The 126,626-nt window shown below is 34.6% G+C and overlaps 13 protein-coding genes and 1 non-coding gene across 20 annotated transcripts; 7 read left to right on the forward strand and 7 right to left on the reverse strand.

The window, feature by feature from the left end:
- The first annotated feature begins 7,225 nt into the window (after nt 1-7,225).
- On the forward strand, nt 7,226-9,033 carry LOC147394949 (small multi-drug export protein). Its single transcript, XM_086454822.1, has 2 exons — nt 7,226-7,954; nt 8,496-9,033. The coding sequence occupies exons 1-2, from the start codon at nt 7,416-7,418 to the stop codon at nt 8,908-8,910; spliced, it is 954 nt and encodes a 317-aa protein (XP_086310948.1). The 5' UTR covers nt 7,226-7,415; the 3' UTR covers nt 8,911-9,033.
- Nucleotides 9,034-22,330: 13,297 nt separating this feature from the next.
- On the forward strand, nt 22,331-27,261 carry LOC147394950 (protein NRT1/ PTR FAMILY 4.6-like). The gene is made up of 5 exons (XM_086453492.1): nt 22,331-22,449; nt 22,548-22,653; nt 22,782-22,999; nt 24,923-25,363; nt 25,924-27,261. Exons 1-5 carry the CDS (start codon nt 22,447-22,449, stop codon nt 26,896-26,898), a joined length of 1,743 nt encoding a protein of 580 aa, XP_086309618.1. The 5' UTR covers nt 22,331-22,446; the 3' UTR covers nt 26,899-27,261.
- Nucleotides 27,262-27,445: 184 nt separating this feature from the next.
- LOC147394951 (protein TWIN LOV 1-like) lies at nt 27,446-32,497 on the reverse strand. Its single transcript, XM_086453493.1, is given in 8 exon segments — nt 27,446-27,828; nt 29,706-29,769; nt 29,879-29,934; nt 30,059-30,138; nt 30,487-30,551; nt 30,686-30,791; nt 30,794-30,892; nt 31,449-32,497. Coding segments are annotated over 8 exon segments (1,206 nt in total). The 5' UTR covers nt 32,029-32,497; the 3' UTR covers nt 27,446-27,672.
- A 6,045-nt stretch (nt 32,498-38,542) lies between these two features.
- LOC147394952 (serine/threonine-protein kinase PBL34-like) lies at nt 38,543-47,966 on the forward strand. 3 transcript variants are annotated; one of them, XM_086453756.1, is made up of 7 exons: nt 38,543-38,714; nt 39,296-39,480; nt 40,448-40,791; nt 40,893-41,028; nt 41,597-41,736; nt 41,820-41,943; nt 46,571-47,966. In XM_086453756.1, exons 2-7 carry the CDS (start codon nt 39,414-39,416, stop codon nt 47,185-47,187), a joined length of 1,428 nt encoding a protein of 475 aa, XP_086309882.1. In that variant the 5' UTR covers nt 38,543-38,714; nt 39,296-39,413; the 3' UTR covers nt 47,188-47,966. The 3 variants fall into 3 exon arrangements, with proteins under 3 accessions (XP_086309882.1, XP_086309884.1, XP_086309883.1); XM_086453758.1 differs by having other exon boundaries at nt 41,600-41,736; XM_086453757.1 differs by lacking the exon at nt 38,543-38,714 and having other exon boundaries at nt 38,976-39,480.
- A 7,884-nt stretch (nt 47,967-55,850) lies between these two features.
- On the forward strand, nt 55,851-60,711 carry LOC147394953 (hypersensitive-induced reaction 1 protein). 3 transcript variants are annotated; one of them, XM_086453080.1, is made up of 6 exons: nt 55,851-56,005; nt 58,237-58,437; nt 58,781-58,901; nt 59,005-59,096; nt 59,193-59,289; nt 60,151-60,711. In XM_086453080.1, exons 2-6 carry the CDS (start codon nt 58,249-58,251, stop codon nt 60,510-60,512), a joined length of 861 nt encoding a protein of 286 aa, XP_086309206.1. In that variant the 5' UTR covers nt 55,851-56,005; nt 58,237-58,248; the 3' UTR covers nt 60,513-60,711. The 3 variants fall into 3 exon arrangements, with proteins under 3 accessions (XP_086309206.1, XP_086309208.1, XP_086309207.1); XM_086453082.1 differs by lacking the exon at nt 55,851-56,005 and adding an exon at nt 56,717-57,459; XM_086453081.1 differs by lacking the exon at nt 55,851-56,005 and adding an exon at nt 56,720-57,506.
- Nucleotides 60,712-61,831: 1,120 nt separating this feature from the next.
- On the reverse strand, nt 61,832-67,048 carry LOC147394954 (mitochondrial outer membrane protein porin of 36 kDa). The gene is made up of 6 exons (XM_086453083.1): nt 66,875-67,048; nt 66,712-66,779; nt 64,249-64,359; nt 63,488-63,574; nt 62,695-62,903; nt 61,832-62,461 (listed from the first exon to the last, which is right to left on the reverse strand). Exons 1-6 carry the CDS (start codon nt 66,921-66,923, stop codon nt 62,155-62,157), a joined length of 831 nt encoding a protein of 276 aa, XP_086309209.1. The 5' UTR covers nt 66,924-67,048; the 3' UTR covers nt 61,832-62,154.
- Nucleotides 65,066-65,162, reverse strand: LOC147394955 (small nucleolar RNA R64/Z200 family). The gene has a single exon (XR_015181899.1). It is a non-coding gene; the product is annotated as a small nucleolar RNA R64/Z200 family (small nucleolar RNA).
- Nucleotides 67,049-72,612: 5,564 nt separating the features above from the next.
- PIN8 (Auxin efflux carrier family protein) lies at nt 72,613-75,078 on the reverse strand. The gene is made up of 6 exons (XM_086453941.1): nt 74,364-75,078; nt 73,748-73,925; nt 73,555-73,640; nt 73,306-73,463; nt 72,908-72,984; nt 72,613-72,821 (listed from the first exon to the last, which is right to left on the reverse strand). The coding sequence occupies exons 1-6, from the start codon at nt 74,869-74,871 to the stop codon at nt 72,755-72,757; spliced, it is 1,074 nt and encodes a 357-aa protein (XP_086310067.1). The 5' UTR covers nt 74,872-75,078; the 3' UTR covers nt 72,613-72,754.
- Nucleotides 75,079-77,836: 2,758 nt separating this feature from the next.
- On the reverse strand, nt 77,837-81,994 carry QKY (C2 calcium/lipid-binding plant phosphoribosyltransferase family protein). The gene has a single exon (XM_086453940.1). The coding sequence runs from the start codon at nt 81,841-81,843 to the stop codon at nt 78,748-78,750; it is 3,096 nt and encodes a 1,031-aa protein (XP_086310066.1). The 5' UTR covers nt 81,844-81,994; the 3' UTR covers nt 77,837-78,747.
- A 9,001-nt stretch (nt 81,995-90,995) lies between these two features.
- LOC147394958 (pectate lyase-like) lies at nt 90,996-93,456 on the forward strand. Its single transcript, XM_086454323.1, has 5 exons — nt 90,996-91,341; nt 91,448-91,540; nt 91,712-92,273; nt 92,403-92,645; nt 93,040-93,456. Exons 1-5 carry the CDS (start codon nt 91,154-91,156, stop codon nt 93,262-93,264), a joined length of 1,311 nt encoding a protein of 436 aa, XP_086310449.1. The 5' UTR covers nt 90,996-91,153; the 3' UTR covers nt 93,265-93,456.
- A 2,969-nt stretch (nt 93,457-96,425) lies between these two features.
- Nucleotides 96,426-99,485, forward strand: LOC147394959 (AP2-like ethylene-responsive transcription factor At1g16060). Its single transcript, XM_086453444.1, has 7 exons — nt 96,426-96,658; nt 96,776-96,858; nt 97,012-97,020; nt 97,117-97,279; nt 97,715-97,765; nt 97,860-97,936; nt 98,696-99,485. The coding sequence occupies exons 1-7, from the start codon at nt 96,426-96,428 to the stop codon at nt 99,310-99,312; spliced, it is 1,233 nt and encodes a 410-aa protein (XP_086309570.1). The 3' UTR covers nt 99,313-99,485.
- Nucleotides 99,486-100,393: 908 nt separating this feature from the next.
- LOC147394960 (uncharacterized) lies at nt 100,394-111,454 on the reverse strand. The gene is made up of 14 exons (XM_086453442.1): nt 111,361-111,454; nt 111,180-111,242; nt 111,008-111,069; nt 110,662-110,739; nt 109,858-109,942; nt 109,217-109,287; nt 107,403-107,504; nt 106,432-106,521; nt 105,652-105,726; nt 104,690-104,722; nt 103,522-103,599; nt 102,858-102,914; nt 101,708-101,823; nt 100,394-100,638 (listed from the first exon to the last, which is right to left on the reverse strand). Exons 2-14 carry the CDS (start codon nt 111,232-111,234, stop codon nt 100,617-100,619), a joined length of 924 nt encoding a protein of 307 aa, XP_086309568.1. The 5' UTR covers nt 111,235-111,242; nt 111,361-111,454; the 3' UTR covers nt 100,394-100,616.
- A 2,078-nt stretch (nt 111,455-113,532) lies between these two features.
- On the forward strand, nt 113,533-120,094 carry TRZ1 (tRNAse Z1). Of its 3 annotated transcripts, XM_086453438.1 has the most exons (9): nt 113,533-113,795; nt 113,918-114,080; nt 116,184-116,254; nt 117,637-117,732; nt 117,933-118,046; nt 118,163-118,231; nt 118,729-118,803; nt 119,387-119,473; nt 119,567-120,094. In XM_086453438.1, exons 1-8 carry the CDS (start codon nt 113,577-113,579, stop codon nt 119,444-119,446), a joined length of 867 nt encoding a protein of 288 aa, XP_086309564.1. In that variant the 5' UTR covers nt 113,533-113,576; the 3' UTR covers nt 119,447-119,473; nt 119,567-120,094. The 3 variants fall into 3 exon arrangements, with proteins under 3 accessions (XP_086309564.1, XP_086309563.1, XP_086309565.1); XM_086453437.1 differs by lacking the exon at nt 119,387-119,473 and having other exon boundaries at nt 113,535-113,795; XM_086453439.1 differs by lacking the exons at nt 113,533-113,795; nt 119,387-119,473 and adding an exon at nt 114,477-114,766 and having other exon boundaries at nt 113,944-114,085.
- Nucleotides 120,095-123,367: 3,273 nt separating this feature from the next.
- On the reverse strand, nt 123,368-125,801 carry LOC147394962 (uncharacterized). Its single transcript, XM_086453436.1, has one exon. The coding sequence runs from the start codon at nt 125,721-125,723 to the stop codon at nt 123,708-123,710; it is 2,016 nt and encodes a 671-aa protein (XP_086309562.1). The 5' UTR covers nt 125,724-125,801; the 3' UTR covers nt 123,368-123,707.
- Between the last annotated feature and the right edge of the window lie 825 nt (nt 125,802-126,626).

Consider the following 126,626-nt stretch of genomic DNA (forward strand, 5'->3'; position numbering starts at 1 on the left):
TCATTAATCACTATACGTGCCAATCTTAGTTACAACTCTTCAGTTATAACTAAAACTTATAATATAATACTAAGATGAGAAAAAAATAGAGGAGAAAGCATTGAAGAGGGTATTCCCCTTTATAATTTATAATTTTAATTTTAATACAATAATAATTTTTTTTGGGACTCGTTTAATAGTTTTTGTTCTTATGAGTATAAGAGTATTATTATAAGCATTTATTTAGTGGTATCCTACTATATGGATCTCATACAATTCCTCTATCTCTATACTTCTCAATCTTGCTCTCGAGGGCCCCAACAACCTTATCGACTACTTTGCCCTCTTTGATCAATATAAACGTTGGCATGTCTTGCACCCCAAATTGTTGAGTTACTTCCTGTGATGATCATCAAAATCATAAAACCCATTCACAAATATTTTTCATACCCGAGGAAAAACAAAAATAAAAGAGAAGACTTGGGGGGATTGAAAATATACCTTTAATTCATCGACATCGATTTTGACGAAGTTAACATCTTTATATTTTGCAGCCAACTTGATAATGTCTGGCTCTATCAATTGACATGGTCCACTCCATGATGCTACGAATTCAATCACCATCTTCACTCCACCCACACACAAAATTAAAAGAATGAATGAAAGAAAACAATATCAAATCTATAAATTTGTTAACATAGGAGTGAAGCGTGGTGATGTGTTGCAACCCAAAGAAATAGAAGCTTAAATTTATTTATATTACGATCAATATGCTTGTTTTTTAATGAGATCAGTAACTTGGTGATGATGGGAATTTAACTCTCTCTCTCTCTCTCTCTCTCTCTCTCTCTCTCTATATATATATATATATATATATATATATATATAATATATATATAAATGAGATCAATAAACTATTGAGATCTTATGTGTATCTCAAAAATACATATCTTTATGATACATTAGAGTTTGCCCATGCTCAAGGCACATGCATCACTTTGGAATTAATGGGGCAAAAGTGGAAAACATAAAGTTAGGGAATGTTATTAAAAATATTTGAGGTTAAGGGGTGAAGGATGAAAAATATTAATGAAACGAGTTAAAGGAGTAAAAAAAAGGAAATATAGTAAAGTTAAAGGGGGTGAAGAGAAAGACAATAAAGTGGATCTCATGAAAATTGTGGTTGGATGAGATGTTTACTCTAACTAGATGAAAGTTTATCCTCCACAAAGTGGGCCGTACAATTTTGTTTTATTGGATCGAGTAGAGTTCATCGTGCCATACATCCTCTCTCGGATTAAGGGGTAAAAGCAGAAAAAAAAAAAAATTTAAATAATAAAATGGATTAAAAGAGTAAAAGAAAAAATGTAGTAAAATTAGAGAGAGTGAAAAAGAAAGATAATAAAGTTACCCTATAAAAACTGTAGTTTGATAGAAGTTTATCTCCTAAAAAAGTTGGTCCTACAATTGTGTTTTATTATATAAATAGATATCTCGAGGACAATTTCCACCTATTGGATGTTGTGTTTGCACTGTCAAGATTATGTGTTGTACCTTGAGTTATTTGATCCAATCCATCTATGGGTTGAGTTCCGTTGACTCAGGAAATGATACAAGATCTTGTTCGTAGACACTTGGATTGGGACTCATATAGTAACTCACAATCCCAACAGTTCAACCACGAAATCTCATAGTTGGGATAAATCTTAGTGATACGTAATGTATTCTTGGGATAAGTGAGTGAGAGAGAGACTCACCAGAGTGGAGTCTTCCAAGGAATTGAGGTGAGCCTGCCATTCAACCAAATTGTGGAATTCGTTAACAAGACCTAGTAGATCCAATCCAAAATTAAAATTAAAATTAAATGGATTGGATCCACGACCACGACCACAACCCATACGAGGCACACCACGATGACCCATAGAAGACACACCAACACAACCCACACTAGCAGCTGCTCCCATTAAAAAAATATTATTGAAATTCAAATAGAACCTAATTCAGAAGTTGGATTATAATTTATGAAGGAAATGCTTCTCAAGTTGGATTATTAACGAAAATCTGGTGTTTTGGAATGAAATTAAAGCGTTTTTATAGCAGAAAAAGAGAGATAACATGAATTAATAACAAGTTGTATTAGTGGAAGGGTATGATATTCGATGTCATGTTGATAAGGCACCGAACAAGTTCCCTTCCAAAATAGTAGATAGTATGTAATTTCGATCGCCACACCAACCTTTTCTTATTAACACATCAATTTTCTACCACTAATTCAAATTTTATTTATGGCTATGTTATATTATTATTATTTACGATGGGTTGTAATAAAGAGTATTGTGTGCTTTAAGATTGAACTAACCAATTAGATGAGATAGAAATCATTGGGGGACATTTCTGATGTGGAAGTGTGTAGGAATCATTGATGTTTTTCATCGAGATCAGATTTCTACGTCAAAAATGTCACCAACAATGTTACTCCAACACGACTCATTCATACATATATATACATGGTTAGGATCTATTCACTCCTAAGAATGATTCGTGAAAAAAACATATGATCCCAAACCTTTAAATACCAAATCCAATGGTTGAAATTTATGAGTATCTTGATAACACAAATCTCGGAGATACTTATCCCAAGGATAAATCTCATCCATTGGATTTTGCAGTTAAAGGGTTGGAATTATGTGTTTTTTTCATGAGTCATTCTTAAGAGTCAAGGGATATATATAGGGTTAGGATGCATAAACAACATTCTAGACAACGTGTTTTGTCTTATGTGGAAAAAAAGTTTCGGAATGGGTTGACTTTTGATGAGGATGATCTCTTTGGTGAGGGGATCATCCTCGCAAAAAATCAGCCTATTTTGAAATTGCTAGCCCTAGTTTACAAGTTAAAGAATCGTGGACCATTCATTTTAACCGTTAGTTTGTAACCACTTTTCCTCGGATAAGAAGTTTTAGAATCAACTGATTTTTTTTGTGAGGATGATTTACTCAACATAGAGATCATCCTCGTAAACAATCAGACCACCAAAATTATTTTGCCATATAGGACAAAACGTTGTTTACAGAACACTACCCATATAATTATAAGATTAACGCTGGAGTGACCTTAGTGGGGGACACATGAGGGACATCTTGACATGGTGACGCACGCATGCCCATAGATGTCTTGTCTCCGAAATACGAGTGAAATGCATCTACAGACATGCGCGCACCACCACGTCATGGTGTCCCCCATTGAAGTCACTCTAACACGACTCTTATTATAATTATTCATCCCTATTTATCAAAGTTTATGACACCACGACATGTTCCCTCCCCTCTCTCTCTCTCTCTCCCTCCCTCTCTTTGTATTCCATACTCTCATCTCCATAGGATATAAAATGTGTTGGTTTCTGAAAACGCCCTTGATCCGCAAGTGTAGATCTGTTGTTTTTTTAGTCGCTACTTATTTTTATGGTCTAAGAATTGAAACATAACTCTAAAGGAATACTAAACTACGAACTGATTGTAGGTACGACAATCAAGTTACGAGATTGGAAGGTGTTAAGCACTAATCTCGCTCGGCGAACGCTAGTTTCTACTTTTCTCAAAAAATTTACATTGCAAAAAAATGGCTTAAAAAATAAAATAAAAATTACATTCCTTTACTTGAGTGATTACAACGATCGATTCCCTAAAAAATTAATGGAGAGCGTTCCTCGTGTAAATCTTCTCGTTTTTATCTCTATTGTTAGATTTGTTTCAGATCTCTGAGATGAGATTTTTTTCTCCTAGATTTGAATATTTTATTGACTTTTCGAAGTGTTTTTAAGAATTTCTAGGTGTTTTTTAGGTTGAAAATTGAGGTTTGATGGTTAAAAATGGACTTGGGACTTCAGATTTTGGATTTTGGGAAATATTAGGAGAATTTTTAACCTCTCTTTTCTAGGATTTTTCTTGACCTACGAAATTAGGTTGTGGAAACTCCTCTTTAAAGAGCTTTGTGATAATATTATGATTTAGATTAAATCTCTTAAAGATAAGGTCTACCTCTAACTAATCTGTTAAATTATTTTTATTAGGATAATATTTTAGTTAAGTTTTATTTGAATTTTGAATTTTGAAGTTTTTAACTTACTAGAATGAGAATTTTTTAATTTTTGGAGAATCCCCAAATGGAGAGTTCTTTATTAAATTATTCTAAATTCTTTGGAACCCCCAGTGGAGGGTTCTTTACTAAATATCAAGTAGCCCCACTTAAGTAATGGACCACCACTTAAAATTTGGCCCGTAAACTTAGTTAATTGAATTTATTTGTTCAAAAATTATAATTTGATTTTATTAAGATTTTATTTTACATTAATTAATATTTTAATTATTAGTTTCAAATTTTGAATTTTAAGGTTGAAAATTTATCGTTTTGCCTTAAAAAGAATTTTTGCGTTGGGATGTTTTTTTTTTTATGTTTGGAAATATTTTGAAATCAATTTTTTGTAAGGAATTCAATGAAATGATCGTGAACCCTATAAGAGGTATTTTGGTAATTTTATTTAAATTTTGTTAAAATTAGTGAAACAGTTTATTTGATTTTAATTTATTATTTTATCTGTTCTGTAGACTCTAGAGATGTTCTGATATCAAGGGTATTTTGATAATTTGATCATTTTTATGATTTTTCTCGTAAAATTTTATTATTATTATTTGAAAATGATAATTTCTATGTTTTTTGTCATATTTTCTTAAAGTAACATGGTTTCTAGAAACTTGCTTACTTAAAATATATCTCATTCGAGCTTTGAAAATACATCTAATAACAAAAAAAAATTTTAAAATATTGATCAATCATTGAGAATCATCGCAATCGGATTGACGAGTTGATTAATCAGGCAAGTGCAAAAATGAGGTGTCTACAGTTTCATCCAAAATTCGAATTTAGTAGGAATCCTTAGAGTAGATCAAAATAAAAAAGATTGGGTTGAATATGATTTTGTTGTTCCATGATCTTAGTCGAATTTGAGTCAAATACGGATGCATTCATATACCTGCCTTGATCTGAATCATATATGACTTTGAAAATAATTTTTTAGGATTTTTAAAATGTCCTTTTCTACTACATTAATATAACATAAATTCTTAGAAAATAAAATAAGTATAATGGTAAAATAAAATAGTATAGCAATTAGCCAAAAAGTACAAAAGAAAAAATGTTGAATGGTCTAAAATTATCCGACCTGATCCGACTGAATCAAGTAATTTAGGTAAGGTCGGATCCATTACTAGATAAAGTGAAATCAAAAGAATTCGGATGTGATTTATCTAGTAAGATCCGAGTTGGGTTTGGATTCAAATAATGTTGAAATTTGGATCTGAATATGGATATATTCAGATCCCATCCAAATCCGACCCATTTTAAGCCCTACCTCTCCCTAGTCGTTTCCCCCTCTCCTTCTTTGTTTCCCCCATCTTTCTCTCTTCATCTTCCTTTTTTTATAATTGGTTCTAATTGCAAAGAAAGGGGTTGGATGATTAAAAATTCTAAATTTGGTGTGTTATAAAATGAAGTTGGTGTGTTGATAGATATTCTTTAAAATGTAAACATTAAAAGCATTTAATCATGAACAATTATAAAAATAATAATAAAAAAAAGGTGATTTAAACACAATGGGTTTGTCACACAAAACTTAATTTGGCTCCATCAAGAATAAATGTTTGAAGTTCTGATGCCCATTTAATTCATTCTCATCTTTTGTCGATGGAAAGATCAAAAACCAACTTAAAAATACTAATCAACAATGGAAAGAGTTAGGAAACTTACTGTAGTTCTCATCATTATTAAGAATACTAATTCAGAATCATGTAATATGATACGGACGGTGTGGAGACCATTTTTTTCCTATTCCAAGATTGGGACATCTGTCTCAAAGTAACGAACAAATCCATTGTGTCGCATTGAATTTAACCCATGCAAGCTCTAAGAAATCATTGTAGGCACTAAAACTCATTATTTATCATCTTTTCCAAAACTTTTTTTTTTTTTTTTTTTTTTTAATAGTTTGAGTTTTCATCGTTTATTGACTAAAGCTTTAGTGGACTTTTGGCAGACACTACACTGGTGCCCCATATTTTTTACCTTCTTTCCTTCTACCATCCTAAAAGCTACATATGAGTAGAGTGCAAGATAAGGACTCCATAGACTGCAAGATAAGGACTACATATTTTTAACCTCAAGTCCAAACTTATCATCAAGAAAAAGATCACACTCGAGGAGTGGAAGTCAAAAAAAATCTCTCCATAAACTGCGAGATAAGGACTTATAGGAATATCATGACCAAAATGAGCCTTTCAAAGGAAATTTGATCAATGCTAAACAATTCGAAATATTGAATATTTCATTCTATTAGAGGTTGAAATCAAATATCTTTGTTGGAACATTTTGAGACGAACAAAACTTCAAAATATACTAAAAACTATTCATTTGAAGATACATAAGATAACATTTCCACGTCCTCTCAAAAATTTATAACAAACACTCTGAAAGGACCTCAACATGGGGCTTGATTGCCATGAGTTCTCGATTCATTATTCGGAGACGACCAAGTTTTTTCATCGTCTTCTAATTTATGTAACCCTAAATAGGCACAATTAATGGAAGACAAGTTCTTAAACCAAGTGAGCTAAAAATGAAATAAATTTACATCTTAGACTTAAAGGGTGTATTATTTTTTGTTTTAAAAAAAACCGATGGAAATTTTGACTCCACCCTTCTCGTTTAGGGGGCGTTTGGTTTCTTAATTAGGTTATGGAAACCGATTTCCTAAATCCTCTTGAAACTAATTTCATAATCTAGAAGCTTTTCGGTTAAAAAAAAGGGAAAGAGAATTGCTATTGGCACCCCAACTTTTACTTATTACAACCCATTTTAAGATTAGAACACGCCTTTCAAACTTTACAATGATTTAACTCAAATTATTATGTCAGCATCACAAAATATTATCACTAAAGTTTCAGTACATGTTTACAATTATGATTAGGCTCATATAAAATCTTAAATCCAAATAAATAAATAAAAAGAAATCCAACAAAGAAAATGAGAGAGAGCTTTTATTGGCACTCTCAACTTTTACTCATTCTCAATTATTTATTAATTTTTTTATTTTTAATTGGTGTGTAATAAGTAAAAGTTAGGGTGCTAATAATAGCTCTAAAAATAAAGGGTTGAGAGAGGTTGTTTAGAGATTGAAGATGAGGGCATTTAGATCATATTCTATTAGTATCTCATAGAAGACATTGGTGAAAGGTATTTATTGAATATTCACCAAACCTACCTTGATTTCTCCTCCCTTAACAAAGACCCCATTATCCTTATCTTTCAACAAACATATCTGCCATTGAAGATGAGCTGGACGCATTGACCTGAACCTCCCAACCAGTATTCTTTCATCTACGTCAATGGCTGCCATTGCAGCAGCAGCAGCATCAAAAGCTACAGTTGTAACATTCTTTCCTAAAAAAACCATCCAAAGAATTTCCCCCATTTTCATTCCTTCTTTCATCTCTCCTCAACAACTTCACTTAAAGGTCAAACCTTTTTTACTTATTCGACCATCCAACTCACTCTCTCGCAGCTCACCCACATTTGATTTCTCTCCAATTACAACTTCAAATGAGGTTCATAGTGAAATTAAGATCAAACAACGCGAACCCATACGATTTCTTCTCTGGGTTTTGGTCTGGACTTCTCTCTCCCTTGTTCTATCAGCATCTTTTGGTGATTCTGCCCGTGCTGCTTCTGCTTCTGCTTCTGATTCTATTAGAGCTTCAAGCTTTGGTTTGAAGTTCGCGAGTACTCTGAGGGGATCAGGTTGGACTGATGAGGCCATTGTCTTTGCCCTTGCTACCCTTCCTGTGGTGGAGCTACGTGGAGCGATTCCAGTTGGTTATTGGTTACAGCTCAAGCCTTGGCTTCTAACCCTCTTTTCTGTTCTTGGGTAAGTCCTTTTCTTGCTTTTTTATTTTACCCATTTGAGAGAAATTGATTTTTTTTTCATGCTCCCTTTAATGTGTTTTTGTCAAATTCAATCACTTCTGAGTTATATTTATGAATTTGAACAAAATTTGATCTTCAGTTCTTGAGAATTTTTGTTTGATTTGGTGTAAATTATGTCTTTTATTTTACCCATTTGAAAGAAATTAATTTTGTTTTTCTCTTAATGATAACTTTTGTTTGATCAGGTTTAAATTATGCCCATTTCTTTAACTTATTACTAGAGTGATTTTATCTGCTCTTAATGATCAATGGGTTAAATTCTGTTTTGGGAAATTGTTTGTTCAGCTTGAAAATGTTCCACATTTGTGATTGTAATTGTTTGTTTGATTAGGTGTAAATTATGCCCATTTCTTTAACTTAATAGTTACTACTAGAGAGATTCTATCTGCTCATAACAATTAAAGGGTTAAATTCTGTTTTGAGAAATTGTTTGTTTATTTATTCAGTTTGAAAATTTTCTACATTTGTGATTATAATTGCAGGAACATGGTTCCTGTGCCCTTCATTGTACTCTACCTGAAGAAATTTGCATCTTTTCTGGCTCAAAAGAGTCCTTCAGCCTCACGGTTCCTCGACCTTTTATTCGAGAGGGCCAGAGAGAAGGCAAGCCCCGTGGAAGAATTCCAATGGCTTGGTCTGATGTTGTTTGTGGCCGTGCCGTTCCCTGGAACGGGTGCGTGGACAGGAGCGATCATAGCTTCCATACTCGACATGCCGTTTTGGTCTGCTATCTCTGCTAATTTCTGTGGGGTTGTGTTGGCTGGGCTTCTGGTAAATTTGCTTGTGAACCTTGGCCTTAAGTATGCTATTGCAACTGGTGTCGTTCTCTTCTTTATTTCTACATTCATGTGGAGTATCCTTAGAAATCTTAAGAAGTCTTTGAGCTCCTCAAGCTGATTTTGTACACTTGAATTTATGAATTAATGCAATTTTTCCAAGCACTATTATTATTCAATGTTTTGTTATAGAAAAATGTGGTTAGTGAGCTCATTTTTCGTGCAAGATTTGTGTTATTTACTACATTAGTTTCTTTCTCAGTTCTGTATAAGAATTAAGAACTACATTGCCCCATTTACAGTTGTTCTGGATCTCAATCTTCGTTGCTTTCTTACTGAGAGGTAGTGATCATTAATTTCTTGTAGAGATTTTTTTTTTAATCTTTTTAAAAATACTAGGTAAGAAATTTAAATTCCGTCTCTTTGTCATGTTAGTTATTGCTCTAATATAACATTTTATCACTAATGAGATTGAGAGGGACTGCCCGTAAATTTTTTTTCTCACTAGACGATAAAAATAATATTGAAACACTACTTTAGATAACTAGCAAAAGAAGTTCAAAGAAAGGAGAGAAAACCTCCCCGAAAACAACAAAAGAACCAGTCTCCTCTCGATAAATCACTAACCTTATCCCATCTAAATATAAAATACTCAACGAAAACCCATTTTAGCTCAATAGAAATTTTACACCAAAAGAAAAGCAAATACCAGACAGAGCAGCTTAGTTACACTTGAAAGGCCGTATACTTAGGCTTGAATTGTGTTCATTATTGACAGTTTGTGTTTAATATAAAACAGCTAAGGTACTGTAGAAGCTGATTTGGGCTTACCTCGATCTACTCTACAGCTGTTCCAAAGATGTTCCTCGATCCTACTAGCACTAGGGTAGTACCTGCCAATAATTCTCCGACAATCAAGTTAGAATTCTCGAAAAGATATTGCTCCTCTTTCTCTTCCCTAGATTGAAAAAGATTCTTTTTCCTTGGATCCTTCCTCTATTAAATATCCCACCTTCAAAATCAGGGTTTCCCCCTTATTCAGGATTTGATCTTGTGAGATCCCACGATCATAGGGATCTTACTCAGAAAATGGAACATTCCCTATCACATTCAAAGAATCATGGGATTCTTCTTAGAATTTAGAATCTTGACGAGCGAGATAAAGAACCGCACTGATGTTAGCAGGGCAGACTTCGATCCACACCCTACTCGTCTAATGGGCAGAGCTGAAGTATTGACTCAGTCTGTATACCACTTGCCTTTCTTAATCTTCTTTTTCTACCCTCCAATTCCTATTCTCAAAAGGACACGTGTAAGGTCTCGATGAGAAACTGATTTTACCCTCTACAGGTACTATATTTTACTGTTTAAAACCTGATTAGTAAACCTTAGATTCTGATCTCGATCATATCAATAATCTGGAAAGCTTTGGGTTCAAACCTTTCGAAGGTGCCACTTAGGTGGAGAGGTGGTAAAGTCTGTGTGTGGGATAAATGCTGCACAACTCATTGTGTTTTATTAAGGAATTTTTTTTTCTAGATGAGCTAATTGTAAGCATTATTAGATTTTATCATTCACGTGCCTACATTAACTTTAGACAATTTAACTAGAATCAATATGCGGAAATTTAAATCTCTAACTATTATTGAATAATTAGGATCAAGCATGGATTAATAATCGTTAACCCTAGAGTTATTCAACGCTTTAGATACCTACTTGGAATCGTTGCGGTAGCCATTGATTTGCCTTGTTGCGATGAACAAAAAAACCCCTTTATTGAGATTGGCAGACAGTCAAGAGTTCGTGTGCATGAGTCACACCAATGAGTTCTATTTATTGTTAAAATCTCAGAGTGGAGGTTCTACTGTTCTTGTTTGCGACATATTTTTGAAAATAATTGATCAACATAGGATAGCTTTGTTACAAGCCCCATTTAATAATCAAAATAATACTAATAATGATTAGATTTGAGATTTATGTTATCTAATAGGCTTGAATTGTGTTTGATTAGGATTCTTAGAGACTACATTGAAGATGTGATTGGTTAGCTTAGCTTGACCTTCCTATCTTAATTGGTTATAAATAAGGGCTAAGGAATTTAGGTTTGAGGAGAAAACCTTCACTTGGATCATCTATCCTACAGGACTAAAACAAGGCAAAGTGCTGGATTATATACTGGTCTACTATATTTCCAAAATATGGAAACTTGAATTCTGAAGATTATGTTTTCTTTTAGTGTATTTTTTTTTTCTTGATTGCTCGACATTCAACTTCATTAAGACTTATAGATGGGATGTCTTACAAACTATTTTCTCTATTTTGATTAGCACTGTTTGTGGAAAGAACCATTGATTTTCCTTGAGTAAACAATGCTCGTATCTCGGGGAAATTATCTATGATTCTGTGCACACTATCACGTTAGTGCAGTGACGAGGGCAGCGTTGTAGGAAGTCAGTTTAGCTTTTTTTTTTTCGAAAATAAAATAAAATGTACTCTATGGAGTTTGGTTATGACATTGGAAACTAATTAATGATATGTTATCATCAATAAATTAAGATGTACACTACACAACGTGAAAAAAACCCATATTTGATGGACCAAGGCGTTAAAATTTTTCATTGTTGATTTTTTATTTTTTTAACTGGTCAAAACCGTCAAATTAATGGAGGATGGGAGAAATTCAAGAGCTCTAAGCCATCGAATCTGGGGAACATCAAAATTTTCAACGGCTCTGGGCCATCAAAATTTGGTTTCTAAAATTCGTAGGCCTTGACCCGTCAAATTTTCATATAGTGCTAGAGCTAATGCATTGATCAAGGAGAATTCGATTAATATAAGGTGTAATTTGATATAATGCATTCCCTCATCACTTCCATTATTTTGGTTCAATTGTATAACGATGAAGATGTGAATGTGACCTATAAAATTAGTGTTTGATGGATATTGATTGTTTAATGTATTCAGTCAATAGATTAAGCAGATACACAAGTAATTCAAGACATGATCACTGAGAAGTTTTGATTAAAATCATGAGATACTTAAAATATATCACGTGTTATAGGCTACAATATAATAGGTATTCTGTCGTACTGAAAAGATACAGGGATATCAATTGGATACCAGACTTAGAAGAATAGAAACCCGCTAGTGGCTAAATTTTTACACTTGACGATGCCTATAGAAAGTTTGTGGTCTACTTGTATAAATTTTTTTTTTAACATTATAAACATGATTTATGAAGATGAATGTTAGGCTACGGAGAAGTTGTATATTTATAGAGAATAATGATGTTCTGACGTCCCCTCTAACATACGCCCCCCACGCTCTCATCACAAAACCGTATATCATTTACCTCGGGATGCACATAATCATAATTCTTTTCTTGTGTATCCCGAGGCAAATGATCTATGATTTTATGACAATAATGATGTTCTGACGTCCCCTCTAACATACGCCCCCCACGCTCTTGTCACAAAACCGTATATCATTTACCTCGGGATGCACAGAATCATAATTCTTTTTTGTGTATCCCGAGGCAAATGATCTATGATTTTATGATGGGGGTGTCAGGTTATCATGACTCTTTATAGAATAAAGACATTAGAGATGACGAAGTTGAGATGAATATGTGACAAGAATGTGAAAGACAAAATTCAGAGTTCTCCAATAAAAGATATGATAAGGAAAAGTTGTTTGAGAACATAGAAAAGACATATGGCAACACTCTGAGCATATGTACTTTGGTGCAAGTTGAGGACTTCTAAAGGATAAGAAGAACACTTCAAATGATATAAATGGGATAAGGTATCGATAGTTATGATTCTCGCACTTGAGAGCAAAGGAATCATTTCCCTTGAAATAAGGGTAGTTGAGTTTCTAACATATTATCGTGTAAAAAGCAAGGAATGAAGAAGAAATTTTATCCTACTTTCCATTTTTCCATGTGTTTACAAATATTTAAAGGAGAAGAGAAGAAATACTTGGCGAAAAGGAGATTGAATGGCCCATAGAGCATCGAATGGGTTTTGGTTCAATGGTTGCTCCAACAAGTTCTCTAATCTTGATGAAAGCTTCTAATGGATTTGACATCTTATTTAATACTCCAAAAATAATTTCGTAATGGGTGCCTCTCTTGAGACATTCGTCTATAGTACTTTGCTTGAAAAATGAATGTGTAATTAGATCATAACGAATATGCCTTTAGGATATAATATAATGTTCTACATACTTCAAAACAATTCTTAGATCTTTATTCTTCTTCTAATCCTCTCCTCCTTATCGAGATAAAGTGTAGATATCTACGATCCTCGCACTAAAACGAGGGAATCATTTCCCTCAAAATAAGTGTGGATGAGTTTAGCATATTATCTTGAAAAAAGCAATGAAGGAAGAAAGTAAAAAAAAAAAAAAATTATCTTACTTTGCCTTTTTAAAGTGTAAAATATATTTCATAGAACCTCATGCAAGATAATTTTTTCTTCTTAAAAGAAAGAGAATCAAAACTTACTTAAAGCATAAGAGAAGTGAGAAAAAAAAAAAAAAAAAAAACAGCTATTTGATTGGATTCATCGTAAACGAATCTTTGTCTTAATCAACTAAGCTTTCATATTTGACTTCAAGAATTAGATTAGCATATATTGTGTTCTCAATGAAAGCATAATAAGGAGAAATATAACATCTTGGATTGACTTTGGTACCTAAAATAAGGCGGCGCCATCGAACAGGATACAACAGTGCCACTTTATGTAATTGGAGTACTTTGAAGGCTACCCAAGTTGTCACTTTTGCTTTCTCAAATAGTGAAAGAAGGTATCTTAGGATCTAAACATGCTCAAGTCATGATAATTATGTACAAATTAAATTCGAGTCATGCTGGAGTGACCTCAAGATTAGACCTCATATTGCACATCTTCACATGAAAGTGGATAGGAATCATAAATGCTTTTTCCCTCATATCTCGAGGAAAAACATCTATGGTTCTCATACACTTTCATTTCTGGGTGTGTGATATGAGATCCAATCTTGAGGTCACTCTAGCATTATTCATTAAATTCATATTCGAGCGACTATGGGGGGAGACGCGAATACAAAATATTGTACTTCAATTGGAGGTCCATTAAAAAGTTTCTTTTTTAAAGAGAAGATAAAGCACCAAGGGTCCCATGAAAACCTTTGCTTACCTAACCAACAACTCGTCTTGTAACTTTCTTATGGATTCAATCTAGAGAAAGTATATGGGATCCAAATTAAAATTAAACAATCTTTTATGGGCCTAATGACATATATATAACCAATGAGTGAACCTAAAATTTATCAAATTAGTTGGATCGTGGTCGGACCCTAATCCAATTTGGTTAGTCTAATTGGCATTTATCAAATTGATTTGGATTGTGGTCACACTTTTACATTTATGAAAATTAAAAATATGTATATTTTCTTAAGTACCTTCATTTTCACAGAAAAATTATTCACAAAAATCAACGGTTCATTGGTCACCAAATAATGCTCTCAATAGCTTCAATCGGCCGTTAGCAACCTCCATGACATAAATATCACTATAATCACTCTTATTTTATCTTTTAATGGAAAATCTATAACAAGGTTTTTTATTTTTTATGCAATGTTCTATAACATATTTGAGTTTTGTGAAACTTAAAAACTTACAATGTACAAAGACAAATAGATCTACTTAACACTTAAAAATAATGTTTTGTTTTGTTTTATTTTTATTTTTTAAAATCTTTTGAAAGTTGAAAAGTTAAAATTTTTCTTTAGATTAATTTTAAAAAGAAAGAATCTTAACTTTTAAAAAAATAAAAGGAAATTACTTTGAGTCGTGTTGGAGAGACTTCAGGCGAGAACCTCATATCGCACTTCTTGACGTGAAAGTGTATGGGAACCATAGATTTTTTCATCGAGATACGAGTGAAAAACATATATGGTTCCTATCAACTTCCACGTCAAGAAGTGCGATATGAGGTTCTAATCTGAGGTCACTTCAACATTATTCAATTACTTTTTATTTTTTTAAAGTTACTTTCTCCCAAACTTATTTTATTTCATAATTAATTTCTACTTTAAATACAATTAGGCTCTAAAAGATAAAATGAAAGTATCTTTTAAAAATAATTAGTTGTGGATGTTAATATTGAAATGCCAGTGTTGGGATATCTTAAGAACATTAGTGTCGTTGATTCATTTATTTTTTCATAAACACTCTTAAATTTGTGTATTTTTTTTTATATTTTTAGTGAAAATGTAAGGATTTTGTTGTCATTATTCAATTGCATTATTTTAAATAACCTATTGAAATTTGAGACTTTTGTATTATATTAAAATAATGTCATTTAACAATGATATTGAAATCCTCTTTTTTTTTTTTAGTAAAAGATAAAAACTAAAAAAATTTAAGACGTTTTCATGAAAGAAACATGATTGTGGATAATACTGATGCTCCAGCAAAGTCCTGGATATAAACATTTCCATCCACTTTGAAATTAAATTATCTATTTTAATGAATAATTAATCTTTATTCTTTCTTTATCTTACTCAAGTAATCTTATGAGTTAGGATTCAGAACTGTATCTCGTTCCTATAATAAAGGTAAGGTGTTTACATGTCATATTTTTGTTGGAGTTTGAAACCCTCAGAGCTCTTAATCAAGTCGTGCATCCACGAAATGTTTGAACTCCAATAAAAATGTGTCAGGTAGACACTTAACATTGCTATAGGAACGGGGCACCGTTCTGGATCGCGTCGTATAAGGCAAAAACATCCCAATCCAATGTTTTTCTCTCGAAAACTTTCAAAGCTACCAAGTCAAAAACATATCCAAAATCAAATCCCTTAAAATTTAGTAAAACATCAATAGCTTGCACGCTTGTCTCACCCTTTACGTTGAAAAACCAAAATAAGTCTAAGAAGACACGAAGGCCACGTGTCCCCATCTTAATCAATCAGATTCTAATGTTCAGATACTTGGTGGGTCCCCAACCATACTTAGTCAAAAAGAGAGCTATCCAAGGCATATCAGATAGATTTAGATTCCAGCATAAATGATGCACCACCATACGCCACCTCTCACCAAAATATCCTAAGAAACGAGAATAAGAATTTTTGGATTCTGTACTCCTGGGAGTTAGATTGCCAACACAACCCTGATCTCTTAGCCATGATTGGAAACACCCATGAGTCCAATCACCTGACATTCAGATATTTGATTTACTGATTCACCTAAATGTGCCACGTGGCATGCAAAGGAGTATACTGAACTCTGCTCAATAGCAAAAAATTAAAAATAAATGAATAAAGGATTGATTCCATCCCTTACCTGATTAATTAATTTTATCTATCCAAAGAAAGACACTCTTTATTCTATGGCACATGAACATCACAACTAATTTATCTTCACCCTCTATTAAAGCATATCTTTTTATCTATTTTTTTAAATATTTTTAAATGCTATATTATGAATAAAATATTTTTCTTGTATATTGTAGAAGAGAGCTCACATTATCAAGTCAACCTCCTTCTATAAAACTTCAAATAAGAATATAGAAATTTATTTAATAAAGAAAAAAGGTTCAATGAACATGGGGTTTTCAAATCTAAAATTTCAAAATACATCAAGATCATGCGTCTTGACACTTTAGAAAAATAAGAAATGAAGGGTGCATGCATGTGCCTTACAATATCTTGTAAATGTCATGTGATGATAACGACGACGACGACGACACTACAATTTTTATTATTGAAAATGAATTCATAGTTACAAGAATCACGTTCTTCCATTCCACTCTATACAAAACTACAATTTTTATTATTGAAAATGAGTTCATATCTACTTTCATTGTTCAATTTCTTTTAGACTAATGATAACTTGATGCTCTCTAACATTGCAATGCATAGAAACCATAGATCTTTTTCTTTGTGTATGCCACATCAGAAAGCATACAAAGAGCATCAGTTTATCACAACTCTTTCTTTAATTATAATTGTCATCAAAATAGGAGAGAGAGAGAGAGAGAGAGAGAGATGGATATGTGATGAGACTCTGACGTCATTGGTGTGTCATTAGTGTACGACGAAAGAAAAAATACATGAAAATTTATTATCTACTAAGAAAAAAAAAACCTAAAGCATGCGTGTGTTAAAAAAAATGGTATATATCCCCATTGTAAATATTGAAATGAACTTTATTAAAAGTCAAGCTCCCATAAGTTGTCCCGTTTCTATAAATACAAAAGTTGCCCATATGGCACAATTTGATTAGAAAATAAATACATTGGACTGCACGAACAACTTGATTAGGAGCCCAAGATGTTTTAAACACCAACCAATACGTGCCACATAGACACCTAACCTATTTTATAAGAACGGGACACCTTATTAGATCCCGAGTCATTTATTAAATGAGTATTGTAAAAGAATGCTGGTGTGTTAATATCAATAATTTAATAAAATAATAATTAAAATATTATCTTTCATGATCAGGACTGTTGGGGGCATTTCAAGCCAACCATATATATAAAAAAAAATGATCAAATCCAACTGTTACAAATGACCAATCAAGTTGTTTATCAGAAAAGTGTGGGACAAGTAATGTTCATGGGTCAATAAAACATCCAACTTATTCCATCCTTTTGTATATTCCATCAGAATTTACAACCAATCAAGACACTTTTAGCGTATATGATCAACTAGATGAATGATCATAATCATCTAATCATGTTGACTTTTAGAATAATGTAGGACCCACATTGATAATGGATCATAATCTTTATATATCTTGTACATGGAGGGACTATGATTTGTTTTCTGACCCTCTCTTTTTCTTTTTTTTTTTGTTCATTGTTATGTCCGCCATGCGTACTTTTCTCTAAAGACTAATTTGACAGTGAAAACAAAATTTTGAGATAAGGCTTCGATGATAATGACGATGATTCTCACATTTTATTATGGTCTAATTAAAAAAGCCCAAATCATCATTAAAATTTGCACCGATGATCATCTTGTTTTAATTTCTTAGAAGTCATTTGAGAGTACAAAATACCTAAACCAAAATCCGAAGTTGCTAGAAAAGGAGAAACATAAGGTGGTATAAAATATAAATGAGAGATAATTATTATGATATTTTACCAAACATAGTGAACGAGAAGCCAAAGTTATTGAGGGGGTGGCTCTCAATGGCAATTTCGGATCCAATAAACGGTGAGAGTACGTAGGTTATGAGTTTGATATCCAATATGAGCAATATTTCCTCGGGGTCACCCGTAAGGGTGCACCCTTACTTACTCAGTGCGTGTGATGTGCAAGTGTTGCACATGCCCAGGGGCGGGACCCATATATGCCTTGGCGATGGCCCTAACTCTTTCTGGTCCCCCTAGTCAGACGTAAATTCAGACACCCCTGTCATATAAAAAAAAAGTTAATGTGCCAATGCCATTAATTATCGTTACTAAAATATTAGTCATGTAGAAAATATTCCCTATTTGGTAAAACCTTCTATTACTATATAATGAGGAAGGGTATTTTTGCTTATTGAGTGATGGGTTTTGTAATTTCCTCTAGATCTTATTATTACGTATATTTATAAGTTTAGAGAATAAAGATAACTTAAAAGCTTAAATATAAAAGAACATATACATATAAAATATTCTAAAAAGATATTTTATTTTTAAACTAATTCTCTTCGATTGGCTCTCAAGAAATTGATCTCCCTAGATTTGGACACACTTGCTCAATGATATGAGCTGGTCCAAGAAAATAATCAAAATTTTGTTCTTCTAGAACGATTCAAATAACAATTTAAAAAAATATAAAAATCTTTATCATCATCATCATGGCCTTATCTAAAAAGTATGGGGTGGCTTTATTCAATTACGTCTAAAGTCATATCTTCCCTTACAATTTTAATAAATAAAATTAAATGTGACTAATGAAGATTAGGATCATTTAAGCCTTGTGCCGATGAGATGCTGCCAATAGTAAAAGTTCCCTTAACTTGGTTAAGTACGTGAAAATGACTTATAATTTTATTTTTATTAGTTAGATAACTCTGAGCGTAGTAATCATGATTTAAAATATCAGAATGTATCGATCGATATATAATAGTACAAGCCAAAATTGATACGTATTGGTATCAGCTAAGATCGATAGGAAACATTGACCACAAAACATTGAATGTATCGGGTTTATATCGAATGTATCAGTTGATATCGTATCGATTTTTTCATTAATTGAAACATTCAATCGATACGATATTTTCAACCATAGTAGTAATATCAACTATTTAGTAAAATAATGAATTTGATATATGGAGTTTTATAAAGGTTGGGGTTATTTAAAAAACATAAAGAAAAATTATCAAATCCCATTGGTTAGAAATGACCAATCAAGATGATTTTTGGACTACATATTATCCACAAAATATTAAAAACATGCATGAGCAATCACTAGTGTTTAGCATTCATGAACTATATAGGAATGATTATAATCATCTAATCATGTTGAATTTTTTTATAATGTGAGACCCACTTCGCCAATGGGTCGTATTCTAGACTTGTGTAGCAAATGTGTTGTAATTGGAAGGACTATAATTTGTTTTCTGACCCTATCTTCTTTTTTTGTTTGTTTGTCCATCGTATTATCCACAATGCCTACTTTTCTCTAAAGATTTCTAACTCAACGATCAAAGATCAAATACAAACTTTTGAAATAAGGCTTCGATGATAATGATGATAATTCTCAACTTTTGCTATATTACAAAAGCTGAAAGTTGTCGTTAAAACTATTACAAATCTTCAACTAGCATTTGAGATGTACAAACTATCGAAAATGAAATTTGAAGCTATGGGTAAAAAAGAAGTAACTTAAGATGATTAAAAATGAGAGTTAAATTTTAAGACGACCGAGAATCCAAAATTAATATGTTATGTATGGTTTTAAAACATTTAATATATAGGATACACTTCATATTTGATTATAAATTATTTTTATCAAATAGGATAAATATTGGTGTATATATATTTATTTAATTTACTTTTTACCATATTGTGGGTATATATATATATATATATATATTAATGACGGGGTGCCCGAATGTACGTCCAACTAGTGGGACCAGGTGAGCCAATCCCCGAGCACGTGCAACACCTGCACATCACACACACCAGGTAAATGAAAGTATGCCCTCACGGGTGGCCTTGGGTTATATTGTGGGTATTTGTTTGAATTTTTTTTTTAAATATAAAAGTAAATTTAAATAATACAAATATAGTTGATACCCTATTTGATAATACAAAGTAAATAATACAAATAAAATCTATCACACAGAAATTTTAGCTACTTGCACAGCTTATTTTGGACACACATTTGTAAATTTTTTTAATTTTCATAATTAAAGGACAAGGATTTGTCGATAAAATTTTCTTTCAAAAGTCATTTTTTATTTAGTTAATCTCTCAAAAATTTGAGATGGGAGAACTAATTTTATTTTTTTCATTCAATTCTATTTATAATCATGTCTTCTTTTAATTCAAAAAATAAAAATAAAAAATGTGACAAATAAAAGGTCCCTTAATTCTGATTTAAATACATGAAAATGATTTATCATATTATTTTATTAGATTATAAATTTTATATTATTTTATTTTTTTTAAACTACTACGTGGCCTAATGGGCTGGTTGAACATTTAATTAGTTGACTTATTAAAGCAATGCCTTTAAACTTGGATCAGTACTACTCTCCAAATTTTTCTTTTTATTATTATTTTATTTATATAGATAAATTATTTTTATAAAATCAGTAACTAACCTGAAATTTTTATTTAAAAAATAATTAAAATATGAATAGTTGACTTCTGATGTTGATGGGTTTATATAAATTAGTTCTTCCATAAAATTACATTCAATGTAAGTAACATCGATTTATTCTTATAATCAAGAATGGAATTATAAGATATCTGGTCTCCCTCTCAGATGATGAGTCCACTCGTCTTAGAAATTATACGATATTCTTATAATTAAGAATGAAATTATACGATAAAAATTAATGATTTTATATAAAAAGAACATAACTAGATTGAATCATCGAACAATTCACATTGATCATCTCATATCATGAACAACTTATAAATTAATATAAAACAAGTTTAAACAAATTAAAATCGACGGAAGGACAACATTGTTCAATGAACCCTAAATGTGTTGGGTAAGACTTTGATGGAGAGGGGTGAAAATTTGACTTATTGACTCGAAAGATTTCATAAAAAATATTAATTATATAATTCATTTATTAAAAAGTTCTTAGAAGATAGATTTGAATTATAAGTAGATCTTTTGACCTTGTTAGGTAAGGTCTATGTAAGAAAGGTATTAGCTTTAAGACTATAAGTGGATATGTACCACTAATCAAGTAAGTGGGTAGGCATGTCTATAGGGATGGAATTTGACTTGACTTTCAAACCTAGACCAGACCATATATCCTTTTATGACTTATAATAACAAGTTCAAGTTCAATTTCATCCTTTGATCTAAGAATCATCTTGATCAGACCATTTGATTGATCATGTCATGTATACCATAGAGTTCCATATTTCATTGATAATAAAGACTATTAATCAAAGAATAATGATTTTTTGATGCCCCACCCCCCCTCTGGCGATCATATAATCATAAATATTTTCTTGTGTATCCCAAGGTAAATTATCTATGGTTCTGTGATGAGGGCGTAAAGAAACGTAAGTCAAAGGGGGGAGTCAGATTATCATGACTCTCAAATTCAAGCTAAAATCCTAAAAAATGGTCCTAAGAAATCTTGGAAGAAGAAGAAGCTTCCAGGTGTAAGTGTGTGGTGTGGAATTTTAGGAATTGGTGTGTTATAAGAAAAATGTGGTGTGTAAATAAAAATATTTATATTTTAATTTAGAAAAGAGGCCACTTTTAACAGTACCCAACATTCTATAAATAAATAGGGTGGTGGGGGCATCAACCTTTTTCATTATTATTAGGTTTGTGATGGTCAAACAAGACAACAGAACCCTAAAACTTCAACTTGGTGGGGGGATTTGATTCTATAAATGATGTAAGTCACCATAGCCAATAAATCATAGATAAGAACATTTTTCACTTTTTATCCTCTACTTAATTTATTGGTGCTTTTTTCTCTTAACATTATAGCAAATTGTTGGTCACTCATCCCTATCTAGCATGTTTATCACACCAATTTGCTACCCTCACTAACAACACAAATATTTGGCACACATCTTGGTGACCTACATTACAATCATTCTGATCGACGATTCTTATATCTGATTTAAGTTTTTTTTTTTTTTTTTTTTTTCCAAATAACGGGTATGGTTGACATGTTCATGGGTGAAAAACATTGGATTCAATCCCACTATGAAAATGTTGTATTTTTTTAACCAACACACGAGATTGGTATTAGTGTTGAACACCATTTCTTTCTTATAAATAATGAACCTTGGGTATCAACTGTCATTTTCTAAGGAATCTAGACTTTTCTCCCCCAAAATTGGACCCCACTCTCTTCCCTAACTCCTTATATCTAGAACCATAAATCACTCTCTCTGATTCATAATTTCTTGATCAAACACCACTTCTCATACCCATAGATCCAACACAAGTAGATAACAAGATGGTCTCTATTCTTTCTTCTTCTACTACTCCTTTATCATTTTGAAGCTCACCTTACAAGGTTTTTTGTGCCCACTTTTACTAATTTTCTTCTTATTGTAGGAAGAAGGACACCACTTAGAGAGATGGGAAGGTTATGTAGATTGGAAGAAGAAACCAGCCTTGAAAGGCCATCATGGAGGCATGGTTGCTGCCTCCTTCATCTTGGGTAAGTCAAATTATAAGCGATTTCATTACTATCAGAAGTATGAAATTGATTTTGACGAAACATTTATAATAAAGATTTAAGTTCTTTTCTCGATAAATTTATTTTGTTATTTATTTTACTTATATTAGTTGTGGAGATACTCGAGAACTTGGCATACCTTGCCAATGCAAGCAATCTTGTAGTCTATTTGTTGAAATTCATGCACTTCTCACCATCTAGATCGGCCAACACTGTTACCAATTTCATGGGCACCGCATTCCTTCTTGCCCTCCTCGGTGGATTCTTGTCGGACGCCTTCTTTACAACTTACCATATTTTCGTGATTAGCGCTCTGATCGAATTTTCGGTAAGGATGTAATAGAATTTTTTCTCATTAATATTTTTTCATAATTTCATTTATTATTAATCATTTAAAAAATAGATTATCTAAATATTAATTAAAATTTCTTCTAATACGACGAGTTCGGAGTGTTTTTTTTCCCTTGAAGATGAAAAAAATTCCACCAATTTTTTTTATTTATCAATTTGTAAATTCTTCCACAGAGTTCTTCTTAAACTCCTTTTGTTAGAGTTTCATCTCTCATAATGAGCTTATAACGCCTATTAATGGATTTTGTTGAAATTTTTTTTTTTTTTCCCCTCATTTTTGCTAGGAAGACTCATTGTTATTTTGTTTCAAGTGCAAGTCGATTGACCTAATTAGGCCACATGTCATAAGAATATTCTGCCACTTGTAACACATCACATGCAAGTACATCTGATTGGTTGGGCACTAAATGTACAGGGGAATATAAGGTCCTATAATTCGATTGGCCGATGTTGTAGTCGATTCAACTATTCAAGTGGCCCCACAGTTGTGAGTCTCGCTAGAATCCCAACTGTACACGTGTTTGAGTGTTGGTTGACTAGCCTTAAATTCCACCTAACCATAACGTAAAAAGCTTTTTTAGTTACAAAATCTTAGGGAGTGCGCACTGCGCACTTGCCTATGATGGGATGATTGGGCCTCACCTCAAGAGTTTGTGGATAATAATAAGTAGCAATCTAGAAGCTAAAGGATTAGGGCCCACTAATCGATGGGTCCCAACTAGGGGATTCTTTAATTGAAATTCAACATGATCGAACCATCTACACCGTCCAATTTAATATATATAAGTTATCCGATACATTTAAGTCGGCCGAGCTAGACCATTTATTAAGAGAGTTGGGTTTGGATTTGGGCCCATTAACAGTCCAGACTGACCCATCATAATTGGCTAGATTTCAATTCGGTTTTGTCCCTATAAGGCCTTCATTGATGTAATCTTTCAAAAACGTGAAAGAAATGAAAAACGTGAATTTGTCTTCTACATAAGGAGCCAACGAGAAGTCTCGGGCATCTCTTTAAATGTGTTTGGTACACCTATAAAAAATCCGGGGACACATTTGGTATTTGCTTTTATATTAAGGCGATGCATTTGCATCAAATGGTAAGTACAAAAAGAGTGAACTTTCTCTATATTTATAATATGAGTCGTGACTTTCTGACACCCCTCTAACATTTGCTCCTTGACGTGACATGAGTTAAAACCCTAGATCTTTTTTTCTCGGGATACACATGTCACGTCAAGAGGCATATGGGAGAATATGTCAGAGGGGGTGTCAGAAAATAATTATTTTTATAGGGTCAGGTTCAAGGGCCATATGAGAAAACATATAAGAAAACTTTCGACGGTAAATAAAATTTTAAAATATGGGTTAGAAATTTTGGATTGAGCTGATTTTTTGTGAGGATGATCTCTATGATGGGAAGATCATCCAAAAAAAAAATCAGCCCAATCTGAAACTTCTAACCCCATTAAAAGTGATTTAGAATGTGGACCGTCGATTTTTTACCAATTTTTATCACTAATTTGTAAATCACTTTTGATGGATTTAGAAGTTTCTGATTGAGCTGATTTTTTGTGAGGATGATCTTCTCATCATAGTGACCATCCTTGCAAAAAATCAGCTCAATCCAAAACCTCTAACCCTTATTTTGAAAAACGAAAGTTTTCTTATATGTTTTCTCATATGGCCCTTGAACCTGACCCATTTTTATAATATATATATATACATGTATAAGAAAATGTATGGGCTGATCTTGCCCAAATACTTGTGAACTGGGCTTGAAAATAAGTGGATTTTTATTTGGTCCAAGACCCAAGTTTCATCAGCCCGACCCATTGACAGCCCTATAACAAACTATAGGCCATCCCATTACAAGTACTAAAATTGGCACTTGAAACAGGGTCTAGTGATACTCACAGTGCAAGCTCACTTACCATCTCTAAAGCCACCTATATGTGAACCTGCTACCGCGACTACTCCATGCCAGGAAGTTTCGGGTGGGAAAGCGGTGATGTTGTTTGGAGGACTATATCTAATTGCACTCGGCGTTGGAGGGATAAAAGGGTCATTGCCAGCACAAGGAGCGGAGCAATTCGATGAGAGTACCCCACATGGAAGGAAACAAAGATCAACATTCTTCAACTACTTTGTTTTCTGCCTTTCTTGTGGTGCACTTATTGCTGTCACATTGGTGGTGTGGATTGAAGACAATAAGGGATGGGAGTGGGGTTTCGGGATCTCGACTGCATCGATATTGTTGTCGATTCCTATCTTCCTTGTTGGCTCTCCTACTTATAGGAACAAGTTGCCTATTGGAAGTCCTCTTACAACCATAGCCAAGGTAAGGTTCACCATATGAAACACATATATTAAGTATTGTATTTAGAGTGAGAGGAAGACTCAAAAGAATATGGATTGAAATAGTGGAAGTGGATCCGAACCCACTTTCAATAATAAGAGCAATTCCAATGGAGATATCGATAAAGACTGGCCATAATGACTAGGCAGTCGATTATAGAGTCATTTTGGATATTCAAGGGGTATGCATTCCAACCGTGTCAAATTGGCTCTTCAAAAATATTTTAATGTTTTCTTAATTCTACCCAAAATTCAGATATTGCCATGGACCTACCCAACGGTCATCGTCCTTTGTCACCAAAAGGAAGAGATTTAAAATCCCCCTCTCTCCTTTTGTCGACCGAAACTCCACTCTCCAAAATGGAGAGGGAGTTGCAGAGTGTGTTGGAGACCCTTCAAAGGGCTCTGGCTTTCCAGAATGGCAATTGGAAGGGGATGTAGAGGGCGTTGGAATTGCGCTAAGCCGACCCCAAATCTTTTCTATCGTATTTTCTTAATTGAATCCTTTGTTGGGAGTTACTAATATTATATTTCATTGGAAAGGTCTTGGTAGCATCAACATTCGCAACGTGCATTAGTAGAAGTCCGAGTAATGCAGTTGCAAGCATGTCCACGAGCCCGACCAATCAAACCCAAATCACCAAAGAAGAAAAAGAAGAGAAGACCAAAGAAAATCTTCCAATTCAAACTCCAACAAAAGGCCTTGAGTTCCTCAACAGAGCTATAATAAACAAGCCTATTCACCCATCATTAGAATGCACAATGGATCAAGTAGAAGAAGTAAAAGTAGTCTTCAGGATTCTCCCCATATTCGCTTGTACAATCATGCTCAACTGTTGCCTTGCCCAGCTCTCCACCTTCTCTGTCCAACAAGCATCCACGATGAACACAAAGGTTGGATCCTTAAAGGTCCCACCAGCCTCACTTCCCGTCTTCCCCGTTCTCTTTATAATGATCCTTGCACCGCTCTACGACCATGTCATCATCCCGTTTGCAAGGAAAGTAACGAAAACCGAAATGGGGATATCTCATCTACAACGTATCGGAATAGGCTTGGTACTCTCTATTGTAGCAATGGCAATCGCAGCTTTAGTTGAGGTCAAGCGAAAAAGAGTCGCTTCTCACTCGGGCCTACTCGATTCCGATGAACCATTACCCATCACATTCTTTTGGGTGGCTTTGCAATACTTGTTTCTTGGGTCGGCCGACCTCTTCACGTTAGCTGGGTTACTGGAGTTCTTCTTCACCGAGGCACCTGCAAGTATGAGATCTTTGGCGATGGCACTCTCTTGGGCTTCATTGGCCATGGGGTATTATCTCAGCTCGGTGCTTGTGTCAATAGTCAATAGCATCACGGGTACTCCAAGGCATAAACCATGGCTCTCAGGTAGCAACTTGAATCACTATCACCTCGAGCGGTTCTATTGGCTGATGTGTGTGTTAAGTACATTGAATTTCTTGCATTATCTCTTCTGGGCCAAATGTTATAAGTATAGATCAGCAAGACATAGTAGCTAAAATTGGAGATTAAGTATTATAAAGATGGAAGATTGAGCTGTGTTTCCTTGTCAAGACACTCTAATAGGAGGACATATATAAATGATGATTCATTTGGTGACCAACACGAATAGTAGGATTCCAACACGAAAATAACACTTTTTTTTTCTTTTATAGATCTCAATAGGGCGTGTGCTTCCAAGCTTTTGTTTTCAACTGGGATACCATTTGTGACTCGTAATCCCCCTTCGGGCATGTAACTTTATTTTCCTCTGTTATTTCTTTTATTTATGGCTTTCTTCTTTCTTTGCTTTTGGCATGTTGGTGTTTTTTTGTCTTGCTGTTTGGGGGCTATCCCAGTCTCCTTTTCTCCTTTACTATCAATGGAAAATTTTATATTTATCAAAAAAATAAAAATAATAATAACATGCAAGTGTTAATATCAGCCCGTTGGTTTGCAAGACAAAGGTTCTATATCAAAGTCCCGAGACGATCAAAAAAACAAAGAGAACTCGGGAAAACAGATGATAAGAATTGGTTCCTATAACATGTAACAGTAAACAAGAGATAGTAGAACCATTTCAACTTCTCATTGAAACATTTTTTTCACACATATAATTGAGTCTACAACAGCCAAGAGGAATCCTATTGAACCCAAGGTTCATTATTTCTTCCTAATTTTTTAAAATCTAAGACTAATGAGGAGATAAAGAGAGCACTTGTGGGTATACATGGAAACACACTGGTTTAAATTCTAAAATTGCCTGTAATCAGCACCAAAGAATAGTCAAGGTCCTATGACTTGGAGGATCCGGCGCCCATTGATAAACTTCTTACTGCGACCTTGACCGCACCCACCACACCACGTTGCCTCATTTCTGGGCTCAAGCCTTGCACCTCCTCATTCTTACACCCTCCTTCTTCTATCTGAACACCAACGTAAAACGCTATCTGCACGGACAAAAATAAGTATAAGATACTGCAACCCTTCTTAAAATAGGTGGAGTTACATGTAAATGATGTAGAGTGATGCTTGAGGTTTATAAAATTGGACGATATGATCTAGTCCGATGCATAATCTGATAGGAGAGCTGTTATTGGCACCCCAACTTTTACTTACTGCACCTCAATTTGTTTAATTAATTATCACAACCCAATTAAAGATCAAAAGAAACTCTTCAAACATTACAAAGGTTTGGCTCAAATTATTATCTCAATATTACAACACTCGTTCAAACAACTTCAGATAACATTACAATTATGATCAGGCTCAAATAAGATCCTAAATCCAAAAAATAGAAATCTAGGAAAAGGGAAGAATGTTTTTTTTTTTTTTTGATAGGCAAATGGAATTTTATTAGAGAAAGAAAGAATATACAAAAGGGAGAATGAGCTATCCAACCCATAGAAAGAAAAAAGAACTAAACAGCCCAATCACCAAAAGCAGACCAGCCGAAATTACTCCTCCTTGAGATTACAAACCCTATCCCATCTTACAAGGAAATCCTCAAAAAACACCCCTCCAAACACCTTGAAAGCCTTTCCCCATTAAAACAAAAGAGCTAACAGTAAGATCACTATTCCACTTATATCAGTCTCTTTCCCACCAAAGATCCAGCTGTTACATTCCTTCCATATAGCCCAACAAATGGCAAACGGGGTAATGCTCCACAGAATCCTCTTTGCCTTACTTAAGGAGAAACCCCACTTAGGCTAAACTTCAAACAAGATTTGAACCGAACGAGGAAAGCACCCAGAGATCCCAAACAAGGTGAACTAAAGGAAGACCATTTAGTTATTTGCTTTCAAACATCCCAAGAAACCACTCATGTATGAGGCTATTCTCCTTATTCTAATGATAAGGGACCAAATTATTCCTACAAGATCCCCATAGAGGACCCCATTTTCTTTTGGTCATTTGGATTATAAACTCCAGTAAGAGCCAAATAATATTATCCTTCTTCTTTGAAGACTGGAACCAAGAATACTCCAACAACAACATCGCTAATTTTACCTCCTCAGACTCCCAAATATTTATAGGTTCATCCAAAGAACTACGGCTAGAAAGCTAATCTGATGCACAAGGTCTTATCCATCACAGACAGAAAGTAGAGGTAGTGCATGGATCTACAGGTTTATATCACCATTCTCCCTTCCTCCCAGAGAACATTTTTTTTTTTTTAATTCTTCCTTTTCTATTAGCATATTTAATGCTAGATACAATCTTTTGGATCTCTCCAAATCCTTTCTTCAAGGTATTTAATGAGAAATATATTTTATTCCACATATTTACCTAATCTAGAACCTCCTCACTCCTGTTTTCTCTCATGTAAGTATTATATTTTCCTCATGTTTGAAAGTATAAAAGTCCAGGAAATCCCCATGATTGTGTCTTACCGTCAAGTCCAAGTAAGCCATACTCTTGGGGCTCGCAATAGAATTCTCATAGTTCACCGGGGATTGACCACATAAAACTTCAAATCTAGTTAATCTATTCATATTAATTCCAATAAGAGCCAACCCTTGATATGTCACAATGTTCTTTACATGTAGCTTTAGGGGTAATATATATCCTATGGTAAAGACGATATTCAACTTTATGCATGAATGGTGCTATTCAGAAATCCAAAAGGAAGTTTCTCGTAATATTTTCATGAACAAATAAAACAAGAAACTCAGGCCTTTAGCACAAGAATTCTATAATGACACAGAAAAAATGAGTTAGTCAAGTTTCAATTTGTTTTGGAAAGAGCATGTGAAGACACAAAGACAAATTAGAGGACCGAAGAAATTATCTTGGGAATATAAAATGAAAAACGTAATATTACTCTGCCAGTCGCATTTCGAACAGGTGATATGTGAAGAAGATTCCAAAATGACCCTCCATCCTTCCTGAAATTAAAGTATAATATCATGGTTAAGAAAATTAGTAGGTTTTAACATGAAAGTGCAAAGTCCACCACATCTAAAACACCACAAAGTAATATCGTAGAGTATGCACCTATAATTTAAGATACGTACTGAACAGGGCCGCTCATTTTGAATGCTTTCCCTTATCTACGAAACATGGGACAAATATATTCAATTATGTGTAAGATGCAAGAAATTCCTTCAACTTGTTCCATTCACCAAATATCACAATAAAGTTTCATGAAAACTAAAACAACAATAGGATATCTACCTGGCATATAGCCTTGTCATCTGTGTCAGGTCCATTTAAGAATCTACAATTGCGGCCTAAAACTTCATGTATAGTGTAACCTAGAGAAGGAAACAATTGTTACTCGCAATCATAGATACAATATTGTGGAAACATTACAAAGTTGATAAATTTAGACAGCTTAGTGCATTTTTGGGTTTTTCAATTTTGAAATATTAACTAAAGGGATTTTGAAGATTACACTGTAAAAAAGATACTTTTGTAATTTTGAAAACTTAACAACGTGATGCGTTGCAATTTCCTTTGTTTTTTACCAAAATGACCCTTGTTATATTAAATTTAAATTTTAAAAAGTGGAGCATGTACGCACACTAAAATTTGGATGCACTGGATCATGCAATCATGAATTGAATACTCTTAGAAGGTAAATAGGGCATAGAATTGAACACCTGTCAAGTTAAGGAAGGCATCACTTGCGTAAACAATGGGCATGTCGTGTGAGTGGGGATCGGTTCTGCAAGGCAATACAAATACGTTATAAAGCAAAGAAAGTTCTAAAGAACCTTTTTCGAAGCAGCACAATAGTTATGGTACAGCAACATTAAAAAAATAATAATAATAATAAAATAGGACTCCGCAACAACTCACAATACAAAGCTCTGTTTGATTCTACCGAGAGATATATTTAAGGACGAACCAAGAGTCCCCATCTTGATTGAGCTGCATCTCTTCCCACAAACCAACCTTCCCGTTGTTCTCTATAGTGAGTCAACACAGATAAGATGTTGTCAATGGCTGTGGCAGCTTTTATTTTCTCCACGTCACTTGCCTCACATGACTCTTCAATATCCAATTCTGTAAGAATCACCCAATGAAGAACCCAACTCAATTATTTGAATCCAAACCAAAAAAGGAAACTTATTAAATTACTGGTTCATGGAAGTGAGCAATAAGTCAACAAAGCAAGACCAAGAACAACAATCATCGTAGCGACATGAGTATAAGGGCAGGAAACAAGAGAGATTGTAATACTAGATCATTAAATTGGCCGAAGATGGTATCTTCTAAATATCAAGAAAACGAAAAAATACAAGTAATTAATACCATATCGTAAAACCATGACTAGAACAAGAATTCACTAGAACTCCTATTGAAAATTAATATAACCAAGTTTTCAAGTAAACAGAAACAGACATCTTGAACAAGAAAGGCACACCAAATGAATCTATCTAAAATAAGAATCCAAGCAACAAAGATGTATGAACTATTGACCAATAGAACAATAACCAACACATAAATTCAAATAAACAGAAACTATAACTGAAGTGAAAGGCTAATAGCTCAACAATCACATTTGAATCACAATCTAAATTAGTAAAAATATTACCAATTTAAGAATTAAAAACCAAACCTCTATTATCTGAATCCACAACAGAATCCGATGTCTGAACACGACCCAATACCACCACAGAATCAGTGCAAACCTCCCTACGACATGACCCAAACACAATTCCTCGCAATCTTGATCCATCCTCATCAAAATTACCTCCATTTCTCCCAACCCCACCACTAGAACACCTCAATTTCCGCAAAATCGGCACTTGAACTGAAACAAAATGAATCACTCTCCCATCTTCCTTACTAAAAACAGGACTCAAATGGAACAACATCCAGAAAGGTGTCCCATCTTTCCTATAATTCAACAAGTTTATCTGAATTGTCTTCTCCTCTCGAATTGCTTCTCGGATCTCCATTATCGATCTTCGATCAGTTCTGGGTCCTTGAAATATCCTCCCATTCTTCCCAATTACCTCATCTTCCGAGTACCCAGACATTTTAAGGAACCCTCGACTAGCAAAGACGATTGGGTGACCAGAAATACAAGGATCTGTTATGGTGAAATTGTCGGGTAGTTCTTCGAGAGATTCAAGAACCCAATAAGGGTAACGAGTTTTAAACGAGTGGTCGATCAAACCCAGCTGTGATTCCATTGTTGTGCTCTTTGTTTATTTTCTTTATTACTTCTTGTCTGATACAGATGTATCCCCAATCCCATGTGTGCGCTTCAAGTGTGTGTGATCGTCCTGCACAGCTTAGATTGTTTCAAAGACACGAACTTGGAGAAAAAAAAAGTGTGTGAGAGAGAGAGAGAGGACCCATGAACCTGAGAAGAAAGTAATAAATTGGGTATCCTTGAAAACCCATAGATTTTCAGAAAAATTTACAGAAAACCCATGAACCTGAGAAGACAAGAATCAATTGGGTATCCTTAAAAATTAATAGATTTTCAGAAAAAACACATAAAACCCATGAACGTGAGAAGACAAGAATCGATTCAATAAAAATTACAGAAAAACAAAATATTAATAGAAGAGAGAAATAATAGTAACCCAAGTTAAAATTAAAAGAAAAAAAAAATCTTCTTTGAATCGAGAATTCGATTGAACAAAGAGAGTCGACACATACCCATCAATCAATTTCTCGTGCATAAATCCTAAAGAGAGAGATATCAAACAGAAATGAGACGCAAAGAGAGAGAGAGAGAGGGAGGGAGAGATATTTAACCTTTTCTATTAATAATTAATAATGGAGACTTTACAAATTAAGTAAGAGAGGAAATAATACAGAAAAAATTGAGATTTTTATAGAAGCAATAAAGAAAAAATTTATTATTTTTTATTTTTTATGTTTAATTAGTGAAGATAGAGACTTGAGAGTAGAGATAGTGCAGAAAAATAGTATTTTTGGGGGAAATAATAAAGGAAAAAAGTTTTTTTTTTATTTTTTTTTTTTTTGATTAATGAGTGAAGCAGCCAACTACTGATGCATAGATTTGTGAGGCGGAGAACTGAAAGCTACTTAGACTTGTTTCTGTCATCCTAAGGACGACGTCTTCTTCTTGATTGTCACTACGATCTTCGAGGAAATCCTATGGTTTAAAAATTTTGGGAAGAAGTCATCTTCCGTATTACAGCATCATTTTGTAGGCAACTTGTGCAGGTTGGATCCGGGCTGTATGTAACATAATCATATAGAGAGCTGCTATTGGCACCCCAAATTTTACTTATTACACACCTCAATTAAAAATAAGGACAATAACTAGTGAATCTTTATTTCGTGCATTGAATATAACAAAATTTCAATTTCAGTACACTGTACATTTTAATTCCCAAAACGTGCATTCGTCATTTTGATATATCACCTACGAATTCGTGAGTTCGTCATTTTTAATATTTATGAATTCGTAGATATACAAACGAATTCATTGATCATAAAAGTGACGAATTCACTCAAAATGCATGTTTTGAGAATTACAATGAACAATGTACTGAAATCGGAATTTGGACATAAGTTAAGCCCATTTTGGGAAATATCCTGAAAAATTAATAAATGATTGAGTGTAAGTAAAACTTAGGGTGCCAATAGAAGTTTTTTTTTTCTTTTTTTGCTAGATTTATATTTTTTGGGGTTTAAGATTTTATATAAGCCAAATCATAATTGTAAACAACCATTGAAATTGTTTGAAAGAATGTTATAATTTTATAATGTCTAGATAATACTTTGAGGCAAATCTTTTTTGAATGATGTGTTTTTATCTCTAATTGTGGTGTGATAAATAATTTAAGAGATTGGGATGTAATAAGTAAAAGTTGGGGTGCCAATAGCAACTCTCTAATTATATCTCTTGTACCATCCATATTTAGATACACCCCTCTAAGTTTTGGTGAATATTTGAAACATCCCTTATATTTTTGAAACTCATGAATACCCTTTGACCATAGTCTTTAGGAGTGACTAGTGTAAAGTAATCGAAATAGCCCCATCTTTTAATCCCTTTGCCAAAAATCATTGATTTTTCAAAAAAAAATCTTCAACATTGGCTTTTGGGACAAATAAGACAATTTTGAATTCTTTTTTATTGGAACAAATTAGAGTTGGATCTGAGAACGAAAATCAATAAGAACCATTGACACATCAACTTGGAATCAAAATCGACCCATTGTGACACTCCTAAACCTTCACCTATGCCAACAACTAACCTTACTTGTCCGATCCGGCCAAAACAAAAAATAAATAAATAAATAAGTTTAAGCTTCTATCCAAATAGATTTTACCAAATAAATCAAGGATTAAAGATAATAGGTTTTGTGGAAAAAAAAAATATTGTTAGAGAAAAAACAATCATGGATTGACAAATAAATCAAAGTTCTTATATTATTAGACTGACTAGGTTCAATATGAATCATTTCATTATGCAATTGAAAAAAAGGGCATTTCAGTCATTTTAATAGTCTATCATAGAATACCACTATCAAGGGGTATGTCATCAGTTTGAAACAGAGGGGTGTCTCAAATATTTACCAAAACATAGAGGGGTACGTCTAATTTGACCTATAATAATATATGTAACAAGATTGCTGATATCATACCTGGTCCCACTAAGCTCAGTCGGTCACTTCAATTCTGACACTTTCTATTTTATAAGATCAGTTAATCCTAATGATCATTAAGTGGTAAATTTCTTTATCCGCCGCTAAAATTTGTCACAAAAGCTCACTAGTCTATAGATTTTGAAATTTCTTGTGGGGGACAAGTGCACCCACTATAAATCCACCCCTGATCTTCAAGCTCTTCAACTTCTATTGTAAATTATTTTTATTCTATGCAACTCGACCCACTATTTTCAAACTCGCCTAAATCCCTTGTAAGAAACCCTTGATTTTTCTATCGTAAAGTCCAATATCTTCTACTTAAAAAAATCTCATTGTGTTATTGAGGTTTTCATGTTGAAGTTGATGGAATCTGAAGGTTAAAAGGGAGATAGGGAAAAAATAAGGTTGAAGAGTAGGGTAAAAATTGTTGAATATGAGAGAGGGCATTTAAGTTATTTTCATTCGTATATTAGAAAAAGACCAATGTCAAGGGAGAAGACATGTCAATGCTTTGAAAACACTGGGATACCTCAAATATTGACCAAAAGTAGGGGTATATCTAAACTACCCCAATCATTGGTGGTGTCCTTGAAAGTGCTGCTGCCGTACAAATTTCATCCACCTCGCTGGACCACAACCACACTCGTCATCTTTTTTTTATTTCTCACCATATTATTAATTAATAGTAAATATGACATAGATTCATGTTTGGCGTGTGAAACAACAAAAATAGCATAAACACAAAGATTTATGTGATTCAATATTGTGCCCACATTCACAAAAGAGAACAAGAACAATCACTATTTCCTCTAAAATTTTATAATCTTAAAGATCTTTATTCATAAATTCGGGAATTACTAAAATAATTTATCTCCTCAAAACGGAAATCCCCCCTCAAAATAGAAAATTCTTAAGAAAATATAACACGATTGTCCTTTTTCGTACTCCTAATTTTTTTTGGGTAACCCATCTCTTTAGGTTGGGTTAGGGCTAAGCAAAGCTTGGTTTGACTTCTTATTCGATAAAAAAGGGTATATGACCTCTTAATAACACCAGAAGCAATCGATGGTGGGGTGATGCTAGTCTGACTTTGACGAAACTTCTAAGCATCTCCTGTGATGGGTTGAGTTTTCTCTTCCAAGGTTTCTACTAGGCCTACAAACTAAATGCCTAAAGGTAATTTCTCGATGTTGACGATAAATACTAAAAAAATTACTAAGAATTACTCGCAAAATATGCGATTCTAAATGCTAGAGTAGTCAATTATATTAATTTGTGGTACCTGTGTGAGTTAAGATTTGAGTTAACCATTGAGAGGAATGTCATCATGAAGTTTGTGGATGTTGGTACCAATTTTTTTTATTGTTGACACCATCATTTATTTTATGGCTTTCCCTTAATTATACAAAACTAATATCACCACACTAACATTTGCTTGTAATCAAATTATTAAACTGTTTCATATATTTTGTCATAATTATTGAACCAACTGTGCTTTTAAGATATTTATCAAAAGATCATATGCCCATAAAATATTCGTACTTCAAATAATTGTTCAATAGATAGGGTTGTGGATGTGTAGGGTTTTTTTTTTTTTTTTTTTGAATAATCGGGTATCCCTATAGAAAATGAATTGGGCCTGTTTATGGGCTTTTTCCAATCCATAGATCATGGTCTTGTCCAAGGACTAGTCTTGGGCAAGTGCAATGCCTACATCAGGTAAGTGAGGGTTCGTCCTCATGAGTGGTTCCGGAGGAATTAATGCTCATATTGAGTATTGAATTCGCAACCTACATGCATTAACTGCTTATTGGTCCAAAATTTCCATTGAGCCAACCCCTCGGGATTGATGTGTAGGTTCATATTGGGCTTGGCTGTGTCTTGACCTGACTTTAAAGAGGTGAGATGTATTTAGATCAATCCTATACTCCTATAAGTCCTAAATTGGCTAAGCCCAAATCCAATGCTAATGGGTTTGGATTGAAATCAAATTGGTTTCGGGTTTATAAAAAATTAAATTGACATGTTTTTAAATCATTTGGAGTCATTTGATGTTGTTTTTAATCAAAGTAGGGTCCAATCTCTATCCCAATTGAAAGATGATTAGAGATTAATGAAAACATCGGTGGAAAACTAAATATCTTAGTTGCCCCCTTAGACACAATCCTGGCTCAGTTGTTGGTGGTGTGTTGGATTGCTAATGTGGCCATGTGGACCCAATGATGATTTTGAGAGAGAGAAGGGATGTTGAGAGGAGAGATAATATAAGGAAAATGTTGAAGTAACCTAAACCTGTACATTAATTCTCATATCGTTGATTTGGACGTATGTACAAAATCATAGATGTTTTTCATCAAGATACAAGTGAAAAGCATCTATGGTTATGTGTGCACCTCCACATTATTAATATGAGAATCGATGTACATTTCAATGTTACTCCAGCACCGTAGCACGACTTGTGATATAATTAGAGAAAATGTTGAAGTAATATTAAAATGTACATATATTCTCACAACGCTGACGTGGACGTATGTACGAAGCCATAGATGTTTTTCATCGAGATACGAGTGAAAAATGTCTATGGTTATGTGTGCACCTCCACATCAGCAATGTGAGTATCGGTGTACATTTCAATATTACTCCAACATGACTTTATAATTATTATTTGAGTTGTGCTAGAGTAACATTGAAATTGACATCATTTGGGACATTGGTGTGCACAAAACCATAGATGCTTGTCACTCATATCTCGATGAAAATCATCTATGATTCTATAGACACGTCCACATCAACAATGTCCCAAACAATGTCAATTTCAATGTTACTTCAACATTTTCCTTATTCTTTAATGGAAAATGTTGGAACAGAGACACAAACCTTCCAAATTTGTTATCTAACAAACTTTGAGGTGAGGCCCACATTGTTTTCAAAGATTAAATGGTAAAATTAGCCTCAATTATAGTGCAATAAATGAGGGTATTTTGGTAAAATTTAAAATTTTAAGGGCATTATCGGTACAAAGTCTAATTTTCAAAGTGTATTCATTGCACTTTAACATGTGCTCTTACGACACACTAATAAGACCTTGAATTAAAGAAGAGTCATACTGGGGTGACACAAATGGAGACACAAAGGTGACAAAAATGATGTGGTGGTGGATACATAATCGTAGATGCTTTTCCGTGAGATACGAGTAAAAGCATTTACGATTATGTGTGCGCCACCACATCATTTTTGTCACCTTTGTGTCTCCATTTGTGTCACTCCAGCATGACTCTTATTTAATTCAAGGTCTTATTAGTGTGTCCTAAGAGCACATGTTAAATTACAATGAATACACTTTGAAAATTAGAATTTGTACTGATAATGCCCTCAAAAAATTATTTTTACCAAAATACTCTCATTTATTGCATTATAATTAAGGCTAATTTTACCATTTAATCTTTGAGGACAATGTGGGCCGCACCTCAAAGTTTGTTGGGAAACAAATTTGGAAGGTTAGGGAATTTTTACAATAAAAATGCAATGGACAGGTCTACCCTAATAAATCTCTATTGTTAATTCAGTAATTTGGGTAAACTACATACCCATTTTTGTAATTTCACTTCTTAAGTAACCGTTGCCTTGTAAGCAACATTTAATGATTTAAATGCTACAAAAAGTTGTCATTTAATGAAGCTCATTTTTGGAAAAAAAAAATACAAACTGTACAGGTTTTAAAAAAATCAGAAAATATTTAGGAAAACGAGGTTGATGTGTGAAACATGTGGGCCAATGTTGTCAGAGTAAGAAAAACCTCTGTATTCTAAATAAGAGTTACAACTCCTATGGGCCCACTGATCAAAAAACATTCGACCATTCGATTAACCTAGATATCAAAACAGACATTATTCTCATTGGGCCCACATCAAATCATTCTCGAAAATGGGTAAATTTATAGATTAGAGTGAAATGTGTTGAGCAAAGGAGGGTGAGAGTTTTTTTGTTAAACAACTTCGGTTGTATAGGATCTAGACTAAGCTCACTCACTACCTCTCTTTCTTTCCGCTGCCCAAGTTGCCCATATAACAGCCTAACCTTTCCCCGCTCTCTCTCTCTCTCTCATGAAATACACACTTGTCTCTGTTTCTCTCTCTACTCTCTCTTCTCTGCTCTGTTCTCTCTGGTTTTCTTCTCTCTTCTTCTTCTTCAATGGTTATGATAACTACCATTTAAGTGAGCTATCTGTGTGGATTTTCGAGTAGGTAAGACCATCTGCTTGTTTTGTTGGGGAAGTTTTGTTAGTTTGTATTCTTCTTTTTTTTCTGTAATTTTCCATAGTTTTGGTTAAAACTTGAAGCTGATAATTCGAAAGAGTTTTTTGTTTTTTAAGATTTTTTGTATCTGAAATGGGCAATGGGCATTGCTGTGAGTAGATTTCTTGGATTTTGAAAAGATTTTAGTATAGATTTATGAGGATATAAGAGCTAAATATTGTGACGTTATTTTCCAAAGATTTTGTAATCTGGATTTTTATTTTTTTGGGTAAGTTTTAGAGATTTGGGAAATCTAAAGAGATTTTCCTGAAAAGGAATGTATTGGGTTTTGCAAGATTTTGGATTTTCTGATCTTTGTTGTTATATGGTGTTTATAAGTATAAATTAAAAGATCAATTTTTATGGTACATTTCTGGTTTTTTTAAGTTGGTTTAATAGTTTCTTAGTTCTGTAACATTTGGGGTTCTAAGTAAGATAAAAAAGGGAGAGTCTTTGGCTCTTTCAGAGATATTTGAAAAGTTTGTCAGATATGGGTGTTTGATATTTGGAAATTCTGAATTTGGGTTTAGGTTCTAAAGCTGTTTAAGTGGAGAAATTTGTTGTTGGGGGATATTAAAGGGGAGGAAGAATAAGAAGAAAGAAGGCACAACAGAGTAGGAGATTGGGGGTTGTATTAAATTCAAGTTTATGGGGAACTGCGTTTCTTCGAGATCCAAAATTAATAACTCTTTAAGCGGCGTTACAAATCGTAAAGGTAATCTTTTATATCTCTAGAAATTGCTCCATTTGAGTAGATTCTCAGCAATTATCTCTATTTTGATCAATTTGTTCTGGCTTGATTTACTTTGGTTACATAGATTTTAATAGCTTATATGTCAAATTGGATGCCCAAAGCTTTGATCTTTTACCTATCTATGCATGTTAGATGAATGTTGTTACATTAATCGTATATTTATATCTGTTTGTTAGCATGATGTGTTGGTGGTAACCGATGTGTCTTTCTTTTTAAATACTATTAGATAGAGATTTCATAGGAAATTTGGGAACTTTCATAATGATTTTCCATTTAGGAAATTCAATTATATGATAAATGGTTCTTGAAAATCCGATATTTTTCTCATTTCCTCTTAGATTCCTTTAATACAAAAACTGAGGATGTGATTAAAATTTTACTGTTCTGCTCAATCGCCAACTTCGGCACGTGATATAGTATTAATTATGATTTAATCAAATTTCCTGGAATAACAAATGTTCCATTATATTCTGAAATTCTCTCTATTTGGTCTGCTTTCATTTACTTTGGATACTCGGATTTTATTCGCTTATATGTTGAATTGGGTGCCCAAAGCTTTGGTCATTTACCAATGGGTCTTTCTTTTTGTTCTATTTTTTTTTTTTTTTTTTTGTATTTTTTCATACTATGTAATATAATTTTCATAATGATTTTCCATTAAGGCAATTTAAATTAGACGATAAATTGTTCTTGAAAATTCGAGATATTTTTCACATTTCCTTTTAGATTCCTTTTAAAAAAATCTTCAATATGATTAAAATTTTAGTGTTCTGCTCATTCGTCAATTGTTGCACGTGATATAGTATTTATTAGGATTTACTCAAAATTCATGGAACAACAAAAGCTTCTCTGCATAGCATAGCTGTTTATGTATCCTGAACACTTAATGAAACAATTTAACATGTTTGATTCTATATGTCTGGACCAGCCGAAAGTAAATCCACAAATGATACCAGCAGAGACCAACAACCAGTTGTGCCAATAGGATCTTCTACAGCCAGTAGTAGTAATACAGAAAGTAATTTATCGGCTACCAAAGAATTCGAGGAACTAAAAATTTCGTCGCAGCTTCGAAGATTCTCGTTTAATGAGCTTAAGTTAGCGACTCAAAATTTCCGATCAGATTGTCTTCTCGGTCAGGGTGGGTTTGGTTGTGTTTACAAGGCCTGGATTAATGTGAAGGGAACAAGTCCAAGGAAACCCGGTGCCAGGCTTTGTGTTGCAGTTAAAAACCTCAACCAACAAGGACTTCAGGGTCATAGAGAGTGGCTGGTATGAACTTTTCTTAGTTCATTTTATTTTCTTCGATGTTTATTATGCTTGTTTTGGTTTCACTTTTCATATTATGGTACTCATTTCTCCCTATTTGGCAGACTGAAGTTCATTTTCTTGGTGAGCTCCACCATCCGAATTTGGTGAAGTTAATTGGCTACTGCATCGAAGATCACCAAAGATTGCTCGTATACGAGTTTATGCCTAGTGGAAGCTTGGAGAATCACCTCTTTGGGAGTACGTAATTCCTCACCTTTTGGTCCTTTATAATTTTCTTGTTGAGTGTTAAGGGATAAACACCTACAAATCCTTCGCTCATAACACTAGCGCTCATTATATTTATGAAATTATAAATTTAACGATGCATGTGATGCTCAAGTAATTGCCTTAAGTTTTTTCAATAAAGAAACACTCTAATAATAAAGAAAAAAAAAACTTAGCAGACTATTTGACACAATTATATTAGTCTTGTGTATGTCAGTGGTTATCGTAATAAGGGTTTTGAATTAAAATAAATATAAATTTTTAGTTAGATAGGAATAACTGGTAATGGATATCATTGCAAATATCTTGAGTAGATATTATTATTATTATGTCATTTAACAGATTGAAGTAAATTAGGCTCTGAAAATGGATTAGCACAACCGATAAGAAACGTAAAAGTGGATCATCACATGAAATTAATTTTGTTAAGGAACTTATTATGTGCAAATTGTTTATCAAGTCAATGACACTTACTATTAGAAATTTTCTTCTTACGTCATCGATGTTTAATGTTCTTTGGTAACAACCATTTTACATGCAGTAGGGTACGTGCTTCTCCCGTGGTCTGTAAGAATGAAAATTGCACTGAGTGCTGCAAAGGGCCTTGCATTTCTTCACGAGGAAGCAGAAAGGCCAGTTATTTATCGTGATTTTAAAACTTCTAACATCCTTTTAGATACGGTATGTGACTTAAAACTTTGGCATTTAGATCACATTTTCTTTTTTCCCAAATGTTGATCCTTTCTGAAAACATGCTTTTTCAGCACTACAATGCAAAGCTCTCTGACTTTGGTCTTGCCAAAGATGGTCCTGTGGGAGATAAGACCCATGTATCTACTAGAGTTATGGGCACTTATGGCTATGCCGCTCCGGAGTATGTGATGACAGGTGATTATGAAATAATTAGGCTTTAGCCTTCTAGTGTAACTTTTTTGCTTAAGGAAACACTAGTAAATCTCTATTATCAATAAATACCTTCTAGATTTGAAATATATCTTTACAATGTCTACTATCATTCGTGTTTTTTCTTTTAACTTTCCTAGTTGTACTTTGTGTTTCGTATGTGCACACGTATGGTACCTATTGCTATTTGCTTCTCTTCTTGCCCATGATGTTACTATCTCTTGAATTGTGCCAGTTGTATAAATATTTCCTTTACATGAAGATAAATTTGTCAATTTTAGACCTACACAAAAAATAATAATAAATAAGAACAAAAAAAAAAAAGGAAGGGCCAAGCACGAGCTTTCTAATTGTATTAGGATTGCTTGAAAATAATTTTATATCATCATGCGAGGCCACACCGCATTATCTATAAGAAGCAACAACACTAGGTTAGTCCTTCGGCTTACAAACTGAATCCCATCTAAATTAAAGGTCTTCGAAGAAGCACCCTTAAAATCCTCGTACAACTTGCTCCAAAAGAACAAAAATCAAAAATCCAAAAATGTTAATTATTAGGTCCTTGACCAATTGTCCTTTTTTCCTCCTTCCCATTAAAGATGTGGGCATTCCTCTCATTCCGCAGATCCCAATGAACTGCAAATGGTAGTAATTGCCAAAGAATTTTTTTTTCTTCCTCAAAAGCCCCAAAATTAGTAGGTTCAACTTTCCATAAATAGATTAATACAATCGTTTATTATAAAGTGCCTATTAGGGAGGAAGGCTTACACATCCGTCTATGGGAAAAGGCATTATAAAAGGGCACGGGGCAGCTTCCTCTCTTCCGACCCTGGGAGGGGAAGACTATCCATCACGTTGAGATGGCTAAGAATCCTATCCTCTTCCCGCCGCTACCGATCGAATCTAGAATTGACTCGTCTCACAGAAAGTCCGGGTGGAAGGATATTCCTTTCAATCGGCAGGGTGGGAGGGAGCTGGGAATGGACGGAAATGAGGGACGAGAGGGAGGATCACCACCTGCCAACTCGTGCGAAGGATGTGATCGGAGAGCCTTTTTCTTCCATGACCTAGCGACTTCACAAGGACTGAAGACGTGTTTGTTGACAACCATTTACCCCAAAGAACCGATCTAATGGGGAAGATGCAACTACGAATATAAGAGGGTCGCTGGTCGAATTGGGGCACGAGAATACATGATACCTGGGAGCAGAGGCAGATAACATAACACTCAACACTCCCCCTCACCCATAAGGGTGGAAAATTTCTTTGAGGAAACTCGAACCTATGACCTATATGAACCTAGCGCTCTGATACCATGTTGACAACCATTTACGCCAAAAAACCGATTTGATGGGGAAGGCGCTACTATGAATATAAGCGGGTCATGGATCGAACTGAGGCACAATACGTGAGCATGCGATACCTAGGAGTGGAGGCGGATAACACAACACTCAACAGTGTTAGCATATCAAGGCTGCTAAGCAGGTTGAACAACACCATCTTGATGAAGAAAATATTAAATACTATTAATCTTTCATCTCCTATTAGTCGAGCTATCATCATGAAGAAGATAATATATTATCAAATATAGCTATAGCCTTCCAAGTAGGGAAAATTTTCCAAATTGATATTAGGTGTCTCCTCTAATCCAAAAGAGTGCACATAAAATCGAAGAAAAACCGAACTTGGATCTCTAATCTTTATAAATAGATTATTTGTTGATGCCTGGATGAAGGGTATTTTTAGAGGACTCCTTAGTCTTCATGAATAAGTGGAGTGAGGCAAAGGCAAGCAAGTTCCACCTTTTCACAAATTCCTCTCTAATCTTCACAAAGAATGAGGTTTGTGGTAATGGAAATTAAATGCAATTCCATGGAGTTAGTTTTGCAAAATTAGTGCCCAATCAACGACATTGTTATAGAAAATAGGTCGATTATATTAAATAAAAATTTTGCAAATTTTTTACCTTCTAAATACTTGTTTTTCCCCTAAACAAACCAAAGTCAAGTACCATTTACACTTTCTCCCATAAAGCTGAGAAAACTATCTAAAAACCTTCCCTTCTCAACTTGGTTGCATATTCTCCCTTGGTATGGGCCACTCCCATTTATTCTTGGCTGAGAAAAATACCTCATCTGCAACATGTTGAAGGAAATAAACAATCTCTATTTGAGTCATTGGTGAAAATGATCAAAATTTCCCTTTTGCACTTGGAATTAACTGGTTATCTATTTGATTGGTTTCCAATGGTGTATTAAAAGTGTTCAAAATATCATTAGTGTCCAATGGTGTTGGACACAACATGTCCAACACCATTAAAATTCCAAATACCCTCGTCATAAATTACTTTAAAAGATAATTATAATTTCAAAGACACAACGTCCAAATGTTTTCAGACATTGTGACGTGAGGCTGGCCAGTGCCTCAAGGCATAAGATGTCAGTCTCACATGCATAGATGTTTTAAGTAAATAAAAAATTAGGGTAGCTACCACCAATTTTCAAATTTTAAGTTTCAAATCCACATCATCAAATTCCAAGCTTAATCCCTTACATCAATGGTAATAATATAAATTTTTGTTATTTTTTATTTAGAAACATTTGAAAATTTTGCAGTAAATACTCTTTGATATTAATTACAAATATTTTTTGAAAAGTATAATAAGGTAATAAAAGAAAGGTGAGTATAATGGTCGAAATGACCATCAGAACACAATAACAATAAGTTAGCCTCAGGTTTACAAATTGTTATATTTATTACAAATATAACTAAATATTATTTTTCAATAATTTTCTCTATAGAATATTAATATTGCAAAAAAATTATTTACTTATTTTTATGATCCGAACCCGTAGGGTCGACTAGCAGGGACAAGGCAACTGGCTTCTTAGAGAACCATATCTCTCCCAAATCCCCCGGGTACATGCAATACCCCACAAACCACACATACCATGTAAGCAGGGCTAAGTCCTTGTCGGTGGCCAACGAGGGGGCTTGAACTCAAGATCTCTCCCTTTTTGGAGGGATGCCTTGGCCATTGCCCCCAACGCTCGTTGGTTATAAATACTGCAAAAATTATTTATGAATCAAATCAATTGAACAACTTACTTGACATATATTATTATTTTCTATTTTGTTGTGTTTCTAAATGCTCCAATCATTTTGCATGTCTACAACGACAAAGAAATAAAAGAAAAGATGAAGTAGAGAGGGGGAGGAATAAAATACAAACTATTATTAATATAGTCTAAAAATAATATATTATTATTTTTACATTTGATTGTATTTATAATTTCTCTAATCATGTCGTCGTAGAAGAACAAAGAAATAGCAGAAGAAGAAGAAGAAGAGAGGGAGGAGGGAGAGGAAGAAATTAGAAAATATGATTAATATTAGCTTAAAAATAGAAAATTCACTAAGGCATATGCCTTACGGGAGTCTATTGGTTTGAGGTGTAAGCCTCATTTGTTTTTTTACGTTTATTCTTTACGCATTTGCACCTAAGGGCAATTTTTAATGAGCCTTTCTGTGGGCAAGACGTAAGTTTCTCACACCTTTGAAAACATTGCAACATCCGACACCATTAAATCTCCAACAAAATAAACACTACTCATCATCCAACAAAAGAAACACTACTCATCATGAAATATTTTGAAATACCTTCCTCAAAAGTATACTTATCTTTAGTAGATGCAAATTCCATTTATTTCTAAAAACCTTTGAAGTTATCATATCCGTTAAATTCCGTGCACTTGCACCAAAACCCCAAAAAGCTCAAAATAAGAATTCGATATCCCCATTGTACATAAGGCGTGATGTCACTCCCCTTAAAAATGAGTTAATGTTTAACATTTCATGCATGTAACTAGGATTCTCTATTTTCTGAAAATTTAGCTGTCAGAGACAAACACCTGAATTATGGCTCTTGGAAATCATTTGTAAAGTATCTTATTTTGAACTTTCATTTATGCTTCATGTGGTCCGCATGTATATGAGAATAAATTATATCTAAAATGTACAGACATGGAAATGTTTTTGGATTTATGCTGTTTAGTGTGTCTGACACATCGTATCTATATGTGCCACTGCTATGTGCATATCTAAGTTATGCAGTTTTTCGTAGCAAATCTATATGATAATGATCTATGAACACAGGGGGATTCCATTAGGAAATTTTATAAAACTCAGGTCGTAGAATATTTTTTCAGTCTATTTTTGGAAATTTTATAATACGCCACTGAGTTTATTGATTCTATGGATGCATAACGCTGTAATGTGTATCATGTGTTCTGTTCTGTTCTGTTTGGTGTGTCGTGAATCAGGTGTTATCCTAGAAATACTTTTGACACAAAGTAAAATGTAGTTTACATCATAGTGAGGGTATAGATTAGACACCGAGATGAAGTTGCTATGGTTCTTAATTGGCAAGTTGGGATTGCTAAGATGTTATAAGCTTTAATTGTGCGACTCTGATGTCTACAACAATTCCTAGATGTTTCGAATGTGTCATTTGTTTGTTTGATCTTTCTTTTAGAACATGACATGAAACTAGATGCACACAAAATCATTGCTTGAATTGTTTGTATAATCGAACTTCATTTCTCTTTCTCAGGGCATCTGACATCAAGGAGTGACGTCTACAGCTTTGGTGTGGTCTTACTTGAAATGCTGACTGGACGGAGATCAATAGACAAAAGCCGACCAAAGGGAGAGCAAAACCTAGTGGAGTGGGCTCGGCCACAGCTCACAGAGAGACGGTTTTACCGGCTAATAGACCCTCGTCTCAGAGGTGAATTCTCCTTAAAAGGCGCACAAAGGGCTGCCCAGATTGCCCACTACTGTCTTAGCCGGGACCCGAAAGTCAGACCACTTATGAGCGAAGTGGTGGTAGCCTTGACACCACTACCCGAGCTTAAAGACATGGCCAGCTCTTACTACTCTCACCAGACCAGTGGGGGCGATCCGAATGCTGGAAGTAGCCAAAGAAACGAGCAACCAATGAGGAGCCCTTCACATGGAATCCTAAGCCCATTAAGTTGGCAACAAATGAGGAGCCCCACCATGTCAAATGCAAGCTGGCAACAAATGCGGAGCCCGACACAAATGAGGAGCCCAACAATGACAAATAGCTCGCATGCTTCTCCTTACCACCTTTACTACCGTTCTCCAACACCGAACGTGTCACCAAAACCAAACATGCCACCAAATCCAAATGGTAGTCAACCGTAACATTGGGTTCATTTTTATTGATTTCTTCATCGATAGTTCATTTTCTTTGTTATCTTTTTTCATTGCTTTTATATTGCATGATTATCTATCAAAAAATTGGGGGATTTTGAGTTTTCGAAGGCTGGTTTTATATTCTGAGGCCGTATATTGAATTTTAGGAAGATGTGTTGATCTTTCAAAGTGGTAGAAAAGGGTTGCTGAGCTCTGCCATGTTGGTTATAATTTAGGAAATTTTGAAACTTTGGGGTTTAGATTCTTGGTTGAGTGATAACTTTTCTCTTCCCCAACATTTATTTTCTCTTAGTGTACATTGTTGTAATTCTGAATGATCTTATAGATTTACTATTTGTATCCCAATTTTCATTTTTTTTTTTTTGTTGGGCGCTATGTGGACGTTTGGTAGCCGTCGGTCCATTTTCAAAACCTTGCATCAAGTTCTAAAAAAAAAAAACACAAAATCTGTCTTCTATTATCTTTAATATTTGGAATCAATTTAGCTCAATTTTTCGCTTATTTTAATGCAATGTTTCCCATTTTGTTGGTGCTTTTTCGAACCATGAACCAATTCGCGGTTCAGTTCATACTGGGTTCATAAAATCAAGTGAACCACACAAACCCACCTAATTTTGATTGGGTTCAGTGAACCAAAATGTTTTTTAATTGGTTCGATGAACCAAACAGAAACATAACCGTCCAAGTGAAATGACTACATTACCCTTACATGAATCCTTAACCTAACAATACTAACTAACTTCAACAACTAAAAAATTAACTCCAACAACTGCATCAAAGACGAGTTGGCCTCCAAATTTTCTTTACTAACTCACCGAGGTAACGTGAGGCCCACTGGACTGGCCTATCAACCAAGCTTTTGAATCTGTCCTTAAATATGAATTGGGCCTAACCCAACCTTGGCAGAAAATCAAACAGTTATAACCAATATTTCAAAACAGGAAATAAAGTTGTCCATCAAGTTGTCTTCTATAGTTAGCCAATAAAAGAATATAATAAAGTTATTTTAGATATTTTAAATTTTATAATCATATTTATTTATTATTTTCTAAAGATACACTAGTAACAGTGAGTTTTCAATTCAAAATATGGTTTTAAATCTTGTCTGAGACCAAGATGACTCGTCCAATACGTCTCGGTATGGCCCACTAACAAGATGTATAGACAAGTCAAGCGTATCCGACGAGATTTAAAATCAAGTTCATTTTTCTTATTGTTGAATGAGACAACTCAAATGTATTGGAAAACTCGTCCAAGACGACTTGGTCCCCTTCATGGACGAGACGAGACGTCAAAATGAGTTTTAAAACCATGATTCGAATCATTTTTTTCTTTTCATTTGAATAAGTAAATAAACTTAGAGAGCTTCTATTGCCACACCAACTTTTACTAATACCACACCAATTCCTATGTAAATCACCAAATAATTGCACATAGTTGGTATGGCATTAGCAAAAGTTGGTGTGGCAATAGTAACTCTCATAAACAATATACCTGTTTGTGTAACAAATCATCTTGAAAATTGGCTCAACCAATTTTTCGAATTGCATGAAATTTCAGAGATTTGGTTATAATTATTGAAAATTTTTATTTACAATAACTAAAAAATATTAATTATTTTACATGGAAACTAGGCAAATCGCTCTGGCACTCTTTCCTTCCACTTACTACCCCTGTTTGGATTAGCTTCAGGGGTTTGGCTCCAGGGGTGTGTGGTTTCCCATTGGAGTCAAAAGCTCGAAGCAGCCTCGGTCGAAACAAACTTCCATCTCCCCGTTCGGGGAAGAAGCTTGTTTCGGGGCTAATCCAAATAAGGGAATTTCTTGGAAATAGAGTTGTGATTATAAAGATAAACTCAATTAAGTGGTAGTCTTTTTCAGCCACTATTTGATGAGAAAAGGCCCAATTATTGATAACAGCTATTTACTTCCCATAAAACTCACAAATTCTTTGGACCCACCCAAGCCTATCCATTGTTGAAACCCCAAGAGGCAAACCAAGCCTTGATAAGCTCCTCAGTGTTGAGTTTAGTCTCACATTGGACACTAATTTACTTACCTCTCTCCTTATTTACTCCTGGGCATCTCCACCCATTGCCAATTGATTTTGAGTTGGACTCCCAAATTAATCATGGAATCAGAGTGGGCCTTTCTCTCCTCCACGTCACCCAGTTCATATCTCCATATACTTCGGTTCAGTCTGACCCACATGTCCGATTATTTAGACTTAGGTTTGTCTATAGGTCTAGAAGCATTCACCTACCTTTAAGTTAATCCGGATCCGTGTTTCCTAAAGAGTCTTTCATTACAGGTGCATCTCAATCCTCATCAAGCCTTGCCACTCATGTCCTATCTCTCTCCTTATAAGCTCCTCACTTAGGAAGGGTAGGTCAAGTGTTCGAAACCCCTCCAACTTGGGTAAGCAAAACTCGAACCTGTTGGGTTGAACCCAACTTTAGGTCATGTCTGGGCATAGTTAGCTTGGGTTCGACCTTGGGTACCTCAAATCGGGTTGAGTGTGGGCATAGGTATCGGTTAACCCAAACCCGAACTTAATATGATTATAATTTAAAAATAATTTTTATCTTAGTTTCTTAAGCACTCATAATTCATATTTCAACATGTGTGCTTTTATATTTATCTATATATCACGACTAATGTTTGATTATTTTCATTAGATAAATAATTATTTTGTTTTAAGTGTATATCTATATTGTCATACTAATATTACAACTATAAATATTTTTTTATTTTCTTGAACATTGTGATTATTAATGAAAAATGATTATTTTAGTTAATTTTATTATTTTTCTTCTCTCTTTAAATTTACTTATCATTTTATGTATATAAACTTTTCAAACACGTAGTTAGAAAAAAATAATTATAAATTTTAAGTTATTTTACATGCCACTTATCTTTATGAAAACTTATACCAATACTAAATTACCTATTATTCATAATGAGTGATTTAACCTGATCAACCCGACTTGACTAGGGTTAGGTTGAGCATTTCATATTCTAGATCAGGTTGGGCAAGAGTGCAGGTTGGTGTTTGTCAAGTTTGGGTTAGACGCGGGTTGATCCTCAAACCCGAGTTGCAGGCTTAATCCGGTGATCCGGTTGACCCTCGACTCAACTGGGGTAGGTCAAGTTACATTTAATGTCCTTTTCAAGGCAATATTAGAAAATATTAAAGAGCAAATTTGAAGAAAAAAAAAAAGACTTTTGAAATACCCTTATTTTCTCTTATTGTGGAAAGAATAGAGAAAGACAAAAAAAAACTAAATAGTCCCTTTAATTACAATCACACAAGAAGAAAAAAAAATTTATTGCAGTGAAATAATTAGGTGGCAAAATTATCCACCACGTTATTTATGGGGCATTTTTTCTCAATAAAACTCATGGACCACACATCACAATGATAAAAGACCCAACACCAACAACCATCGCGATCAATTAACTACAACACTTGTTGGGGAATGAAGACATCGTCAATTGTTGGGAGATTTTTTTATTATTATTATTATATTAGATCCATAATATCAAGTAGGGCTGTCAATGGATCAGTGGATCAGGATCGAATCGGATTGGGGTTGATTTGATACGCCGATTCGATCCTGATCCAATAAGTATCGGATCGGGTTTCTTTTCATCAATAGTAAGACCTAGATCCGATCCATTAACGATCAGATCGGAGCAAACCTGATTTCATATATAAAATCTAAATAAACTTCATACATCTCAATAAAAATATAATATAATTTATATATTTTCTACATATAATCGAATCATGTCCTTATTGAATCGGAGTGTGTTGATCCAGCTCCAATCCAATAAGATATCGGATTGGATCCTTATCAAAATCCAAACCATCGATCCAGACACGAAGTTATCGGATCAGGATAGATCGGATTTTGGGTCTGATCCAATCCATTGACAGCCCTAATGTCAAGGATAATCTTTCAATATTAAAATCGTATCAAGTGTTAAAGCATCTCCAACAATGCTCTTTGAAATAAATAGCATATTTTGTCAAAATCTGGCAAATATTATTTTGGCTAACCTAAAATTTCTTGAGTACTCCAATAAACTCAACAAATCTTTCATTTATTGAAAATTATGATCTCACAATTTGAAACCCAAAAACATGAACCGATGCCATAGGTTTCTAGAGAACGAAATTCTAAAAAACTGTGAAGAAAAAAAAAATTCCATTGTTTAATTTTAATTTTAAATTTTGGGAGTTCGGTAGCTGTTATTTCAATACTGTCAGTCAAGCTCAAATATATATATATATATATATATTGTGAATATGAGTTTTTCCATACAATTTAGAAGGATATTATGTTCGATTGTGAATGTGATAATTCATGTGGACCCAACAATTCTTAATAAAATTTGAAATCTTACCAAGTTAACAGGGCAGGTATTTTATTAATAACGAGCCAAAGTACTACATTACATGTGGCGAGTCCTTTTCTTGATTATTTTGGTCATTACTTTAACTTGAAGGAGTAGAGAGTCTGTTGGACCCTCACTTTGTCATTTGACTCTTTGTAATAAAGAGGATCTGACGTGTAAAGAGATTGTTCTTGTTTATGTTACATGTGGATAGAGATTCAAATCACAATGCTCATTATTCAGCGACGTGAAATCCATGGACTTATCCCAATGCTATTAATTGTAGAGGTCAAGTTTGTGATAAATCGACATCGATCACTAATTCATCATTAAACCCACAAAATAATAGAAAAAAATGAAAAAGATAAAAGATAAAAGATAAGAATTTTTTACGTGGTTCGACAAACCTACTTACGTCCACGGGCTCGATGAATCATTCCACTATAAATCTCACGGTTATATGACTTCCTCTCCTCAATCTCTCTCTTAGTTTTGTTCTCCCTCTTTACAAAGACCTCAAGACCTTTAAATAATAAAATCCTAAAGAGAAATTTTAACCCTAATTAAATTATAATTATCCATTTTACCCATGTACAAATAAATTAATTACCTATTAGGGAACAATCCTCCCAAATTGAGATTCTTCCATAATTATATAGAATCATACTCAAATCAAACCACATGTCTGCCTCAGGATACATGTTGATGGTACAAATGAATGATCCAATTGGGAGATGATTTTATCCCTTCACATTAATGTTGATACTTTTAATGTATATGATGTCCCTATTGTGATTTTCAATCAATAAGATTTCCTTTAGTCTTGGGGAAAAATAAAACAACAATTATTACCATTATTTTAAAATGGAAAACTTGACTCGACGTCTATTAGTTGTTTGTAGTAAATCAATATAATTATTTTTAAATTTTATTAATTTTAAAAGTAACTCTGTAGAGTTTTCAATTCAACTTAGAGAATTTTTTTAGTTGAATAAGTAAATCAATCAACATTTTTAGATTTTGAGTTAAATTTTTAGATATATTTTTAAAATTATTGATTTTTTTTTCATAAAATAAAATAATGTTTAAGTGAAAAAATATTAGTTATTTCATTTGGAAACTTAACAAATGGCTCTCCCTTCATTTTCACTTGAAAATAACAATCAACCTGATTGGTGATATTTAACCAATAGATCTAAGTTTTTTTTTTTTATTTTTTATATCGGAAGGATATACGGTGGTACATATCAATCACACGACGATTTTCTAAGATACAACAAAATAAGTCAAGAGGCCACCTAATTTCGAACACACGATCAAAATGAACATACTCCTCTCGTGGATGGATGATTATAATTTATAAAGCATTATGACTTGGAACCTTAATGAATAATTCTAAAATTCAAATACTAGAAATCATCGTTCAAATTATTGATGACAAATATACCCTTTTTATCTCAAGTGAGGTGATTATTTACTGAGGTCTTAAAACTCAGTAGTCCTTCTCGGTCGTCCGCCACTAAAACTAATTCATCTCATCTTGTATGTGATAAATTAAGTTGACTCGGCCTAATTTTATTTATTCTGTTGTGTGAAAGCGTAACAAGAAACATCAAATAAAGATGAAAAGAACACAAAATTTACGTGATTTGACCAAATTGCCTATGTTCACATAGAAAAAAGGGATATAAAATTTATCTTAGAGATTTGTGACATCTTCAAAATCATGTTCGATTCTAATCGATGGATCTCAATTTTTATTTTTTATTTTTTATTTTTTATTTTTTCAAAAGGTGATCTCAATTCTCAACCCTTTTACATGTACTCATGTTTCAATGGGTCTCTTTCACTTGAAATTTCCCCGAAATTCCTTTTTGGTTATAAATAGAAAATAAAGTTGTCGTCTTTTTCAAGATTGGATATTGCGCACAAACACTTGTTTTGCGTGTTACGTCCAAATTTGAGCCCACTGACACACAAAGTCATTTTTGGACTTTTAACTCAACAATCAGTCTGGTTGTTGATTTTTTAACCGTTTGATCAAAGCATTCTTTTCATTGATGAAGGATAAAACATTAGGGTTTCAAATTTTTAGAAATCACCAATCAGAATGATAGTCAGTGGGCCTTTTTTGTCTACTAACACGGGTGACAGGTATATGTGATCAACACCTAATAGTGTCTCTAAAAATATCGAAAGTATGAAAATGTGGGCCCACCTTAAAAGTCTTGGAATCACATTCTCACGTTAACAACTTCCCAGAAACAAACATCTCCATCTATAGAAGAGTGGGAGGAGTTTTTATTCAACCTCCCTAAATAACTACATTAATTAGTATAACACCCAACGTTTCTTATTAAAACCTAGTCCTTTTGACTTGGTTCAACGTGTTTCCAAGATGATAATAAATAAATAAAATAATTCACAATGAAAAGACCAAAATGCCCATTTGCTATTCCTTATTTTGTCCTCCTTTTTAGGCAAGTTTATTAGCAAAATTGGAATATAATTACCCATAATTAATTAGATATTGATTAAGAGTTTTTGGGAGTTAAATCAATTACTTATTGGCTAAAAGAGTTTAATACCTCCAAAATTATATTTTCTAGAAAAATTATTTACATATGCTTTTTTATTTTATTTTTGTAGGTGAGAGTGTAATTATAAGAAAACGACATTTAGAATTTTCAATCTTGGTTAGAAAATTCTTTTCTTCAGGATTAGGTCGAATTTAATTTTCTGGCATAATCATACAGACTCCAAGTATGTAATAAGGAAGACTCTTCGTTAAACGACATTATCGATCATTGACAAATTGGCAACTCAAGTTAAAAATCCGTCTCCCCTAATAATCAATTATATTATTATACTAAAAAAATAAAATAAGGAGAGAGACTAATAAGTTTAATTTAAGAGTCATGATAATCTGACGCCACCATCACAGAATCGTAGATTATTTGCCTCAGATACACAAAAAAAAAAAGATTTATGATTCTACATATCCCGAGGCAAATGAGCTTCCATTATGTAATGAGGGCATCAGAAAATCATTATTTTTATTTTAAATTTATATCCCTTTCTTTTGACAAGTGATAGATTGTAGTTTTATTTTCATTAGTGGAAAAAGTTAACCAAAATCTTCTAAATTAACTCAATTATTTCTATATTTTAAAGTTTTTATTACTAAATAACTTGAATTATTAGTTTTATCCAATTGACGTGTCCTCTTGGGCGGATCATACATGGTTGTCCAGAGGCAATGACATTAACCCAAGCCTGAGGAAACACCTTAAAAATATTGGGTGTTTATCTGATTAAGTGGATAAAGTAAGGGGGTAAAGAAAAATCCAAGAAAGGAAGGTAGTTGACATACACCTCACATTTTCGTGAATATTTGACATACCATTTGTATTTCCAAATTAATGCATGTACCCTCGACCCCAGTCTTCTCTTAGAGGCTAATGAAATATGACCTAAATGCCCTCATCTTCAATACAAAAAAAAAAAAACCCTTGAATTTTTATTTTGCTCTCAAAAAGTCATTTATGAACTGTACAACCTCTATGTTAAATTATTTTATTTCAACCTTCTCTTATCTCTTGAAATCCATGGTTCAATCTTTATTTTGAAATTCTTGTCAGGGTTTTTTCTCATTGAAAATGTTAGTTCATGAACTAAAGGTAATGTGTTTCGACAGAAGGAATATGATTTTTATGTCATTGCCCTTCTACTCTCTACTATGGGAAATCCCTTTATTTTGGTCAATCATCAATTCCCTTGATTTCTCGAGTGGAATCTCTTTTAGATCTTTCTTTTAAAATCTTGGAATTTTGATTACTTTCTCATAAGGAATGGGCATTTGACCGATTCCTTTCTACTCAAAGTTTAATTATTTTTTATCTCCCAAAAATCTTATATTACTCTGTTTTGAAGGTTGAAGTAGATAGAATATTAAAATTGAAGATAATACGAGAAAATTTATCCAAAAGGTTAAAGATGGTCAAATTTTGAGAAGGCAAATCAAAGGTTTTTGACATGAAGTTAAAGATAAGGGCATTTGGGTTATTTTATTTGTCTATTACATAAGACCAAGGTCAAGGGTCATCTCAACTATCCATCAAAACATGGAGGGGTAAACCTAAATCACCCAAAAAAGAGAGGAGGAAGAAATTATTTTAAATCTTAAAAAAAGGAAACAAACAACAATGCAAGCATGATCGTGACGGTTTAATTTGTTATTCATATATTCAACGGTCCAGATCGATCCAGTAGTGTTTATTGAAATTCCGATTTCGTCTCAAATCCGTGCTTTGTTAAGGTTATTTCGAGGAGGCAGAGATATAAAAGAGAGGAAAGTCTCCGAAAATAGAGTCAAAGAAGAAGCTTGCAGGGGAAACCACGAGGAGGTAAATTTCATCTCAATTAAGACTTTTTTTCTTTAATCTTTTTGGAATTTTTCAAAGATTTAGAGATACCCATTTCGATTTTGAGGTTGGGCTGTCATTTAAATAATTAAAAATTGTTTGTTTATACCCATCTCAAGTTCGATGTTGGGGAGCCATTTAAATTATTAAAAATTGTGTATTTTTTTATATTAATGTTCTTGCTCTATGGATTTCATGATCTTGATCTTAAAATTGGAAGAACCCATTTGTTGTTTTGTTAATTAGACGGCAAAGATGATCATTGTTGAAATCCTGAACAAACCTTCAGCTTTGGATCTTTGTTCTTGTTTCTTTCTTTTATTTTTCTTTAGTTTGATTTATATTTATTTAAATTTTATATAATATAAATATATTTCAATCTGGGTGTAGCTGTAAGTATTAGATGGATTTTGTGCTGTTCTAATGTTCTATTTTAATAGCCATGAGGCCATGACGGAATTTCTAAGGTTTATCTAGTTTTATTGACTTTGTAACTCGCTCATATAAAATATATTATTGAAGCTTTGTTATTTGTTGTGGAATTTACACTAGGGTTTGTAGTACAGCTCATACTTTTCTGATTTTGATGATTCCCATAGAAAGCAAAGACGCATACAACCTGTTATTTTGTAGAATATATAATATTCTAATTTTTTTTCAGATTTGCAAAGATAATTTGATATTATCACAAGTTCTTATTAAAAAAAAAGAAAATAAAACAAAATTAATGTTCATAAATCCTTCCAAAATTGGAATAATAACGATGATTATAATAAGAGCCGTGATTTTTCGGACTCGAGTATTTTCACTCAGTCTGATGTGGCAAGGGTACAAAACTGTTGATCGATTTTTTCGGGAAACACAAGAAACCGATCAAAGGTTCTGTGCCCTTGCCACGTCAGACTGCGTGAAAAAACTTCAAGTCAGAAAATCATTAGCCTTATAATAATAAGTGCGGTTTTTATAAACCCTAGGAAACCCCACATTCCTATTGTTCCACATGTACTGAAGGCATCCACAATTTACAAAAATACCCATGTTGGGATGCCTTCAATACACGTGGACCAATATGGGGTTTCATATGGTCTTCCAAATCGCACTCAATTGTAATGGGGAGGGTTATCAATGGGTGTCATTTTCGTATATAATATAATGGGGCATGACCCATGGCTGTTATAACACCTTTGTTAGTGTCGATAATGCCCTTTTGACATTTTCAAAGTTGGAGGAATCACACAATATTAGTGGCTTAACAAAAAAAAAAGCCTAACATTATCCTACTATGAATAGTATGGTTGTTGGAAATAAGTTTCCTTGTACTTCAAGAGTTTTATTTGTTTTATATACAACATAACTTGGGTTTATAACTCTATATAAATCATTCTTGTTTGTCTTGGCTTCCTCAATTCTCTGTCGTTGGTTTTAGGAGAGCTAGTGTAAGTTACCATCTTATTACTTGAGTTGACTTGGCTTCCAAAGATTGGTATGTTTTTTTTTTTGAATTCTGAATGGTGGCTGATTATTTTTATTTCATATTATCATGAAAGGACTTGCATCTTACATGGATTTCGACTTGTGAATTGTTAGAAATCCCGTTTTGTAACTATGAATTTGTGGAAAAATCTGATTTACAAGATGGGATTCATTAGAAGGATGGGGTTATATCTAGCTATTGTTGATTTTCTGTCTTTCTTAGGTAGCTATAGTTGATTGGTTTTAATTTTCTGTTTTTCTCAAGATAATTTTGAAACATGGAAGGTATCCACTAAATATTATGCTATAAATATGAATTTATTCTAAAGAAATTCAAATGTTCTTTTTTGTTGTGTGATGTTCATTGCTTGATTAATTGTTTCTCTTATGATAGTGGTTCTTTAGTTGTGTTCTTTGGGGGCTAACAGAGGAGGGGTTGCCATTGAAATATATGAATTTTACTTCTTTTTTTCCTTATATGTTGATAAAATTTCTATATATTGTTTCACGTTCATAGGTATAAGAATGATTCATGGTTTCCCTTATACTTTGTTATCCCTCTTGTATCAAAAGCATGAGCAACTTCAAATATTAGAGTAGAAAACATGAGTAATCTCTGTTTCAATACTTGCTATCTAGACATTTAATTTTAGAGTATGTAAAGCATCAGATAATCTCCTAAAATTGTTTTATTTCTCTCTTAACAACCGTTGACTCAAACGTTCTTTCGAGGATATTAGACAGTAAAGAACATGGGTAATCTTTGTTGCTGTATTCAAGTGGACCAATCCACAGTAGCTATCAAGGAACAATTTGGCAAGTTCGAAGAAGTTCTCCAGCCGGGATGCCATTGCCTTCCATGGTTTCTCGGTAAGCAACTCGCTGGCCATCTCTCACTTAGGTTGCAACAGCTGGATGTGAAGTGTGAGACCAAGACAAAGGTTTGTCCATCCTCAACTACAATGCCCATGTCATGATTTTTAGTTTCTTGAATCCTTCTACTTGGATTTCTCTGTCTACTCTACGTGGTGAACCACACCAACTTGATTGAGTTCTCACTTTGTTTATGTAATGTCAAGTTTAAATTATTTCAAAATTTCGAGTTTTGTGGGTAATAGATTATAAAGGTTCTTGACAATTGTACTTAATTTTCTCTCTTATTTATTGGATTGAACATCTTATTGTAGCCACATGTTATTAAGTTCAAATGATGGATATTACTTTATGGTATATCAATAGTTTTACTAAGTTGATCAGTCTTTCTTCTCGTCATTTATTCTGCAGGACAACGTGTTTGTCAATGTTGTTGCATCTATACAATATCGTGCCATAGCTGAAAAGGCAAACGATGCTTTTTATAAATTGAGCAATACAAGGTCCCAAATCCAGGCGTATGTTTTTGATGGTATGAACCAAAAGCTCAAAAGTTACATTTAATATACAACATATTGATATTGATCTGTCTTAATTGATGATTGGGTTTACTTCTTTTTTTCTAATTTTCTCAGTGATCAGAGCAAGTGTTCCAAAGCTTAATCTAGACGATACTTTTGAGCAAAAGAATGAAATTGCAAAAGCCGTGGAAGAGGAACTTGAAAAGGTATGCAATTGGTTAGATACATAGTTTGTGTTCTGTTGTAGAGCATGTAATGTTAAGTTTACTGACCTTGTTGCGTACCTCTATTTGGGTGCACAGGCTATGTCTGCTTATGGTTATGAGATTGTACAGACACTCATTGTTGACATTGAACCGGATGAGCACGTGAAACGGGCTATGAATGAAATTAATGCCGGTAAGATGACTATTATATTTCAATTTCACTTAAGTTATTGAACCCGCACCACACTGCACCCATGTATTTTTTTTTTTTTTTGTAGTTAATTTCCATTTGGTAGGGATAGTTTTTGAGGAATGCCTAGAAAGGATCCCCCCTTACATGATTAGTTAAGCTAGAGGGAAATTTTTTATCTGTCTGCATAGTCTATTGGGATCATCTTATTGGGGTAGCACTTCTGAACCCACCCACCCACCCACCCGGGAAAAAGGGTAAATTACATGTTGACCCCCTGTGGTTTGGCATAATTCCATGTAGACCCCCTATATCTCAGATGTTATTTTACTATTTTACCCTCTTTTTTTTTTTATACAAAAAAAATAAATAAAATTTAAAATTATAAAAATATCCCCGTTTAAGCACTCAAACTCTTACACGTGAACCCATTTTTTTTCACAGGGATATTTTTGTTTATAGAAAAAAGAATAATATTTTAAAAAGGGTAAAATGGTCTTTATAAACAGTAAAAACTTCATATTTTTTAATTGTTTAGTTGACAGCAAATAGACAAAAGGTTGTTAAGTGAGACTGTTAGATAACTATAGGAGAGGTATGTGCAATTGTAAAAATGTTAAGGGGTCGATATAGAATGATGCCAAACCACAGGGGGTAAAAGTGTAATTTACACATGGCAAAAAAAAAAAAAAAAAACCTACATGTCCATACCAGGGTCCAAGAGATGAGACAGGTTCGGATACCCTATTTGTACACCTAACGAAAATTGTAGTACTATCTTCACTTGATAAATCCGTCAATGATGGAGATCTCCGATATTTTATTGTTCTTGGAATAATTCATTTTTTTAAAAATCTTTTTCAGCTGCAAGAATGAGGGTTGCAGCTAACGAGAAGGCAGAAGCTGAGAAAATTCTACAAATTAAGCGAGCTGAGGGTGAGGCTGAGTCCAAGTATTTGTCTGGTTTGGGTATTGCTCGACAGCGTCAAGCTATTGTGGATGGTCTAAGAGACAGTGTGCTGGGTTTCTCGGTCAATGTGCCAGGGACCACAGCAAAGGACGTTATGGACATGGTTCTTGTCACACAGTACTTTGATACCATGAAGGAAATTGGCGCTTCTTCTAAATCTTCGGCTGTGTTCATCCCTCATGGACCCGGTGCTGTTCGTGATGTTGCCAGCCAGATTCGAGATGGACTGCTTCAGGGATCTTCATCTCACCTATAAATGGGTTTCTAGAGTTTTCATGTGGGCGTGTTGAAACATACATTGGTCATTTTCTATGTTTATTTTTCAGGATTATGTTTAGTGTGTTTGTATGCTTTGATTAAGTGTATGTGCATAGTGAATTAAGTATGGGATTTCTGTCTCAAACTGATGAACTTTCGTTGATTTTCAATCATAAGTCAACCATTTCGCACAAGTATTTCAAGATTTTGCAAGAATTCCTATGAATATATCTGAACTCAAAAGGTTTGAGTGCCCCAACACCTGTGAATCCATGCTTTTGAAACTGTTTTGAGTCACATTAGACATGTCTAAAGTGGAGATTTTGGGCCTCATGTACTTTCGATCCAAATTATGCAGGGATTTTGAGGGTGCTTCTTTCCGGGATGTTGTGTAACTCTTAGCTCTCCTTTTGGTGTTTGTAACCTTTCTGCGTTCAATTCTGACATTTTGACAACCATAGATGCTTTTCACTCATATCTCGATGAAAGCATCTATGGTTATGTGTGCACCACACCATCAGAATGTACATTTTAATCTTACTTCAGCATTATCCTTAATAAAGTTTTTTTACTCTTACAAGAAAAAAACACCTAAAATGGCCTAAATGCCTTTATTTAAAGCTCAAGCCAAAACAAACACATTTATTTTCTCGAAGGTAAATTACTGAATTAGTTTTTAACTTATTCAACCTCTTCAATGTATTTATAGAAAATCCTTGGACTTCTCTACCTAAACTTCCCCATCCATCTAAAAAAAATTCAATTCCTATATCTTCTTCAGGAGGTTTGAAGGTTTACGGGGAGAGAATCTTAAGATTGATGATGAAAATGAAGTTACCTAGTCTAAATCTCATCATTCTTTAAACTTGAGCTTGACGACAACCCCTTGGTCTTTGTTGCTCACATTCTGTTCATTCTCTCTAATAGTGTACTTCATGACGTTGGTATAAAATGACCATCCAAGAAAACTTACTACACTACCATACTTTTTCTTAATGTTGATACATTATGAACATCCAAGAATTCTGGTTTTACAAGTCAATAATTCGGCGTAGCTGACTTAACGCTTGACCATGAGCAGAAAACCATCTAATGAGACAACTTAAGACCCTCTGAATACTAGGGATTACAGTCTGAAACCACTGAGAAAGAAAGACCAATTATATGGGGACCAAATATCGACCACCACAGACCTCCAGCCCCTCAAAGAGTTGGAAGACTTCCCGCATGACCAGGCCAGTGCAGACCCTAACTGAATTCCAAATAAACTTTATGCAATCACATCATCCACAAATGAGTTTAAAAAGGGTTCCAACAGATTGAAAAATATTTCCAAATAAAATCTCTGCAAAGATGAAGTATATCCTCCAAAACCAATGGGGAGATGGAAAATGAGAGAGAGAGAGAGAGAGAGAGGTTTAAGCCAGTCCATTGAACTGGCCAAAATTATTTTTACAAACCCATGACCACCCACGTAAGGTAACAAAACTTGGTCCAAAACATAAAAACTAATAGCTTTGTCCTTCTACCTACCTTTTATTGCTTTCTGCCAAACTAAGATGAAAGTCTCTTCCTCATCCACACCCAACCCATTCCCACCACCTGCACCTTTCATTTCTAGGAAGGGGGTTTTCCTCAATCTAGGGCTTGAGTGCCAACGCCAGCCCAATCTTGGCACTCTTCTCAATGGCCTTTGTGTCCACCTCTCCTGAAATGGTGAAGAGGGACTTTGGCCGCCATTCGTGCTGAATAAGGGCAGTTGCCTTGCCATAGTTGTTCACCCGAGCCTTCACCAAGGTAAGGGGGTCCAATGCATGCTGTGTGCCAAAGTTCAGAGTGTTCTCATTGGTTGAGAAGCAATGGGTCAACTCTGCTCCAACTGCCGTGTTGGTCAGGGGACTCACTGTTTGATAATAGGAAGCATTCAATGTGTCGCCTTTATCGTTCCTGCGTCCACAACAAAACATATAATAATTAATAAATCAAACAACGATGCACTCTGCAGCCATCATCCCCACTAGTTGATTTGGTCACAAAATTTTATACTTCGGATCTGGGAAGAGATTTTTTGAGTACAAGTTTTCATAGATAGTGTGCAAGCCTATATAACTGAGAGATGTACAGTAGTATAGGAATGTATAATTAAAAAAAAGGTTTTTTTATGAAAGAAAACTACTCACAGAGTCAAGGCAGCAATAAGGTCACTGTGGGTGAAGCTTAATCCGGCATTGCATTTGGTGAGGTTCCCAGTAGCAGTGTCAAAGGACAGATCAGTCCCAATGGCAACGACATCAGTTCCTACAACTCCTGAAAAATTAACAATGGGGTTTGCAGTAAACCCGATACTTGTGCTAATCCCTGCATAGTCGTGCTTGTACTGCAGCTCCACCTGTTACCACAGCCACCAACAATTCAAAACTAAACCACAGCACCTAAAAATTACTTGGGGATGTGAAGAGCACTGTTAGGGGACACATTTTGTAACAATTACAAAAGAAAAGTGTGCCTATGCAATCTAAATGCCAAGATATATATAATACATCTTTATATTATATCACAGGACACATGCTATCCAACAACTAATTCAGCATACAACTATAAAATTTGAACCAATTCTACATTCCATCTCAAGCTTTGCCAAGATGTTGATCAGATCCAAGATTTTAAACCTTAATTGGAAAATTCTATTGAAACCTTTGAAAATTGGCAGAAAGCAATATAATTCCAGTTTATTCAACAACTAAAAAAGCTGATATTCAGCAGAAGCATGATAATATGATGCAACACCTCCATTTGCAGCAACAACAGAAGACCGTTATGATATAAACTGGCCAATGCTGCAGTTGGGATGAGATGTGACCACAGTAAGACATTTGTGGTATCAAAGAATGTCAGTGTGCAGAGAAGAGTGTCTGACAAAAAAATTAAGCTAAATAGTCTTGAGCCCAGGTGCATAGAGTAAAAGTGACTAACCTTGCCAGACTTCTGATCAGGAACGATGAAGCTGAAAATGGTCTTGAGCCCAGGTGCAGGTTCATCAACTGTAATAGTTGTAAAAAGCTGCCAAAGGACCATGCACAATTAATCAACTAATGTGAAAATCAATCTTATATGAAGTTGGATATTGTATAAAAGTCCTGAAGATAACAGCCTCAAGGTAAAGAACTTACATTCTAACATGAAATAAGCAAAGACATAAAATAGTGTCGTACTTGCTTTTTGATAAACACCCACAATTTTTTTGTAGAAAGGTACCCACAAAAGATATATTATTTATTGGAGGTGTATTACTAAGTGTGATTTAATTTTTTTTCCAAATGCATTCAAGAATAGAAGTTAGGGCAAGGAAGATTAAAACTGCCCATGCTTGAAACACTGGCCATTAAAAAATGCCTGGCCCTATCACTTCCTTACAAGTTACATCCTATTTTACAATTTAACAGTCCCTACTAAAATGAAATATAATGAATATGACAAGAAATAGATACAAGCATGATACATAACATACTATACAAGCATGATACATAACATACTACTCCCTACTATAAGTTTCACTAACTACAAGATTGCATGTTATAAAACACACTTTATAGATCCAACCCAAAACACCTATAGGGGACCAAATGGCCCTTCATTCATATTTGATGCATGCTTCCATCTACAAACTGTGTTCATGAGAAAACAGTATACACAAATACAATAACCATTGAGTGAAAAATATGAAAGTGGCTTACCCTAGAGTTTGTGTCAACTTTGATATCAGTAGTGATATTCTTGTTTTTAAGCTGGGTGTTAACGTCAGCCAAAAAAATATCACCTTTCTTTATTCCTGAAGAACTAATAGCCTGCACAAAAGAAAGAACACAAAATTTTTTAAAAAAAACAACAAATTATCTCACAGAATTCCTAAATGAAGTGAAGTAATATGAAAGGCAAACGGGATAAATTCCCTGCCTAGTCCATTAAATGACAATCACAAAATGCCTTGTGTTGCCAAGACACTGATGGTATAACTGAGTTAAGTACTATGAGATGATTGAACAATTAATTTGATGAAATTAATAGTAAACTCATTATAAGCTACGGATTGCAAAAGTATATTCTTCAAACATTGATACTTCAATGAATAATCACTGGGTGATAAGCATCCATGAGCATTGCTAAACATAAGGTACATTTATTAAAGAAAAGAAAGCAACACATCACACAGAGAAGAAATAAAACAAGAAATTTTTTCGTGTGTGCATGAGAGAGAGAAAGAGAACACAGAAAATACATCTAGCTCAGTAAGCCAAACAATGAAGCAAAATTTTATATTATTTAATTTTTAAATACAACTAAAGGCATTATTATAAGCCACAACTGCTAAAAAAATGAATTTTTCATTGATTAGTTGAAAAATCTCTAGTAACATGCGAATAAAATATCATAATTCATACCCTTTAACTGGACTAAGTTATAACTAGTGACCGTTTTAATACTCATTTTAAAATCCTGACGTAGTACCTAATTTCTAAAATTAAAAAATAACATTGTTATATTTACTAACAAAGTCTGCTCAGAAAAAGTGAACTTTCTTCTCATTGATTTGTTGCCAAATCTCTGAAGTCTGACATGTGAAGAATTACATAATTCATCCTTGCAGTAATAAATAAATAAATAAACTTTATAGAGGAACCTACAAGCTCATGTTGAGCATATTATGAATAAATGAAGTCGCTCAATGCCGGTCCAACCACCACAAGAAAAATGGAAGGTGATAGAGAAGCCTGCCGCATTTAAAAACCAGATCCTATGTTGTTAAGGGGACTGGGCGGTGGACCCCTCTGGGGCCTTGGCAAGGCCTAACTGGCCAGAAAATAAAAACGTTTCCATTCAAGCTTTTCAGTGAAGGTCATGAAAAATGAAGATAGAGAGAGGGAGAGGGGAAAAAATAATGATAAATATGCACTCCATTAAAAGATCGACTAAAATAGGAATCCTAGTAATTTCAACTAAGAATGAATGCTTGGAAAATCCATACTAATCTCTAGGAAACCATGTCTTTCATCTCAATTTTATATTTAGCAGAGAGCCTCAAAAAGGGAAAAAAATAGCCTCAAATGACATTTGAGTCTCTCCATCAAACAAACAGTTCAGATGAAATGATGCTCTTCTGTATTTCCAATACAAGTGGACTCCAAGAAAACCAGTATTGATCCCCAAGAAATCACTACCACTCTCTACAAAACAAATGTTTTCTTCTCATTTCAGCCATATGTTTGATGGAGCGCCTCGAACATCATTTGACGTTATAAAATATGCACTACACCAAAAGGGTGGCACCTTGACATACCCCCTGTTTTAGAACTGATTCAATACTCCCAAGCTCATGGTCCACTATGAGAGACTACCCAAAAAAAATGATCAAAATACCCCCATTTTAAATTCCTCTTAAAAAGGATGGCACCTAGGCCCGAGTAGTCGGAACCCATTAGCCTGTACTTCTAATAAGTTTTTTTACTTTCAAGTGTGAAAGCTCTTTGACCCCCAAAATCATTGGGCCGATTGCAGCCCATACTTACCTCATCTTCTAACTTCTAATCTGTAAAAGAGCCATCCAAGTTAATATTAAAATTATCCTAAAATCTCAAGCAAGCTAATCAATTCATTTGTACAACCTCCTCTACAAAACATCACAGAAACAACATCCGCTTATTACCCATTGACATATTGGCTTCATTGAGCCCATTTAGTTCACCCTCGCCTCATCCTCTTAAGCCCTAACCCTAACCCTAATCCTAACAAGAGAGACCCAAGCTCAGAGTTTCAACTATCCTATGACCTCAAGCGAGCTAAAAGTCTCATTCGCACAACACACAGTAAAACATTACAGGAACAACGCCAACCTATTACCCATTAAGCCATCTTAGCTTAAGCTCTAACCCTAACAAGAAGAATCTACTATCCAATTATCTCAAGCAAGCCGTTCGAATCAAACAAACAACAAAAACTGGAAAACCTCACAAGAACACCAACCAACTCTAAATCACAACAATTACTCCAAAAAATTATCAAAAAATGAAAGAATCTCATATTAAATCTAACGATGAGAGAAACACAAAACACCAAAGTTTAATTAAACAAACGAAAAAACCCGAGCTCATCAAACGAGATTAGAACCAAAAATAAAAAAATAAAAAGAATGAGAAACTCACAACTCCAGTTGAGGTATAAGTAGTGATAGTGAACTTATGGTCGCTCTGGTAATCTTTGTAGAGAAGATCTGCAGAAAAACAAACAAATTTGATTTTTTTTTTTTTTAACTCGAAGATTGAAGATCAGAAACTAAGGCGACAAATGCGAAGAACAGAATATCACCTCTGGCTTTCTTGCCAATATCGCTGTAGAGACCTGGACCCTTCACCATCTTTTCTGATCGAAAATGAGAATCGAACCGAAGAAGATAAGAAGAAAAATCAAGATCGAACGACAGAGGTGATAGAGCAAGAAACCCTAATTTTCAAGTGTGGAGGAGAGAACTTGTGGTTTATGTAGAAAAACGAAATATAGAAAACCCTAATTTTCAAGTGTTTTGTTATTGGATGATCTGGACCGTTCGATCTAATATAGAGGAATAGATTCGCTATTTCAGCCGTCGAATTGGGATGCGGACATGGTACTTGGACAGATGAGGTAGCTTTCTCTCCAAGAATCCGGTTCAGCCGCCTACGGTCCGGTTTAGATAAACCGCTTTGGTTTATTCCGGTTAAAACTACCTCCAGCAAATGAATGTTTTATGTGTAGCGAACATCAGATATTTTTCCATGTGTTAAATAAGCAGAAATTGACCGTATTAGTTCGTGGAGAATCTTAAACCGTTAGATTATCCTATAGTTTATTTTTTCAGATCTCGAAAAATATCCATCGTTAAGGATAGCCTTCTGGAAGGTTGTATTGTTGAAGATTTTTAAAACGGTTTTGATATGTTGTTTGGGCTTCAAAATCTTAGCCCAAGCCTGGCCCGTCTAATGGTTCGGATCGGATTTAGCTTAGGTTAGCTTGCTTTGGGTAGTTTTGGGCGTTTTGGTTTCGTTGAAGAAGCTTAATTTTGTTTATATTGAGAACTAAAGTTTATATCTTAAAATATAAAAAAATTATATACATTAAATAATAAATTATTTAAAAAATATTTAAAAATATATAATTAATATAAATATTTATATATTATTATATAGCCTCAAGTTCGAGTCAAGATTGGTTGTCCAAAATCTCAATCCAAGCTCAACCCGAATTAAGGTCAAGTTGAGTTATTTTAACCTAAAGTCAACTCATATTCTATATAACTCAATCCAAGCTCTCTCATCAATCGGGTTGAGCTCCGAGTTGAGTTTGGGTCAATCCACATAAGTTGCAGTCCTGCTAAAATTCACTTATGTCCAAATACGAAACTCTAGTCCAATGTATGTGTCGACCCCTCAAATTGTCTTGTAAAATTATAAATCTATGTGATAAAACAGGATTGTGGATCACATTGAATTACAATTTTGTGGAGGGATAAACTTTCTCCCGAATTATAATTTTACAAGATCCATATTACCCTTTCCTCTTCACTCACTTCAATTGTATTCTCTCTCTCTCTCTCCTTTTCAACAATATCCCTCTAATTTGTGCCATGTGAGGTTGCCTGACAAACCATTTACATGCTAGGCTGACCCTAGACATGAATCAAGCTATACCCCACTCGATAATTAAATGAGCCAAATAACACTACCAAACCCAATCCACGATGGGGTGATTAGGCTAAAACTAGACCCGTTGTAACCCTAGTTGTGGATGATCAATTTGACACTTAAAATACAATGCGATCAAAGATTGGGTATTTTTAAAAATTAATTGAACATGGAGATGAGATAATAAATACATGATTTTAATACAGAAATAAGATTCATGCTACTCACCCCTCAACAATGAATTCTTCAAATACATCAAACTTTTTGAAAAGAAGATTTTCGAAATTAACAGATTGTCTTGGTTTCTATTTGAGATTGAGAAGGAATGGTAGGAAGAGTTGTAATCTTTTGACTACCCCATGTGACATACTCAGTCGATTACCTGACATGACAAGTTTGGAATCATAGATCTGCTCTCATCGGGATACACGGTTCCCTTGAGATACACTTTTTTTATGGGGAAGTGCAGTCATGTATCCCGAGGAGCACAGATCTACGATTCTCAAACTTGTCGCGTTAAGGTAATCAGTTGAGTTTGCCACGTGGGTAGTCAGATTATCACTGTTCATAGTAGGAAGTATAGATCAAAAGTTCAGAAAAAAAAAAGAATATTCTAGGGTCTTTAAACTCCAATTTGTATGAAATGAATACGAGAGATTCTATTGGCACACCAAATTTACTCACAACACAATATTCCTTATGAAATTAATATGTTTCTATATATATTTAGATGGTGTGTTAGAAGTGAAAATTGATGAATTAATAAAAGCTCTAATGTTTAAATAATTAAGGGTGTATAACCATTTCGTGTGCTGAATACAATGAAATTTTAAGTTTGGTGCACTGTTCATTTTAATTCCTAAAACATATTTTTGATAGAATTCACTGATAGGTATAATAATTTAAAGAGACGATCACGTTGATAAAAAAGTTACGAACTCAAAGATAATTATCAACGATTTCACTGTTGAAAAATAAGTATATTTGTCCTTAAATTTACCGACAAGATTGTCACTTCTTATCAACGAGATCGTTATTTTTAAAATCAAAGATAATTTGTTCTTTAAATTTACTAGCGAGTTCATCACTTTTTTTTTATCAACGAGATTGTCATTTTAAATTAGAATACTTACCAACAAACTCACTTGAAAACATGTTTTGAGAATTAAAATGAACAATATACCAAAATCAGATTTTTTTCCGAAGATTGTGCAGTCCCAATAATTAAAATGAGAGCTTCTATTAACACGCCAAATTTTACTTATAACACAATAATGTAGATAACTTCTTGATCTCATAAGAATTAGTGTGTTGTAAGTAAAATTTGGCGTGTCAATAGAAGTTCTCAATTAAAATATACATACTCGGTGTGCTCTAAGTAAAAGTTGGTGTGGACGTAGAATCTCTCCTATTAATCAAACCCAAGAGATTACAATATTAGCGAGGGAAATTAAAACCAAGAACGAAGGAGAGAAAAAGTGCAGAGAAAACAAAACCAAAAACGAAGACCAAAGTCAAACCAATTGTCCACCATTTGTGCTGATCCTAACCTACTGATCTCATTAATGGCATCTTCGTTCATCTCGACTCTATCAATCTCCCTCACGGCTCTCTCTCCTACAATCATGTATGTTTCTTTTGAACACTTTTAATAAATCCTGATTGAACTTCTCAACCATACTTGTTGTTGATCAAGTTTAAATCTGAAGAGTTTTATCTAATTTGTAGTATTTCTTTGACACCCATTTATTATATAGTCTGTCTGAATTGTTGTTTAAGTATAAATGTTTTGTTTGGAATCACTAGAAGCACTCTGCAAATATTTAGAGTTAGGGTTCATTTCAGTTTGCAAACCTTGATTGTTGATGAATTTGAAGGTTTAGGAAGTAAAATGCATAACCCTTTTTTCATTTAATTGATATCTTTAGTGGGTAGTTCTCCTTTTTTTTTTTTTTTTTTCTTTTTTAAATTTACAAGTCATACTATTTGATCAACTAAGATAAGAAATACTGTATTTAGTTGGAAATGACAAAAGGGTTTAGTAGAAAATACTCCCCAACTTCCATTAAGCCCAGGCTGACTATATTACCTGCACGAGAGTTAGTAAATCCAAGGTTCAAAGTTTCAATTTTAGTCCTGAAATTTATGGGATCCGGGTTTCAATTTTTATGGGCTTGTCTTACAAATGTCTTTGTTTGTCTCCTACCAGTCAACACATCTGTTTTTTCAGTTATTCAAAATTCATCTCAATAACTAGATGTCAAACCATGAGTAAAACTTTATTCCCTATATCTAGAAATATAAATAAAAACACACAAGTAAGCTATCTTGAACATTGGGTACATCTTTTGATCGTGAAGACAACCTAAATTGACTTCAAAGAATTTAGAGAAAGAAATTGAGGAATTTGGTTGATAGGATCTTGACATATTTCTAGAATATTCAAATTAGCTATCTAACATTTAAGCCAAATGTTCCTTAACCATAAATAACCGAATTTCTATTTCTAAGTGATGTTAGTAGGGAAATCAGCTAGGTGGGTAGCTTTTCTTATTATAAGAGGAGTCTTTGATAACTGCTAATCAAGATTTAACTTTCTTTGGTGTGAGATTCACTTGATATGATTTTTCTTCCTAAGAAACATATGGTTGGAAGTCGAATTAATTATGATTTGTTTTCAAAAATACATTATTCTAGCAAAATGTGGGAATGCTGGTTATTGGGAAATTCATATTGCAGTGAGAACAAGGGCATGAGTTGAAGGACATGTTGTAGGTAATGAATAGAAGCAATAGGGATTGAATAAGTTATGGGTGTGGAGCTTTGCCAAGTAATTTGGGTGCATCCTCAGAAGATGTTTATCCAATTCAAGTACGGACTAAAGAAGGGGATCGAGTTACACTGGGGTAGTTTCTAAAAATAAGGGATTAGTTGCAGAGCAAGTGCGGCATAATGGAAGGAAAACCATCATGATTTATAATGCGCATGGGGGAAAAAACAATACATATTTCATATCTTTCAATATCCAAGTACCTAACCAAACCTCAAGTAGATTTAGTAGACAATTTGGTGACTTATGTTTTCTTTAGTTTGTTTATTTTGTGTGCTTGAAGTCAATAAATTGAACATTGCTAAAGTTATCTTTCAATCGATATGTATATATCCCCTTCTCATTTTATCTTGGTGCTTTCTTTTCCTAAATCTGTTGAACTGCTTTTAGGGCAGTGGTATAGACTCCACAGAGTTGAGGGAGTGTTGGAAGAACAAATACTAGAGGCATATAACCTGTTTGGGCTGAACATTAAAAGGGTAACGCATCTACTGTCTAACACGTGTTCCACAAGAGGTTTGCATAGTTGGTTCTCTTGAAATTCTACTGTTTGTTTTGTTTTAATCTCCAACAAAAACAATTAAGCCATATGGCATTTAATGTAAAGAATGAAGCTTTATATCATCAAATCTTTAGAAAACATAGTTTGATACTATTTCTGAGAGAAGAAAATGATTTTGTACATATTGACTCTTTGTGTGGAATGATGCTTGGAGCTTATTGTAAACTCTTGTCAAGACTGAACTTTCGTTTGATTGGCAAATGGGCTAGTGTTTAGGTGTCACTGTTTTTTAACCCATGTTGTGGCATTGATACACACAATTGTGACAAGGATTGGAATGCCCTCGGATTGTTTTATTTTTAATACTAGATGTTACGATTTTGTATCCTAAAAATGAAAATCTTTGTTTCTTTTGCTCTGCATTTTCCATTGTTTTCTTGGTTTATTGATTTGTAACAGCTGACAATATTTATTGGTTGTCCTCACCTAAATGCCATTCCTTCAGTTTGATTCTTTGTATTCTACAATGCTCACTTAAGTATCTGGAACCAAGATGATAGTGGGCCACAGAAATGGTTCATAGAAATAATCTCCTTGCCCACATCTTGCCCATAAGTCACTATCTTTTGGTGATCACTATGTTAAATACGGAATTCTAGACATTAATCCTGTCAACGAACTTTGTACCACTATTTCGGATCTGAAATGGCAGATCTCATAAAATTGGTAGATATACCCATGTTATCTTTTCCTCAAAAATGAATTCTAAAAGACTTCATATGGACATCTAGCTCCGATTGAGCAGCTACACCTTGGAATCTATTTCATCACCAACCCAAAAATCATAAAACAAAAATACAAATCATACAAAATAAGAGGTAGTCAAGATGCAATATATAGCTGGATTTGGACTTTAAAATAGGACTTGCCCCCCCCCCCCCCCCCCCCCCGGTCATAGATTCCAAATATCGAGATGTAAATGAAATTAAGAAAACAATCACAATATCCTTCATTATTCCTAACTTTATATGATTTTTCTGTTTCTACAGATAAGTTGTGAATTAAATCTTAATGGGTGTTGTATTCAATGGTTATTAGTGTAGATTTCTCTATATTACATTTCAAATTGAATAACAAATATTATCACCATGATTCCAAGTTCTAGAATCTTGTTTGTAGTGTCAGAGACGATTCATTTACAACCCTAACAGGAAGTAGTAGGCCAGTGCCACCGGCATTGCGATGAGCATTCCAAAGAGTACCCTGCAACCATAACAAAATCATTACTTTAGCATTATATTAAGGCTTAAACCTTGAGATAGATAGATAGATAGTAGAAGCATCATTACCCGGTGCTCAAGATTTCTGGATTTACGTTGTATTCTTTGGCAAACACAAATGGAACAATTCCTTGAGGAAGAGCCGCCTGTGAGAGACCACACATCCTTTAGCCTCCTTTTTCTGAACATATGCTGTATAAATATGGGAAAAACTTTGAAGAGGCCATCCTGCTTCAAAATTTCGGTAGAACCCGTCTCCTTTGGATTACACGTGGTTTCTCCAAGGATGTATCCTTAATATTAATGAAACAGGGGTGTGAAATAAATACAAAAAGACACGTGTCATGTTACTTGGAGGGTTCCTCCAAAATTTTGAAGTGGCCTGGCCACTTCAAAGTTAGACTCATAGATATGTATGAACAAATAAATAATTGAAATGGACCCATTACAAAAAAAAACTTATTCACCTGCACGATTGCGACCTTAAACAATGTGCCTCTCAATCCAATAGCAAAGGAGGTGACAGCCATTAAGGCTGGTCCCACCAAAAACCTTGCACCCATGGCTAATGCTGCCAGTCGGGGCCCGCATGCTATTATGCTAGGTTGTGATGCCATGAAAAGACCTATAAGTCCCACAAATTGAAAAGAGTTAGAAGTAATCTGCATGGTTTTTTGTTTGTCCAATGTAGGAAGCTCATGATGATCAATTCGCACCTAAGCTGAACATGGCCATACCAAGCCCTCCATCTGATAGTATTGATATCGATTTATCAACGATCTCCGGCAGTTTTAGGTGCCACCTACAACGGGTTTCACCGTATCACCTTTATTACTTATCTATCTTAAGACATAATAGGATTCCAAAATATATAACTTTATTCTCGAAACGTTGCTCCTACACGCTTACCTAAAACGAATGATTGCCCATGTAAGACCAAGCAAAGTCGCATGGGTATTTGGGTTGGTTATGAGCTTCCTCCCAACTTTCAAGAGAAGGAGCTTGGTTTTGATTTTCTTTGGGGTTTGGGCTTTTGCTTCCTCCTCCTCCTCTTTTGATTCTGCTCCTTGTGGGGCCTCCATTTCCCCTTAAAACACAAAAGGATCCAAGCATTTGGAATTTAGTCAAAGTTGATAACCTAAAACCCAATAAAAAATGCAAAAAGGTGGAACATATATATTACCGTAAATCTTATAACTTAAGAATGTACACACATATACATAAATATATCTAAGTATGCATATACGGGCAATTGTTCTATCTATAAATATGTTGATGTTATGATCAATATTTTAGAGCAAATGTGTGGTCTTCATAGGTAGATGGGACGCATGGACCAGTGTGATATCTACCATTTTCTGGGTCCCTCCTATCACAAAAAAATTGACCCAATCAATTCAGTCAACTAGTGATCATTGGGGAGAGTGCTGATTGGTTTTTGATCATTTGAGAGCTAAACATGTTGATAATTTGACATATCAAACCACTTCCCTTAAGTGAGAAAATGCAAACCAAGACACCTTACCTGTATCTTCTGATTGTGGAGTCACAGAGACCACCTCGACAGCCCTGAACTCAAACAGAAAAAGCAATAGATTATACCAAATTAAGCTCTGTAAAACGACTATCTGAGCGAGGAACGTAGATGCTTCAACCCCATACATGGCCTTTATAATTGGAATCCCCAAGATCAAAGTGTTGGGTAGTGTAGATAAAGAGAAACCTGTTATGACACACCCCAAGTTTCCTCTTGAACCAAGTTTACTGATGAGTATCAATAAAAAGAAGGCACATAGTTTTTGGAGAGAATCTGAGATTATAAGTTTGAGGGTCATTTGGTAGGGATTGTTGGATGAGATAACACGGAAGGATAATAACGGAATGGAGAATTTCGCTACAAACTTGTTAATGGCAGCGCACTGATCTGGTGTGAATAGTTTCCACCATTTGACAGAGAAATAGGCTAAGATCATAGCAACATATAATGGAACCGTTGCTACCAAGACGTGGTAAACATCAGCCAAGGATATCATATTGGCCGATGTTTATGGACCGTAACAACTAACAAGGGAATTCTACTAATATGAAAATTAGTTTCTTGAACTCTTTTTATGTTCTATAGATGGGTTTGTTAGCTTGTGAAAGGAAAAGGCGGGACTGGTGCCAGTCTTTTTCTCTTGGAATTACGAAATTGTCCCTTAAACTTTTCTATGGTGCCCATCATGACCTTGAACTTTTTCGGCTTCAAACACTAGACTTTTCGTTAATCTTCTTTAGCATCTTCAATTTAAAATATTGCTTATGTATGTATATATATGCATCATCTGCTTTTCATAGTCTCATGTTGTAAACATTTACTGGGAAATGACGAAATTGTCCTCTAAACTTTTCTCTGGTGATCAAAATGACATTGAGCTTTGAATATTTGTTTCAGTTTCAAATACTAGACTTTATTTAAAATATTGCATATGTTTCATAGTTTTTTGTTGTAAATATTAACTAGGAATGTTGAAATAATTGTAATTCCGAGGCAATGAAGGATTTTAGTCATTAATTTAGTAAAAGGTTAAGGGTATTTTTGTCATCGTCAGTTGAAAGTCTGGTATCTGTTTCTTCTTCTGCTCCTTTTGTTATTATTTTTCAATTTTTTCTTACTGTCGGCCGAAAGATAACTATTTAACCATTTTATTATGCCTAAGCCTTGCCTATTATTAGACTTTGAATTTTAAAGTGTCTTTACTTTACTCACCTCTTTCATTTTGACCAAAACATACCCCTCATATTTTACTGTCCATCTACTTTCAGGAATGTTATATAAGGGTATTAAAGTCATTTCATTTAAATTTTAGTTTATTTTGGTGGCTAACCTCTATTTTAAGAGTAAAGAGTTATTAAATGACTAAAATAAACATGATTTTTGTTTTTAATCGACAATTTGCCCAAAAAGTCTAAATAAAGTTTCTCTGTTTTTTAACATTTTTATTGTTGCATTTGAGATATAGTTTATTTATTTATATTTTTTAAAGAAACAAGAAATGGGGGGAAAGAGGAATAAAGAAGTGAATTGGGACAGAAGTAACTGAAAATCTCAAACAGTTAAATAACAGTGATGAAGGGAGAATTTTTTCTGAATATGGTCAAAAGTGTGGGAATAAGTGTAGTGGGGAATTTGCTTTTAATGTGTTTTTTTGCTAAAATAAGACCCAACCAAGTCTCTTTCTTCACGTTCTCTTCTTCTTCGTCGTCCTCCTCCCCAGTCTGGATTACTTCAACATCTCTACATGGTGATTCTGTTAATTACTTGGACTCTATGTTAATAATCAATGTGTTTGGTTGCACGCACAAGGGTGATTCTTTTTCTTTTTTTTTCCCTTTTCAACAAAATGGGCACAAAAATGTGCCTTTCTGAGTAGTTTTGTTCCTTGTCTCGTATGTTTTTGTAGCCAAACACTCTGTACCAACTCTCTTGAATTCTTATGTGATTGTTCCAAAGTATAGGTGGATTAGTCTTTTTTAAAAGCATTAAGGGAGATTCTTTTGCCATTTGATGACTCTTAAGATCCGTACGTCCATTAAGAGTGTTTAAAGTAGAATCGATAGCCAATTGATCATTCCATTCCCTCCTCACGAGTACTTCGTAGCATATCTGATCTTCAGATACCTACGGTCGGTGTGTCTTTGAAAGCTTGGACATAGAGAATAGATAGAATTTGCGAGTGAGTGGAAAATCAAGTGGAGAAGTATGAGAGTGGAGCATTGGGGGTTTGAGATTTCTTTGAAAAAATTGAGATTGTAATAGAGCTTACTCTTTATACCTAGTCCATCCCATCCATCCAACACATTCTCAAGGAGTGTTTGGTAACAAGCTTTAAGTAAAGCTGGCTGACAGTATGGTTCATGAAAATGAAGTCCTAATTAATTTGGACTTGTTTGGTTTGAAAAAGTGGATAACTAATCCCCATTAACATAAAATACATGAATAATCTAAAAATTAAAAGGAGAAGAGGGGGGGTAGAAAATGACCTAGGTTCAATTTGAAAATCCCTAAATTAAGTTTAGACAATCTTGCTTTAAAATCTAGTTTGATTCTTTCTTTCTCAAGTTTCTTTTCTTAGTCGAGTGAAATTAGTGGTCAATAATTAGTAGGTGAAGGTGAGTTTCGAACAGAGGTCGTGGTATCAACATACAGACTTTAACCAACTTAGCTAGCTGACACCTTTGTTTTTAAATAAGCGAGCAAATTAGTGGTTCGTAATTAGTAGGTGAAGGTGAATCTTTCTCAAGTTGCCCTAAGAGGTCTATATAACTCTAAAACACTCACCGCAGTCGACGATTGATCGATTTCTCTTCCTTTATATTAGATAAAAGGAGGCGATAATGACAATGGAACAAGGAGTGCCACTTGAAGATGATTCAATGGAGTGGTTAGTGCGGCTTAGGATCTGATAGTCTTCAAACTTGGGATTTGGGGGTTTCGGGATCAAATAACCCCCTTTTCAAAAAAAAAAAACTCTACAAAGCCCATTATATGAATTTCGTTGATGATTTAAGTTGATTCAGATGTTTCAGAGGTGACAACCATAGCACAGATGATTTGATGACCATTTTGATAGGTCGAAACCTGGATTGGTCAATTTAAAAGTGCCCTCGTTTTGCCATGTGTCGAGTCATGGACTCAGCCACGTGGATAAAGAGGGTGAAGTGATTTTAGGACTGGTGCCTTTTGTCCAGCTACCTTGCTTCATGTGAAAGCCACTGCAGCAAAATTACTATTGTGTCCACCCAAAATATTGTGCCGAAGGCCGAGTAGATTCAAGACTTCAGTGGGACTCATAAAGATGTACTTAATTAGTCTATAATTTATACTTTATAATACCATGTTTCTTAAGATTGGTAAGTCAACTAAGAAATTGAACGAGTCAACTCAATCGAGATTTGAAGTAGATATTTTATAGATATAACCCTCCAACTTTTGGTGAATATTTGAGATACCCTATGTTTTCAAACTGATGAAATGCCCCTTTGACATTGGTCTTGTCTAATAATTAATGTAAAATAACCTAAATGCCCTCATCTTCAGTTTGTAGTAAAAAACAAATCCTTAATTTTTGTTCCCAAAGCCAGTCATCATCAATGTCTTGGGCGTTTGGTTCTATCTACTTCAATTTTTAAACCTCAAGTCCAAGATAAGAGTTTTGAGAAGTAGAAGACAATAGAATTTTCACTAGGAAAATAAAAAAAGTTCTAAACAAAAGATAGGTCAAGGATGGAAAAGATGGATTGAAGATATGAAGTTGATAAATTTTTAGTAGAAAAACTAAGGATTGAAGATGGAGGCATTTGGTCATTTCCAATAGTCTATAAAAGAAGACATAGGTCAAGGGGGAATGTCATCAATATGAAAAGATAAGGTATCTCAAAAATTCAAGAGAAGGTGAAGGGACTTCTCTATTAAATTAGCTGATCATTACCCATCACTTTATACTGAACTCCAATTAATTAATATTCTATAATTAGAAAAATCTTAAACATTCTAACGATATACACCATATCATGCACATTTATCAGTACACCTCATCTATAATCTAATCTTAAATCATATATTATATTTTATTAAGTTGACTCATTATAAGCATTGGTTACTGTCCATGTAAAGAATGTTTCAAGTTATAAATCCATCACGCACATTCCACTCTCTCCAACCATCTTCCTTTGTTCTTCTTTCTTATTTATATTAGTTAATTAATTCAAAAGGGAAAGAAAAGAGAAAAGAAGCATAGAGGTTCCTCCTATATCAACCCCTCCCTCCTCAAGATGTTATTCCACACACATCAACTTCCCTCTCCCAACCCAATTTAGAACAAAACTTCCCAAAAAAAAAACGAAAAAACCAAAAAAACATTCTCTACTCAAATCAATCTATCAGATAAGCTCGGAAGTCTTCGAAAAAAATTCAAACTAGTGGGTGGCATTGGGTCCCTAAACATTGGGTGTCGTAAGAAATAAAATCCGAGTGCCACTGCCACCATCTTCGGGGGCACCACGTAAAGCACCACCGCGACTGCCAAACAAACCCCAATGAATAATCTCGTGGCTCTCGGATCTCGCCAGCTTACCAATGCTTGGAACCGCTCTCCTTGTGTTGCAAAGTCCCCTAAAACGGTTTGTATCCTTGCAGCTAATGTCCTTAGTCTATCGTAACGCATTCGAACAATCTCTGGTGTCTTTGTGCTTGGGATTGGATCAAACTCCTCGTCAAGGTCTTCGTGGTCGATCTTGTCTGCTTGAGAGAGCTTGATGTCCATCCCGGGTGGGACTCTAGGTCGAAACCTATAGTACCAAACTCCGATCAAAAACACGTATATGAATCCAGTTGGAACTATCAATTCGGGGTACCATACAAGCACCAAGTACAAGATGTGTACGAGTACGGTCGTAACGGGGTTTTTCCACCATCGAATATCATCCAACCATCTCCACAATCCAATCACCCAAGAAAGCACGGCGAGGATTCTAAACCAATTCGCCTTGCTCTTTCGCAAACTCCATGTATGTGAGTCTGTGTCGAGCATGTAATGGACCACTTCGGGGCCAAGCGGTGGCTCGGATAATGCGAGCCATGCCGCAACCATCTTAGTGGCCGCCCCTCGCAATGCCTCTTGTTGGGTGACACCAAGTGGGCGAAGGTAGTGCAAGCGAGGTAACATTGGCTGTCCGTACAAAGCGCATGTGTCTGGCAACACGTATGGGCACGCAAACCGCACGGCTAACTCGATCTCTCCCATCTTCTTCAACCCAGATTTGGAAAGCACCAACAATGGGTACGAATTTGTGTACACTTTGTTACTCTCTAGCGTGGATACGCGTACATGTACCTTTCCTATACGACAGTCTGGTTTCTCATCTACCATGTTAGGAAACATCCGCCAATTGTCAAAAACCCCTATAGTCAACACAGTTGACGGGTCGAATACCTGCCACGTGTACTGCTCGTTCCAACGTGGATCAAAGCTGTCGGTTATTGTTTTTGTACGGACCCACTTTTTCCCATACTTGGCGACGCAGTAAGCATCAGTAGCCCCTTTTCCTCCACCTTTGCATTTCATCGGGAGTAACCCTCGTGCACCAAGAATCCCAAGTTCTAGAACTCCGATCGGTTGTTTCCATAGCTGCTTCGCTGTCGGACGAAAGTCGCTGCACAAGTGAGCTGCTTCATCAAGCACGTGGTACCCACCTTCTAAGCAAAGGCGGAGATGAATCCGTCCGTAATAGGACCCACCAACACCTTCTCCACCTCCGCCACAACCACTATCTAATACAAACCACTTGGAAGGCACGTGGCGTTCATCCAACCGTTGTTCGACAGAACTCAACGGAACAAGCACGTGACAGAGAAGAATGGCGTCTTTGCTCGAACGATCCTCAACTAATAACTCGAGCTTATCTTCAAGAGGCTCACCTGCAACAAATATGAGATCTTGATTCCACAAAAACGAAGAATTGTGATTGTTCATGGTGCCTCGTCTGGTTCTTGCGGATTGAAATCCTAATTGTGCTTTTATACGGATATCTGGAGGCATTGTTGGAGGATGATGAGGAGAAGAAGAAGAGTTCAAATTCGAAACAATGTGGAGATCTTGAGCTTCGATGATTGAGACTCTTAGATACCAAAGCTTCGGAGAGTGATAAACCTTCGAACGTGTGTAAGCCACGTACGGAGCATCAGAACTCCATGATTCAGGAAAAGCGTCATCCGCTTGAGTTCCAATCCAGACTGAAAGCTGTATATCTCCGCAATTCCTTCCAGAATTGTGATCATCTCCACTTTCTAATCGGTACCACTTTGGAGCCAGAGGACTGTCCGGTGGATCACGCACCGGAACATCACCATGTAATAAATCGAAACAAACTCCACCAAGAAAACGATCAGACGATCCATCCCAGACCGAGATCTTCAACCTTGAATCCCCGGAATCCGGTCGGTTATGGGCAAGAGCGAAGACCTGATGCCACTCAGGATTTCCAGAAACTTCCCCAGGTCTGTAACTCGCAGGTTTCGATCTGACGAAATGGCTTCCGCCTTCGATCCTCACGTGTGGAGTATCCGTAACAGTGAGATTTCGAGCTTTTACGATTCGAACGAAGATGTACTGCATCGGATCGACGAGATCATACGCCAGAATCCGTTCATTCTTGCTTGAAAACCTCCCGGTGATGACTTCCGGCGCATAATCCTCTTTCGGTCTCCTCAAAACCCTAACTCTATCCGAACTTCCTCCTCCCATTTGCATCTTTCTCACTTCCGGCGGGAATTGAGTTTCCGACGTAAACGTCTCTTCAGGTTGATGTTGCTCCGGTTGTACGTCAACCGGAGGCAGTGATTCTTCTATGATGACGATCGGCGGATTTTGCGCTGCCTCAGGAACTATTACCGTCGGCTGTGGCACCGCATTCGGATTTCTCTCATCCTCCGATCTCTTTCCACAGACCTTTGGATTCTCCGATACGTTTTCCGTCGGAGATCCGTCTCCTTCGTGTCTTTGTTCCTCGATTTGCTCATCGAAATAGTAGATTCTGAGTCCAATTTCACCTCTGATCCAACTAAACACACTCTTCTTCTCCAAAGCAAAGTAGATCAAACCTTCATCTCCTTTCTTCCCAAATTGACTTCCGTAAATCTTCACTCGCCCTAGAAAATGGTTTTTCCGCGAAGTTCCACCACCATTACTCATCCTCTTATCGTTATAAACCTCGATTTCGAGCTCTTCTGCCTCCATTGACTTCGGATCTGTAACGATGAACTCTAACTTCTCGTTCCATACTGGATTCAGATCTCTGTACTTCGTCGAAGTTCTCTTTCTCTGTCCATCGAAATCTACGACTACGTACGGACTCGAACTACCCTGGCCGTCTTTAGGGATGAGATCTCGAGCATCAACGACTTCGACGATCAGTTTTCGAGTTGTTGTAATTTGAATCGGAACTGCTGTCGGTGATGTTGTCATCTTCGTCTCATCTTCTTTAAAATGTCAGTTTTCTGGTGAGTTTTGTCAGGTTTCCGGCGATAAAGACATGAAAGGAGATCGGTGTTTTGGGGTTTGGTCACGTATGAGTGTAAAGTTTGGAGGAGATTGCGGAATTTGCTTTCTTTTAAGTTTTAAATTTTAGATTTTTTTTATTTTTTATTTTCAGTTTGAGTGAGAGAGAGAGAGAGAGAGAGAGAGAGAATGTTGGCTCGGTGGGAAATTAGATTCTACACCCTTTACATTTGCGTGCGTATGGGATTTTCTTTCCCTCTCTTTTTGGTTGCTTACATGTTCGAATTCTTTAGCTCAAATTACCAAAAACAACTCAATTCATTATTAATTCCTATTACATCCATATATGGCATGACCCATGTTTGAGAATTTCTTTGGTCCATCAACTTCAATCTTCCTAAAATTCTATCTCTTTATTGAGATTTTAGGATTGTAGAAAATAGAATCTTCGTGTTGATGGGGGTTACTAATTGATATATTGTCAATTTAATCGATGAATTGTGATAATCTAACTATCTATGTTCCTCGAGATACAGGACTACACTTCCCCATTTAAAAAATGTATCTTGTGGGAATCAGGTATCCCGAACAACACAAATCTACGATTCCCAAACTTGTCACGTCAAGTAGTCAATTGCATTTGCCATGTGGGGTAGTCAGATTATAACAACTCTTAATCGATTGATCACATATCCAAGGAAGCTTTTTTCTAGAATTTTGTGAGGTGATCCCCTTGGGACATACTCCCCCTCTACTCTCCTAATGTGGTGTGTGCATAGAAATATAAATTTCTTCGAGATACACAATTTCACATATTTATAAGGATGTGTGATTGTGTATCTCGAGGAATCTATGGTTTTATGCACATGTCACATCAGGAGAGTAGAGTCGGGAGTCAATTTATCATTATTCTTTAAAAAAATCTTAATTGAGTTAACGGAGTTTTGATTTTTTTTTTTTTTTTTGGTAAAAACAATTTTCCTTTAGTAATTTAAATATTTATTATTTCTAAAATCTGATGGTACTAGTCAATAAAGAGGTATTGTATCAAGCTACTGGTCGAGCTTATGTAAGAAAAGTTCCAATGTTATTTTCATAATTTCATTGATATTATGTAAAACTCTAATTATGTTTTCCTAGGATATATATTTTTATTTTTTGGTGAAATAGTGTAATTTGGAATTACAGATTTTTTCTTCATAGTGGGATTGATGTGATCCGTGGACGTACCTCAATCTTGAGAAAATCAAATAAAATCTGTGTCTCCGTGTGTGATTGCATCTTGTTTCTTGTTTTCTTAATAAAATTTGATATTGTGTCCAAGTATCTTCTAATCCGCCTTATTTTATAAAAAATTATAATTATTTGAATATAAATATAGGTTAATAAACAATTACAAATTGAATTAGTTGGTTCATCTTATCTAAGAATAGAAGACTTGGGCGAGCAACTTGGCAAAAGTGGGGGATGGCAAAGAGGTAATAAAAGATTTAAAATCATGATCAGAACCAAACCCAATTTGGACCATGGTTTTAAAACTTGTTTTGACGTCTCAGATGAGTTTTCCAGTACATTTGAGATGTCACGCTCAACAATGAGAAAAATGAACACAAGATTTTAAATCTCGTCTGATACATTGACTTGTCCCTTCATCTCATCCATGCATAATACCGAGACGACTCAGGCAATAAGTCTCAATCTCAGATGAATTTTCAAACCACGGTTTGGACCCTACTTATATTTAAAAAAATATGATCCGTATTTAAGATGGATCACAATGCATCAATCAAATGTGAAATCGTTTTATCGATTCATTGATTTACGCGACTAATCATTTTCCATGAATTTCTGAAATTTTGTGACAATGGTGACCCATTGAGGCTGATTTTTAAAACAAAGTTTATGAAAATTATACATACTTTTAATTTAATTTATTTTTTAATAAATGTAAACTGGTCCAAACAATTGGGTCAATGAGAAGTTAATGTAACTAGTACTAAGAAGCTCTATCTAGAAACATAGATTATCAGAATCTAATCCCATCAGAAAAGGAAAGTGGACACTTTACAAGCAAAATAGGACCAATTAGGGATAATGTGATGTTCACAGCTTAGTCAAAAGTGAAACAAAAAAGGGCAAAAGTGGGGGAAAAGGCATCATTTTATGACCGCTGTATTCATTCGCATTTTGATGCTCCTTCCCGCCCTCTTTCTACATCGAAAAGTCTGTTTTACCCTTATTATTTTCAAAGAATTAATGGAGTTTTAATTTTTTAGGGTAAATTTTTAAATAATTACAAAAGTTTTCGGCATTTTCGAAATGTTGTTAATGTTGACAAAGTCGTCATATAATGTTGACAATTCGATAATATTTTATCAACATTAGCAAAATTTCAGAAATATTGAAAATATTTGTAACTATCTGAGAATTTACCCTAATTTTTATTAGAAAACTTTTATGAGAGTGTTTTTTTTAGAGTTGTGATAATCTGAGTCCCCCACGTGGCATACTAAAAATACTCTCATGACGTGGTATGTGTTAGAATCATAGATTTTATGCCTCGAGATACACATACAAATATTCTTATAAATATGTGCAGTTGTGTATCCTGAGGGAAAAAGATCTATGGTTCTAGTACATGCCACATCAGGAGAGTATGCCACGTGGGAGAGTCAAAAAATCATTACTCTTTTTTTAAATCTAAGCATCAAAATATTTTTGACATGTATTCATTGATGAAAATAGAAAAAATTACTTAAAAGACCTTGGTGGAGGGATTTTTTTCTAAATAGTCCCTAAGTTTTGGGTCGTCTTTTAATAGTCCATTTAGTAAACTTTTTTTTTTCTTAACAATCCTTAGACCTCATCTCACGTGTATAATGTCATTGAAATATCCCAAACTACCATTTTCTCATCTTCTTCACATAGTTAGGCTTTCCAACGGCGATTGTGAACATTTTTGACGATCTTTGATCATGAATGACGAATGGAGAATGATATTATCTTAATTTTAAACATCTAAATGTTTTTTTCTTTTCAATGATTTATAAAAGAACAAAGTCGATATTTGAATTGTTTGATAATTACATCGTAACTTTTGATTTACAACCATGATTTATGCATTTTGGGTATTTCAAGAAGATTTATCAAGTATCGAAATTGGAAAAAACAAAAAATAAAAAATCTCGTTTATATTACAACGTCAAGTTCACCATTTTTATTTAAATACTGTTGAGTTCAACAATATTTTCATAAGAAAAAAAAATGATCAAACTTGACAATAATTAAATGGTAAACTAGACAATAAAAAGTGGTGAATTTAACACTGTAAATGTGAATCAGGTTTTTTGTTTTTCCAACTTTGATACTGGATAAATCTTCTTGAAACACCCAAAATGCATAAATCTTCTGGATAATGTGATGTTCACAGCTTAGTCAAAAGTGAAACAAAAAGGGCAAAAGTGGGGGAAAAGGCATCATTTTATGACCGCTGTATTCATTTGCATTTTGATGCTCCTTCCCGCCTTCTTTCTACATCGAAAAGTCTGTTTTACCCTTATTATTTTTAAAGAATTAACGGAGTTTTAATTTTTTAGGGTAAATTTTTAAATAATTACAAAAAATTTTGACATTTTCGAAATGTTGTTAATGTTGACAAAGTCGTCATATAATGTTGACAATTCGATAATATTTTATCAACATTAGCAAAATTTCAGAAATATTGAAAATATTTGTAACTATCTGAGAATTTACCCTAATTTTTATTAGAAAACTTTTATGAGAGTGTTTTTTTTAGAGTTGTGATAATCTGAGTCCCCCACGTGGCATACTAAAAATACTCTCATGGCGTGGTATATGTTAGAATCATAGATTTTATGCCTCGAGATACACATACAAATATTCTTATAAATATGTGCAGTTGTGTATCCTGAGGGAAAAAGATCTATGGTTCTAGTACATGCCACATCAGGAGAGTATGCCACGTGGGAGAGTCAAAAAATCATTACTCTTTTTTTAAATCTAAGCATCAAAATATTTTTGACATGTATTCATTGATGAAAATAGAAAAAATTACTTAAAAGACCTTGGTGGAGGGATTTTTTTCTAAATAATCCTTAAGTTTTTGGTCGTCTTTTAATAGTCCATTTAGTAAACTTTTTTTTTTCTTAATAATCCTTAGACCTCATCTCACGTGTATAATGTCATTGAAATATCCCAAACTACCATTTTCTCATCTTCTTCACATAGTTAGGCTTTCCAACGGCGATTGCGAACATTTTTGACGATCTTTGATCATGAATGACGAATGGAGAATGATATTATCTTAATTTTAAACATCTAAATGTTTTTTTCTTTTCAATGATTTATAAAAGAACAAAGTCGATATTTGAATTGTTTGATAATTACATCGTAACTTTTGATTTACAACCATGATTTATGCATTTTGGGTATTTCAAGAAGATTTATCAAGTATCGAAATTGGAAAAACAAAAAATAAAAAATCTCGTTTATATTACAACGTCAAGTTCACCATTTTTTATTTAAATACTGTTGAGTTCGACAATATTTTCATAAGAAAAAAAAATGATCAAACTCGACAATAATTAAATGGTAAACTAGACAATAAAAAGTGGTGAATTTAACACTGTAAATGTGAATCAGGTTTTTTGTTTTTCCAACTTTGATACTGGATAAATCTTCTTGAAACACCCAAAATGCATAAATCATAGTTGCAAATAATAAATTCTAGTTTAATTATCAAAAAAATTTGAATCTCAACTTCATTCTTAATTTTTTTTACACAAATCATCATCAAAAAAAAAAAAAAAAATACATCTAGATGTTTAAAATTATTCTCTATTTGTCATTCATGATCAAAGATCATCGAAAATAATCGTAACCGTCGTTGAAAAATCTAACTATGTGAAGAAGATGAGAAAATGATAATTTGGATATTTCAAAGACCTTAAGTGAGATAGGGTTTAGGGACTGTTACAAAAAGAAAAGTTTACTAAATAAACTATTAAGAGATCATCCAATTATTTAGAAAAAATCCCTCCACCAGAGTCCTTTAAATGAACTAACTCGCTAGAACTGACAAGAGGATAAGCATTAATCTCTAGGAAATCTGTTTTTATTCTCTCATCTCAACCGTTTGTTTGATGGAGAGCCTCCAACGTGGGTAATGCCGTAAAAGTCCTTAAAGAGTGGAACAATTTGTGGCTATTAGATCTCATAGTGCGGGCATTGTTAGAAAATCCTCCCACAATGGAGCATGTAGGCCAAGCATTAATGTGTCAATTGGTCTGAAAAGAGTGCTTAAAGTGGCTCTTTGGATCACTTCTATCTTTCTTCCTTTTTTTCTTTTTTAGATTTTTAAATCTTTGCAATTGACATGTGTCACTTCGAGTTATGCAACATCATGCTTTCTCCGTATTAGGTAATATCCCAACAATCAAGATTGATTTAAATTTATTCAATACCGACTTAAAATTATGCTAAGAATCTAACTTGAGCATCGTAAAAACTAAAATAATTGGCAGGTGTCCCCATTAGTAGAGAAAAGAGGTTTACATATGAAATGCTCATTGCACATATCTCGAGGTATATGAGTGTTATAATTTTCTTGCACTTTGAATTGAGTCACGATAAACTGACTCGCTAGAACTGACGTGGTGATTGACGCAAGCAATGCACATAACCATAAATCTTTTTCTTAACGAGTTTCTCTTCTTTCCATTTCTCTGAATCCAAACAAAGTGTAAGAGACTGATTCATAGACTTTTTTCTAAAACAATCATCTTTTTGGCTTATTGTACCTCTTAAATAAGTTAATAACAAAAGATAAATAGCACTTACACCTATCTTTGAAAATGAGAATTTTACCAACTCATGGACGAGAAATCTCTAAGTTATTGCGAATATACATGTCGACAAAATTTATCAAACAACATTTTTTATTGTGGTAGGGGGGGGGGGGATTTTGTATTTTACCGTTTAAGTATAAACTTATTTATCAAAAAATACTATTTTACCGACTTTGTAAATAATTTGGAATGAGTACTACCTTAGTAAATAAGATGATTTCATCGAATGTTTTGGTAACTTACCATTTGAAAGTTATCGAGAGATCAAGATGACTAGTTTGAGTCATCTTGGTATCATTTACGAACGAGATGTGATTAGGTAGGTATCTTCTTCTTCCTTCTCTTCTGTCTTGTACGAGATGAAAAGATGTTTCGATCGAGTCATTTTGGTTAAAATCATGTTTAATTAAGTCACATATGTTTAAGTAGAGGTAGTAAGAGAGGGTAATTTAGTAAAATCTTGGTTGAATAAATTTACGTGATTACCCCTACAAATGTCAACATATGAACATGAAAAAGCTGATTGAGGTGAAACAATATTACAAACAGCTAAGATGCGCACATGATTCCGCTACCCAACAAGGCTTCCCCTTTTTGTCAAAGGCACCGAAACCACAATTTCAATAAAGTAGAACCTGATACCCTTTACTTTTCCCCCTCTAAGCTTCCTAATTCCCCCCCTAGTTTTATTGCCAGATACATTATTTTAGTGCCAAACACATTAAATTTATTATACTTAATTACAAAGATTTTAATTGAATTTTTAATTATAACATATTAATCAATAATTTAAATGAGTCCTGGTCGTGTGTTTGAAACTGGGTGATCTCCTGAGTTACTCTGTTGTAGTTGCACGATGGAAAGTTTTTATGAAGCTGAGGTATGCGATTGCAGGGGCTAGTCCTACCCCAAAAGAGATGCGGGATACGTTGTATTTTAAAAAATAAAACAAATAAAAAAATAAATAAATGAATCTTATTGGTGGAGAGGATCAATCTTTCTTTTATGTTTCCTGGCCTTAACTGATCAACATTGACATTTTCCTTTTCATTAAACACGTAAAGTTGTAATAAAATGAGTCGGAAAGAAAATTCATTCCCACTCTTTCATAAGTTGCTTTCAATTAAATTAAAATTATCTTCTTCAAATTTTGAAATTGACATTTTTAGGATTTTATTTTAACCAAAAAACTAAAAAAAAAAAAGGGAAAAAAAAAGAAAAAAGTTGTTTGGACAAAAATTATGTTTGTTTTACTTGAGGAGAAATCAATAGATGGCCCAACTAAAAAAAAATTAATCATTTTTATAAAACCCGATAACATAAGATTGAAGAGCGAAAGGTCTTTCTCTCTCACCATATTTTTCTTTCTCTAGACTCCATCTCTCTTTTCGTGATTTTTATTTTTTTCGCCTTCTCCTGTATTTGATTTTCTTCTCAAAAAGATTAGTGAGAGCTTTGACAGATATGTTTATGAGTCGTGCTGGACTAACATTAAAATCGACATTGAGTCACACATTATTGGTGTGGAGTGCATTTAGAACCATAGATATTTTTCACTCGTATCTCGATGAAAAACATCTATGGCTCCATAAACAGCAATGTGTGAATTCGATGCAACTTTTTTAAAGTTACTTGAGCATTTTCTTATGTTTATCATTATTTGGTGTGGCATATGTGATTAGTTAATTTTACAAATTGAAAATTTATAATAAAAATTTGGTGTGGCAATATAAATTCACTTTTAAAATCACTGATGGTCCTTGCGATGCCCAACTATGTTAATCTCAAGGACCATCCAGTGGTGGCCAAGGAACACACTCTTCTCTACTTAAAAAAACAGACTGAAATGCCTCATGTCTGACAATTATAAAAATGTGCTGGACGTTATCATCGCTGCTATTTAGTTATCCAACTACCATCAATATATTACAAAGAAAATGCTGAACGTGAAACAACGAAACCCCACTTCCCCCACTTCCTTTGGATCTTACGTCTCTTTTTGGCACGCCTCCCAAAGAAGCTTCTCTCAGCTCATGTAAGGTTTGAAAGGTGTGGCTTTGCAGCTCTGCTGCCACCACTTTTTTTTTTGTGGACAAAACCTTTGATCTTCTTACATAGATCAACTCTTTTTGACACTTTAGTTTTAAAAAAAATTATTTTATTTTTTAAAATCCCATCAAAGATGAATGGTACATTGGTCAAATAATGTCAACTTAGTTATAATTTTCATGTAAAAAATTAAAATTAAAATATTTTTTTTTTACTAAATCATCAACCTTATAGTTTGGTCAATTTTTGGTGGGTGAATTTAGTTTTTCATCTAACATTTTAAAATAATAATAATAATAATTCTGTAAGTTTGTTTTTAATAAGATCAATAATTCAATGTTGTTATTCTGAAAGATTTTATCGATTAAATTAATTGACACCTGTTCTCGTCTATTAAAGTGCACCTTGATTTATAATTTTCACATAATTCATAAGTTATATAAGTGGGTTAGAAGTCGAAGTTGTCTCGTCTATCAAAATGTGTACTCTATGTTGGGTGAATGTTTGAAATAACTCCATGTCTTCACGTTGGTGACGGTGACACACCCACATGAATCTCAATATTTTTTTATAAATTTAGTTTAATCAAATTGACTTAAATGTTCTCGTCTTCAATCTTGAATCAAGCACCCTTGATTTTTCTTTCAAAAACCAATCATCTTTAATCAGTTTGGTAAAAAAAAAATTATCTTCGTCTTTAAGAACAAGATTTTTTTATTCTTTTTTGAAGAAGAAGCATAAGATGATAGAATTTTGAGTACAAAAATTAAAGATTTTCTAAAACGTTTACAAGGAGGTTGTTGAATAAACAAAAAAATATTTTTATCACAAAAGTTGATGAGTGCGAAAATGAAAGAGACAAAGATAAGGGCATTTAAGTCATTTTCATTAATTTATAAGAGAAGACTGAGGTCAAGGACCATGTCATCAATTTGAAAACGTAGGGTGTATATCAAATATTCACCAAAACATGGAGGGGGCATGTGTAAATCACATTTTTTTTTCTCGTTTGACTTACAATTTTCTCTCCATTTGACTTTAAAAAAAAAAAGTTTCAATGTTCACCTTTTAATAATAACTAATAAAAGAAAATTAATTTTGGACCATTAATTTCAATGGCCCCCCTCTCTCCTCGCAATTATTCTCTCTCTAATCACCTATTTAAATAGAGGCCTTGCTCCTTCACACTTAAGACCAACGGAGTCAGAACGAACCAAACTGGGTTGAGTTGGGTTCGACCGGTTGGTTCGGCAGGGTCTAGTCTTGGTCTCAAAACGGCTCATCTCTAGACCTTTTTCCCTCAACACCCAATTCTTTAATTTTTTTTCTAAAAGAGGGGAAAAAAAAAAAGAATTGGACCAATGGAGCCCATTAAGCCCACTTTGTTTCTTTTCTTCTTTGCAATAATGGTCTCACGGCTACAGGCCCACATTGGAGATTTTGATGAGGTGTGGCAGCAGCGCGCCGCGGAAGCCAAGAAGACTGCCCAAGAGGCCTATAATACGAATCCCGAGGAAGTCAATGACCATTTAAATATGCATGTCCACATGTGGGTCCATTCCCGATCATCTTGATTTTATCAATTCTGATTGAATTCCAAATGATCAATAATAATTGGTATTAATGTGATCTTGATCTTAATATATGTAATGCAGGGCCTTGGAGGGAAAAATCAACAGCACAAGGAGAAGCTTACGTAAATATCATGGCCCATGCTTGGCAACAAATCCCATCGATCGATGTTGGAGGTGCCGATAGAAAATTTTCAAATAATTTTATATTTTAATTGGAGTATTGTTGGGTTTTATTTTTATTTTAAAATAATCTTAATCAATTTTTTTTTTCTCGAAAAGTTTAGTCCCACATTGGATAAGAAGAGAAATCCATATTTTATCTTGCTTTTTAAACTTTTACAACAGATGCGACAAGAACTGGGCCACAAATCGCAAGAAACTAGCCGATTGTGCTCTTGGCTTTGGCCGAAAGACCGTTGGTGGGAAGTACGGGAGGTACTACGTGGTGACCGACCCCTCAGACAACGACCTAGTGAACCCCAAGCCAGGCACCCTACGACACGCGGTCATCCAATCACAACCACTATGGATCATATTTGCAAGAAACATGGAAATCAGGTTGAGTGAGGAGCTCATCATGACCAGCGACAAGACCATTGATGCCCGTGGCGTTAACGTTCACATTGCCCATGGTGCCGGCATTACCATCCAATTTGTCAAGAATGTCATCATCCACGGTCTACACATTCACGACATCAATGCGGGTAGTGGTGGCATGATTAGGGACTCTATAATGCACGTCGGCTTTAGGACACAGAGCGATGGTGATGGCATTTCTATCTACGGAGCCTCACATATTTGGATTGATCATAACTCCTTATCTAATTGCAAGGATGGACTAATTGATGTCATTGAGGGATCTACAGCCATAACTATCTCTAATAACCACATGACCCACCATAACGAGGTAACGTAACAATAATTCAAAATAGGCCAATCGATTGATCATGAATGAGAGATGGATCATAATTTAATAATCTACATTGTGCACAAAGAAGACAATGATGATGCTTCGTGGGATCGTGTACACGTGCAGGTGATGTTGTTTGGTGCCAGTGATAGCTACTCAGGAGACTCGATCATGCAAATCACCGTTGCATTCAACCACTTTGGGAGGGGATTGGTGCAGAGGATGCCGAGGTGCCGATGGGGTTTCGTCCATGTCGTTAACAATGACTACACTCATTGGCTCATGTATGCCGTCGGTGGTAGCCATCATCCGACAATCATAAGCCAGGGTAACCGTTATATCGCTCCCCCTAACTTGGCAGCCAAGGAGGTAATAAAAAAAAACAAGCTAGTCTTCCCTTTCTATATATCCTACGATGAATTTTCTTCTTTTTTAGGCGATCAAGATGAGAGCGATGTTAGCAACCTCTACAAACATGTGTTTTCGTATATATATATGTATATAAAATGTTAATATTATTATTTTCTTATAGCATAAAAAATAAGGGTAATATAGTAATTATATTCATCCATAATTTTATGAGATTACGTAATTATTTACGAAAATCGTATAAATGATTATCATTGAATTCTTACTTTTTTACACTAAAAGACAAAATAAAGAATATCTTTTCTGATGCAACATGAAAATTACATATTTGCCCATGAGTGGATTTAATTGATCTTGGTGTTTTGTGTTGTTGGTGGTGGTGGTGGGTATATAGGTGACCAAGAGGGACTATGCGATGGAGAGCGAGTGGAAGCAATGGACATGGAGATCCGAAGGAGATCTACTGATGAACGGTGCGTTCTTCGTTCAATCTGGGAATCCGAGAAAGAGAATGCCATTTTCGAGGCAGCAAATGATCAAAGCAAAACCCGGGACGTTCGTCACTAGGCTCACTCGCTTCGCTGGTTCGCTTAATTGCAAGCCTAACAAGCCTTGTTAAATTTTCTTTGATTAGTATAACCTTAACATGTTAATTACAAGAAGAATGAGAGAGAGACTCTTTGTATTTGTATCTGGCTTTTGAGAGAGGAGAAAGTTTGTGTGTGAGAGAGATCCAATCAGGAATTACACTTCCAACAAATCTTTCATTTGGATATTATTCATTTATTCATTTTCATTAGTTCATACTTCATATCTAGCTTGTCAATGGGCCTGAATTTTACTGGGCCCAATTATAATGAATTGGGTTTGGATAGAATTATTGGGCCGGATTAAGCCCAATTCATGCTTATCGGATTCAGAATATAGCTTATATTACTCATATTGGGTGTCAAACACACAACCTACGGACTCTCACCGCTTATTGGATTCAAAATTGCTAAATCACCTATTTAATAAAAAACTATATAATTTATTTCTATTTGACGGGTTGACCCAGTCAGACAATCGATATAACACAATTTTGACTTACAAATAGTTAAAATTAATAAAACAAGATAGAGCTATCAATCGATGCCATCCTAATTCGAGTCAATTTGTTGCCAATCTAATAACGATGAATCGGACCTGGAATTGATCGAATAAGAATCGGATCGGATCATTGTCAGATTGGGTTACTATCGGATTTCGAATTTCATTATTAGGATCCAATTCTAATCCCATGAATCAAATCTTATTTGATGTAAGAAAATATAAATATAATTCAAATATCTCACACTTATCAGATTGGGACACTATTTTGATCCAGATCGAACCGGATTTTGGGTCTGATTTGGTCCAATTTACAGCCCTAAGTAAAGACAACTAAATTCCAAAATTTAGCACCAATTAAGCACAGTTGTTTCTCTTGGAAATATCGTCCTGATTAAAGCGCCGTGGGGGTAACAAACTCTATTCTCACCCACACACGTTAATCCAGGACAATGTAATCCAAGTGGCCAAACAACCCTCATCTTTTGTATTTTAATAGAAAGGCTAAGTTTCCAAGAAAGTTAGAAAAAGAACGAAGATATAAGACGAATTAACAAGTTGTTGCATGATTTCAACGCATGGACCAGCTTTTGCTTCTCTCTCTTTCTTATCCCATATGGAACAAAAATTGTTCCAATTTTATTCGTATAATGAGCCAAAAACCCCCACTTGTTTTATGTGCACCTTTGTCTTCTTCAATCCTTAGAACAGCTGTTTTTAATATTCTCTCTCTTTTTTTTTTTTATGAAATTTAATTTAATTGTCACTTGACCATGTCAATTGTAATTGTAATCATAGATGGCAGTCTTAGATTGAATTAAAAAAAAAAAAAAAATAGTCGTAATTTTTTGACTCACCCTTCTGACATACTCTCTCGATGTGGTGTGTGACAAAATCATAGATTTTATTTCCTCGGGATTCACAACATCACCATCGAGAGAGTAAAGGAGGAAGTATGTCAGAGGGTGGAGTCAGAAAATAATTGTTAAAAAAAATATAAAAATGTAAAATATTATTATTTAAGAGATTAGAAATTAGAAATGAACGCATTTAAGAAAATGTAAGAGTAATTGCCATAGATAATAAATTAAATGAAAAATCAAATGAGGATAAGTTTAGCATGTTCAACAAAAGTCAATTATAATCTCAGTTAGAAGAAACATTCATGATGAAGATCTTAAACGAAAAAGAAGAACCCAAAAGAATTTGGATAGAAATAGTCCAAAAAGGAGATATGAACTAGAAGTATTGTTGTATATTTAAGAGATTGTTTTAGAATAATGTAGCTTATAATGGGTTATGTTGTTTAACATAATACAAGGGCATTTTTGTAATTTAAAATTAATCAAAGTGGATTTGTGTCAATGATACTCTCCTAATGCACTAACGACTTCCGTTTTTATATTAATTGGGAGTTGGGTTAGCAAAAACAAGATTTATATTATTGTGTAATGACATTTTTGTAAATAATTTTGAGACTTTGCAATATTTATAAAAATATCACTGTATGATTATATTTAAAATCTTATTTTTTTACTACTAAAAGTCAACAATGATAACAAAAAATAAATAAATAAATAAATAATCAGGCTGATTAGGTGAATTTTAAACTTGAAGAGGTTCCAAATGCCAATCTGAATTCAAAAAAGAAATCCATCAATTTGGAAAGAAAATCTAATCTAATCTAAACCTATGTTACTTGGTTCGATCGGTTCGAATTCAGGTTTGGAGTTCATGGTTCGCCAATCTAAAATGAACATGATTCATAGGGGTAAGTAAAGAAAATTTGTTTCTGGGTCGCTTTGGTTTCCTAGTTCGGTTTGCTTGTTCACATGTACAATTCAAGTATTATAAGTTATAATTACAATTATAATATTAAAAAAAAATTAAGTTAAGTATAAATAAATTAGTAAAATAATTTAAATTTTAAATATAATAATAAAAAATTTTAAAAATATATTAGGTTTGCCGAATTTCATGTTTTGGTCCGTCGAATCCGACCAAAATTTTGTGGGTTCATGGTTTTGCTTGATTTTACGAACCTAGTATGAACCGCATTGCGAATTACTTCGCTTTGTACCGGTTCGTGATTCGAACTGGTAGAAACGAATTGGGTAACATAGATCTAACCTAATCTAATCTAATGATCTTATCGATGCTAAATCTAAATCTTTAAGATGTGTGATGAGAAACACCATAACAATGATAAAGCGCATCACAAAACACATTATTACATTACTCTATAATCATGCATCCTTATTCAGACCCCACCAAGATTTAAGCTAAATAATCATGGGTTTTGGTGGGTCCCTTCTTATATGCATGTCTAACAACAAATCACAACCATTAATCCATTAAATCATACTAGAATCTATAATTTTAGTGGAAACAAACCGGCCTTTTGAAGCCAAGCCAAACCCATTAAACAATAAATCGAATATGGTTCTATAGTTGGCAAGACTAAAAGAAAGTCCCAAAATTTAAATTTGTCTCAAAAGGATCCTGAAATCATCGTCTATTTTTGTCTTTGTGCCAACAACACAAATTTTACAACAAAAACAAAATTAAACTAAAGAACAAAATCTCATGCAATACTATATATGTACATGTATACATACAAACATTCTCTAACACAAACAACCAAAGCAATTCATCTTGTTTTGCAGTTAAACAAGGAAGGAAACAATAGATATGGAGATGACCACTGTGAAGTGTGAAGTGAACCCGGGAAGACGTCGCATGTGCATGGTTGATAACGAGGTCTCGGAGATTAAGTGTCTCAAGAGAAGACGAAGAGAGCCCGTTGGAGCTATAGTTGGTAATAATAATTGTGAATCACAACAACAACAACAATCAAAACAAGTTAATCCATCTTCTACTAGTACAACTGTGAAGAGAAGTTCAAGGTTTCGTGGGGTTAGTAGGTTAGTAGTAAATTTAATTAATAGTGTCTTGGTCATGTTCTATATGGTGATTTATATGCTTTTTTAAATTTAATTAAATTTACGGTTAACGAAATAATTATATACATATGTATACAGACATAGATGGACTGGTCGATACGAGGCCCACTTATGGGACAAGGGGTCTTGGAATGTGACACAGAAGAAGAAGGGTAAACAAGGTAAAAACATATTAGAAAAAGATTGATTCTAATTAGATGTTTTGCTTCACTTTGATTAATTTTTTTTCTTCATTTTGGTGAAATGGTTACTTACATTGTTTTTCTTTATTTTACATGGGTTGTGCTTCGAATTCGATTGTTGGAACCAAACAGTTTATCTTGGTGAGTGTTTGACCTATTTCTTTTTAATAAGATTTTTGTTTTGAAGTAAAGAAATTAAGGAGAAAAATTAAACTTTTGAGTTTGGAAATTTATTAGGGGCTTATGATGAAGAAGAATCCGCAGCAAGAGCTTATGACTTAGCTGCACTGAAGTACTGGGGAGCAACAACTTTCACCAATTTTCCAGTATCTGATTATGAGAAAGAGATTGAAATAATGCAAAATGTATCAAAAGAAGAGTACTTGGCCTCTTTAAGAAGGTACCCACACAAATTTTCAGTTTTAATAGTCAATTAAATTCGAGGAACGTTACCTACTATAAGATGGATCCTACGTAGGATCGATTACACTAAAACCCGTTACTTCTTAATTCAATCAATAATATTGTTTAAAAATAAAAATAAAAAAGGATTGGAAAGTTATTTAGGAGACTCCGAGTTGAAGATGGTTCTGATCCAATCGTGGGTTTGTCCCCACTAGACCACCCTACCTTGTGAGGAAATCGAACCCATGTTTGAATTGAAATTGAGATACTGATGCAAGTTCTTCACTTCTAAATAAGACAGATTCATACATGAAACTAGTTGACAATAAATTCTTTTAAATTGACTATTTGTTATACAAAGAAGCAATCATCATCACCTTTAGACTTGATTTTGGGTTAATTTTGTAACATAGATTCTTTTTGTTCACAGGAAGAGTAGTGGTTTCTCAAGAGGTGTATCAAGGTATAGAGGAGTTGCAAGGTAATTTTCCTTCAATTTTTTAAGTTTATTTATCAAATACCTTATTTATTCAAGAAACAAATGCTAATAAGTTCAATTTTTTAATAAAATGCAGACACCATCACAATGGGAGATGGGAAGCAAGGATAGGGAGGGTGTTTGGGAACAAGTACCTCTATCTTGGCACATATAGTAAGTTCTAGTCACTAAACTAATCAATCTCCTAGTATTATATCTTGAGTGGCTCAAGAACAAAAAGAGCAATAAAAATAAAAGAATGGAACATAACAAGATTTACGTGGTTTGGCAGTGCCTACATCCATAGATAAGATAGGAGCAATTCGCTAGCTCTGACAGAGAAACTACGATATTGGGTTTCTCCATATACCTCTCTCAGAACTCTGGAACCCTAAAAGCCATGCTCAAGTTGCATACACATATTGGTGTGTAAATGTCTTGTATTCCACTGAGCTGTGGGGGCAGCACCCCCTTCCAGGGGTCCTCTGGATCAAATTTTTTAGGGTTACAAAACAGGAAATTATGTAATATTTTCTTGAGGGGTTTCCATTTTTGGGTAGATAGACACGTTTTCTCTATACTTGATTTTTTTTGCTAGAGAGATCTCAAGGGCAATAAAAACTCAAAAGAGAATAGTGTCATTGGATTTTTTTTATTTGATCTGTGGGGACGTTGGCACATTGTCGAAGTTCGTAAATCCTTGTGTTTGTGTCCGATTTTTGTTCTTTTTGTTGTTTCATTTTTTTCACACATATACCCAATACCCTAAGTACCAAAATCGTCCTAGTACCCTCACTTCGGGTGTAAATGTATGCTATTCTGAGACATCTATCACATCTAGGCTTATTGAACAATTATAAATTTGATGAATTTAGAGGTGTGGTGATTGTTGAGGTGTTTGTATCTCAATTGAGTCGTTATGATTTGTTATAGGTACTCAAGAGGAGGCTGCCCATGCTTACGACATCGCCGCAATTGAATATAGAGGCATCAATGCGGTTACAAACTTCGACTTGAGCACATACATCAGATGGTTAAGGCCAGGGGCCAATACACTTGTTTCTTCTGAAGAACAGCAAACAGTTGTAGAATCTAAAGCAATGCCACCATCCTCTAATCTCATCCCAAATGAAGAACCTGAATTTCCTTTCTTCCAAACCAACCCATTCACCACAGATGATTTGGGTTCTCCTCAAAGGCAACAAGTGTTACAAAAAAGGCGTCACGTTAGCTCTAGCAGCAAACCATCTTCACCCACTGCACTTAGTCTACTCCTTCGATCATCGATATTTAAAGAACTTGTGGAGAAGAACTCAAATTCATCTGACGATGACATTGACAGGGATGACACAAGGCATCAATCACCTATGGGTAGTGATGATGAATATGGTGGGATCTTCTACGAAGGAATCACGGGTATTCCATATGTGTGCTCTACTAGTGATACCGTCTCCAATATAGAGTTACAAGACAAGTGTCCCTCCTCGCTTTATAATCGAACAGGGCAATCCCTTTGGAATGGTGTCTTGAACATGTCTTCCATCCATTAATTAACATTCAAAGATGTATAAAGAGGCTTTCTTCTGTAGATATGCAACTTATGTGTAGTGGGTATCTTTTTTTTTTTTATTGACTATGAATGTCAATTACCTCCAATTATGTCCTAGAAATGTGTCTAATAAATTCATCATCTTCGACTTGCATTTTCTTCAAACTGTGGATATGATTGATGTTCTTTGAAAATGGGTCTATGCAATATTTTATGGGTAGATAAAGTAGAAAAGAGGGCATGACATGCAAGAAACCAAAATTGCCTAACATCCTCTAATGGCATTTATATTCGACAATATTGATCCTTTTATTTCCTCCTCCATCACTCTCTTACTCTCATACCCCACCCTTGAGGTTTGGTAACTTCAACCAAATAATCAGAAAATTTTAAAACTGTTTTATTCAAGGATCTTACGTTTAAGGGTATGTTTGATTGCAAGGAAAATTAGGTGGAAAACTAGTTGCCAAATGCAAAAGGTTACTTTGATGTGTTTGATGCAACAAATAAAAGAAAATTGCGTGGAAATTGGTTTGCAAGGATGATTACAATTCTTAATAAATTTATTTTCTTAGTTTTAAGGAACTTTGGGTAAGGTAAACCTTTTCGAGAGACTTTCATTTATTTCCTCTTAATACAGTCTTCTGCTTTTATCAAGAAAAAAAGAAAACACACAAAAACTGAAATGGAAGAGCTCTAAAAGGGAGGAAACGAGGAGATGCAATCAAAAAAAAAAAAAAAGGTTTTTCATACTGGAAGACGACGTGTTATTAAAAAAAAGGTGTGCCCCAGCCAGACCCATATACAGCCCTTGATGAACCCAGAGTTTTACTCAAAAACTGCTCTTTTTTGGTCGCCAAGGTCGGATCAACAAGTAGGATTCATGTTGCCAAGTGATAAAGAGCATGTATGATGCCCATGATGCTTGGAATTTTTCAGATTAATGGTGTTAGAAATCATCAAATAGGCCGATTTTTTGTGAAGGTCTATGGGTGGGACTAGAGTCAAGGCAAGCTCACATAACCATGATGATGGGAAAAAATATTGGGCATCTTGGCATTCACCATCCAAAAGAGTACACATTATTCAAAAATATTTTCCATATATGTAAAATGATTAATGCATCTACAACTTACATTTAAACTCTCTTAAACAAGGTAACGATGAAAATAATGGTTCAACAAAGAAAATGGTTCCCTTCTTTATGCAAGAACTTCACAAACATGGTTTTAAGTTCATGAACTCTGTTATTATACATTTCATCTTTCCCCATGGTCGAATATATGAAAAAATAAATCTCCGCAATCAGCACTTGACGGAACCAATCCTGCATGTTTCACACAACTTAAATATGAGAAAATTGAAACAGAATCATATACCCCATTAAAGGAATAATTTTGACATAGTTTCACATCAACTGACTAAACCATCTCACTAACCACCGACACACATGCCTATCGATCTGGGTTTTCGGATGATTACCCATAAGAGTTGGATGATCATTAGCAAAAAAAGAAATGGTATGGGAAGATGAATGTGTTGGAAATTTTACAACATAAACTGGTTGGAAATTTTACAACATATACTGGGTTTAACGACTATTTATACTGAATAAATGGAAAAATTCACAATTCAATCTCTGAAACACTATTATGTGATTATGTCCATGAAGCTCTGGCTTACAAATTGAAAAAAGGTGAGAAATAAGAAAAATAAGTACATTACATTTACAATTTGGGTTCCCCACACGATTTACTAAAATAACTAGCAAAGAGAAGATAATTTAAGCAAATAGTAGACCCCCCCCCCCCCCCCCCAACCCACACATAATTTAGTAAAATAACTACAAAGAGAATATTTAAAAAAATGGTACAAAATTCAAGCCCGACTCGATCACAGTACCTAGTACCAATTCACATAAGTTCCTCTAGAAACAAGTTCTAATCAAACAATGTGAGAAAATATACTAGAACACTATGTTTATTTCTTTTTTGAAAGTTTGGAGCATTAGGTTTTGGTCTACTAATCCATAAACAAATGTACAAAATCTGCAGAGAATGGGTTTTTTCGAAATGCTTTTGGCCTTTTTTTTTTCCCCCTAACTATCCTAGACATCAGACAAACAAAAGTGCATTTCTAAACATACTGACAAAACTACAAGCAATGGTCAACACAAAGTACAGGCAGATGCATTTTGGTTATGACTAATCCGAAAAGTGATACATTGGTTGGACCAGGAGAAGCATGTTTGAAAAGTTCAGGCTTTCTTGACCCTCGCTCTCCCCATTTTTGATTTATTTTCCTTTCCACGATTTAATCCACATTAACGAGAATGATGTATTAGGACTTAGAAAGAAATTCAAACCTAACTAAAGATACAAGGCTCAAACTCAAACCTGGTCACGCTTCTAGGGAAGCTGCCCAACTTTTCAGAATCATTTTGTATGGAAGCATTGGTCATTGATTTGTCAATCTTCTCTGAGGTTATGGTGTCTGCAATTTGCTTCAGACCCTGCAAAATGTAACAGGCATCATATTTTTTGAATGGAGTTCAAGATAATCTTATACTGCCTTTAGAGTGTTTCCTTGCACTCTCTTACAACTTTTCCACCGACAAACCCATACAAGGCTAAATTAAGTAAAGCATCAGCAACCAATCAATTTCTTATTGCATACACCCATGACAGGAAAAAAAAAAAAATTGACACTGCATATTGATAATATGGTTATGAATTAATTCACCAATGAAATCTTGAGATATGAAATTTTTACTACATCGGCAACTTGGGTGGGTTTAGGTCATGAACCCAACCTGAGTCAAGCCAAGGTCAAGCCTGAGATGCTAAGCCCAAGTCCAAACCAAGCTTTTCACATCTTGGGCAAAGCCCAATTGGGTCAAGTCAGCTTGAAAGGAAATCAGAAGCAGAGATAAGAAAGAAAGTGAGAGGGATGGACAACTGCCACTCTCTGTTTCTCATTTCTTCACTGCCGACAAACAAGTTCCATGTTCTTCCTCCACTTCTCATTGTCAGTTTCAGGTTAGGTCTGGTAGACCTAACCCTCAGCTGGAGCCTCTATATGGTTGCTTTCTATAGCAGAGGAAGTGGAAATAAGAGGCCTTTCGGGGTCAGTACTAATCTCAGGGCTGACAACAAAATGGTTAGAAAAGGCTTCTCTATATAGGCTTGGAAGATATGAATGAAGTAGAAGGGATAGCTGGCTTGAAGAACTAATTGTCCGATCTTATAAAATGAGGGATGCCTCTCAACAAGTGTGGATACAGAACATTTGTACTTAGTAAAACTTTAAACTTACACATGGAACATTTAAGATTGGTTTGGAGCATGAATGGAGGATGTTAATGTAGCACCAACTTGTTGGCTGCAAAGGTTATCAGCTAGAATGCCTTTGAAGGTTGGATCTCCACTCTCCAATGTTAGTTTCTTAATAGTTTTGTTTTATCCTTATTTCTTTTATAAGTCCCTCAGTCTTAATTTAAAGAAATCCATAACTAATAGATATGAGCAAATTATGTAATGATAATACCATCTGACTTGGAGCATCTAGGAACCCACGCATTTTGCTAGAAGGTTTAGGTGGAGCCTGCAATAACAAGTTCAACAAATAATTAGACTCTTGAATTCGAGCGAATAAATGGGAATATTATCAAGGATTGGAGCCGCTGGACTCAAATAAAATGTTACACGAACTCAAGGGTTACTCCAACAAATTCAATGATGTGTAGCATGAAGTGCACAAATCCAAAAACAAAATTATTGAGATCATACCAAGAAAAAAAATTACTTAAAATTAAACGAAAGGTAAGATGAGCTTGAAGCCAAAACTCCAAGAAACTGATGAATCTCAATAAGAGCCACTGAAGTGAGTGCCATCCAATTGAAATTGGAAACCAGGATTGCAGTGAAGTAGGGGTTGTAACACAACCAACACACAATTGACTCACTACAGTGTCTATGACGGAACCACCTCAGTTAGGTCATAAAATTTGTGCATGGTAATAGCACAGACCAAGGATCTATATCCGAATTCACAAATAAATAATAATAAAAACAACTGCAGTGTCTAATGGAACAACCTGGAGAAATAATTATGGGATTACAGCTATTGCGTGGAACATCAAGTTAAATCCAAAAGCACCTGAATGAAAGAGCAAATAATAAAATTGATGGATAAAATTAATTGTTCCAACCTGTAGAAATTCAGCCATTTTCTGATCCTTCACACCAACAAGATTGCATAGGTACCACACACCAGCATTTGCATAATCCTGTTGCCACAGTTATGTCAGTTTTCCAGAGGAAGGGATGGGTTGGGGTGGGGGAGGGGATTTTAAAACCAATGCAACTGCATGCCAAAGATGATGAGATTTCTACCACAATCTATTTAGTAGAGTGTCAATTGCAAGATATCATGATAAACAGAATGGGTGTAATAAACTGCACCAAAGAACTGAATGTGGCAGCACACAATCATCCAAAAAGCTATAACCAGTAAGAAATAACATAACATTCCCATGCATTTTGTGCTAACAGTGACAATAACTGCACAAGCAAAGAATGTTAACAAGCCACCAGTAAAAGACCCCAATTAAAGTTGAAGCAAGTATGAAAGTAAGAGTTGAACCAAGCTTCACTTTTTTGTATTAGCATGTGAAATACATATATTTTTTACAAAATCATATTAAAATTCACATGATATACAAACCTCTGTAAGTTCAGTATATCATGTTTTCTTCATTGGCCAATATATCATATTATTAGATGTAATATATAATTTCAGGGGCACATGACTAGATATTTTATTTTTAGATGAGAATACTGCCATCCCAACTCTTAATGTATAGCACTGTTGGTCCTGGTTAATCCCTCTCTCACAAGTTCCCTCAGATCTTTGAGTGTGGATCCTCTACTCTTGAAGATCACAGTGTTGATCTTTTTTCACAAGTTAATTGTCTATTTACTTTTGTTTTTTTAAATTCAGTCTTTTCAATAGGGGGAAAATAAATTTTCTAGAGGTGGATTACCCTAGAACTTATGGTTTTACTGTGCAAATGGTGATTTTCATTTTGGTTACCCACTAAACTCTCTCTTTTTTATCTGTCAAGTACTTGTTAATCTCTAAACCCATGTCTTCCTATTAATATAAGTCTTCAAATTTGGTCCAAGTACTGAAGCCTTTGCATTTCCAAATTTCCTATCAAGAGTTATATAGCATATTAGAAATGGTTTTCTTTTCTTTTTTTCTTTTGGGTATCAGTCTATCAAATTGAAGCCAAAGAATCACAGAAAGTTATGATCCAATTTTCATTCTATCATCTCCGATAAGTGAAATGTATGAAAGTTGAGAGCATGGCTTACCTGCTTGTCTTCCAAGGAACATATTTTTCCATCCTGAAATAAGAGAAGAGCAACTTATATTATTAATTCTTCATTTATTATTATTATTTTTAAATGAAAGTTTTCTAAACAATTTTATGTCAACCCATTTTCTTGAGCTGGTCAAGAGAAATCCAGTTGGACTAATGGGTCAACCAGTTACATTGAACACTAAAAAAATCTTTTAAAAAAAGTGCAGATTTTTTTTTTTGAAAATAAAGTAAACACTTGCACATAACACATCCAACATGCATATAAGTTCATCCACATCAGTCAATTGATGTAGCTCTCCCCAAGTCCCCATTTCCAAGAAACAAGAACCCCAAATGTTTCTAAAATCACATTTTCATTAGAAAGATTGTGATTTTACAGTTTGTAAAACATTATCCACTAATATTTTCAATGAAAATGGCAACAAAGAAAGCAAAATCCTTTGGTTTCCATCAGATCTGATACTCAACAAAGTGAGTTGATCCAGCCCGACTGATTACTTTGCCAATTTGACCATCTGAGTGTCTGACCCAGTAAAGTATACTGGGTTTTGGGTATTTTCTGGGTTAGGTGCACCTGACATAGTGTAGAACCTGGATCCTGGGAGAACCAGTTCAAGCAGCTGGCCTGAGATTCTGAGTTTTAGAATATTGATCTTAATCCTCTTTACCTCTTTGTACCAAAGTTTATAGCAGTGAGGATCCCTCTCACTATAGACTGCTCTTATTTTGTACCTCCTGCTTCTGCTTTTAATATATTCCTTGGTTCTATTTCTTCTTCTTTTATTTTCTTTACTTTTCATTTTCAGAGAGGTTAAAGTTTGAAGAAGTATTGATCCCAAATCCGTGGTATTACCACACATAGACATTACCACCTCATTGACTTCCAAATATATTCCTTCTTTATTCAATTCTATATAAATTAGTTTGATAAATATTACCAGGTAAACTCACCAGACCAGAAACCATTCTATGTAGTGAATCCAAATCATAGCCAATTTGAGAGAGATCACCACGAACTTCTGTAACCTGTTGACAAGTTTTAAGCTTGTTATCATAATATTTAGAATGAAAGTATAATTCAGTCAGATGTAATGTGATCATGATAATAATGCCCCACGTATCGTTGTGCATCTACATCATCATCGATGTCGATGTCTAGAATGAATGTTCTCGGGGATTGTTTAGCATAATATATTTCGACGAGAATTTACAAAAGGTGGGAGAAAAGGGAAGAGGCTATGGGGGAGTGCTATCTGTTTATAGAGCCATCCTTTTTTTCTTTTTTTTTGCTTATCGTGGGTATCCCCACCCTTCAGGTGAGACTAATCCCACTGTCACACGCACCACCCCCTCAGAAAGTCCAACTTGCAACTGGTTGAGTCAAGGGTCAATCAGACCCTGGAGGGTAGCCCCAAGGAATTCGTTGCTTCATGAGGTTTTGAACACTTGACTCACCCTTCTTGAGGAGCTTATCAAGGCTAGGCTTGCCACTAGGCCAACACCTTGGGGTTAGAGCCATCCTATTTGCACTGCTTCTAGCCAAGTAGTCAATGAAATTGTTAGCTCTATGAAGAGTATGCCAAAAACAATACTCAGTCCACACAGATGTATCATGTATGTGACTCCCCCAAGGACCCTCCTATGGCCCTTTCGAGTTTCGACCAAGAGATGGCATTTTCCATCCACCTCATAGGATCACTTCTCACCAAAGAAAAAAAAACTAGAATCCACCTCATTCTTAATTAATTTTGACATCTCCTTTTGCTCATCCAGTTTTCCATCCATGTTCTCTATTCTCTGCGTTAAATGCTTCTTGGTTGCCTGACCAACAAAAGGCATAGAAAATGTGAGAGATTGCATACAAAGTCCAAATATGATATCAGAAAGCATAACAATGGAACTCCATTTGGAAAGGTGAAAATGCCATGATAGACACGCCACAACTCTACTACAAAAGCAAAAAATTAGTTTATCAAAGTATATAGTCTTGAAGTGCCAACTGAGCTAAGTTGGTAAGACGTGTGGAAAGGTGTTCCCCTTGAACCCAACTTCACCATTCAAACCACTAACCCTTTAACTATCACAAACAAGTACATGTTCTCAGTTTATGACTAACATCTGGTCATATGATCCTAAATTCTATCAATATATCCAAATGACTTATTTTTTCTACGTACAATTATATATTTTTGTAATAGTTAAGAAAATATAAAGGAGAGTGAATGAATCCAAGAAAGATACGACAGATACGGACAAGATGTCCCTCAAACAACCGTACAGAAAATTATGAGGGAACAAAATCTTCAAAAAGAAAAAAAATTATATTCCTTAAATACAAAAGACCACTGAAATAGAGATTTTAGCAAGGGAAATTCTTGGGAAACTTTTCTTTACTAGATTTTACTGAAAGTCTCAAGAAAACACATAAAAAATCAGCAGAAATCTAGGAAGATTCATAATGTAAAAAAGCAAGGCATTTGAAAAGGGAACAAAAATTGAAAGTCTCAGAAATATTTGTCGAGCTTCCAACATTTGGAAAATTAAAATGCACAACCATGCAGAAGCTGAGGAATTCACTCATGTTCTAACTAATTTTTCTGCAAGCCATTGTCTGCAAAGGGGCAACTAACCACACAGCAACTTCTTTGCAGGATAGACATGAAATAAAATAATTCGAAAGAATTACCAAAGTTGAAACTTACAGCAAGAGCTGCAGATACTTGCTCCAGATGTTTAGTCATGCTTGAAACAGCATTTGCCATGTTATGCTTGGTTACATACATCAGATCAGAAAATGACAGGCCCTAAACATTTTCATTAAATAGAAAAGTCAGTAAATTAGTCATCTCAAATTTACAAACAAACCTCCTCATTCAAGACTAATAGCATGTTTTCTTATAAATAGAAAAGACAAAACCGCTGCTATTGTGACGTTAGTGAGCAAATTACATGTGCGTGTGTGCAGGGGCGGATTTAAGGTGGGGACAGTTGCCCTCACAAGACTTTATAAAAACTTAAGGAGTATTTAGTAATTTATAATGAAAAATTGATTTCTTAAGATTTTGCCCCCACAAAAGTTTCTAAAATCTCTTATTGCCCCCACAAGAATTTTAAAAACCTTAATAGGTTATTAATAATTTAAAAATTATAATTTCTTAAGAGTTCGCCCACACAGAAATTTCTAAAATTTAGGACTTTTGAATAATTTAAAAAAATTTGAATAGATCTTTACTGGGCAGACCTATCTGTTGCAATTTTATTACAAAAACTCCCTTATTTTATCAAGAATGTTAGTGAACAAACCATCCTTTATGAATTAGGCTAGCATGACTAATTTAGTAAGATTTCAAATCCTACTAATTGTCGTTGGGCCTATATGGATTATCAAATTTGCAATCCAACACCACAATCTTCTAGATTTCATGGAAACCATCAATAAAAATAAAAAAAATCTTTTTTGAGCTTAATCAAATGTGTTAAAAATAGATGGTTACTGAACTCCCAAATTAAAAACTAAAATTCAACGGTAAAAATTAACATTTTTTTCAAAGTTTTTAGAATTTTTTCCTTTATAACCCTGTGGCACTTGATCATGTTTTTGGATGCCACAAATTGATGCGATTAGGATCCACTCCACGGTATGTTAATTAATAAACTAATCACATCTTTTGAATTTTATGACATGGATCCCCACTCCAAGGCTTGGTTACCACTGACTTGAAATCAAAATATGAGAACTCGTCAGAAACTATTGTGAAAACTTATGCATATAGATTAGTGATTGATTTTTGTGTGGAACCAATGTTAACATTTTATATAAATGCCGTGTCAATACTTTTTGTCAATTTAAATTATTGCAGATACATATAGTAGAAGTTGATTTTGTTAGATTTTATAAAATAATTAGTTGCCCCCACGTAGACAAAATCCTGGCTCCGCCCCTGTGTGTGTGTGTGTGTGTGTGTATGTGTGTGTGTGTGTGAGAGAGAGAGAGAGAGAGAGAGAGATGTTATTGGCACCCCAACTTTTACTTATTACACCCCAGTTTCTTAAATAATTTATCACGCCCCAATTAAAGATTAAAACACAATCTTCAAACATTACAAAAGTTTGGCTCAAATTACGATCTCAACATTACAAAACATTATAACACACGTTCAAACAATTTCAGTAGTTGTTTACAATTATGATTAGGCTCATATCAAATCCTAAACCCAAAAAATAGCAATCTAGCAGACAAAAAAAATGAGAGAGCTTCTATTGGCACCCCAATTTTTCCTAATTCTCAACCATTCACTTATTTTATTTATTTTTAATTGGGGTGTAATAAGTAAAAGTTGGGGTGCCAATAGCAGCTCTAAAAAAGAAGTAAACAAAAACACACACAAAAAAGAGGGGGTGAAAAGAAGAAGCAAACACAGGCTCATCTAGAAGTCCAAAAGATAAATCTTAAGCACGACTGCGTAAGAACTATAATGAGTGTGTGCATGTGAGGAGGACTCCAATAAAGTCTTACCTTCCACCACATGTATCCATAGCCCAATGCCCCTAAGGCTGCAGCGGGCATGGCGAGTGAAGTTATATTTCCTAGCAAAACAAACAAATTACAGTCAAATGAAAGAAAATATAATTCACCCAGAAACCAACGCAGAATGGATGACCACATCATTGGTCCCAAAGCTAAGACAATAATACCTATAATATGGCACAAATAGGAAGCATTGGTCACAATCAGTTTAAGATTTAATTCTTTTTTGTTTTTTTTTAAAGTAAAATCTTATTTTAAAAAAGAGAATGTACGGAAGGCAGTCGAGGTGACCAACCTAAGAAAAACAAAACGGAACTACCTAGAGCATACAAACTCGCACCTAAAAACAAACTCTTGAAAAAAACACCCTTGAACTCCAAAAAGAGTTTATTTCAAAAAAATAACAATCCTAAAATGCTTAAAAAGAGCTACTGAGAAGAGGCTTCCACTACTTGAAAAACTCTCCTATTCCTCATAGTTGAAAATTTAATTATGTAAGTTGACAGAAATTGAAATGAGTATAAGAAAACTAAGAACTAGTCTACTTTCTGGGAAATAACAAGCATGCCCGCAGTGTTTGTTGTAGGATTGAAGTACTTGCATATGGCATTTTAAAGTACAGGACATACCTATTTGGCTAGAATTCCCATTTAGAACAGTTATTTGGCCGCGTGACGAGGCTATTTGTCGGACCTCCATTGCTAACCGACGCACCTACAAATAGTAAAGTCAAAACCAGGAATAAGTTGCCAAAAACAACTTAGGGCTTAGAACCATAGCTCAGTTGGTTTGACACATTGCAAAGCAACTTTGAGGTTGTGGGTTCAAGTCCAGCTTAACCATCAAAACAAACAAACAAAAAAAAAGTTGCCAGAAACAACGCAATCCTTGTATGGGTTATTTCACCATGATATCCAGAATAAATATGATACAACAAAGAAACTAGTTATTTTATGGGTTTCCCATGTAAATGGACGCACATAACAACAAATATTAGCAAGACAAAATATAAATTTCATATCATAAGAATGTACCCTTGTATCTTATTTTCCACATCATAACGTTATCAGTAATTCAGCAGCGAAACTCCAATTTCACCCAAAGACATTGGGTTCCATATGGTAACAAAATTCCCAGAGTTGGATTTGAGTAATAAAACAAAATAAAATATGTTGTATAATTCAAAAAGCAATTTGGCCACAGAAAGCACACGTCAAATAATGAATAGCTTCTTAAATTACTCGAAGTTTTATTCTTTTTTCATTTTCAGAAACTATGATGCAAACAAGTAAGGTGTCCATCATAATGGGTAACATATGGTTTTCTTCAATGAGACTAACGAGAACAGAAACATGATTACTAAGTGGAATTTTGAAATAATCGGATCGAAGTTTCAGATTATAGCAATGAACCCACATTTCTAAACAATATACCTGAGCAGCGAGAGCATCAGAGTAATCAGAATCACTGTTTGATGAATCTTCAGATTTCTCCATTCCCTTCACTACTGCCTGTGCCAATTATATCAGAATTAGACTCCTTTGTTTCCCCTTAAATTCGCCAAAATCACCCTAAACAAATTAAGTTTTTTTCCTTAATTCTCACAAATTTGTGCCAAAGTAGTGAAACATGAAAATCGGAGACAAACAAATTTTACTTTGATCTACCACTTAATTATCCAACAGATTACACTCTTCAAACAAATTAATCAAACATAAAAATGCCGACTTAAAAAAAAAAATTAACAAAAAACAAGAACAAGAGATGATCATCACAGACCTGGAGCTCGCCCAATAAATCCGATATTCTACCATTCTTAATGACGATCGTGCCAGCGTAACCTGGAAAAAAAAATACAAAATTAAATCGAAATCATCAAACTAAATGCTTAAATTAACTCATAGATTAAAAGAATTATTAATAACAGATGACGAATCAGATTAAACTTTACTTGCTCCAACCAAGATCAGGATCTTAGAAAAACCTATCCCAGTTTGCATCGCCATCTCTTCACCTGGTACAAACAGAAACCCTAGTTTTTCAGTTTTTTTTTTTTTTTAATCTCTGTGATCAAACCCTACATAGATCTGGAAAGCTGTTCAAGGTTTGGTGGGAATCGATAATTTTCTTACACTCAAAGAGCTCCAAGAGAGAGAGAGAGAAAAGCGAGGCTGTAAGAGTGAACACGAGTCCTGTTTGGAGACTATTGTGGCTAATTCGTTGGAAAATATTTCCTCGGCGAGTAATTGGTAGACTGGATTTGGAAAGTAACTCCCAAAGTTTGACTTTTTTAATGTTTGACTTACCAACCAGCTAATAGAAATGTCGATTATTGGCCACTTAAGTTGAATGTAGGACGAATCTTGATCCAATTAATCGGGATTATGTTCTTCTTTTGGACACGTAGGTCCGCCTAACTTGTCTTGCAAAAGTAAGGAAAATTTCTTAGTTTGCAAACTAAGGTAATAGAGTTTCTATTACCACACCAATTTTTATTTATAACACACTAAATTATATGTAAAGTTATAAAATATTTAGGGTGTGTTTCTAAACCTTTAATTGAGTGTGAGAGTTGAACATTCAAGAGTTCAACTTTCCAAAGTTAATTGTGAAAGTTAATAGAGTCGTGCTCTAATGACATTGGATTTACTGTGATTTTTTACATTTTTGACGTAGAGGTACATACATAACTGTAGATGATGTTTCTTCGAGATATGAGTAAACACATCTATAGTTATGTGTGCACCTCCACGTCCGAAATGTAAGAATCGCAGTATATCTAAGGTCACCTTGGCATTAGTGAAATTAATAATAGCTTTAATGTTTGGTTGTTGAAAATTCACCCTAACAAACAATTGAAAGTTACTTTCCAAGACTCCATGTCTCTATACTATACTTTTTTTTTGATAACGAAGGGTATCTGGACCAGCTTACGCGCACCAGACTAATCCCTACGCCCCGCACCTAGGCTTTGCCCATCACGTGTTAATCTACACACGTGCGACAGTGTGTGGCCACCAACTTGAGACCAAAGAAGGAGCAGACTCCTTGACCCCAAGACTCCATGTCTCTATACCATACTCAAAGCAGTAATCCATTTCTTTCTCAATTTTTTTTTTCACTTTCTTAGATTGTATTTACCCCTTCAATGTAGCTCAAATAAAGAATCGTCTGCAATCGAACTATTATCTTCATCGAAATAAATCAAGCTATAGGTTTTTACTTCATGAGAAGAGGTGGTATTGAATGAATGATGGAGTGGTTATGCTTCTCTAATTAGTAAAAGGAAATGAAGAAGAAGAAGAGAATCCTAGATCTCATTTTTTTTTTTAAATTATGCCTCTATTTTTTCACTTGAGCCTCCATTTCCACCTTCGTCTTCCCCACTGCCAACTACGCCTCCAATCAAGAAATAGGAATGGAAGAAGGTGAAGATAAAGGAGGAGAGAGAGAGAGATCATTTGGTTAGAGTGCTTGTTGCGACTATGAGACAAGTGTTGTCAACATTCACCCCTAAGGGCGAATGTTGAACTTCACAAAAAACAAGAGATTTAAAGAGTTGATGGGTTGCTAACTTGGGAGTGTTATATTTCGAAATGCACAAAATTTTCCAACACATGTGAGTCGAAGACTAGCATGCTCAACTTTCGTTTATCAAACACACCTTTTAATTTTTATGGGTAAATCTCCATTTCGTGTGTTGAATATGACAAAATTATAAATTCAGTTCACTATTCATTTTAATTTTCAAAACATGCATTCGACATTTTTATAACCTACGAACTCGTGAGTTCGTCACTTTTAATATCTACGAATTCGTAAATATACTAACGAATTCATTGCTTATAAAAGTGACAAATTCACTCCAAATGCATGTTTTGGGAATAAAATGAACAGTATAGCAAAAATATAATTTGGACATAAATTGTTTACTTTTAGGGAAAGATCCTAATTTTGAAAGGATTGATATGTTATAAGTAAAAGTTAGTCTGACAACGAAATCTATCTCTATTGAATGGGTGCCTTAAGGGCATACATTAAAATGTAATAAATTCACTTTGAAAATTGAATTTTGTATCGAAAATGCCCATAAAAATATTTTCTTTTACCAAATTACCCTCCAATTTCCAAAGTATATTTATTGCACTTTAACGTAGATAGACAAACTTTCGCGACCGTTGGATCTCCTTAGATCCAACGGTCAATCTCGGTTAAAGACTTTATTTAACTCACGTGTTTTAAGTATTCACAGTAATTACAATTACCTCCCTGCCTCTTATTTTAACAAAAAACTTTCGACAGATCCCTCTTCTCTCTCTCTCTCTCTCTCTCTCTCTCTTTGTCTCTCATGGCGACGAAAAGAGGCGACTCTGAACTTAGTTCATCTTCAAAGAAAAAGAAGGGTTTAGAGATCGAAGGGTACCCTATCGAAGGCCATTCGATTGGAGGGCAAGAGACGTGCGTAATCTTCCCCACGCTCAAGGTAGCGTTCGACATAGGCAGATGCCCTCAACGTGCTATTTCTCAGGAGTTTCTCTTCATCTCCCATGGTCACATGGATCACATAGTGAGTTCTTCTCTCCCTACCCACCATGCTCATATTAGATTCCTTATCCTTTTCAAACTATCTTGCTCTTCTCCCCCCATATGCGCACTTTAGTGCACCTGAATCAACCGTTAATGAATCAGGGTGGACTTCCCATGTATGTCGCTACGAGGGGTTTGTATAAGATGAGACCTCCCACCATTATTGTTCCAACGGTTATTAAAGAGCATGTAGAGAAGCTATTTGATGCGCACAGAGCAATGGATCAATCTGAACTGAAACACAACTTAATCTGCCTGAATGTTGGTAAGGTTCGATTTTTATTTATTTTTTCTATTTTAATTTGGATGGAAACTTGAAATTTTGTTCTAGTTGTAACTTAATCTGCCTGAATGTTGGTAAAGTTCGTTCTTTTTTTTTTTGTTTTGTTTTGTTTTCTTCTGTTTTAATTTGGACAGAAACTTGAAATTTTGTTCTAATCGTAACTTAAGCTGCCTGAATGTTGGTAAAGTTGGACTTTTTTTAGGTTTTCTTCTCTTTAATTTGGAGGGAAACTTGAAATTTGCCAACAATTAATTCTAAGGGCAGTTCTAAAGTGTCTTTTTTCATGTGGTTGGCGGCTTTGAATCAGTTGCCAACAATTAATTCTCTTAGACGTAAGGGCTTTATCTTAATTGATTTTTGTTGCCTGTGCAAGTCTAGTGGTGAGTCGGTGGATTACATTCCGATTCATTGTGAGGTGGCCCGTGGGATTTGGTCTTTCTTTCTCTCTTTGTTTGAGGTCGCTTGGTGTTTTCCTAGTTCGGTGGTTCCTCTCCTTTTTAGCTGGAAGTTTCACTCTGTTTCTAGCAGGTGGACAATTCTTTGGAAGCTTACTCCATTTGCAATCTGTTGGGGCTTGTGGGGTGATAGGAACTTATGCACGTTTGAGGGGAAGAAGAACACCTTGCGGGAGATTTTATTTAGTGTTTTTGGCTTGTTGTTCTTTTGGAGTAAGCAATTCAAGGAGTTTAGATGATTCTTTTTTGAAGATTTTCTGTTTAGATGGGAAAATGTAATTAGGGAGTGATGTTCTTGCTTTTATTTGTCTTCTCTCCCCCTTTTGTCCCTGTATTTCTCCTCGAGGACTCCTTATCCTCTTTTCAATAAATTTTGCTTATCAAAAAAAAAAAAAAAAGAGGGAAACTTGAAATTTTGTTCTAATTGCAACTTAATCTGCCTGAATGTTGGTAAAGTTTGAATTTTTTTATTTTTTATTTTTGGTTTTCTTCGGTTTTAATTTGGATGGAAACTTGAAACTTTGTTCTCATTGTACTACTAGATAATTGGGTTGAAATTTTAATGTTTTTTTTTTTTGCTCTGTTGTCAAAAGCCCCACCTGGACCCTAGCTAGCCCTCGCTTTTCCCGCCTAGACCATCTAAGCGCCGCTTTAAGCAGGGTTTCAAATCTGGGGTTAAAATGCTAACTTTATGAAATAATTTTGTATAAATTGTGTTTTAATGGGTATTTAATCAATTTCAGAGCATAAGGGGTGCCTCAAATGTTTAGCCAAACTCGCGAGGCGTGTCTAAGATTAAAAAAACTAGTAGGTGGTATGTGTAAACGCACTTGTATTGCAAAATTTAGAATTTATGCATGATTAAAATTACTTTATAAAATTTTTATAGATTATTTTACATTTTCATAATTTTGTCATTTAATATATTGTAAAGGTCTTTTTGTAATTTAAAATATTAACGAAGGTTATTTTGAAGATAACATAAGGAAATGATATTTATGTTATTTTAGGAAACTAAAAACCAACTAACGTGGTTATAGGGTCGTGGGATTGTAATTTTATACATTTTGACAAGGATGATCTTGATAATGATAAGTTAGATGTAAAAGGTGAGGGCATTTTTGGTCTTCCACATTTTGGTGTCAACGAACATTTATTCCGCCTTATCTTATTATAACAAAAAAGATTTGTGAGGGGCATCAAATTACTTCAATATTTGTGGTTAAATTGTTTTCTTTTTCTTATAGATAAAGGGAACAAGGGAAAGTACAGAAGAAACGGAAGGTCGAGATGACCAATCCAAGAAAAAACAAATAAGAAAAAATGTGCTACAGCTCTGAAATATTACAAATACTATCCCAACGGAAAATGAAATCCTTAAATTGTTTTCATTTTTCTTGCATACTAGTTGTGTGGACTTACATGTTTGCTTAGTAGTTGGTAACTCAGTACTATCTTGGTAATGACATTCACGTTATTTTCTTACTCTTTTTAACATGACCTTTACTACATATAAAAAACTGAAACGTTAAATTTGTTTTGTCGTTTAGGCCCCGTCTAGGCCCTAGGGGGGTCCATCACTTAGGCCCCACCTAGCGCTTTTAACAACCTTAGTTTTTTGCATTTGCAGGAGAAGAGTTTCAGCTAAGAAAGGACCTTAAAGTAAAGGCATTTAGGACTTATCATTCCATACCAAGCCAGGTAAGTAAGTTATTGGCGAGTGTTCATTTCGGTTAATATGGATAAATTCAAGAAAGTTTTGGAAAAAAATAAATCAGGAAATTTTTGGGGTATATAGAAATGAGGTTTTTTGGTTTTGTACCAAAATCCATCAGCTTCAACCTCCCTAAAATCCTTATCTTGTTCTTGAGATTTGAATGTTGAAGAAAATAAAATTTTGAGGGTGAAGGGTAAAAATATTACCATGTTCAGCAATTAATTGATAAATCACTGATTCATTTGTTGATTCACTGATTTTTTCGGTTAGTTCCTTATTCAGAGTTTTTGTGACTATGATTAGAAGCATGGTTCTAAAATAGCCAAAGCGCTGTTATTATAGTGTTTATAATGGTACTTTTATGTTATTTGTTGTGTTGCACTACTTCATACAATGTCCATTGGGCTATTTTTATCCTTGATAGATATACAAATTATTAGACAAAGATCTAAAAGGAACTAAGTGAGGAGGTCGAATAGATCTACCTTCAATAGAAAAAGACCAATTTTGCAAATTTTAAAAGGCTGTTATTCACAAAACAGCATTTTCAAATGTTATTTCTGCATACTATTTTATAGAATATTAGTTAAGTTATTTAAAGATATATATTTTTATTAAAATAGCAGCTGGTTAGTGTTGAAGTATTTCCATAAATCTTTTAATTTACAGTTCATTTGATTTCAGAATTTTCTTTTCAGGAGGAGGGGGGGGGGGGGGGACTGGCTTTTAATATTTGGTAATTGAAGTATTATAATGACTGTTAAGATGGTAATGCCAACAACCTTTTAAACCCTTTAATGATTGGTAATGACCCTTTAAACCTTGGTTATAAGAGTAATCCATTGTCCTTTTGCTGGAGAAGTTTGGGTGCATTTTCTTTCTTTATTTGGGATTAATTGGTGCTTTCCTGCATCTCTTCTTACTTTATGCAAGAGTTGGCTTATAAAAAACCTTCCTTTGAAATGAAGAATTCTTTGGTCTTTCATCCTGTTGGTCATCTGTTGGGGCATTTAGTTGGAAAGAAATAGCTGGGTATTTGAAGGGAAGGAGCACTTGTTGCCAGTGGTGTTGATATCTATTTTGGAGCTTGTTTACTTCTGGGCCAAGCAGTTTCGCGAATTTAGAGGGAGTTCTTTTGAAGATCTTTTAATTAGATGGGAACTCTTTTGTAATGATTGAGGGTGTTGTTTTGGTTTGGTTTTAGCTTCTTTTCTTTTGTTCTTGTTTTGTTTGGTGGATGTCTTGTTCACTCATCTTTTCGTTTTGATAAAATCTTTTTTGCTTTGTTTATTGGAAAAAAGTATATATATTTAGGTATGTATCATCTGGACTTATTTGTAACTTGTCTCTCTCAAATTCATGTCAGGGCTATTTACTATACTCTGTACGACAGAAACTTAAGCAGGAGTATATTGGCCTTCCCAGTTACGAGATCAAGAGCTTGAAATTTTCAGGTGTGGAGGTCTGTCTCTTTTCAGTCAGATCCATCAACCATGCTAAACCATTCGATTTTATATTTCAAATTTTGTCTATTTTATCTATTAGTTCATCTCGATTGCCATTTTTTTTCTTTTTGGTTTTCGTTTATCGGGTTTCTTTCTTTATTTTTTATTTTGTTTCCAAAGACTGGATTTTAATGGAACTAGTTCTACATATTGGCAGATTACGAATACTGTGACAGCGCCTGAGATTGCTTTTACAGGGGACACCATGTCTGACTTTATATCTGACCCAGACAATGCTGATGTTTTAAGAGCAAGGATTCTCATATTGGAGGTACTCCACTATGTCTTATGGTTCGCTTGACTCGTGCAACTTGTCTTATGGTTCACATATTGGAGATACTCCAAGTTGTCTTATTTTTCTTTTGTTTCTCTACTTTTTCCATGCAGAGCACATTTGTTGAGGAAACAATGACAGTGGCGCATGCTAGAGACTATGGTCACACCCATTTGTCTGAGGTCCACTCTTTGAATCAGATCTTCAATCCCTTCTATGTTTTACTTTATACCTATTACGACATCACTAACACTTTCCTTACTAACCTAGTAAGATTTTAAGCCTTACTAAGGGTCGTTTTGCTCAAATGGATTACCACATTGGCAATCCAACACCACAGCCCTCTAGATTTCATGGAAAAATTCATATCCAAAAGAAAAATACTTTTGGGTTCGATCAAAGTTTTGAAAATGGACGGCTACTGAACTTCCAGCTAAAGCCAAATTTAAAATAAAAATTCAATGGTGAAAAATAACTTTTTTTTTTCAAAGTTCGTAGAATTTTGTCCTCTACAACCCTGAAGCATCGGATCATGGTTTTAGATGCCACAAGTTGAGCCCAAGGACACTTATTAAGGGTGAAATCCTTAGTAACTTAGTAAGGCTAGTTGGACTCTTATGACATAATATAATCTTTCATCTCGTAACTTATTTTTTGTTATTTGTCTTTTTGGGTGCAGATAGCGAGTTACGAGGATAGGTTTGAAAACAAAGCAATTCTTCTAATCCATTTTTCAGCTCGCTACCAACCAGATGTAGGTTTCCTCGCTTTCAAAATTTATTTTCTTATTTGTTTTTTTTTTTATTAGGATTTTAATTACAAGAAATATTTCCATCGCTCACATTGTATTTGACCTTGTCCGTCCTCTCCCAGTATCTTAGTGTCCATAGGTTCATCAATCACGGAAGTTGATTAGGGGCCCACTCTTGACTTGCTAACTTCATTGTTTTTAGCTCTCCGAGCTCTAGTTATGTAATGGAAGTTTATGATCCTCCAACTGCGGGGTGGGGTTGGGTTTTGAGAATCATAGTCACAAAATTTTCCAGAAACTCGTAAAATTCTCCAAATAAGGAACTAGCTGATTAAATTGGCGAATCAATGACTTAATAGGCGAATATGATAACATTTTTTTCCCTTCACCCTCATAATTTCATTTTCTTCGACAGTCAAATCTCAAAAAACAAGATAGGGTTTTTAGGGAGGTTGAAGATGATGGGTTTTGGTAAGAAACCTATAAAAACATTATTTGTATATTTCCCGATTTTAGCTTTCCCAAATTAACCAAACTGAACCCCCCGCCAATACTTACCAAATCTGAACTTTGTTACTATGGTCAGAATAATGCATGGCGCCTTGATTTGATTTTTGGGTGGACGGCCTGTTTGGTACCTGATTGAAGGGTCCATTGCAGATGATGGACCCAGGTTGATCATAGAATACAACTTTTATTTATTTATTTATTTTTTCTTTCTTTTTTTAAATAATTCTGATCTTTCTATGTGATTATGGTTTATCAGGAAATTCAGGCAGCTGTTTCTGCATTGCCGCCCAGGTTGGCAGATCGGGCTTTTGCACTCACAGAAGGTTTCTGATGAGAAGTTCGAAGGCAAAGTTGTTCTTACACAGTTACATCTTTATTTATAATGTTTTGCATTTGAGTCGTAATTTTCTGACGCCCCCCTTTGACATGCACCCCCTGACGTGGCATGGGCTAGAACCATAGATCTTTTTCCTTGGAATACACAACTGCACATCCCCATAAATATGTGCAGTTGTGTATCCCGAGGACAAAGATCTATGGTTATAGCACATGCCACGTATGGGAGTGTATGTCAGAGGGGGGCATCAGAAAATCACTATTGTTTGCATATTTTTACAACAGGTAATGAGCCTTGTAATTTTCCATGATGACTAAATTTTGGTTTTTTACATACTTGCATGGAATCCTTTATAATATTGTTACTGTGCAGTAAGGGCTTGGGGCTCTTATGCCTTCTGTTTTGAAAAGCCTATAATATTTTAATTCATTGCTCATTTTCTTATAATATTTGGTCATATTTCCTCGGTCTGTTCCGCATTAATTGGGTCTTTCCGCATAAGTTTTTCTCAATGTTAGTTGAGTGGGTTAGTAATGACTTCCATTCCAGAAAAAAACTCATGTGAGCTATGCTTCCCTCGACTATTGCTTAAGGGGTTTGGAACGAAAGAAATAACAGGGTGTTCAATAGTAAAAGTAGAAGCTCTCATACAGGTTTCTTGGAGATATTGGGCTCTTTGTACCTTTGGTCAAAACAGTATAAAGAGTTTGTGGGATTTTCCTTCGATGACTTTGTATTTAGATGGAACTTTCTTTGTAATCATTGATGTTTTAGTTTTTCCCTTTTGTTCTTTGTGAGACTTCCTAGGCCTCTTTGTATTTTGTGTTTCCCTTTTTCAATATATTACACTTTTCAAAAAAATAATAATAATAATAATGGGAACCCATCCATGGTTTCTCCACATTTAAATATTGATTTTAAAAACTTTTGGGAATGGTGAGTTATCAACTGTTAAGCCAGTTAAAGTGCTGTCAATGATTAATAATTTATTTTGTTCAATTTTTTAAAGAGTTGTGCTGGAGTGACCTCATATCGCACATCCTTCCATGAAAGTGTGTAGGAACCATATATGCTTTTTGACTCATATCTCAATGAAAAGCATCTATGGTTCTTGCACACTTTCACATCAGGCTGTGTGGCGAGAAGTATTGTATAAATATATGTAAATTGTTGAGATGTTTGGATTGTGTGTGAAGAAGACGAATAACAGTACTAGAATGATTGTTTTTTATACATGTTGGAGGATTTTAAAACAAGTGAGACAAGAACTGGCATGGATTAAGTTAAAAGAAGATATATGATCATGTCTTGCTTGAAATAGTTCATGATATATGGTTAAATGGTGAAATATGATTCAGGGGACTAGGACATGGTGTGACATCTAAGCCTCGTTGAATTTTAAAACTAAGGGTAATTTAGATATGCCCTCCACGTTTTGGTGAATATTTGAGATACCCATGTTTCAAACGGATAACGTCCTTCCTTGAACTCGTTTTACTCTGGAAGATTAAAAAAAAATCGATGCGACTAGCCAAATTTTCTCGAAGATTCATATTTACCTTTTATTCTTCCTGTCATTCTCCTAATCACACTGTTATATTCTCACCCACCAGTCCATTAGAGTTGTTATCTTCATCACTAGAATTAGTGATGAACTATATTGCAATAAGCTTTGAATTCAAACCTCTGTCAAGTGCCAGTTTTTAATTGGCCTTGAGGTACTCGGAAGCTCTATCGATGACATGGGACACTTGATCAGTCTTATATATGATATTAAAAGTGGATTAAGAGAAGAATGGCTAGTTTTTTTATTTATTTATATTATAGGTAAAGAGTCTCCCCAGCCATACTAAGGTTCCTTGGGCTCACCTCTTGGTATCCAAAAACATGATCCAACAGGGTTGTAGATGACAAAATTCTATGAATTTTGGAAAAAAAAAAAACAAAAAAGAGGTGGTTTTTCACTGTTGAGTTTCATTTTTAAGCTCGGAAGTTATGCAGAAGTTCAGTAGCCATCCAATTTCAAAACCTTGCAAGGGCGGTTGGTATGCGCAGCCCGCCAAAGCAATTTTTTTTTATTTTTAAAAACCTTAGATTTAGTCAAAAATATATTGTTATTTTTTATCCCAGTTTTTCGATGAAACTTAGAGAGGGGCTGTTGTGTTGGATTTCTGATCCATTTGAGCAAAACGACCCTTATTACGAAAGGGTTTCACATAGGTAAATTGTTAGTGTTTTCTAGTAGCTTTAAAAAATGAGTTGCTACAGCGACCTCAATATGGACCTAACACTTTCAAGTCTGAGGTCACTTCAGCGTTACTCTTTGAAAAAAAAATGCTGAAAATTACAAGTAAAAGAAATAAGAACCATAAGAACAACGAAGAAAGAAAGTTGAAACTAAATCTGACTATAGAGAATCAAACCTCCAAATAAAAGCAATTAACAGCTCAAACTTGGTAATTCAATTGTGTAAATCAGATATTAACATGGCTAGTTATAGAAAAATTGCTAACCCCTTCTCTTACAACTAGACACAACAAAGGTCTGTTAAATTTGCAGACTCAAATTAAAATTTAATAAATTAAAAACAAAACAGTTTCTTCCCCTTCCACCAAACTATCTCTGATAATATAGTATCCCAGCACCAGTGCCAAGCAAGCAAAAAAAGCCCACATTACACTCTCCCAACACACACTCCTATTAATTATATTATCATTTCAATGTTGTCATCTAATCACACCCCAATGAAGAGAAATTGGTAAAGTAAGGTTTATATTAACAGCATTAGAGCCATTGGACCATACGTGGAGATCTCATCAGTTTCTAACAAGACATACAAACTAAACACTTCACCGTTGTGGTGCTGGCACACAGCTTGGCCAACACTGAAATTGATATAACGTAGTAACAACTCAGCTAAGTTTGGTAAAATGAAAAACATATATCACTTAAATCTTAAACTTGTCGCATAAATATAAAATATTGAAGCACATGTACTTCTGAAAGATCAATATGATTTAAAGATAAGCTAGTTCGTCAAGTATCACTAACAATAGTTGCCAAAACCCTTCTCATCACGTAAGTATAAAGATATGGGGATAATAAGCATGATATGACAGGAATCAAGAGTATCTGGACACAAAATGGTGCTCAATGAAACATGTTAACCCTTGAACCTATTATATTCATAGTTCTCCCCTTCTCCAATATATCAGTCTTTTGAAGTAGTTGGTTGGTTAACATGGTATCGGAGCGCTAGGTTCGCATAGTTCACAGGTTTGATTCTTTCCACCCTTATGGGTGAGGGTAAGTGTTGAGTGTATATTTTCCTCCACTCTTGGGTGTGTCGTACCCCAGTTAAGTCAATTTTCCTTGACTCTTGGGTGTGTCAGCCCCCTTATACTCATAGTTCTCCCACTCATGGTTTAAAATATCGTATCAACTGAATGTTTCGATTAATGAAAAAACCGATACAATATCAGCCAATGCATCCAATACAAACTAATATCTTCCCGAAACATTCAATATTTCGGGGTCAATGTTTCGTATCAGACTGGGCTGTTAGCAATAGATCTCGACTGATTCATTCTTATACATTCCAATATTTAAACCATGCTCCCCCTCTCCAACAGATTGGTCTTTTGAAGTAGTTGGTTGGTAAACAAAACACAATCCACCAAAATAAGCAGAGGCGACCAACATTAGCTGGATAACCAAGAATACCACCAAACGAAGTCTGGTCAACTGGATTATATTCTAATGGGGATTCATCAGTTCTTTAGGAGAAGAGTGCATGAACCAACACAAAACAAGGAAAAGGAAAGGAAAAAAACAGGTGAGATACAAGTAAAAATACACATTTTGGTGGTTGTACCATGGTCCTTCTGAAGCAAAAGCATCATCAACAAAGCATTGTCCCAAAAATTTGGGGTAGGCCGAACAAACCTTGTTCCTCCATTCAATTTTGTCTTATCATAATCAAACAAAGTACCAATCTTAATTCAGTAACTTACCTCTCTTGGAAGAAGACAAAGGGTTGTAAGATGTTCATTTAATATCATCAAAACTGCTTTCTCTTGCTTCTAAAGATCTTGTCTCTTCTTGAATAGACATAAAAGAAAGCGAAGGAACCAAAAGCAGCCACCGATAAAGCAGCCCACGGAAATGGTGGATCTTTGAAACAAACAAGAGAGGCATCAAGTTGTTGCGATGCAGAGTAAACAAGAGAGTGGACAGCAAATAGATCGTGATCGGAGGACCTAATGTAATATAAAGCCATCTTGAAATCCATATGAGACAATGCAGATGTCGCTTTGTCCAACTTATACTTGAGCAAATTCCACCTCTGCACAAACTCAACATGTCGACCTTGTTTAAGAAGAAATCTATCTCCCCCATGAGCGGATACCGAGTCAAGCACATCGATAGCACTTGTAATAGTGTAATTCAAAGAAGTTAAAAGAGTATTTCTCCGGGCGGCGTCCTTCTGCACGAACGACAAAGATGAAGTCTCCGAAAATGGACCAAATGGAGTCTGCCCAATACTCCACGTATAATCCACTAGTGTACTATTATGTCTTGGACTCCACAATAAATGGGTCGGTGAGACTCCCCACATACTCTGAAGAATCGAACCCACAAGTGATCTCTCAAGCTCCCGCGTTTGTGTGATCACATGACGACCATTACAGCTATAATCACTCACAGTTTGAGTACTCTTTGTCCTGACTGCAATAACCATATCTCTAAAAGCAACGGATTGGTGGTACCGATCAAGCAACAACAACTTGTGGATATCCAAATCAAAAACATAAACAGGAAGAATCCTACCAAATTCCTCCTCGTGTACACCCGCCGCCCTCCTCAACTCCTCAACAGAATCCGAAAGTATCTGATGCAAACGTTTCGAATCTAAATACTCACTAACAATTAGTGTGAAATTGGTAAACAAGAACCTCGAAGTGTACGAATTAGTTGACCGCGAAATTGCAAATGAACATATTGAACAATCAGAGAAACGAACATCGTAAGTCTTAAACCTCAATGATTGATCCCCTAACAACAACCCACCATCCTTAACCTCATCCATAAATGTTTTCTCAATCGACTTCCAATCCAAACCAATTGAATCCTTATTTTCAGACCCATGAACATGAATGAATTGCACTATAAGAGAATTCTCAAACGGAATCGAAATTCTCAAAGAAGGAGCCAAAAGTACCTGATAAGCACTCCAAACCAAAGATGCCAAATCCGAAAGCAACGCCTTTTGCGACTTGGGTCGTCCGTGCAACGTTGCCAACGGGTGAAATTCTCCTCTCGGAAGAACTCCATCGCCTGATAAACCCGGACCGTAATCGACGGGTCCAGCAGCCAAATCAATCCAAATATACCTCTCTTTTCCAGTCCAAATGGTACCCAAACATTTGGTAAACGCAGGCGAAGAATCGGATGAACCCCCAAATCCGTAATTATACGCATAGGGTTTCGATTGGGGACTCAAGTTAAGCAAATAAATGTAAACCCCTTGAACAGGTTTCTCCTTTTCGAAATCCTTCTTAACAATTTCGTCGACAATCGAATAAGGGACGGAGTGGAGAGGCGATCGAAGACTGGATGGAGAGTTTTCGATCGAAGATCGAATTGAGTTGAAGATTTGGGTTTCGAGATTGGATTTGGAGTGAGAGACATCGAGATGGAGAGAGTGATGGATGGAGAGATGATGTGGGTTGGAACCGATTACGTGGAATCGATCAGAGAAGTGTGTTGCAGAGATGAGGGAGGAGAGGAGGGTTTCAGAGTCGGGAGAGAAGGAACCAACGAGTTTGACTTGAAGAGGGATTGAGACTTGGAGAGAGGAGAGAGATTGGTGGGTGGTTGGGGTGGAAGAGAGAGATTTCTTGAGAGATGAAGAGAGAGCGAGGAAGGAATCGTTGGAGGCTTGTGGGTCGAGACGAGATTGTTTGGAGAGGAATGAGTCGAGACCGAAGATTGAAAGAGATGAAACTGTGGATGAGAGAAGGATAAAGATGAAGAAGAAGAGAGAAGAAATGGTGGTGGAGGTGAAGATCGCCATTAATTTCTGGTTTTTTAGGGTTTATGGTTGAAGCATTTCTGGACTTTGGAGAGGAAACTCGAACTATTGAACATGACAACTGATGATCAGTGATTTTAGTGTCTAAAACTCGTCCGATTTAGAATGGAATCGAAAGAGTTTATGAAAACTCGGCCGAGGCAAATGGGTTCGATGTTTTTCCATAAAATATAATTAATTTAGACATACCCCTCTACGTTTGGTTGAATATTTGAGATACCCCTTTTGGTTTTCAAATTGATGATATGCCCCTTGATCTTCTTAATAAACTACCAAATGTCCTCATCTCCAACTTCCGAAAAGAGAGAGAGAGAGAGAGAGAGAGAGAGAGAGCTGCTATTGCCCACCAACTTTGGATAACACCACACCAATTCCGATGTAAGTCAATCTCCATTTCGTCCGTTGAATATGACAAAATTCCAAGTTAGATACATTGTTCATTTTAATTTCCAAAACATGTATTCGTCATTTTTATAACTAACAAACTCATGAGTTTGTCACTTTTAATATCTACAAATTTGTAGATATACTAATGAACTCTTTGATTATAAAAATAATGAATTCATACAATTAATTGCCCAAGATTTGGGGAAAATCCCAATCAACAAAAAATTGCACATAGTTAGGGTGGCCTTAACAAAAGTTGGTGTGGAAATGTTATCTCTAAAAAAATTCCTTGGTTTTTCTCATAAAATCCGTTCTTAATTCTCTTTAGCAAATTCTTTTTGTCTATTATGCCTTACGTTCAATACATTATTTTCAACCTTACCTTAGCCCTTCGAGGAGCGAATCCTCTTGAGTAATTTTTTCCTGTAGTTCCCTGCAATTATTTTTCTACGGTCTTGATCATATCATTTTTAATTCAATAATACTCAAATCTTCTAG

This window comes from Akebia trifoliata, chromosome 9, assembly GCF_017979445.1.
Source record: "Akebia trifoliata isolate Shusen 1 chromosome 9, ASM1797944v1, whole genome shotgun sequence".
Classification (NCBI taxonomy): domain Eukaryota; kingdom Viridiplantae; phylum Streptophyta; class Magnoliopsida; order Ranunculales; family Lardizabalaceae; genus Akebia; species Akebia trifoliata.

Coding starts and splice junctions, on each gene's coding strand:
- LOC147394950 (XM_086453492.1), top strand. Junction 22,654..22,781: donor TGCTGCCTCCTTCATCTTGG/GTAAGTCAAATT, acceptor TACTTATATTAG/TTGTGGAGATACTCGAGAAC. Junction 25,364..25,923: donor CTCTTACAACCATAGCCAAG/GTAAGGTTCACC, acceptor TTCATTGGAAAG/GTCTTGGTAGCATCAACATT.
- LOC147394952 (XM_086453756.1), top strand. CDS start 39,414: ATGGGGAACTGCGTTTCTTCGAGATCCAAAATTAATAACTCTTTAAGC. Junction 39,481..40,447: donor CGGCGTTACAAATCGTAAAG/GTAATCTTTTAT, acceptor TGTCTGGACCAG/CCGAAAGTAAATCCACAAAT. Junction 41,737..41,819: donor CTAACATCCTTTTAGATACG/GTATGTGACTTA, acceptor ATGCTTTTTCAG/CACTACAATGCAAAGCTCTC.
- QKY (XM_086453940.1), bottom strand. CDS start 81,843: ATGACAACATCACCGACAGCAGTTCCGATTCAAATTACAACAACTCGA.
- LOC147394954 (XM_086453083.1), bottom strand. CDS start 66,923: ATGGTGAAGGGTCCAGGTCTCTACAGCGATATTGGCAAGAAAGCCAGA. Junction 64,360..66,711: donor CTTATACCTCAACTGGAGTT/GTGAGTTTCTCA, acceptor TCTTTTGTGCAG/GCTATTAGTTCTTCAGGAAT. Junction 62,462..62,694: donor CTTATTGCTGCCTTGACTCT/GTGAGTAGTTTT, acceptor TTGTGGACGCAG/GAACGATAAAGGCGACACAT.
- LOC147394962 (XM_086453436.1), bottom strand. CDS start 125,723: ATGGCGATCTTCACCTCCACCACCATTTCTTCTCTCTTCTTCTTCATC.
- LOC147394960 (XM_086453442.1), bottom strand. CDS start 111,234: ATGGCGATGCAAACTGGGATAGGTTTTTCTAAGATCCTGATCTTGGTT. Junction 107,505..109,216: donor ATGGATACATGTGGTGGAAG/GTAAGACTTTAT, acceptor GAAAATGTTTAG/GGCCTGTCATTTTCTGATCT. Junction 100,639..101,707: donor TTCCCTAGAAGCGTGACCAG/GTTTGAGTTTGA, acceptor TGAAACATGCAG/GATTGGTTCCGTCAAGTGCT.
- LOC147394949 (XM_086454822.1), top strand. CDS start 7,416: ATGGCTGCCATTGCAGCAGCAGCAGCATCAAAAGCTACAGTTGTAACA. Junction 7,955..8,495: donor ACCCTCTTTTCTGTTCTTGG/GTAAGTCCTTTT, acceptor TTATAATTGCAG/GAACATGGTTCCTGTGCCCT.
- LOC147394958 (XM_086454323.1), top strand. CDS start 91,154: ATGGAGCCCATTAAGCCCACTTTGTTTCTTTTCTTCTTTGCAATAATG. Junction 91,541..91,711: donor CCCATCGATCGATGTTGGAG/GTGCCGATAGAA, acceptor CTTTTACAACAG/ATGCGACAAGAACTGGGCCA. Junction 92,274..92,402: donor ACATGACCCACCATAACGAG/GTAACGTAACAA, acceptor GTACACGTGCAG/GTGATGTTGTTTGGTGCCAG.
- TRZ1 (XM_086453437.1), top strand. CDS start 113,577: ATGGCGACGAAAAGAGGCGACTCTGAACTTAGTTCATCTTCAAAGAAA. Junction 114,081..116,183: donor CTTAATCTGCCTGAATGTTG/GTAAGGTTCGAT, acceptor TTGCATTTGCAG/GAGAAGAGTTTCAGCTAAGA. Junction 118,047..118,162: donor CAAGGATTCTCATATTGGAG/GTACTCCACTAT, acceptor TTTTCCATGCAG/AGCACATTTGTTGAGGAAAC.
- LOC147394959 (XM_086453444.1), top strand. CDS start 96,426: ATGGAGATGACCACTGTGAAGTGTGAAGTGAACCCGGGAAGACGTCGC. Junction 97,280..97,714: donor TACTTGGCCTCTTTAAGAAG/GTACCCACACAA, acceptor TTTTGTTCACAG/GAAGAGTAGTGGTTTCTCAA. Junction 97,766..97,859: donor AGGTATAGAGGAGTTGCAAG/GTAATTTTCCTT, acceptor AATAAAATGCAG/ACACCATCACAATGGGAGAT.
- LOC147394953 (XM_086453080.1), top strand. CDS start 58,249: ATGGGTAATCTTTGTTGCTGTATTCAAGTGGACCAATCCACAGTAGCT. Junction 58,902..59,004: donor CCAGGCGTATGTTTTTGATG/GTATGAACCAAA, acceptor TAATTTTCTCAG/TGATCAGAGCAAGTGTTCCA. Junction 59,097..59,192: donor TGGAAGAGGAACTTGAAAAG/GTATGCAATTGG, acceptor TTGGGTGCACAG/GCTATGTCTGCTTATGGTTA.
- PIN8 (XM_086453941.1), bottom strand. CDS start 74,871: ATGATATCCTTGGCTGATGTTTACCACGTCTTGGTAGCAACGGTTCCA. Junction 73,464..73,554: donor TATGGCCATGTTCAGCTTAG/GTGCGAATTGAT, acceptor TGGGACTTATAG/GTCTTTTCATGGCATCACAA. Junction 72,985..73,305: donor TTAAGGTCGCAATCGTGCAG/GTGAATAAGTTT, acceptor GGTCTCTCACAG/GCGGCTCTTCCTCAAGGAAT.